Here is a 121,896-nt window from a genome sequence, read left to right as displayed (position 1 = left end):
TCCATCTCCTGAGTACAATCCGTCAATTTTCCAGCTTGAGTCATGTGAACATGATTTTCAAATTTATTTGAATAATAGCCATCACAGCAGATATCGAGATAGGAGGAGTTGCCGGAGACATTTTTAGGATCTCAAAGTAGATACTGCCATCAGCACTATCAGTAAGTGCTCTAAAAATGTAAACCAGTAAGTTCCTTTCCAAGTTGAATTCTGTTAAGGCTTCTTAGATGGTTTTTGTTGCAAATAACAAAGACACATGTGTGTTTGATCTTGATATGTGACTGCATGCATCTGTTCTAAATTTCCAATCGGTGTATGGCAATAGATCTCATGCGGTACATCTGAATGGTCATTGAACTTTGTTATTATATGATTGATTAAATGTCCTTTTGTTAATGAAAATCAAGTTCTTAATATAGTATTAGAAATTATATCTATATTATTAAAGTTGAAGTACACATTGAGATTGTTTGGCAATATGGATAGTAGTTAAAAAATAGTATTGTTTGGAAATTTGGATAGCAGTAAATTAGGAAAAAAGATAATGGGCTTATGCTACTAAAAAATTGAAAGTCCATTACATTATATTAAAAGATAATGGGTCTATGTTACTTGATATATATATTCAAATCAAAATAATAATTTAAAATTGATTTATATCAAAAATTCATTCAAAAATATACATATATTCAAAATTTGATTTTTACTAACATATTTTCCAATAACTATTATAAAAATATTTTCAATATATATAAGAAAAATACAATACAAAGCCCAATTTCAAACAGCAACTTAAATTATGGTTTTTATATTTCACATTAAATTTTAAAATATAATATATGAGATTATTTATATGATTGTACGTATAAAATATTATTAATTATAAGAAAACTTATTTCATGGTACGCATAAAATACGATTAATTATACGATAACACATATTTTGATGACACATATAAGGGTGGGTGTTCGGGTTAGTTTTCGGGTTTTTTTTAGGATTTCGTGTTCAGTTTAAATCTTTGAGGATTTGGTTCGTATTAGGATAATCAATTTAAGTAGGTTTGGTTTAAATATTTGGATAGAGGATAAATAATTATTTAAGTATTTTTGGAGTTTTGAGTATATTTTAATTATTTAGGATATTTACGTTTGATTATTTGTATATATTTTCAAGCATTTAAGCAAACTTAAAAGTATCATATATATTCTGGATGTTCTTATATATATTAAATCTAAAAATAATTAATATATATAAGTATATAAATCTATTTTGGATACCCAAAATACTTCGGTTCGGATTAGATTTCAGTTCTTTAAATACCAAAATTTGAATAATTCAGATATTTAATCAATTCCGATTCGGATTTAGTACTACTTATTCGGATTGAGATCGGTTCAATTCTTCGAATTCGAGTTTTTTGCCCAACCCTATATAGTGACATAAAAATCAAATAACATCTATTTTTTTAAAAAATATACCCGCACGGGCGTGCGGGTCAAAATCTAGTTATTATTATTATTTCTGCTTTTTGTTTCATACATGGATTTTTTAGATTCTGGTAATATAAGCTTTATGAGTTCGTCTCTTTACATGTCTTAAACTGTGGTAGAAGAAAGAAAGAACAATTATACTGAAACAAGACGAACTAAGTGACCTTCGTATCAAAACCATTTTAGCATGAATGAATTCCCACTATAGTAAACAGTTAATGTTATATACATATTTCATGGAAAGTAGGAGGTTGGATAACCGAGATGTGAGTAGAGGGTTTATGAAAAAAAAACAAAAGACAAAAGGTGCGACTATAAGCTATTAGCTAGGTAATACTTAATTAACATACTTGAGCACACTTGAGTAAGCATAAAATCAAACGTATGATAAAGCTTTTCTCTTCTAGGTTGAGGACAATACACGTAAAATATAAAAACAAGAAGCATTTGTAATCGATGGATGATGTACAATGATCATGCAAGCCTATTTCGAAAAAAACTTTAGTTACATATCATGTATTAGCTTGTGGAATCCAAAGAAAACTATAATATAGATTTTTAACCACAATACAATATTTGTTATACTTTGTTAATAATTATTTTGATCACCAATCCATTCTAAGAAAATAACAGTATTATGTAAATACGATTATGAACATTATTCAAACAAATTGTATATAGATAAAAAATACATCAACGGAGATGGATGATGAAGAGGAAGAAAAAAATAAAAGATAAATATTATAATATCCTTAAACATTATAAATTTAACGGTTTTAAAGCCAAAATAAAATTTAAATGGATTGTGCATAAAATTTATTTTAATTAAAATTAAATAAATACGATAAAAGTATTCAGATTAAACTAAGCTTATATCATTTTATATTTTTTTCATCACGTGATATATAATTTACATTAATAAAAATAACTTATTTTGAGTAGTAAAAGATTCAAATCTAATAGACCAAAAATATTTAATTTCTTAAAAAATTTTTTTTTTAAAAACAAAATTGTCTAATGATTTATATTTTAATAGAAAGTGTTAATATATACATAATATTAAAATAAATTAAAATGATAGAATTAAAAATAAATATTATGGAAATACCCCAGCCGTAGCAAGACGATCTCTGATCTGATTTTTTTTTAAATATTGACTAAACCACTTTCATCACAGGAACAACAGCCAATCTGAAATTCAACCCTTCTGAGCTTATACGAAGCCATTGTTTTCAGAAATACAAATAATAATAGTTTGAAACTCTTGACTCCGTTTTTATTTTAAATTTCCGTCGACATATGACTCTAACTTATTTACAGTTCTACATTTCCCATTCTGATGAAAAACATCCTATTAAAACTGACCCTATAAGTTAAATAAATGGCTTCAAATACAGAGTCCCTAATATGTATTTACTACCTTATTTACACAGCAAATAAAATAATTATATTTCAAATAAGTCGACACAACTGGTGCATAACATAACCTCATAAAATATAATCCATACAACAAAAACTAATCAAGCATACTTATAACTAAAAAAATAATAGTAATATTAAAAAATAGATTGCATATTTTTTATAAATATTTATTGTTAAGAATAAATAGTCATTCATATATTTCGATGGGAAACAATATATATATATATATATATATAATTTTTAAAAGGGTGTTTGTTTTACTAATTAACAATTCATATTAAAAATACAATGCAGCTATTTAGATCAAATTTTGAATAGTTATTTAGTTTAATATAATAATATTTTATTGTTAACTATTTTCCATACTCTTTTGTATTCTTTTGTATTATGTTATAAATATCTAAACATCAATCACAAAATTTCGGTGAGAATTTAACAGCTTATTAATTTATAGTCATTTTTTCAAGTTCAACACATAATATACTGAGTACGAAAAAAAACATAAAAATCACTAAGATTTGATCATTATATTTTATTTATTTCAGCCAAATGCTCTATTGGGTTTAAAATATAATTTTATATATATTATTTATTTTAGCTTATGTTTTACTCTTAATTGGGTACTTATGCTGTGGTTATGGAAGTTGTTATTATATAATAACTTATGAGTTGCATCTAATATCCAAAAATATTGTTAATTATTGATTCAGATGTATATATTAGCACACTCACACCTAAAAAGAAAATGAACTCTGCACTGTATGCATTAACAATATTGTAAGTAAAGAGAATTCAACGAATTGCCGTGCAACCATATCTTTCACCACCAGTGCATCGTTGACTGGTTTATATCAAATTTAAGCTGCCCAACATGTCAAGATACGATACTTTAATATTAGTATTTCCGGTTTACACAACTCATAATTAACCGACCTAATAATAAATTTTACTCATAAATGCTTACTTAATCTATAATTATAAGTTTGTCTATTTCCTTGCTATTAATACTCTTTAGATTCATCCAACTCCAGAAAATTTCTAAAAATAATGTGATGGCACCATGAAAAAAATACTTATCAATACGCCATGGTATATTTAGTCATCAAATACAATAACATATATAGAATTTAACTAATATGTATATTTTAAAATATAACAATTTATATTGAATATTTACTCTAACTATTTACATAATTTTTAAAATAGCGCCCCGCCCGTAGGCGATCCTAGTTCTTATATAGTTTGAATATTTTTTATTTTGTTGTGAATCTTAATTCAAAAGCCCGTCTTAAAGCATTGAGGACTGTTGGTGTGTAGTCTACAAAGTGAACACGTAAATTATATAGAGGAAAACAAATTTAAATTTTGACCATTTTAGGGTAAAACTAATGTATAGAGCCGAATCGCATGGGTCATAGACGTGTTGTCTTTTGTATAGCAACTGGGATCCACTCTTGTTTTAACGTTATAAGAACAAGGAAGTCCATTGACTAATAATTACTTATTAGGCAGATTTCAAGGAAAAAAATAATACATTTTGTCAATCTAAGCGACTTTTGGCGGTCTATAAACTAGTATTATTGAAACTTAAAAAACGTGAGCGAACCATGTCTCGACAAAAAAAGCCAAATTATATACAAAATCATAGATTTCAGGCTTTTGTAACTTGGATTTCAGTTTGTTGACAGAATTTGGTTGTGCTAATCTTCTATTTATACGGTCTAAATGAAATAGTTCAACTTGACAATAGACAAAATAGGACGTTAGGTTAACATGTCTATGCGTGAGACAGAGAAAAAACAGATAGACATAGATAGATGATAGATACATGCGCAAGATAATGTTTAATATGATTTTGAAAACATCAATCATCAAGCTAGAGAAACATATTTAAAATTTCTTATAGGTTCTGGTATTGTCAAATTTTCAAAATAAATCTCAAGGCTAGTTTACTCGTTGTAATATCATTATCTAAATAGCCACCTCCCATTGTCTTCGTATTACCTTCAACCACGTAAATCTATATTAGTTTGAAGACATTTATATTAGCTTTATAAATATATAAAGCTGATGTAGTTTATTTACATTAGGACGTAACAGGAAGTCCTTTATAGAAATGATAAAAAAATGTGATTGATAATGCGATTGTACTCCAACAATCTGTCAGTGTCTATTGCTTGTGGGAGCATGTCCCTTGGGGTGACTCGGATACGCATTTAATTTTTCTTTTATTATTATTGATCTGGCTAGTGGCTACCATTCAGTTGAATTTCGAGTAAATTATGTTTTCAATGAACTAAAGAATCTCTTTATGCAAACTGATGCACGTGAAAACTAGGCTGGTTGTTGAGTTTCTTGTGTTTGATTGTCCATTTTTATTACTCCTCTTTCATTATAAATGTCGTTTTGACATTTTTTTATGGAGATTAAGAAATATATATAATAGACTAATATATTCTTATTTAATGTATGATTAATTAAATGATAATAATTTAAATAAATATTTATTGGTTATTCAGTAAAAAAAAATAGATTTAATGTACAAAATTACATTAAAAATGTAGAATGACACTTATTTTGAAAGAAAATAAAAAACCTAAAGTGACACTTAATATGAAACAGAATGAGTAATATAATTTTAAGATACCGTGGAAATGAGTGATGAACACTAATTTCAAATTCGAAATTAAATAGTAATACTTTTTATGAAATGTCATACTCCTTCCGATTAAAAAAAAAACATATTTTAGCAAGAAAAAATTGTTCCAAAAAGATACATTTTTTTACATTTTCAATGCATTAATTAATTGTAAATCATACATAGATAAATATAATTGTGTTTATTAAAACTTTATTAATTAAAAATTATGAGAAATAGTTAATTACAGACAATAATGTATTAGTAACTAAAATATAACATTTTTTAAAATAAATGTAAAAATCTTAAAACATACATCTTCTTGAAACAGAGTGAGTAGTATTTTAAAGAGTAGATTCTCTCATAGTATAAACTTTTTTTTATCATAACTTATAAATAAGTGTATCTATTTGAAGTTAGTTTGTTAATATATCTTTACAAGTTTCAAAAATACACATATTATTCATTTATAACTTGCAAAAATGGTTTTCATGTAAACATGATATACTCGATAGCTAGCTAGTAATACTCAGCATTTGTTGTACTTCTGTCATGTTAACCGAATATATATAGATCTATGTTTGATAAAAATACTGTTATAAATCTTATTTATGTCAGGGTCTATGTCTTACCAAATATAGATAAATTTAATTTTACAATAACTTCTTTTTGAAGCCGTCAATTTTCAAATGCTTAGGCATATAATTTAACAAATGCTGCGGCAAATCCATCCACAGTGTAGAGATATAGTCAACACTCAACAACCCTATTTATATAATATAGATAGATACAAAGGGTCATTTGCAAGTACCCTTTTACTTCGTATCCAAAAAGAGTATTGGATCATTTCCCCCTCAAAACAAAATAATTGTAGGAAAAAAAAAGAGTTAGGGTTCTTTTACTTCTGGAGATTAGTTTACAAAGATGAAGAAGAGGCAAGTGGTGATAAAACAGAGAAAAATCTCTTACACTACGACTACTTCTTCGAGCAACGTCCGTTACGTTGAGTGCCAGAAGAATCACGCCGCTAATATAGGCGGCTACGCCGTTGACGGTTGCCGTGAGTTTATGGCAAGAGGTGGCGAAGGAACCGACGATGCTTTGACGTGCGCTGCTTGTGGATGTCACCGGAATTTTCATCGGAGGGAAGTTGAAACGGAGGTTGTTTGCGAGTATTCTCCTCCTAATTGAATCATTAACGAAGATGGGTACATGGAAGAAAACCCAAGAAAGGTATTGGTGATTTATATTAAAAGAAAAAAAGATTCTACTTCTATTGAATTATAATATTAGAGATGTATTTATCTATGTATATGGTTATTGATGTATATTCAAATACTTACAGTAACGCCAATCTATATGATTAATGATTCTTCAATCTTGATGTGATGGAGTACTATATACTTCAGCTTCAACTATATATGATTTGATCCATTTAAGATTACACACAATTCTTTTTTTTTTGTTCTTTCGGATCTTGATTTTCTTTTTTACCATTTTAAGACTCTTAAGAAGCCTATTTAGGTACAATGAGCCGTATATAATTTTGTGTTTGATTCTGAAGAGGTACGTAAACTATACCTTTCCCTAAACGCAAGAGTTTCTTTAGTCGTACACTAATCTTGATTGAGCTATTCACAGATAGATATTGTAGTCTATATTTGTATGCTAATATGTTGTAAGCGGATTTGAAGGAGATTAATCCTTACAAGTAGACCTGTGCAGGGAGCGGATACCGATAAATTCGCAGTATCCTTGATCCGCTCCGTCCAAAACGAAGATCTACTTTTGTGATTCGCTTCGATCCAAAAAATTCTGGATATCCGAATTATTTAAATATTTGCGAATTATTTGATTCAATTCGCAATAAAAAACAATATATAATATTAAAATTAAATAAAAACTTTTAACATATCAATTTAAAATTAAAATACAATATCATACTAACAGATTGACATTTTTAACAGAAATTATAAAAAAAAAATATTAACAAACTTAATAAGAAAATTCACATGTTAACCTTTGATTCAACATAAGAATTAAATTGGATATGTAATAACCCAAAACAATAACTTAAAATATAAAAGATAATCAAATCTATATATATAAAGAAATGTTCGCCTCTCTCCCGTGAAGCCACGTCATCAATTCGTGCGTTCTGGAAGTGACACGTGTCCCATTTTATATTTAAGACCAAAATAAATAAATGCAGTTAAGGGTAATTGAACTCAGCACCTCTAGCATTAGTAATTTCTCTTAGAACCACTAGGCTAAAGTCACTTTTTATAAATATGTGGCCGCGAAAATACTTATTATCGTGTCAGCTGGAAGTCCATGCTTCTTCTGCTTGTGGCCAGGGCCGACACTGAACTGACATCAAGATGAAGATCGTGAAGTTAAAAACTTTGCTCCAAACAGTTTTGCAATGTTTCCAACCTTTATAACTTGATGCATATAATATATATCAAAATACATTTGTTGTACACGCTTTTATTAGTTTTGCTTTTAAAATAAAGTATTTACAGTTATAAATGTTTTGTGTCAGTGAAGTAATGGTTGAAAAATCTCTATACATATGTCATTTTAAAATAACACCAACTTCTATATATAGTCAATACATATGTCCATGTTATATTCTAGACTAAATATTTTCTCTTTTAAAAATATAGAAAACAATTTTTTTAGTCTACAAGCAAATGTTGTAGAGCAAGTATGCATTATACAAAATAATATATATTTAAAATCCATACACAAAAACATAAAAGTTGTTATATGCCTCTTTCTGACACATGCACACTCCACTATGAATAAAAATTAAAAAAAAACAGTATTGTCATCAAACTTTATCACAAATCCACATTTGTACATCTATAATTATGAGTTGGACAATTAGTTAATTTGATACAATATCAAAGCAAGAATAATCGAAAAACAACTATACCACCGCATACTAATAAGTAAGACATAACAAATAACCAAATTCTTGAATCTTAAAATAAATTTCAACTCGAGCATTTAGTGAATATCAAATTAACTAATATCCCGCCCGTAGGGCGGGCCGACCCTAGTTATATCATAAAATATGTATAGATATAATAGTTTGTATATACAATTATATTGTATATCTATTAATATAAAGATTAGATTGGATATCCGACTTTCCAAAAATAATTATTTGCTTCATTTTTTACGGATATCACATTTTGATATTTGCTTTGATTCGAAGCTTTACTGATATCTGGATTTTTCCAAACGAATAAAATTCGGATCAAATTTAACAGATAATTTGCCTATCCCTACTTACAAGATAAGAGAACTTGCACTGAAAGAGATGAATAGATCCTTAGGAGCGCTTGCCATCTCTTTCACTGCTTAATATCAAGTTTCAGTAGCACATGTCTGATTATGAAGCATATGGTCAATGACAGCAACAGAAAATAGGGGATGTTCTGATTTATAAATGGAAACCCAAATTAAAAAGCGAGTAAATGGTCAATGACAGCAACAAGAAATGGGTATGTTCAGATTTGTATATGGAAACCCGAGTTAATAATCGAGTTAAGTCTTTGGTCTTGTTCTTCTATATCTATTGCTAGATATGACAGTTTTAGTTAACACGATTTTATAACGTAAAAATTGAAATTAATGCATACAAGTACCAATAATCCTATGTTCTTCCCTTTGCCTCTCTCTCTCTCTCTCTCTTGAATATTCGACCCACCACTACACATACAAAAGATTCCAATACCATATTCTAGACTTGTTTTTAAAAAGATGACTTTCAAAAATATTGTTATAACTTCAATTTTTATTGTCATGGCCACTGGCCAGTGTCAAATTATGTGGAGATCATTTACAAACTTTAAATAGAAAAGGTTAATAGTTTTTGTTAACTGTTTACCGGCCAGTTCATGGTATACATGTTAAAGGTAAATAAAACAAGAATATGATTTTGAAAGCACCACTTACATAAATTAACAGACGGTTCTGACTTCTGTATATTTTTAGTAGTGAAAGTGAATCTTTAGATATTTCAATTGAAATAACTAGCCATCTCGAAAAAAATCATATTTGTTAAGAGAAAATATCTCAATCAGGGGGCGGACGGAGGCTCGACGGTACGGGGTCACATGCCCTCTACTGATTTCTGATATTCTTATATAATTTAAATAAATTTGGTTACTTGTTCTTAGCTTTTGGTGAATAAAAGGAAAAAGTTCCCCCAACTCTATATGTTTTTGGGATTTTTTGTATTGTGCCTCCAATTACAAGGATTCCTGCATCCGCCCCTGATCTCAGTGGAGTTATTTTCCCCTTTTATATATGTGTAATGTGTATTAATATGTGTGTGAATCATGATTTTAATCTCTACTAATAAAAGGGAGCTTTTGAGGCTCCATAGGGCGTCCACATCAGCGGAAAAAATTTATTCCGAAAGATGACACGTGGCATAAAATATAGTTTTACATTTTAATATTAATTATTTTCGAAAATTGTAAAAAATATGTAAACATACAGCATTAAAAATAGAAAAACTACATTAAACATATGTAAGATTACTATTTTTCACTTAAAAAAAAAAGACGGCTTATCTCCATAATGTAACATTACCGTTTTATAAAAAAAAAACATTATATATAATTTCGAAAATAATAAATATAAGTAAAACATACAACATAAAAAATGGAAATACTACATTAAACATAAATATGTTTGACTATTTGTCCAAGTTCTTCTATTAAACATTGCCGTTTTACATTAAAAATAGAAAAATACGTAAAGATTTAAACATCTATCTTAAATATAAAATATAAACATTAACTAAATATAAAGTATAAAAAAGAGAAATACTCAATATATAAAAAAATAAATAATAAGTAAATATTATAAATATATAAATATATGAATTATATATACAATAATAAGTAAATGCACAATTTTTTAAAAATGGAAAGAGTATATTAAATATTAAACATCTATCTTAAAATGTAAAATATAGATATTAAGTAAATAGAAAATATAAGAAAAAGAAATACACAACTTAAAAACAATGGAAAAAGTATATTAAGATTTAAACATCTATCTTAAAATGTAAAATATAGATATTACGCAAATAGAAAGTATAAGAAAAGGAAATACACAATTAAAAAAAATAGAAAAAGTACATTAGTATTTAACATCTATCTTAAAATGTAAATCAATCTTAAAATATAAAATTATTAGTAAATAGAAAGTATAAGAAATAGAAATACACAATATAAAGAAAATAAATAATAAGTAAATATATAATATAAGTGAATACCAAATTTAAAAAATGGGAAATTACATTAAGATTTAAAAATATATATTAAAATTTAAATATAGATATTACGTAAATAGAAAGTATAACAAATGGAAATATACAATTTAAAAAATGGAAAACATACATTAAGATTTAAACATCTATCTAAAAATGTAAAATATAGATATTAAGTAAATTAAAAGTACAAGAAATGGAAATACATATACATGAAAATAAATAATAAGTAAATAATGTAAATATATAATATATGAATTATATATGTAATAATAAGTAAATACACTATTTTTTTAAAAATGAAAAAAGTTCATCAAGTATTAAACATCTATCTTAAAATGTAAAATATATAATATAAGTAAATACACAATTTAAAAAATGGAAAAAGTGCATTAATATTTAAATATCTATTTAAAAATATAAAATTTAGATATTACGTAAATAAAAATATAAGAAATGGAAATAAACATTTTAAAAAATGGAAAAAGTACATTAAGATTTAAGCATCTATCTTAAAATGTACTTTTATCTTTAAATGGTAGTAAATTATATAAAAATGGAAATACCACATTAAACAAACAAAAAAATGTATAGTTTTACATCAAGAAAGTCCCTATAAAACTCATTATTCCATCCACATCAACCTCACACTATTAAGCAAAATTTCAAAGCACTCGAGCAAAAAAATGGTTTCACTATCAACTCTTGCCGTCCCAGAAACCTTTAATGACATTGAATGAGATTTTTTTATAACAACAAACTTTTTGTTAGGTGGATTCATTGTTGGGAAACCCGCAACTTCCAAAAGCCAAACTTATTCATGGGAATTGAATTGCTTTTCATAGACTCAAATGTATTCTTACAAATTTAAATTAATCTAATCTATAATTTTATTGTTAATATTCATACTAACTCTTTCATGATCAAACCATTTCAGTTGATAACCATTCAAGCGTTTATCCCGAAACACTTCATTCCTCGCCGAATCAGGTATTGGTTCATGTTGGTTTAGTATTGTTTTTGGTTTACTAACCGGTTTAGGATGGTCTTATTGTAAATATAATTTAAGTTGGTTTAGCATATATTATGTTTAAAATAACTTAAATTAAATAATAATAATATTATGCTTAAAATATAATTTTAGAGAGTTTTCAAATATAGTTTACAGAACATTATAGGTGATGAATTTAATTTATTAAATTCGTTTATTACTTAAAACTAAGTTTTTTAAAAAACATACTGAGTTATAAATATTAATGATGGATTGGTGAGTATAACATGAAGACAAAAATATAAATATCTGATTTTCAAGATAAGAAATTCAGCTTTTATTCAGATACTCAATATATAATATCTTAAATTATGTTTTAAAAAATATACATAATTTATATATATAGATTAATCTTCCAAACTTAAACTATTATATTATATATGAATAATGTTTTTAAATAAAAATAATTTCTGATTTAAAATAAAAATAAAAACAACAAATGTTTATTTTCAAATAATGGATGTAATTTACATTATACTATCATTTAACAAGTATTAGATACGTTTTGATATATCATTATTTTCTATTCCCAGAAAACAATAAATTGTTAAACATCAATATCATCTAGGTTAAGTATACGAACAACAAAAATTCAAACATCACAAAAAATATTTACATAACCATTATAATACAATAATTTAATCAAAAATACAATTAAAAAATATATTAAAAAGAATAGTTATATACTTAATATTTGAAAATAAAAGATATTTTTGCTAAAATTGTACTTACCTGGCCAAGGAGATCGACCATCTTTTTACGGATCGATCGAATGTTGAGCATGTGGTCGATCCAAAAATACTCTGCAGTTTAATAAAATCTCTAAAACATTTATTACAACACTCAAAAGATAGTTTTGCTAAATATGATAACTAAATAGCCAATAAAATTACAAAAAAATATTTAAATAGTTAAAAATATGTTAATTTAACGTGTTAAAATTTAAAAATAAATTTTAATTATGACATGCATTTTAACATTTATATAAATATAAATCATAGCCTAAATATAAATAATTTAACAACTTAAATTAGAAAAAATAAAAATCCCGGGCGTAGCCCGGGTTAATCCCTAGTGCTTATTAAAGTAATTTAACTAATAACACACCGGCCCACATTTCAAATCATGTTATCAAATCGTTTAGGTTCATGTATTTTAATTCGCTCAATATGTTATAATCACTTTGAAGCCATTACAAATAACATAAAGCAATGTTTGTTACCAATACCACCAAAAACACATATTGGCTGCTTCTGGTCTCTTCTAAATGGCCACTCAAATTTGTTGGAAAAGAACACTGTAGTTTTTTTTTGTTTTTTTTTTCAATCTAAAGATAACTAAATCTATTTTAAAAATATTATTTTGGAGGAAACATGTAGTAATTTTAGGAATCTCTACGCACTTTTTTTTACCATATAATATAAGTGAGCTCTATAAGTCTTGTGGTAACTAATACATGGTCTTAGATCAGTTCCATCGGAGAGTTTTTAAAGTAGTAAGAGCACCTCCAATGGTGTTACCCACCATTAGAGTCTTTAGTCTTTGTTTAATATTTTTTTTTCTTTTTTTGAATAGTTAAGGACTCTAATCCCAAATGTTAGTCCAATGGTGTTATCCGTTTTGAAATCCTTAGCAAAAAAAAAAATAATTTTTAAAACAATAAAATTTAAAATTTTTATTTATTAAATGACAAAATAGAAACATACAACAATTAAACATTTTAATCATTACCAAACTTGTTCCAAATATTTTGAATCAAATCAAATTTCACTTGTTCATGTATATGTGGGTCACAAACTTGACTACGTATTTCAAGCATAGTACGGAGATTTGAAAGCCTACGAGTAAATGACATATCCACCTCTGAACTTCTACTCGACTCGCCTTCTTCAAACTCTGATATATCACACTGAGCGTATCCATTGCGTTCATTTTCCACTATCATATTGTGGAGTATGATACATGTTCGCATAACCATCCCTATTTGTCTCTTGTCCCACAAAATAGCCGGGTTTTTAACTATTGCAAATCGAGCTTGCAATACTCCAAAAGCACGCTTTACATCTTTTCGGATTGACTCTTGAGCTTTAGCAAATAACTGTTCTTCAGAACTTTGAGGGTTTGAGATAGATTGGATAAATGTAGACCATCTTGGATATATACCGTCTGTGAGGTAGTAAGACAAACCAAATGCGTGTGCCACGTCACTAAGGATCACCCCAATTTAATCCTTAATTACGGACCATTCCTTAGCTTATTTGCCTTTTTTACCAATATATATTAATTAAACTTAAGGATTAACTCCTAAGAATTATGCTAAAACCGCCGTTGCGGATGGTGTAAGAAACGATGATCACTTGACGTCGAGACAACAAAAGCATTAATTAGTCTGCATGAGATAATACAAAATTAGCATTAACATTGGATATATTTGTAGGGTTGGTTAGTAGTTAGCACTAGTAAATATGAAGGGAATGTTCTCAAACTGGGACCAATCAATACTTTCTTTTCGGATTTATATACAAATGTTATTACTCTAAGTTTTATAATATTATTCCTATATTAGACATATTCTTACGATGGTTACCATGACATTTTTAAAATATCATAACTGAACATTTTATATAGTATTCTAAAGTATTTTTGTTCTATATATATAATAGTTAACGCGAAGTTACACCATTTCTTATATTATAATATTATTTTGTATATCCAGATTTAAACTCAAAATGTAACCAAGTCATAATTTATTGGTTAGACAGACTAACGAAATAAATGTACGACCATATTTGTGTATAAATCTGTGGAAAAAGCATCCCTATGTTAATATTTTCTATATACTGTATTAAAATAAGAATTGTGGTACCACCAGGTATGAAGAATGTTTTCAACAATATTATTAATAACTTTGTGACCACCTTACCCAATTCCATATTCAATATTTAATAAGAAAAGTTTTACGTAACACTTTTTCACCCAAAAAAAAAACTAGAGAGTCAAACAACTACGGTAAATCGAACGCTGAATATGAATAATGTGATGCCTTTTAGTGTTTCAAAAAAAAAAAAGAATAATGTGATGCCTTTTTTTGTCGACTGGTGCCTTTTTCTCTATGATGTGATCCTCCTGAGAAGTACAATATTTAGCTGCCATCTATTGGTCCATATTTTGTATGAAGTATAGTATTCCACTAGCCCACAAGACTCCTTACAAAGCCCATTATGAGCCATTGATATTAAATATCAACCAAGTTCATGCAACATACTTTACAAGTGCAGGTTAATGATTAGTATTATCTTGAGATAAATTATTAATTTAATATAATTAGGTATGGTGGGTAAATAAGACTATTAAGTTAGTTATCAAAAAAATCATCATAATGCTTTTGTTTGATTTATCATCTAATTTTGTAATGATCACCAATTACATTTTCATGTTATCAAGTATCAACACATGATTTTTTCTTTAATAGTTGTTATTTAAAAAAAGTGTTGTCAAAAATAATTGTTGTCAAAATTTTCTTTAACAAATGTTGTTCAAAATTTGTTATTGTAGGGAGAATTTTACTTTATTAAAAACCAAGGCATAAACATAATAAGAAACAATGACAATATTACCCTTTAGTGTCTATCATGACATGATCTGATTGGTCAACAAAAACCCTTAAAACTCTAAATCATCTTGGCCCAACTTCACGCTTTCACCAAATGTAATAGAGAGTTCTAGGGTTTAAGCGGATGCTTTTCGCACAGAACGAGAGGCAGAAGAGGGAGCAGGAGTCGATTCCTCTGCGATTAGGTTTTCGTCAAGAGAAGTAAAAAATGGTGACGGACAAGAGCAAGAAGGCAAAAATTAAAAAGGAAAACGTCGAGCAAATCGATGGAGAGCTTGTCATCTCAATCGAGAAGCTTCAGGAGATCCAAGACAACCTCGAGAAGGTAATTTAAGATAAATTTTTTTTTATCTTTTTTAACTACCTGATATTTGGTATTGAGAATTGTTCTGTGTTTGATTGCTATGGTTCGAATTATGTGAAAAGTGTGTGTCTTTAAGATGAGATGTGGTCGTTTTCACATCAAGCAAACTGTTTCAGGTATTAGTTTTGCACCGCAATAAATGAGACTCAACACTTTGGTTTAATCTCATTTTGTGTTGGTAGATAAACGAAAAGGCTAGCGATGAAGTGTTGGAAGTGGACCAGAAGTACAATGTGATAAGGAAGCCTGTTTATGACAAGCGTAACGAGGTCATCAAAGCCATCCTTGATTTATGGCTAACTGCTGTAAGCATGATTCTCTGTAAACTATGTTCTGTTTTCACTTTCGAGCTTAAAAACATGTCTTTGTTGTCTAACTAGAATTGGAAATCTCATTTGGTTTGCAGTTTTTGAGCCACCCAGCTTTAGGTGAACTTTTGTCTGAAGAAGACCAAAAGGTTTGTGGCTTTCCTTAAGCATCCCTTGCCCTCATATTTACATTTATGTCATCATTTACATCATAGTTACCTCTTGATTCAACCTTTTTCTGTTTTGACAGATTTTCAAATATCTTAGCTCTCTGGATGTTGATGATGCAAAAGATGTGAAATCTGGATACTCTATCACTTTTTTAAGTTTCTTTTTAAATCACATATCTTTGTTATTATGCTATTGGTATCATTTTTTATATCTCCGATTGATATAAGAAGGCCAATCATAAGTTAATTTTATAATGATTGTGGTTAAGTTGTGAACTACAACACTTCAATCCCAACCCCTACTTTGAGGATGAGAAACTCACCAAGACTTTTACCTTCCTCAAAGAAGGGACAACAAAAATCACAGTCACACCTATCAAATGGAAAGAGGGCAAGGTAATTTAGACATAAGTTTATTTCTGGAATCGTTTGTCACTCTTTGATATTGTTGCTAACTATGTTTCTCAATTATAAAGGACTTACCAAATGGAGTGAATCACGAGAAGAACAGAAACAAACATGGACTACCTGAAGAGAGGTATGGTTCATTCATCTCCTCGTTAATTGGCACCAAGACTTTTCAGATTAGCAAATTACCTGATGACTCTATCTTGACTATCTTTTTCAGTTTCTTTACCTAGTTTGGCGATGCACAACACAAGGAGGACCTTGATGTAGATATTAACGACGAGGTAATCATCTTATATTACACTGACTTGTTTGTTTGTAAGAGTAACATCATGTCTTGCCCAATTTTGAACTTTGAGGTTTGTGTTGTAGCAGGTTGCCGATGTCATCAAGGAAGATTTATGGCCCAACCCTCTCACCTACTTCAACAATGTAAGCAATTCACCTTTTCATTATGTAATCTTAACTTTGTTTAGAGCATAAGATTTTGGTTAATCCTTATATGCAACTTTGTAGGAGGATGATGAAGAGGATTTTGATGAAGATGACGATGATGATGATGATGATGAAGATGAGGAGGTAAAAGTCTCATATAATTTCCTTTGCTTGGTTTAGTTTTCTTCTGAAAGTTCACTGCATCTATGATATGATGCGATGAAAGTTCAGATAGACAGAACGTGTTTATATTGTAATGTCTGAATCTATTCTTGTAAGTTTTTTACCTGCTAAGTTTTTTTTTTTGCAAATGAAGACTGTAGGGCAAAGAAGGTGATTCTGATGAAGATGATGACGAAGATGACAAAGATGGTGAGGAATGATGAGAGGGTTCCTTCCCCGTAAACCACATTTGCTTACATGTAATGTGTCAAGTTTGTGTGTTTGAAAAGTTTTTTTAATTTACGCAAAATGTCTCGTGACAACAAAAGACAAGACAAGCTAGTAGTATCTTTTGTTTGTATGAAAACTCTTTCCAGAATTTGTTGCAGTGTCCATACTTATAATGGTTTGTGAGTCTTACATAATCTTATCTTCTACTGTTCTGGTATAAAAAGCATTCTCTTGCGTATAACATAATCTTATCTTCACTCAGTGTCGATGCTAAAGATAAATAAATCAATCATGAATTCTTTTTGACATATTTATAATTTTTTATTGACACATGTCTTGCTTCTTGTGTGTTATCTAATGCAGAGTTAACGAGACCTAACTTTGACTTGGAAGCTAAAATTCTTTCCTCTGGGCAACTCTAATTATGATCTTCCATCTTCCTCAAGCTTTCTGGCTTTACTTGATAACGCAGTTTTGTAAAATTAATAAACAAATCTGATTTTAGCCGTTTGTAGATAAATTTACTCTCCTAGATATTTTATCAGTTTTCAATTATGTCTAGGGACACAATACATTTGACACACACTTTTCTGTTGTTCAATGACTTTACCACCCCTGAACTAACAAACATTATCTAGTTAAAACGAACCAACCAATACACGTGTTGTTTATCCAAAAGTAAAGTGAAAACCCTAATTCCGCCTAGAATCCAAATCTCTTTGTCTTTTTTAGTGCGACTCTGCTAACCCAGATATAGGGAAAAAAACGTACGTCTTTCTCGTTTCTCTAATACGCAAAGTCAGTTTTTTGAGACCCTTGTTCTTGTTTTAAATTTCAATTTAGAAATCCTCATCTCCTTTTGTTAAGATTTTTCTGGCTGGTGGTTTATGATGTGATTGATGGTGGCGAGGAAATGGGTGGCATCCATGGTAGTTATGGCAAGCAGAAGCTATGGGGGAGAGCTTCAAGTAGAAGAAGAGATCTTACGACGCAGAGGAGTAGTGGAAGCAGTTGAAGTGGATTTGTCTGACTGGTGATTTGTGAGGTGATTGATGTTGGCGGTGCAGATTCTGTGGAACTACGGAGGAGGTGGTGGTCAAAGACAGAAGGATAGAGGATGGTGAGGATTTAAGTATGGATTGGAAGAAGTTGGTGGTGGAAGAGAGGTGGTAGAAGGAGAGGGTGTTTGTAGCTACCATGGCTACTAATAGAAGCAAATTCAAGTTCATAGTGAACCCTGCCATTCTGTAGTTCCCTCAAGATCTTCTCTTTGCACGGATCCAAAGTTTTTTGAATTTCTCAACGTAGTTTTTTTTTTGTTTTCTTAGGGTTTGACTGCATTTTTTTGTGTGGATGTAGATGCAATTTTTTTAAGAGACTTTGTATCAACAGAGTTCTTGAATCGTTCTTCCTAAGTTAACTCAGAAGTCATGATCTCTCTAATGGAAGAAGACAATAGATTTGACAGTGGATGTGGATACAATTGTTATGAACACCAATATATTTTGTCTATTTATCTCTTCTCGTAACATTTTTGTCTATTGTGAATTGATTCACGAGAAATCTAAAAATGAAAATGCATACAAGATGTGTACAACCAATGCGTATATTAAAATCTTGTCCGTCCATAATTTGCTCTCATCTGTCCACAACTTCGTTATCAAACACAATCTCCAATAAATATTCACCACCATTGGATTAGCTAGATCTCTTTAGAAAATTTCAAACGTGTGGCTCAGATTAATATACACTTTCCCATATTCAAACTGAAATATCCACACTTCACCTGACCAAAACCATTTAGTTACTTTAACCTAACAAAATACAAACAAGTAAATGAGCGTGAGGATATAATGGTCCGCAAAAGGACAGCTCTTCAAGAAAGGTGTGCCAAATGCTAGATGTTTCCATGTGTAAAAAGAAACTCAAATGTGTCTGATCTCGTAAACAACTCATGTTTGTAATACCCTAATTAAGTTACATGTTCTCGCTTAATCATGACTAGAGTTTCATTCGTGTGAATATCTTTGAATTTTTTAGAAGTAAATATTTGCTTTGTATAATGGTGATATACATTTTTAAAAATTAATCTGTATTAAATAATTGTTTAATATGATATTTTAAATACAATAATTTTTTAATATATATTAAATAATTTTGCTTTTTGAACCGTCAAGTGAATCACCCATAATTTTTTATCATATATTTATTGTATTGCATTCGAATTGGACTATTATTTATATGAAAATATACATAAAATAATATTTTGACACACTAATTTATTATTTTACTTAACTATTTATATTTTACAGTTTAAATAAATATAATTTCACATTTATGAAAATAAAGTAGATTAATCCATTAGTTTAATAAATTCGAGGGAAAACCCTGCAAAAGTTTTGTTATATATGGTTTTCACAAATTATAATACTGTTTTAATTAATTATGTTTCTTTATTAAATAATGAATATTTAAAACTTAAAAATTATTAAAAGCAAGACACAAAATATATGAATAAGTAAGTATTTGTATTATGAATAATTATAGAATATAATTTTGAGATTATGTGGTAAATTGATTATCTATATTTTAGGAATATTCTATAAACATATTTGATTTCATTCTAAAAATGTACGATTTGTTATGTGTCAATTTATTTAACGTATCCAAACTTTTATGCAGAATATAGTGACTTTTTACTTTATCTACCCTTGCATTAATAGTTATGATTGAGAGCAATTGTATATTAAAACAATGATAAACAATTTGCTTAATTTGTGTGCAATCCTCTAAAACATCAACTAAATAAAAACAGAGGGAGTAATGACTAAATCTATGAGTAATTAATGTGTTAATGGCAAAAGATGTAATAAAATACATAAAAAGGAGTTAATAAATATATGCGGAATTATTATTTGAAAGACAAATAATGATGTAATTAGGATGGGTGAAGAAAATGTAAAAGCTGTAATAAAATATTTTAAACATGTAACTTTTGTACTTCTATTTTAATAATATATATATATATATATAAAGTTTAAAAATAATTAAAAAGTGATTCAAAATATATGAATAAGTAAATATATGTACTATGACTAATTACAGAAAATACATTTGAGATTATGTGGTGAAATGGTTATCTATATTTTAGGAATAATCTAAAAACACATTAGATTACCTTCTAAAATGTATATTTTGTCTAAAAATAAATAAATTATTTAGAATAGCGAATTATTAACCATTTGATTAACATAATAAAAAAGAGTCAGTAAATCAATTATTAATTATTTAGAATAACGAATTATGTAATTTTTATGCTTGTTTTAAACAACAAAAAGAATTAATGATGAAATCTATGAGTAGTTAATAACTTAATATGTTAATGACAAAAACTAGAATAAAATATATAAAAAGAGAATTCATAAATATATGTCAAATTATTATGGTAAAGACTATTAGTGAAGTAGTTAAGATGATTGAAAAATGTAAAAACTGTAATAAAACAACTTAAAATTGGTAAATTGTGTTTTGTATTTCTGTTTTAATAAGATAAAATATTTAAAGCTTAAAAATTATTACAAATTATGGATAAGTAAGTATTTTTATTATGAATAATTACAGAATCTACATATGAGATTATGTGGTGTACTGGTTATCTATATTTTAGGAATATTCTATAAACATATTAGATTGCCTTCTAAAATGAATAGTTTGTTTAAATATAAATTAATTCGTTCAAACAGCGAATTATAAACCGTTTGATTTAAATATTTAAATTTTAGTGAGTAGTCGAAATATTAATTAGTTAGAATAACGAACTAGGTAAAACAATTTCTGTTTTTTTCAATGATAAAAATAATTAATGATGAAATCTATGAATAGTTAATATGTTAATGACAAAACTGAAATAAATACATAAAAGAGAGTTAATAAATATCTGCCAAAATTAGTATGGTAAATACAATTAATAACTAGTTAAAAACCGCAATAAAACATTTTAAAACCGGTAAATTTTAATTTGTACTTGTTTTTAATAAGATAGAAGATAAATAGATGTCTTTAATTTCAACGTGTGTCTTTATGATTTCATAGCTATTGCAAAACGCAAAGATAAAGAAAGTGAAAACGGAAATTGTTAATCTCTTATTTGTTAAAAAAAAGAGAAATGTTTACTCGTCTTAAAAAGAAAGGAAATTGCTAGGTTATACTGAAAAATACAGTTCTGTCACCGACTAAAAAGATCTAATAAACATAGGGGCGACTTAACAATATAAAGGATTCTTGGGCGAAATTTTTTTATAGTTCTCTATAATTAATTAATTTTAATTTTATCATCATAATATTATTAAAGTATATAAAACTTATCTAAAATTATTAATTTATTTGTATTTTGTAAATATAAAAAAAAACAGACTATTATGTCTTTTAAATATTGTGTAAATATGAGATTGTAAGTGGAAAAAGAAAAGTTAGACCCTTGCTGTCATAAAAAAAAAAAAAAAAATCTGGGTCCTTTATAGTACTAAATTTGCTTGATTTTAGGTGGGCCCGTGCGATTCCACTGTTTGCCCTCCTACCTAAGCATTGGAGAAACAGTCTGGTCCTTGTGTTATAAATATAAGTAACCCTGTAGGCTAGAGCAAATCAGCAACAACAAAAAGCTTTTAACTCTCTTTCGCCTACTGATATTGCTTCCGTAAGTAGTCATGAAACACAAACTATCCCACGAAATCGATAACTACCCTGAATCAGACGATGCGGGCACACTCAGAGTCACGGCTAAGATCTTTGGCCAAGATGATAACTCGACATTCACGACTCTGTCCCTTGCCAAAGACTTCTTAGATGATGAGAACGAAGAGTGTAAAAGCAAAGAAGACTTGAACTACTTCTTGTTGGAAGCCGGAATCACCGAAGATGTTATCTATAATGCGATATTGGAGCTAATTGTTTATGTTGATGAGGTAACATGCCCTGAAAGTATCGAGTACTCTCCTGGCTGTGCTTTGAAAGTTCAGTTGGATCTTGTTCCTGATCATCTCGATGATGATGATGATGACTCTGAGATTCAAGAAGCTGCTCAAGTCTCGTTTGATGATACTAGCAATATCCGGTTTCGACCAGCTAGCAAGCTCGTGGTCAAGTCGCTACCCAGGAAAGTATACAAGAAGAAGAACGAGAACAAGAAGATGGTTAGCTTGGAAGAGTGCAGGATTTGTTTGCAAGAGTTTAGCAATGGAGGAATGGTTGTGACTTTATCATGTGGACATGAGTTTGACGATGAGTGTATCGTAAAGTGGTTTGAGACCAGTCATGTTTGTCCATTGTGTCGTCTCGAGTTACCTTGTCAAGATGATGAACTATAGCATGTCAAGATTGTTGGGTTGAACTCCGATTGCTTATTGTAATACATCATTGTTTAAATATCATTTAAATCTGATATTGTTGTTTTGTTACTTCAGAGTATGTTTTTATGTAGTATCAACATACCATCTTTTGTTGTCTCAAACACCTGGCCAACATCAACATAGGAACAATATATAATCATTATCATTTATACAAAATATAAGGTTCCTAGACAACATCTTTTACATGCAAAATGCCTAAAACTCCCCTGAGTACATGATACAAGCTCTCATACATACTAACACATTATACAGGTACACACTCTATTATACATTCAAACTAGTCCTTCTTAAGATGTAAGTCCAATCATCATCTATAGAATAGATTACAAACTTGAGCCCTCTCTTGAGTTAGTTTGGTTGCTGCAATCACCAAGGATACATAGACATGTTCATTTTAGTGGATCATATATCTAGATAGTTTCAATGGAAGGTGTGAAAAACGCAAAACCTGGTTGTAAGAAGTTTGACCCAAACATTGAATCTGAAACCCAATTTTGACGATGATGATCAGTGGCAAACATGGGTTGATCATGAGGGATTTGAAAGCAACTACTACTACTAGCTGTTGGATCAAACATTGATGAAGGATCTTGTTGTTGTTGCAAGTTGTTCAATTCCATTTCAGTTTTTCTCTCCTCTTGACCTTCTTCCATTCCAAGAGTAGTACCAAATGTGTAGGATACAAATATTCTTCCCCAATATATTCGAAACCCAAACAACCATCTCCTTGCTGTTCAAACTGCTCAAATTTTTGTCCAGGTTTGTTGCATTTCTGATCTTCTTGTTTTACAGACTCAAAGAAGCAGTCTGAGTAAACAGTAAACGAACCATCAATCTCTCTGTTTTCTGTTCAAGCATGACTTGAGAGAGCATTTTTGGAAGTGAATAGTAACTATATACTGTGACTTGAACTCTTACCTATTAGGAAGAAAGCTGAAATCACCATGTAATATTGTTTGCTGGTTACTGTTATCAGGAAGCCAAGTCATGGAGTGAGCTTCTTGCATGGCATTATTACCTCCCATCACCAAGGGCAACTGTATCATGTTTTGAAACTGCAGTTTTAAAGCTTTGGTTTTGTTCAGAAATTGTCCTCATGAAGACAGAGAGTGTGTGAGAATATAAAGGTCTCACATCGAGGATTTGAGTGGGACATAAATAATATATAAAGGACTTGAACCAATCCACCTACTGCCAATTGGTTTAGGTTGGAAGCCCAAAAAAGTGAGAGATGGGGAGAGAGAACAAATGGTTTTAACCTGTGTGGTTATACATTCTATTGGCAAAAGTTGGTTCTTTCCATAATGTTCCTGCAAAGTGAAGAAACCCACTGATGCTCATATGATTGAGTTGAAAGGAGACTAAATTTTATACACCTTGTGAAATTGTACTTTTTCAATAGATTTCCTCAATGATTCTTCCAAAAAAATGAGGTGCTCAGCGTTTTCTATTTTATTGATGTTTGTCCAACAACTGAAAACAGCAACCATAAGAAGAAGAAGACTCAAATATGACTGAAACTAGATTTCAAGATAGTTGAAAAACTAAAGAAAGTATAATATTTTCACACCTTAGGCCTTAGACTCCTATGAAACTCCATAAGCTGAGCTTGGAAAATGGCTACATGGTTACTTCGACCCTGTCGTGGTGGTAAAGGTAACAAAAACTTTAGCAATCTGACTCCGAGAGCTTTAAAAGTATCTAACAAAATTCAAGAAACCATGATGGTTGATACATACCTTGATAGTTTGATTCCTTCAACATAAAGAGAAGACACCATATCAGAGGCTTATTAACGACAAAAGTATGGTATATGAAGTCATAGCAAGTACCTTGCTCCTAAAAACTCATGTATGTTTACATCATGATCAAGCTTCTTAAAAGTCTTCTTTAATGCCTGCAGTGGAGAAAATAGAAATAAGCTCAGATATGAAACAAAAACGTTCATGTGAAAGGAAGTAATAGGTTTATTCTTTACTTCAAGGCTCTCCAGCTTCCTGTTATGTCAAAAAACCCAACACTTTATTTTAGTTCAATAACACAAATTACATGATAGGGTTGAGAGTAATCATGGTTCCTACCTAACTCTTTATGGTTTTTAATGAAAGCTCGTGTTCAAAAAAAAAAGGGTTGAGAGTAATCTATAGTTACATAATAATGCTTATGTACCTTTTTGTCCTTTCTTATGGAGTTATTTGAGCAAACTAAGAAATAACCTCTTCAATGCATTTATATCATTTATATTTCAATTTGTTTTTTGTTTTTATGATTTCACTAGGTGTCTTGCCCGCATATGCGGGCTTAATCGTTTTACAAATATTTACTAGTTTATTTTTTATTAATTCAAAACCCAGCATAATAACTTATTATTTATGTTTTCGAAAAAATTAAATCAAACATATATATATATATATGAAAAAATCTAATTAAATATATATGTTTAATTAAAATTTATTAAAGATAACATTGATTTTAACCACTGAATTTATTATAATTGTTTAATAGTTTATTTTTAAATTTTATAATTGAAAAATATGTTTTAAGATAACAACACAATATATAAGAATTATCTTATTTTTAAAAAAGATAATATTATTAATAAAAATTCGTTTTTGATTATATAATTAATTATATATAAAATTCATTAAGTGTATTATAGATATTAACCGCTCTAACTTTTAACGTGAGAGTTCGATTCCAAAAATTTACTTCGCAAATAATAATATAGTTAATTAAAATTTATTAAAGATAACATTGACTTTAACCAATGAATTTATTATAATTGTTTTATAGTTTATTTTTAAATTTTATAATTAAAAAATATGTTTTAAGATTACAACACAACATACAAGAATTTATCTTATTTTTTAAGAAGTTAATATTATAATAAAAATTCGTTTTTGATTATATAATTAATAATATATAAAATTCATTAAGGATATTATAGATATTAACCGCTCTAACTTTTAACGTGAGAGTTCGATTCCAAAAATTTACTTCGCAAATAATAGTATAGATATAGATTCCTATTTGTCCTTTGTTTTTTTTTTTATGATTTCATTCCTGTTTATAAAACAAAGAAAAAATGTGAAAGGGAAAGAACAGAGTAGTTACACAAAAAAGGAAAGACCATAGTAAAAAAAAGGAAATTTTTAATCTGTCGTCTGTGAGAAAAAGGAAATTATCAATTGTCTTGAAAAGAAAAAAGGAAATTAGTAAACAAAATACTACTAGGTCACCGACTAAAAAGGTTAGATAAATACTAGTCCTTGTGTTATAAATATAAGTCACCCTAGAACAAACCAAGTTCATCGATTCAGTTTCTTTTTCAGAGCGACTATCAAAAAGAAAAAAAAGCGTTTAACTCTGTGTTTTCGACTGACATTTGCTTTCGTAAGTAGTCATGAAACACAGATTATCCCACGAATAGATAACTACCCTGAACCAGACGATGTGGGCATAATCAGAGTCACGACAAGGCTCTTTGGCCAAGATGATAACTCGACGTTCACGGTTCTGTCGCTTGCAAGAGACTTCATCGCGAACGACGAGTGTAAAAGCAAAGAAGACTTGAACTACTTCTTGTTGGAAGCCGGAATCAATGAAGATGTTATCAGTAATGCGATATTGGAGCTAATTGTTTATGTTGATGAGGTAACTTGCCCTGCAAGTATCGAGTACTCTCCTGGATGTGCTTTGAAAGTTCGGTTGGATCTTATTCCTGATTATCTCGATGATGATGATGACACTGAGATTCAAGAAGCTGCTCAAGTCTCGTTTGATGAGACTAGCAGTATCTGGTTTCGACCAGCTAGCAAGCTCGTTGTCAAGTCGCTAACCAGAAAAATATACAACAAGAAGATTAAAAAGGAAAAGAAGAAGATGGTTAGCTTGGAAGAGTGCAGGATCTGTTTGCAAGACTTTAACAATGGAGGAATGGTTGTGACTTTATCATGTGGACATGAGTTTGACGATGAGTGTATCGTAAAGTGGTTTGAGACCAGTCATGTTTGTCCGTTGTGTCGTCTCGAGTTGCCATGTCAAGATGAACTATAGCATGTCAAGATTGTAGGGTTGAACTTCGGTTACTTATTGTAATAAATCAGTGTTAAATATCTTTTTCCATCCGAGATCCTTTTGTTTTGTTGTTTTGAGTGTTCTTTATATAGTATCAACATACCATGTTTTGCAACACCTGGCCAACATCAACATATCTATTCTATTAAAACAGCAGCATGACCAATTGATAAAATGTTGTGTCCAATTTAAAAATATAACTGCAATGAATTGATTAAATAGAGTATATTTTTATTTGTCGTGATATGTTAATAACTGCAACGATCCATGTTTTTTTAACTGCATTGAACTGATTAAATATAATTATTATCTGTAGTGATATAACTGCATGGAACCATATTTTTATAACGGCATCAAACTGAATAACTGCATAGACTATTTGTACACTTCGTAAGTTGGAGTATCTTTACAGTTATATCATTGACATATCTTTTTATAATGATATGTTAATTGTTTCTCATAACTCGGTTAAAAAGTATAAAATGTAATTATTAAATTATACACTTTATATTTGTTAAGAAATACAAACGAAAACACTTATAGTAGTTTTACTTTTTATTTTCACCCCTAATACTACGAAAGAGAATATATATACTCTTTCCGTTCCCAAAAGATCCATGTTTTAGTATTTTCATATTTTTTTAATAAAACATATTAAAACTTAGCTATAAGTGCATAGTTTTTTATAATTTTATAATTTTTCTATTTTTAAACCAATAAGATTTTTAAAAATACAATTAATGTTTTTCAATTTCTCATTATTAGTTGACAAAATTGCATTGAAAATATAGAATATGTATCTTTTTGAAACATTTTTTTATTTAGAATATAGATCTTTTAGGAACAAGGAAAGTACTATTTTCACCGATTATTACATCATAATATCTAACTATAACAAACTTTGATATATTTTTCAAAAATCATTATCACACTACAGTACACATAACTTATATTTCAATCCAAAAAATTGAGACTTATACAATCAGACATTAATTTAATCAAATTTGAAATATTCTACACAAACATTAAGTTTATCGATTAACAAAACACGTGATGTTAAAATACAGTTTAACGGGGTTTAGTGAATTTTTAATTGAAATAAATATTCATATAAACTCATTTAGTACAATAGGTTGTTCAATTAATTTTTTTATATTAAATATGATCTTACTTCAAGTTAGTGAAGACCATATTAACCATATATATGGTTGAAAACTTTAGAAATAAATTTTAAAAATAATTTCTGAAATGTGTATGGCGCAAGTGTATAGTTATGCAACTTTACATATTTAATATAGTTACTAAAAATATTAAATTAAATTAATATTAAACATAAATATGATTAAAAGCTCAAATAGAAAATATTAAGTTTTTCAAAAAAAATTAAAACAAAAAATATACTCATCCTTTCAAAGAGCGGGTTAGAATCTATTAATTATGTTAAAACTGTTTTTTGCTTTTTGATTTTTACACGAGTCTAACAATAATGGTATATAAAATAAATACTATTAAATTAAGAACATGACCTATTCATAGGTGTGGTTTAACTATTTTAATAAAGTTATAAAAAAAAATTATTAATTATCTAAAAAATTATTATACAAAGAAAAACACAGATATAACTAAAAACACAAATATAAAAACTAAAACTTTTAAAAAATATAAAACAAAAATATACCCGCCCTTTTAAGGGCGGGTCAGAATCTAGTAAACTATATATCACAAGCTCTCATACATACTACAACCTTATACACGTACAGACACACACTCTCTCTCTCTCTCTCTCTCTCTCTCTCTCTATATATATATATATATATATATATATACATATGGACATTATAGCAATGACTGAAAGTCTGAAACTAGTCCTTGTTCAGACATAAGTCCAGTCATCATCCTAGAATAGATTACATACATGAGCGCTCTCTTGAGTTAGTTCGGTTGCTGCAATCACCAAAGATAAAGAGACATTACTTTTGGTGGATCATATAGCCATAGATATTTCCAATGTAAGGTGTGAAACACAAACCTGGTTGTAAGAAGTTTGACCAAACATTGAACCTGAAACCCAATTTTGATGATGATGATGAAGATCAGTGGCAAACATGGGTTGATCAAGAGGGATTTGAAAGCAACTACTACTACTAGCTGTTGGATCAAACATTGATGAAGGATCTTGTTGTTGTTGCAAGTTTTTAAATGCCATTTCAGTTTTTATCTCATTCTCTTGATCTTCTTCCATTCCAAGAGTAGTACCAAATGGTGTAGGATACGAATATTCCTCCCCAATTTGTTGTAAACCCAAGAAACCATTTCCTTGTTGTCCTAACAGCTCAAACTGTTGTCCAGGGTTGATGCATTTCTGATCTTCTTGTTTTACAGACTCAAAGAAGCAGTTTGTGTAAACCGGAATCGAACCATCCATCTCTCTGTTTTCAATTCAGTAGAGCATGACTTAGAGAGCATAGTCTGGAAGTGAATAATTTCTATATACTGTAACTTAGGACTCTTACCTATGAGGAATAAAGCTGGAATCACCAGGTAATATTGTTTGCTGGTTATCTTTATCAGGAAGCCAAGACATGGAGTGAGCTTCTTGCATACTATTATTATCTCCCATCGCCAAAGGCAATATCCCGCTGTGAAACTGCAGTTTAAAGGCTTTGACCTGGTTAAGAAGTTGTCCTCATGAAGACAGTGAGTGAGAGAGGGGAAAGAGAACTAATAGTTTTAACCTGTGTTGTTGTACATTCGATTGGCAAAAGCTGGTTCTTTCCGTGATGTTCCTGCAAAGTAAAGGAAACCGTTTTTGTAACTGATGTTCATATGATTGAGTTGAAAGGAAAATAAAAATAACACACCTTGTGAAACTGGATTCTTTCAATAGATTTCCTCAATGATTCTTCCAATAAAGTGAGGTGCTCAGTGTTTTCTATTCTATCAATGTTCGTCCAACAACTGAAATTCATAAGAAGAAAAAGAAGATTCAAATAATGACTGAAACAAGATATCAAGTTAGTTAAAAACTGAAGAAAGTATAATATTTCCACACCTTAGCCTCCTATGACACTCCATAAGCTGAGCTTGGAAAATGGCCACTTGGTTACTTAGACTCTGTCGTGGGGTGGGGGGTAAAAGGTAACAAAAACTTAAGAAAGTCTAACAAAATTCAAGAACTGATGATGGTTGATACATACCTCAATAGTTTGATTCCTGCAGGATAAAGAGAAGACACCATCTCAGAGGCTTATAAATGACAAAAAAATGGTTAGTAGTTATAAGAAGACATAGCAAGTACCTTGCTCCTAAAAACTCAGGTATGTTTATATCATGATCAAGCTTCTTAAAGGTCTTCTTCAATGCCTGTAATTGAGCAAAAACAAATAAGCTCAGAGTTTTGTCAAACAAAACAAAAAAATAAGTTGATGAGAGAGGAAGAAATGCAGTGAGGTTTGTTCTTTACTTCAAGGCTCTCCAGCTTCCTGTTTATGTCAAAAAAACACACACAAAACTTTATTTTAGGAATATTCTATAAACATATTAGATTTCATTCTATAAACATATTAGATTTCATTCTAAAAATGTACGATTTGTTATGTGTCAAATTATTTGACGTATCCAAACTTTTATGCAGAATATAGTGACTTTTTACTTTATCTACCCTTGCATTAATAGTTATGATCGAGAGCAATTGTATATCAAAACAATGATAAACAATTTGCTTAATTTGTGTGCAATCCTCTAAAACATCAACTAAATAAAAGACATAGGGAGTAATGACTAAATCTATGAGTAATTAATGTGTTAATGGCAAAAGATGTAATAAAATACATAAAAAGGAGTTAATAAATATATGCGGAATTATTATTTGAAAGACAAATAATGATGTAATTAGGATGGGTGAAGAAAATGTAAAAGCTGTAATAAAATATTTTAAACATGTAACTTTTGTACTTCTATTTTAATAATATATATATATAAAGTTTAAAAATAATTAAAAAGTGATTCAAAATATATGAATAAGTAAATATATGTACTATGAATAATTACAGAAAATACATTTGAGATTATGTGGTGAAATGGTTATCTATATTTTAGGAATAATCTAAAAACACATTAGATTACCTTCTAAAATGTATATTTTGTCTAAAAATAAATAAATTATTTAGAATAGCGAATTATTAACCATTTGATTAACATAATAAAAAAGAGTCAGTAAATCAATTATTAATTATTTGGAATAACGAATTATGTAATTTTTATGCTTGTTTTAAACGAAAAAAAGAATTAATGATGAAATCTATGAGTAGTTAATAACTTAATATGTTAATGACAAAAACTAGAATAAAATATATAAAAAGAGAATTCATAAATATATGTCAAATTATTATGGTAAAGACTATTAGTGAAGTAGTTAAGATGATTGAAAAATGTAAAAACTGTAATAAAACAACTTAAAATTGGTAAATTGTGTTTTGTATTTCTGTTTTAATAAGATAAAATATTTAAAGCTTAAAAATTATTACAAATTATGGATAAGTAAGTATTTTTATTATGAATAATTACAGAATCTACATATGAGATTATGTGGTGTACTGGTTATCTATATTTTAGGAATATTCTATAAACATATTAGATTGCCTTCTAAAATGAATAGTTTGTTTAAATATAAATTAATTCGTTCAAACAGCGAATTATAAACCGTTTGATTTAAATATTTAAATTTTAGTGAGTAGTCGAAATATTAATTAGTTAGAATAACGAACTAGGTAAAACAATTTCTGTTTTTTTCAATGATAAAAATAATTAATGATGAAATCTATGAATAGTTAATATGTTAATGACAAAACTGAAATAAATACATAAAAGAGAGTTAATAAATATCTGCCAAAATTAGTATGGTAAATACAATTAATAACTAGTTAAAAACCGCAATAAAACATTTTAAAACCGGTAAATTTTAATTTGTACTTGTTTTTAATAAGATAGAAGATAAATAGATGTCTTTAATTTCAACGTGTGTCTTTATGATTTCATAGCTATTGCAAAACGCAAAGATAAAGAAAGTGAAAACGGAAATTGTTAATCTCTTATTTGTTAAAAAAAAGAGAAATGTTTACTCGTCTTAAAAAGAAAGGAAATTGCTAGGTTATACTGAAAAATACAGTTCTGTCACCGACTAAAAAGATCTAATAAACATAGGGGCGACTTAACAATATAAAGGATTCTTGGGCGAAATTTTTTTATAGTTCTCTATAATTAATTAATTTTAATTTTATCATCATAATATTATTAAAGTATATAAAACTTATCTAAAATTATTAATTTATTTGTATTTTGTAAATATAAAAAAAAACAGACTATTATGTCTTTTAAATATTGTGTAAATATGAGATTGTAAGTGGAAAAAGAAAAGTTAGACCCTTGCTGTCATAAAAAAAAAAAAAAAATCTGGGTCCTTTATAGTACTAAATTTGCTTGATTTTAGGTGGGCCCGTGCGATTCCACTGTTTGCCCTCCTACCTAAGCATTGGAGAAACAGTCTGGTCCTTGTGTTATAAATATAAGTAACCCTGTAGGCTAGAGCAAATCAGCAACAACAAAAAGCTTTTAACTCTCTTTCGCCTACTGATATTGCTTCCGTAAGTAGTCATGAAACACAAACTATCCCACGAAATCGATAACTACCCTGAATCAGACGATGCGGGCACACTCAGAGTCACGGCTAAGATCTTTGGCCAAGATGATAACTCGACATTCACGACTCTGTCCCTTGCCAAAGACTTCTTAGATGATGAGAACGAAGAGTGTAAAAGCAAAGAAGACTTGAACTACTTCTTGTTGGAAGCCGGAATCACCGAAGATGTTATCTATAATGCGATATTGGAGCTAATTGTTTATGTTGATGAGGTAACATGCCCTGAAAGTATCGAGTACTCTCCTGGCTGTGCTTTGAAAGTTCAGTTGGATCTTGTTCCTGATCATCTCGATGATGATGATGATGACTCTGAGATTCAAGAAGCTGCTCAAGTCTCGTTTGATGATACTAGCAATATCCGGTTTCGACCAGCTAGCAAGCTCGTGGTCAAGTCGCTACCCAGGAAAGTATACAAGAAGAAGAACGAGAACAAGAAGATGGTTAGCTTGGAAGAGTGCAGGATTTGTTTGCAAGAGTTTAGCAATGGAGGAATGGTTGTGACTTTATCATGTGGACATGAGTTTGACGATGAGTGTATCGTAAAGTGGTTTGAGACCAGTCATGTTTGTCCATTGTGTCGTCTCGAGTTACCTTGTCAAGATGATGAACTATAGCATGTCAAGATTGTTGGGTTGAACTCCGATTGCTTATTGTAATACATCATTGTTTAAATATCATTTAAATCTGATATTGTTGTTTTGTTACTTCAGAGTATGTTTTTATGTAGTATCAACATACCATCTTTTGTTGTCTCAAACACCTGGCCAACATCAACATAGGAACAATATATAATCATTATCATTTATACAAAATATAAGGTTCCTAGACAACATCTTTTACATGCAAAATGCCTAAAACTCCCCTGAGTACATGATACAAGCTCTCATACATACTAACACATTATACAGGTACACACTCTATTATACATTCAAACTAGTCCTTCTTAAGATGTAAGTCCAATCATCATCTATAGAATAGATTACAAACTTGAGCCCTCTCTTGAGTTAGTTTGGTTGCTGCAATCACCAAGGATACATAGACATGTTCATTTTAGTGGATCATATATCTAGATAGTTTCAATGGAAGGTGTGAAAAACGCAAAACCTGGTTGTAAGAAGTTTGACCCAAACATTGAATCTGAAACCCAATTTTGATGATGATGATCAGTGGCAAACATGGGTTGATCATGAGGGATTTGAAAGCAACTACTACTACTAGCTGTTGGATCAAACATTGATGAAGGATCTTTTTGTTGTTGCAAGTTGTTCAATTCCATTTCAGTTTTTCTCTCCTCTTGACCTTCTTCCATTCCAAGAGTAGTACCAAATGTGTAGGATACAAATATTCTTCCCCAATATATTCGAAACCCAAACAACCATCTCCTTGCTGTTCAAACTGCTCAAATTTTTGTCCAGGTTTGTTGCATTTCTGATCTTCTTGTTTTACAGACTCAAAGAAGCAGTCTGAGTAAACAGTAAACGAACCATCAATCTCTTTGTTTTCAGTTCAAGCATGACTTGAGAGAGCATTTTTGGAAGTGAATAGTAACTATATACTGTGACTTGAACTCTTACCTATTAGGAAGAAAGCTGAAATCACCATGTAATATTGTTTGCTGGTTACTGTTATCAGGAAGCCAAGTCATGGAGTGAGCTTCTTGCATGGCATTATTACCTCCCATCACCAAGGGCAACTGTATCCTGCTTTGAAACTGCAGTTTTAAAGCTTTGGTCTTGTTCAGAAATTGTCCTCATGAAGACAGAGAGTGTGTGAGAATATAAAGGTCTCACATCGAGGATTTGAGTGGGACATAAATAATATATAAATGACTTGAACCAATCCACCTACTGCCAATTGGTTTAGGTTGGAAGCCCAAAAAAGTGAGAGATGGGGAGAGAGAACAAATGGTTTTAACCTGTGTGGTTATACATTCTATTGGCAAAAGTTGGTTCTTTCCATAATGTTCCTGCAAAGTGAAGAAACCCACTGATGCTCATATGATTGAGTTGAAAGGAGACTAAATTTTATACACCTTGTGAAATTGTACTTTTTCAATAGATTTCCTCAATATGATTCTTCCAAAAAAGTGAGGTGCTCAGCGTTTTCTATTTTATTGATGTTTGTCCAACAACTGAAAACAGCCACCATAAGAAGAAGAAGACTCAAATATGACTGAAACTAGATTTCAAGATAGTTGAAAAACTAAAGAAAGTATAATATTTTCACACCTTAGGCCTTAGACTCCTATGAAACTCCATAAGCTGAGCTTGGAAAATGGCTACGTGGTTACTTCGACCCTGTCGCGGTGGTAAAGGTAACAAAAACTTTAGCAATCTGACTCAGAGAGCTTTAAAAGTATCTAACAAAATTCAAGAAACCATGATGGTTGATACATACCTTGATAGTTTGATTCCTGCAACATAAAGAGAAGACACCATATCAGAGGCTTATTAACGACAAAAGTATGGTATATGAAGTCATAGCAAGTACCTTGCTCCTAAAAACTCATGTATGTTTACATCATGATCAAGCTTCTTAAAAGTCTTCTTTAATGCCTGCAGTGGAGAAAATAGAATTAGGCTCAGATATGAAACAAAAACGTTCATGTGAAAGGAAGTAATAGGTTTATTCTTTACTTCAAGGCTCTCCAGCTTCCTGTTATGTCAAAAAACCCAACACTTTATTTTAGTTCAATAACATAAATTACATGATAGGGTTGAGAGTAATCATGGTTCCTACCTAACTCTTTATGGTTTTTAATGAAAGTTCGTGTTAAAAAAAAAAGGGTTGAGAGTAATCTATAGTTACATAATAATGCTTATGTACCTTTTTGTCCTTTCTTATGGAGTTATTTGAGCAAACTAAGAAATAACCTCTTCAATGCATTTATATCATTTATATTTCAATTTGTTTTTTGTTTTTATGATTTCACTAGGTGTTTTGCCCGCATATGCGGGCTTAATCGTTTTACAAATATTTACTAGTTTATTTTTTATTAATTCAAAACCCAGCATAATAACTTATTATTTATGTTTTCGAAAAAATTAAATCAAACATATATATATATATATATATGAAAAAAATCTAATTAAATATATATGTTTAATTAAAATTTATTAAAGATAACATTGACTTTAACCACTGAATTTATTATAATTGTTTAATAGTTTATTTTTAAATTTTATAATTGAAAAATATGTTTTAAGATAACAACACAATATATAAGAATTATCTTATTTTTAAAAAAGATAATATTATTAATAAAAATTCGTTTTTGATTATATAATTAATTATATATAAAATTCATTAAGTGTATTATAGATATTAACCGCTCTAACTTTTAACGTGAGAGCTCGATTCCAATAATTTACTTCGCAAATAATAATATAGTTAATTAAAATTTATTAAAGATAACATTGACTTTAACCACTGAATTTATTATAATTGTTTTATAGTTTATTTTTAAATTTTATAATTGAAAAATATGTTTTAAGATAACAACACAATATACAAGAATTTATCTTATTTTTTAAGAAGTTAATATTATAATAAAAATTCGTTTTTGATTATATAATTAATAATATATAAAATTCATTAAGGGTATTATAGATATTAACTGCTCTAACTTTTAACGTGAGAGTTCGATTCCAAAAATTTACTTCGCAAATAATTGTATAGATATAGATTCCTATTTGTCCTTTGTTTTTTTTTTTTTATGATTTCATTCCTGTTTACCTTGAAAAGAAAAAAGGAAATTAGTAAACAAAATACTACTAGGTCACCGACTAAAAAGGTTAGATGAATACTAGTCCTTGTGTTATAAATATAAGTCACCCTAGAACAAACCAAGTTCATCGATTCAGTTTCTTTTTTCAGAGCGACTATCAAAAAGAAAAAAAAGCGTTTAACTCTGTGTTTTCGACTGACATTTGCTTTCGTAAGTAGTCATGAAACACAGATTATCCCACGAAATAGATAACTACCCTGAACCAGACGATGTGGGCATAATCAGAGTCACGGCAAGGCTCTTTGGCCAAGATGATAACTCGACGTTCACGGTTCTGTCGCTTGCAAGAGACTTCATCGCGAACGACGAGTGTAAAAGCAAAGAAGACTTGAACTACTTCTTGTTGGAAGCCGGAATCAATGAAGATGTTATCAGTAATGCGATATTGGAGCTAATTGTTTATGTTGATGAGGTAACTTGCCCTGCAAGTATCGAGTACTCTCCTGGATGTGCTTTGAAAGTTCGGTTGGATCTTATTCCTGATTATCTCGATGATGATGATGACACTGTGATGAGGACCTAAAGTCAGTAGCTGGACCACCAACTCATGAGATCAACCATACAAGCTACATTGGAGCCAGCAGCGACATAGGTGCACTCAAAGAAGGATATCTTTAATTTGCAACCATAAGGAATTTAACCGTGAAACCAGTTTCTATAGATTCTCAACTCAACCAGAGCACGCAGCGAATTGGTTTCATACCAAAAAGAGTAATGGTTTAGGAGATATGCCAGTTACAAGTCAGACTATCTACACTACATCCGAATTGGTTCTAATTAAGGAAAGTAATTCTTTGCTTAAGGAGTGTGCAACTCAAACTCACGTGTGGAAACCAGGAGATTATTCATTACATCTAAGAGCAGTGGGAGAGTTTCTACCATGCACCAGCAGCCACATGATCAAGATGAATCCCTTATTTGTCAACTTACCTTACATGGATGCATTCACACTTGGAGTTATTGAGACCAACGGCTCTTTCCCCTTCTCTTCAGGCACGACTTAGAGACTATCCAGACATCAAAGGAGATCCCAAGGATGCATTTCTTTCTTCCCAAACTCACAAGATACAAGGAGAGAAGAAAACTTCCATACATGGACAGATTCTGCACCAACTTAGTCCAACGGCTAGTTTTTCACTTATTATTTCTTTCCAAGTTATTCCTTTAGGCATTTGTGTTCTTTTCTATTTAAACTGAGCTAAGTCTCATTTGTAAAGCACCCTTGCACGAAATTAATAAAGTATTATTCAGTTTACAAAGTTTGTCTTTGTTTTGTTCAATTAGTCTTTAGGTGGATTCCTTTAGATTTCTTGTCCGTTTGCTTGTCTCCTTAGTTTGTGGATTCATTCTAGGATACAAGTGTAGGTCTCTGTCTTTGTGTGGATTCACATAGGCTCAGGCTTCTGGTCTTATCAAAGGGATATTTCCGCAACCCTTTGTGGCGACAATCGACCCATTCAAGCTTGACAACTCTTGTTGCCTTGTGATCTAGCCTTTGTTAGCTTAGGCTTGTATCATTTTTTGGTATCAGAGCTTCAAAAGCTCCTATCTATCAGGTTATATCTATCCTTGTCTCTATTCATTTGCATTTGTTTATTTGTTTCATCTCTTTTGCATTTGTTTCATTTATAAAATCATATAAAAAAAACAACCATAAAAATTGTTTGCAATTTCTGTCCATTTTTGCATTTGCTTGTTCTTGGTGTTAAAACCAGGGAGGCACGACAAAGATGACCATTTACTTTCTTTGATTCATATAAATTTGAAAAGCCAAAAGAAATCGTGTTTGCATTAGTTGTTTCCTTAGTTTCCATTTCGGTTTATTCACTTACTATAAAAAAAAAGGTCAATTTTGTTTCTTGCTTCTTTTAAATTCTAAAAATTATAAAACCAGAATAAAAAGTTAATTTCATTGTCTTAGTTTATATATTTCGTGTTTCCATTAAAAAAAAAAGTGAATTCTTTTTCATTTGTTTTAATTTTCCAAAAAAAAAAAATAAATAAATAAAATAAAAACAAGGAGATACTAAGTTTCCATTTTTCTTTGTTCTTTCTTATTCTTCTTTCCTTTCTTTTGCTAAGCCACGACTTAATTCCTTTTTCTTCTGTTTGTGCAAGGCAAACTCTGAGAAAAGATAGAGAAGACGCCAATGGAGGATTACTCAGAAGAAGAGGCTGAAGAATACAACACGTCTGAGGTAGATTGGGGAGAAGAAGCTGACCAGGATTGTTGGGACGATGGAGATGACCACACTGAAGGTCAATGGTGCGCAGACTCTGTTCCAGAGTATGTCCCAAACGATGAACAAGAATACCCAGAGGTGGAACCAGAATCAATGGACCGGTATTCAACTTGCTATGGTCCCAAATCCCAACTCATCTATGAGGATAGTTCTGAAGGGAAATATTATTCTCAAGCGTGTCCTAGAAGAGAAAAGACCACCGTGGCTGCACCATCAAGATCTTATCATGGGAGTCTATCAAGACATGCTCACAGCAAGCCATGGAACTACAATGGAGATCAGTTTTATCAGAATCGCTTGGCTGCACCATCTATACATTTTTCTGGTCATAAGCAAGGACCAAGTGCATATCTAAGGTGGGAGGACGACATGGAGCAATGGTTTATAGCTTGGAGAATTCCAGAGAAGCTAAAGCTAACTTATGCGAAGGATACCTTAACCGGAGAGGCATACAATTGGTGGAGTCAGCTAGATGCTGATAGGATCTATTTCAATGATCCGGCTTTTACTTGGAAAGAGGTTAAGATGCTCATGTATAGTGAGTTTGTGAAGAAGGCAAAATACATTCAGAAGGTGTCCACAAGGAGATTAATAAAGCACCAAGTCTTGCAACCCACAGTTCAGAGAGAAGTTGTTTCCCAAAGACAAAGTTCAAGGCCAGTGCATCCACCTCAAGTCAAACGAAACCAAGGTGAGCACTCTAACTCTTTAAAACCATCTGAGGTTATTTGTTATAGGTGTCAAGGCAAGGGCCATCTAGCAAAGGAGTGTCCCACAAAACGAGTTGTGAAGTCAGTACTATCTGAAGCAAAAGAAACAAACTTGGAGGTAAGTGATTCCGATACTAGAATTGATGATTCCTTTTCTAGAATGGATAAACATATGGATGATCTTATCAACTTGATTAAAGCTAGATCTACTTCTGTTTCTAGTAATTCCATGACTGTCTTAACACACTTGTCTAGCGCCCAAAAGGTTGAAAGTATTTCAGGTACTAACATAGAAATCAAGGAACAAGAACCCAACCTTGCTGCGCAATCAAGTCCAACACTTGATAAGGTGATTTCTGAACTTAAAGTGAATAATATTACTTATCAAAACACTGGTATGATGCACTTGCACTCTGTCCAGAATGTTGATGAAGGTCTAGGTAATGAGGAGGCACGTACAGAAGCTAAACAACAAGAGAATAATGAGCAATCTACCCTAGAGACCTCTACACCAGCTGATCATGCTTTAGAGGTAGTAAATACCAAAGCTGAATCAATGCAAGATAACCAGGTAAGTGAAGCTCTAAATCTTACTCAATATTATTTTTTTGAATCGTCCACTTCAAGTATGAAACACTTGCTCTTGCCCATAAGTGATGATTCAGATATAGGTACAATGGAGAAGCATCCAGAACCAAACTCACAACCTTACACCCAAGCAGTGGTCAATGGAGAAACCAATTGTGAAATAGGAGATTTCGAAAAGGAGACCATGATCCTTCCAAGGGAAATCATAGACCGACCATGGAAAGGGGGCATAGCTTCCCTACTGATCAAAGAAGAACCACCAGTTGGACAATGCATCACAAAACCGTGCATATACCAGGGTAAGACCATAGCCTCCCAAATTAGAATGAAACCTAACTTGCTCTATCTTGGTGCAGGTAAATTGGTTTTGAGGACAAAACCTTTTGAAGAGGGAGGGAATGATGAGGACCTAAAGTCAGTAGCTGGACCACCAACTCATGAGATCAACCATACAAGCTACATTGGAGCCAGCAGCGACATAGGTGCACTCAAAGAAGGATATCTTTGCAACCATAAGGAATTTAACCGTGAAACCAGTTTCTATAGATTCTCAACTCAACCAGAGCACGCAGCGAATTGGTTTCATACCAAAAAGAGTAATGGTTTAGGAGATATGCCAGTTACAAGTCAGACTATCTACACTACATCCGAATTGGTTCTAATTAAGGAAAGTAATTCTTTGCTTAAGGAGTGTGCAACTCAAACTCACGTGTGGAAACCAGGAGATTATTCATTACATCTAAGAGCAGTGGGAGAGTTTCTACCATGCACCAGCAGCCACATGATCAAGATGAATCCCTTATTTGTCAACTTACCTTACATGGATGCATTCACACTTGGAGTTATTGAGACCAACGGCTCTTTCCCCTTCTCTTCAGGCACGACTTAGAGACTATCCAGACATCAAAGGAGATCCCAAGGATGCATTTCTTTCTTCCCAAACTCACAAGATACAAGGAGAGAAGAAAACTTCCATACATGGACAGATTCTGCACCAACTTAGTCCAACGGCTAGTTTTTCACTTATTATTTCTTTCCAAGTTATTCCTTTAGGCATTTGTGTTCTTTTCTATTTAAACTGAGCTAAGTCTCATTTGTAAAGCACCCTTGCACGAAATTAATAAAGTATTATTCAGTTTACAAAGTTTGTCTTTGTTTTGTTCAATTAGTCTTTAGGTGGATTCCTTTAGATTTCTTGTCCGTTTGCTTGTCTCCTTAGTTTGTGGATTCATTCTAGGATACAAGTGTAGGTCTCTGTCTTTGTGTGGATTCACATAGGCTCAGGCTTCTGGTCTTATCAAAGGGATATTTCCGCAACCCTTTGTGGCGACAATCGACCCATTCAAGCTTGACAACTCTAGTTGCCTTGTGATCTAGCCTTTGTTAGCTTAGGCTTGTATCACACTGAGATTCAAGAAGCTGCTCAAGTCTCGTTTGATGAGAATAACAGTATCTGGTTTCGACCAGCTAGCAAGCTCATTGTCAAGTCGCTAACCAGAAAAATATACAACAAGAAGATTAAAAAGGAAAAGAAGAAGATGGTTAGCTTGGAAGAGTGCAGGATCTGTTTGCAAGACTTTAACAATGGAGGAATGGTTGTGACTTTATCATGTGGACATGAGTTTGACGATGAGTGTATCGTAAAGTGGTTTGAGACCAGTCATGTTTGTCCGCTGTGTCGTCTCGAGTTGCCATGTCAAGATGAACTATAGCATGTCAAGATTGTAGGGTTGAACTTCAGTTACTTATTGTAATAAATCAGTGTTAAATATCTTTTTCCATCCGAGATCCTTTTGTTTTGTTGTTTTGAGTGTTCTTTATATAGTATCAACATACCATGTTTTGCAACACCTGGCCAACATCAACATATAAACTATATATCACAAGTTCTCATACATACTACAACCTTATACACGTACAGACACTCTCTCTCTCTCTCTCTCTATATATATATATATATATATATATATATATATACATATGGACATTATAGCAATGACTGAAAGTCTGATACTAGTCCTTGTTCAGACATAAGTCCAGTCATCATCCTAGAATAGATTACATACATGAGCGCTCTCTTGAGTTAGTTCGGTTGCTGCAATCACCAAAGATAAAGAGACATTACTTTTGGTGGATCATATAGCCATAGATATTTCCAATGTAAGGTGTGAAACACAAACCTGGTTGTAAGAAGTTTGACCAAACATTGAACCTGAAACCCAATTTTGATGATGATGATGAAGATCAGTGGCAAACATGGGTTGATCAAGAGGGATTTGAAAGCAACTACTACTACTAGCTGTTGGATCAAACATTGATGAAGGATCTTGTTGTTGTTGCAAGTTTTTAAATTCCATTTCAGTTTTTATCTCATTCTCTTGATCTTCTTCCATTCCAAGAGTAGTACCAAATGGTGTAGGATACGAATATTCCTCCCCAATTTGTCGTAAACCCAAGAAACCATTTCCTTGTTGTCCTAACAGCTCAAACTGTTGTCCAGGGTTGATGCATTTCTGATATTCTTGTTTTACAGACTCAAAGAAGCAGTTTGTGTAAACCGGAATCGAACCATCCATCTCTCTGTTTTCAATTCAGTAGAGCATGACTTAGAGAGCATAGTCTGGAAGTGAATAATTTCTATATACTGTAACTTAGGACTCTTACCTATGAGGAATAAAGCTGGAATCACCAGGTAATATTGTTTGCTGGTTATCTTTATCAGGAAAGCCAAGACATGGAGTGAGCTTCTTGCATACTATTATTATCTCCCATCGCCAAAGGCAATATCCCGCTGTGAAACTGCAGTTTAAAGGCTTTGACCTGGTTAAGAAGTTGTCCTCATGAAGACAGTGAGTGAGAGAGGGGAAAGAGAACTAATAGTTTTAACCTGTGTTGTTGTACATTCGATTGGCAAAAGCTGGTTCTTTCCGTGATGTTCCTGCAAAGTAAAGGAAACCGTTTTTGTAACTGATGTTCATATGATTGAGTTGAAAGGAAAATAAAAATAACACACCTTGTGAAACTGGATTCTTTCTATAGATTTCCTCAATGATTCTTCCAATAAAGTGAGGTGCTCAGTGTTTTCTATTCTATCAATGTTCGTCCAACAACTGAAATTCATAAGAAGAAAAAGAAGATTCAAATAATGACTGAAACAAGATATCAAGTTAGTTAAAAACTGACGAAAGTATAATATTTCCACACCTTAGCCTCCTATGACACTCCATAAGCTGAGCTTGGAAAATGGCTACTTGGTTACTTAGACTCTGTCGTGGGGTGGGGGGTAAAAGGTAACAAAAACTTAAGAAAGTCTAACAAAATTCAAGAACTGATGATGGTTGATACATACCTCAATAGTTTGATTCCTGCAGGATAAAGAGAAGACACCATCTCAGAGGCTTATAAATGACAAAAAAATGGTTAGTAGTTATAAGAAGACATAGCAAGTACCTTGCTCCTAAAAACTCAGGTATGTTTATATCATGATCAAGCTTCTTAAAAGTCTTCTTCAATGCCTGTAATTGAGCAAAAACAAATAAGCTCAGAGTTTTGTCAAACAAAACAAAAAAATAAGTTGATGAGAGAGGAAGAAATGCAGTGAGGTTTGTTCTTTACTTCAAGGCTCTCCAGCTTCCTGTTTATGTCAAAAAAACACACATAAAACTTTATTTTAGGAATATTCTATAAACATATTAGATTTCATTCTATAAACATATTAGATTTCATTCTAAAAATGTACGATTTGTTATGTGTCAAATTATTTGACGTATCCAAACTTTTATGCAGAATATAGTGACTTTTTACTTTATCTACCCTTGCATTAATAGTTATGATCGAGAGCAATTGTATATCAAAACAATGATAAACAATTTGCTTAATTTGTGTGCAATCCTCTAAAACATCAACTAAATAAAAGACATAGGGAGTAATGACTAAATCTATGAGTAATTAATGTGTTAATGGCAAAAGATGTAATAAAATACATAAAAAGGAGTTAATAAATATATGCGGAATTATTATTTGAAAGACAAATAATGATGTAATTAGGATGGGTGAAGAAAATGTAAAAGCTGTAATAAAATATTTTAAACATGTAACTTTTGTACTTCTATTTTAATAATATATATATATAAAGTTTAAAAATAATTAAAAAGTGATTCAAAATATAAAAGTGGTGTACTGGTTATCTATATTTTAGGAATATTCTATAAACATATTAGATTGCCTTCTAAAATGAATAGTTTGTTTAATATAAATTAATTCGTTCAAACAGCGAATTATAAACCGTTTGATTTAAATATTTAAATTTTAGTGAGTAGTCGAAATATTAATTAGTTAGAATAACGAACTAGGTAAAAAAATTTCTGTTTTTTTCAATGATAAAAATAATTAATGATGAAATCTATGAATAGTTAATATGTTAATGACAAAACTGAAATAAATACATAAAAGAGAGTTAATAAATATCTGCCAAAATTAGTATGGTAAATACAATTAATAACTAGTTAAAAACCGCAATAAAACATTTTAAAACCGGTAAATTTTAATTTGTACTTTTTTTAATAAGATAGAAGATAAATAGATGTCTTTAATTTCAACGTGTGTCTTTATGATTTCATAGCTATTGCAAAACGCAAAGATAAAGAAAGTGAAAACGGAAATTGTTAATCTCTTATTTGTTAAAAAAAATGAGAAATGTTTACTCCTCTTAAAAAGAAAGGAAATTGCTAGGTTATACTGAAAAAATACAGTTCTGTCACCGACTAAAAAGATCTAATAAACATAGGGGCGACTTAACAGTATAAAGGATTCTTGGGCGAAAACAATTTTTAGTTCTCTATAATTAATTAATTTTAATTTTATCATCATAATATTATTAAAGTATATAAAACTTATCTAACATTATTAATTTATTTGTATTTTGTAAATATAAAAAAACAGACTATTATGTCTTTTAAATATTGTGTAAATATGAGATTGTAAGTGGAAAAAGAAAAGTTAGACCCTTGCTGTCATAAAAAAGAAAAAAAAAATCTGGGTCCTTTATAGTACTAAATTAGCTTGATTTTAGGTGGGCCCGTGCGATTCCACTGTTTGCCCTCCTACCTAAGCATTGGAGAAACAGTCTGGTCCTTGTGTTATAAATATAAGTAACCCTGTAGGCTAGAGCAAATCAGCAACAACAAAAAGCTTTTAACTATCTTTCGCCTACTGATATTGCTTCCGTAAGTAGTCATGAAACACAAACTATCCCACGAAATCGATAACTACCCTGAATCAGACGATGCGGGCACACTCAGAGTCACGGCTAAGATCTTTGGCCAAGATGATAACTCGACATTCACGACTCTGTCCCTTGCCAAAGACTTCTTAGATGATGAGAACGAAGAGTGTAAAAGCAAAGAAGACTTGAACTACTTCTTGTTGGAAGCCGGAATCACCGAAGATGTTATCCATAATGCGATATTGGAGCTAATTGTTTATGTTGATGAGGTAACATGCCCTGAAAGTATCGAGTACTCTCCTGGCTGTGCTTTGAAAGTTCAGTTGGATCTTGTTCCTGATCATCTCGATGATGATGATGATGACTCTGAGATTCAAGAAGCTGCTCAAGTCTCGTTTGATGATACTAGCAATATCCGGTTTCGACCAGCTAGCAAGCTCGTGGTCAAGTCGCTACCCAGGAAAGTATACAAGAAGAAGAACGAGAACAAGAAGATGGTTAGCTTGGAAGAGTGCAGGATTTGTTTGCAAGAGTTTAGCAATGGAGGAATGGTTGTGACTTTATCATGTGGACATGAGTTTGACGATGAGTGTATCGTAAAGTGGTTTGAGACCAGTCATGTTTGTCCATTGTGTCGTCTCGAGTTACCTTGTCAAGATGATGAACTATAGCATGTCAAGATTGTTGGGTTGAACTCCGATTGCTTATTGTAATACATCATTGTTTAAATATCATTTAAATCTGATATTGTTGTTTTGTTACTTCAGAGTATGTTTTTATGTAGTATCAACATACCATCTTTTGTTGTCTCAAACACCTGGCCAACATCAACATAGGAACAATATATAATCATTATCATTTATACAAAATATAAGGTTCCTAGACAACATCTTTTACATGCAAAATGCCTAAAACTCCCCTGAGTACATGATACAAGCTCTCATACATACTAACACATTATACAGGTACACACTCTATTATACATTCAAACTAGTCCTTCTTAAGATGTAAGTCCAATCATCATCTATAGAATAGATTACAAACTTGAGCCCTCTCTTGAGTTAGTTTGGTTGCTGCAATCACCAAGGATACATAGACATGTTCATTTTAGTGGATCATATATCTAGATAGTTTCAATGGAAGGTGTGAAAAACGCAAAACCTGGTTGTAAGAAGTTTGACCCAAACATTGAATCTGAAACCCAATTTTGATGATGATGATCAGTGGCAAACATGGGTTGATCATGAGGGATTTGAAAGCAACTACTACTACTAGCTGTTGGATCAAACATTGATGAAGGATCTTGTTGTTGTTGCAAGTTGTTCAATTCCATTTCAGTTTTTCTCTCCTCTTGACCTTCTTCCATTCCAAGAGTAGTACCAAATGTGTAGGATACAAATATTCTTCCCCAATATATTTGAAACCCAAACAACCATCTCCTTGCTGTTCAAACTGCTCAAATTTTTGTCCAGGTTTGTTGCATTTCTGATCTTCTTGTTTTACAGAGTCAAAGAAGCAGTCTGAGTAAACAGTAAACGAACCATCAATCTCTCTGTTTTCAGTTCAAGCATGACTTGAGAAAGCATTTTTGGAAGTGAATAGTAACTATATACTGTGACTTGAACTCTTACCTATTAGGAAGAAAGCTGAAATCACCATGTAATATTGTTTGCTGGTTACTGTTATCAGGAAGCAAAGTCATGGAGTGAGCTTCTTGCATGGCATTATTACCTCCCATCACCAAGGGCAACTGTATCCTGTTTTGAAACTGCAGTTTTAAAGCTTTGGTTTTGTTCAGAAATTGTCCTCATGAAGACAGAGAGTGTGTGAGAATATAAAGGTCTCACATCGAGGATTTGAGTGGGACATAAATAATATATAAAGGACTTGAACCAATCCACCTACTGCCAATTGGTTTAGGTTGGAAGCCCAAAAAAGTGAGAGATGGGGAGAGAGAACAAATGGTTTTAACCTGTGTGGTTATACATTCTATTGGCAAAAGTTGGTTCTTTCCATAATGTTCCTGCAAAGTGAAGAAACCCACTGATGCTCATATGATTGAGTTGAAAGGAGACTAAATTTTATACACCTTGTGAAATTGTACTTTTTCAATAGATTTCCTCAATGATTCTTCCAAGAAAGTGAGGTGCTCAGCGTTTTCTATTTTATTGATGTTTGTCCAACAACTGAAAACAGCCACCATAAGAAGAAGAAGACTCAAATATGACTGAAACTAGATTTCAAGATAGTTGAAAAACTAAAGAAAGTATAATATTTTCACACCTTAGGCCTTAGACTCCTATGAAACTCCATAAGCTGAGCTTGGAAAATGGCTACGTGGTTACTTCGACCCTGTCGTGGTGGTAAAGGTAACAAAAACTTTAGCAATCTGACTCAGAGAGCTTTAAAAGTATCTAACAAAATTCAAGAAACCATGATGGTTGATACATACCTTGATAGTTTGATTCCTTCAACATAAAGAGAAGACACCATATCAGAGGCTTATTAACGACAAAAGTATGGTATATGAAGTCATAGCAAGTACCTTGCTCCTAAAAACTCATGTATGTTTACATCATGATCAAGCTTCTTAAAAGTCTTCTTTAATGCCTGCAGTGGAGAAAATAGAAATAAGCTCAGATATGAAACAAAAACGTTCATGTGAAAGGAAGTAATAGGTTTATTCTTTACTTCAAGGCTCTCCAGCTTCCTGTTATGTCAAAAAACCCAACACTTTATTTTAGTTCAATAACACAAATTACATGATAGGGTTGAGAGTAATCATGGTTCCTACCTAACTCTTTATGGTTTTTAATGAAAGTTCGTGTTCAAAAAAAAAAGGGTTGAGAGTAATCTATAGTTACATAATAATGCTTATGTACCATTTTGTCCTTTCTTATGGAGTTATTTGAGCAAACTAAGAAATAACCTCTTCAATGCATTTATATCATTTATATTTCAATTTGTTTTTTTTTTATGATTTCACTAGGTGTCTTGCCCGCATATGCGGGCTTAATCGTTTTACAAATATTTACTAGTTTATTTTTTATTAATTCAAAACCCAGCATAATAACTTATTATTTATGTTTTCGAAAAAATTAAATCAAACATATATATATATATGAAAAAATCTAATTAAATATATATGTTTAATTAAAATTTATTAAAGATAACATTGACTTTAACCACTGAATTTATTATAATTGTTTAATAGTTTATTTTTAAATTTTATAATTGAAAAATATGTTTTAAGATAACAACACAATATATAAGAATTATCTTATTTTTAAAAAAGATAATATTATTAATAAAAATTCGTTTTTGATTATATAATTAATTATATATAAAATTCATTAAGTGTATTATAGATATTAACCGCTCTAACTTTTAACGTGAGAGCTCGATTCCAAAAATTTACTTCGCAAATAATAATATAGTTAATTAAAATTTATTAAAGATAACATTGACTTTAACCACTGAATTTATTATAATTGTTTTATAGTTTATTTTTAAATTTTATAATTAAAAAATATGTTTTAAGATTACAACACAACATACAAGAATTTATCTTATTTTTTAAGAAGTTAATATTATAATAAAAATTCGTTTTTGATTATATAATTAATAATATATAAAATTCATTAAGGATATTATAGATATTAACCGCTCTAACTTTTAACGTGAGAGTTCGATTCCAAAAATTTACTTCGCAAATAATAGTATAGATATAGATTCCTATTTGTCCTTTGTTTTTTTTTTTATGATTTCATTCCTGTTTATAAAACAAAGAAAAAATGTGAAAGGGAAAGAACAGAGTAGTTACACAAAAAAGGAAAGACCATAGTAAAAAAAAAGGAAATTTTTAATCTGTCGTCTGTGAGAAAAAGGAAATTATCAATTGTCTTGAAAAGAAAAAAGGAAATTAGTAAACAAAATACTACTAGGTCACCGACTAAAAAGGTTAGATAAATACTAGTCCTTGTGTTATAAATATAAGTCACCCTAGAACAAACCAAGTTCATCGATTCAGTTTCTTTTTTCAGAGCGACTATCAAAAAGAAAAAAAAGCGTTTAACTCTGTGTTTTCGACTGACATTTGCTTTCGTAAGTAGTCATGAAACACAGATTATCCCACGAATAGATAACTACCCTGAACCAGACGATGTGGGCATAATCAGAGTCACGACAAGGCTCTTTGGCCAAGATGATAACTCGACGTTCACGGTTCTGTCGCTTGCAAGAGACTTCATCGCGAACGACGAGTGTAAAAGCAAAGAAGACTTGAACTACTTCTTGTTGGAAGCCGGAATCAATGAAGATGTTATCAGTAATGCGATATTGGAGCTAATTGTTTATGTTGATGAGGTAACTTGCCCTGCAAGTATCGAGTACTCTCCTGGATGTGCTTTGAAAGTTCGGTTGGATCTTATTCCTGATTATCTCGATGATGATGATGACACTGAGATTCAAGAAGCTGCTCAAGTCTCGTTTGATGAGACTAGCAGTATCTGGTTTCGACCAGCTAGCAAGCTCGTTGTCAAGTCGCTAACCAGAAAAATATACAACAAGAAGATTAAAAAGGAAAAGAAGAAGATGGTTAGCTTGGAAGAGTGCAGGATCTGTTTGCAAGACTTTAACAATGGAGGAATGGTTGTGACTTTATCATGTGGACATGAGTTTGACGATGAGTGTATCGTAAAGTGGTTTGAGACCAGTCATGTTTGTCCGTTGTGTCGTCTCGAGTTGCCATGTCAAGATGAACTATATCATGTCAAGATTGTAGGGTTGAACTTCGGTTACTTATTGTAATAAATCAGTGTTAAATATCTTTTTCCATCCGAGATCCTTTTGTTTTGTTGTTTTGAGTGTTCTTTATATAGTATCAACATACCATGTTTTGCAACACCTGGCCAACATCAACATATAAACTATATATCACAAGCTCTCATACATACTACAACCTTATACACGTACAGACACACTCTCTCTCTCTCTCTCTCTCTCTCTCTCTCTCTCTCTCTCTCTCTCTCTATATATATATATATATATATATATATATACATATGGACATTATAGCATTGACTGAAAGTCTGAAACTAGTCCTTGTTCAGACATAAGTCCAGTCATCATCCTAGAATAGATTACATACATGAGCGCTCTCTTGAGTTAGTTCGGTTGCTGCAATCACCAAAGATAAAGAGACATTACTTTTGGTGGATCATATAGCCATAGATATTTCCAATGTAAGGTGTGAAACACAAACCTGGTTGTAAGAAGTTTGACCAAACATTGAACCTGAAACCCAATTTTGATGATGATGATGAAGATCAGTGGCAAACATGGGTTGATCAAGAGGGATTTGAAAGCAACTACTACTACTAGCTGTTGGATCAAACATTGATGAAGGATCTTGTTGTTGTTGCAAGTTTTTAAATGCCATTTCAGTTTTTATCTCATTCTCTTGATCTTCTTCCATTCCAAGAGTAGTACCAAATGGTGTAGGATACGAATATTCCTCCCCAATTTGTTGTAAACCCAAGAAACCATTTCCTTGTTGTCCTAACAGCTCAAACTGTTGTCCAGGGTTGATGCATTTCTGATCTTCTTGTTTTACAGACTCAAAGAAGCAGTTTGTGTAAACCGGAATCGAACCATCCATCTCTCTGTTTTCAATTCAGTAGAGCATGACTTAGAGAGCATAGTCTGGAAGTGAATAATTTCTATATACTGTAACTTAGGACTCTTACCTATGAGGAATAAAGCTGGAATCACCAGGTAATATTGTTTGCTGTTTATCTTTATCAGGAAGCCAAGACATGGAGTGAGCTTCTTGGATACTATTATTATCTCCCATCGCCAAAGGCAATATCCCGCTGTGAAACTGCAGTTTAAAGGCTTTGACCTGGTTAAGAAGTTGTCCTCATGAAGACAGTGAGTGAGAGAAGGGAAAGAGAACTAATAGTTTTAACCTGTGTTGTTGTACATTCGATTGGCAAAAGCTGGTTCTTTCCGTGATGTTCCTGCAAAGTAAAGGAAACCGTTTTTGTAACTGATGTTCATATGATTGAGTTGAAAGGAAAATAAAAATAACACACCTTGTGAAACTGGATTCTTTCAATAGATTTCCTCAATGATTCTTCCAATAAAGTGAGGTGCTCAGTGTTTTCTATTCTATCAATGTTCGTCCAACAACTGAAATTCATAAGAAGAAAAAGAAGATTCAAATAATGACTGAAACAAGATATCAAGTTAGTTAAAAACTGAAGAAAGTATAATATTTCCACACCTTAGCCTCCTATGACACTCCATAAGCTGAGCTTGGAAAATGGCCACTTGGTTACTTAGACTCAGTCGTGGGGTGGGGGTAAAAGGTAACAAAAACTTAAGAAAGTCTAACAAAATTCAAGAACTGATGATGGTTGATACATACCTCAATAGTTTGATTCCTGCAGGATAAAGAGAAGACACCATCTCAGAGGCTTATAAATGACAAAAAAATGGTTAGTAGTTATAAGAAGACATAGCAAGTACCTTGCTCCTAAAAACTCAGGTATGTTTATATCATGATCAAGCTTCTTAAAGGTCTTCTTCAATGCCTGTAATTGAGCAAAAACAAATAAGCTCAGAGTTTTGTCAAACAAAACAAAAAATAAGTTGATGAGAGAGGAAGAAATGCAGTGAGGTTTGTTCTTTACTTCAAGGCTCTCCAGCTTCCTGTTTATGTCAAAAAAACACACACAAAACTTTATTTTAGGAATATTCTATAAACATATTAGATTTCATTCTATAAACATATTAGATTTCATTCTAAAAATGTACGATTTGTTATGTGTCAAATTATTTGACGTATCCAAACTTTTATGCAGAATATAGTGACTTTTTACTTTATCTACCCTTGCATTAATAGTTATGATGGAGAGCAATTGTATATTAAAACAATGATAAACAATTTGCTTAATTTGTGTGCAATCCTCTAAAACATCAACTAAATAAAAACATAGGGAGTAATGACTAAATCAATGAGTAATTAATGTGTTAATGGCAAAAGATGTAATAAAATACATAAAAAGGAGTTAATAAATATATGCGGAATTATTATTTGAAAGACAAATAATGATGTAATTAGGATGGGTGAAGAAAATGTAAAAGCTGTAATAAAATATTTTAAACATGTAACTTTTGTACTTCTATTTTAATAATATATATATATATAAAGTTTAAAAATAATTAAAAAGTGATTCAAAATATATGAATAAGTAAATATATGTACTATGAATAATTACAGAAAATACATTTGAGATTATCTGGTGAAATGGTTATCTATATTTTAGGAATAATCTAAAAACACATTAGATTACCTTCTAAAATGTATATTTTGTCTAAAAATAAATAAATTATTTAGAATAGCGAATTATTAACCATTTGATTAACATAATAAAAAAGAGTCAGTAAATCAATTATTAATTATTTGGAATAACGAATTATGTAATTTTTATGCTTGTTTTAAACGACAAAAAGAATTAATGATGAAATCTATGAGTAGTTAATAACTTAATATGTTAATGACAAAAACTAGAATAAAATATATAAAAAGAGAATTCATAAATATATGTCAAATTATTATGGTAAAGACTATTAGTGAAGTAGTTAAGATGATTGAAAAATGTAAAAACTGTAATAAAACAACTTAAAATTGGTAAATTGTGTTTCGTATTTCTGTTTTAATAAGATAAAATATTTAAAGCTTAAAAATTATTACAAATTATGGATAAGTAAGTATTTTTATTATGAATAATTACAGAATCTACATATGAGATTATGTGGTGTACTGGTTATCTATATTTTAGGAATATTCTATAAACATATTAGATTGCCTTCTAAAATGAATAGTTTGTTTAAATATAAATTAATTCGTTCAAACAGCGAATTATAAACCATTTGATTTAAATATTTAAATTTTAGTGAGTAGTCGAAATATTAATTAGTTAGAATAACGAACTAGGTAAAAATATTTCTGGTTTTTTCAATGATAAAAATAATTAATGATGAAATCTATGAATAGTTAATATGTTAATGACAAAACTGAAATAAATACATAAAAGAGAGTTAATAAATATCTGCCAAAATTAGTATGGTAAATACAATTAATAACTAGTTAAAAACCGCAATAAAACATTTTAAAACCGGTAAATTTTAATTTGTACTTTTGTTTTAATAAGATAGAAGATAAATAGATGTCTTTAATTTCAACGTGTGTCTTTATGATTTCATAGCTATTAGAAAACACAAAGATAAAGAAAGTGAAGACGGAAATTGTTAATCTCTTATTTGTTAAAAAAGGAGAAATGTTTACTCGTCTTAAAAAGAAAGGAAATTGCTAGGTTATACTGAAAAAAATACAGTTCTGTCACCGACTAAAAAGATCTAATAAACATAGGGGCGACTTAACAATATAAAGGATTCTTGGGCGAAAACAATTTTTAGTTCTCTATAATTAATTAATTTTAATTTTATCATCATAATATTATTAAAGTATATAAAACTTATCTAACATTATTAATTTATTTGTATTTTGTAAATATAAAAAAAACAGACTATTATGTCTTTTAAATATTGTGTAAATATGAGATTGTAAGTGGAAAAAGAAAAGTTAGACCCTTGCTGTCATAAAAAAGAAAAAAAAATCTGGGTCCTTTATAGTACTAAATTTGCTTGATTTTAGGTGGGCCCGTGCGATTCCACTGTTTGCCCTCCTACCTAAGCATTGGAGAAACAGTCTGGTCCTTGTGTTATAAATATAAGTAACCCTGTAGGCTAGAGCAAATCAGCAACAACAAAAAGCTTTTAACTCTCTTTCGCCTACTGATATTGCTTCCGTAAGTAGTCATGAAACACAAACTATCCCACGAAATCGATAACTACCCTGAATCAGACGATGCGGGCACACTCAGAGTCACGGCTAAGATCTTTGGCCAAGATGATAACTCGACATTCACGACTCTGTCCCTTGCCAAAGACTTCTTAGATGATGAGAACGAAGAGTGTAAAAGCAAAGAAGACTTGAACTACTTCTTGTTGGAAGCCGGAATCACCGAAGATGTTATCCATAATGCGATATTGGAGCTAATTGTTTATGTTGATGAGGTAACATGCCCTGAAAGTATCGAGTACTCTCCTGGCTGTGCTTTGAAAGTTCAGTTGGATCTTGTTCCTGATCATCTCGATGATGATGATGATGACTCTGAGATTCAAGAAGCTGCTCAAGTCTCGTTTGATGATACTAGCAATATCCGGTTTCGACCAGCTAGCAAGCTCGTGGTCAAGTCGCTACCCAGGAAAGTATACAAGAAGAAGAACGAGAACAAGAAGATGGTTAGCTTGGAAGAGTGCAGGATTTGTTTGCAAGAGTTTAGCAATGGAGGAATGGTTGTGACTTTATCATGTGGACATGAGTTTGACGATGAGTGTATCGTAAAGTGGTTTGAGACCAGTCATGTTTGTCCATTGTGTCGTCTCGAGTTACCTTGTCAAGATGATGAACTATAGCATGTCAAGATTGTTGGGTTGAACTCCGATTGCTTATTGTAATACATCATTGTTTAAATATCATTTAAATCTGATATTGTTGTTTTGTTACTTCAGAGTATGTTTTTATGTAGTATCAACATACCATCTTTTGTTGTCTCAAACACCTGGCCAACATCAATATAGGAACAATATATAATCAATTATCATTTATACAAAATATAAGGTTCCTAGACAACATCTTTTACATGCAAAATGCCTAAAACTCCCCTGAGTACATGATACAAGCTCTCATACATACTAACACATTATACAGGTACACACTCTATTATACATTCAAACTAGTCCTTCTTAAGATGTAAGTCCAATCATCATCTATAGAATAGATTACAAATTTGAGCCTTCTCTTGAGTTAGTTTGGTTGCTGCAATCACCAAGGATACATAGACATGTTCATTTTAGTGGATCATATATCTAGATAGTTTCAATGGAAGGTGTGAAAAACGCAAAACCTGGTTGTAAGAAGTTTGACCCAAACATTGAATCTGAAACCCAATTTTGATGATGATGATCAGTGGCAAACATGGGTTGATCATGAGGGATTTGAAAGCAACTACTACTACTAGCTGTTGGATCAAACATTGATGAAGGATCTTGTTGTTGTTGCAAGTTGTTCAATTCCATTTCAGTTTTTCTCTCCTCTTGACCTTCTTCCATTCCAAGAGTAGTACCAAATGATGTAGGATACGAATATTCTTCCCCAATATATTCGAAACCCAAACAACCATCTCCTTGCTGTTCAAACTGCTCAAATTTTTGTCCAGGTTTGTTGCATTTCTGATCTACTTGTTTTACAGACTCAAAGAAGCAGTCTGAGTAAACAGTAAACGAACCATCAATCTCTCTGTTTTTAGTTCAAGCATGACTTGAGAGAGCATTTTTGGAAGTGAATAGTAACTATATACTGTGACTTGAACTCTTACCTATTAGGAAGAAAGCTGAAATCACCAGGTAATATTGTTTGCTGGTTACTGTTATCAGGAAGCCAAGTCATGGAGTGAGCTTCTTGCATAGTATTATTACCTCCCATCACCAAGGGCAACTGTATCCCGCTTTGAAACTGCAGTTTTAAGGCTTTGGTCATCTCATGAAGACAGAGAGTATGTGAGAATATAAAGTTCTCACATTGAGGATTTGACTGGGACATAATAATATATAAAAGACTTGAGCCAATCCACTTACACTCACTTACCGCCAATTAGTTTTAAGTTGGAAACCCAAAAAAGTTAGTGAGAGATGGAGAACAAATTGCTTTAACCTGTGTGGTTATACATTATACTGGCAAAAGTTGGTTCTTTCCATAATGTTCCTGCAAAGTGAAGAAAACCTTTTTTTTGTAAATGATGCTCATATGATGGAGTTGAACGGAGAATAAACTTCACACACCTTGTAAAACTGGACTTTTTCTATAGATTTCCTCAATGATTTTCCAATAAAAAGAGGTGCTCAGTGTTTTCTATTCTATTGATATTTGTCCAACAACTCAAAACTGCCACCATAAGAAGAAGAAGACTCAAATATTGACTGAAACTAAATTTCAAGATAGTTGAAAAACTAAAGAAAGTATAATATTTTCACACCTTAGGCCTTAGCCTCCTATGAAACTCCATAAGCTGAGCTTGGAAAATGGCTACGTAGTTACTTCGACCCTGTCGTGGTGGTAAAGGTAACAAAAACTTTAGCAATCTGACTCAGAGAGCTTTAAAAGTATCTAACAAAATTCAAGAAACCATGATGGTTGATACATACCTTGATAGTTGATTCCTGCAACATAAAAGAGAAGACACCATCCCAGAGGCTTATTAACGACAAAAGTATGGTTAGTAGTTATATGAAGTCATAGCAAGTACCTTGCTCTTAAAAACTCATGTATGTTTACATCATGATCAAGCTTTCTTAGAAGTCTTCTTTAGTGCCTGCAATGGAGCAAAAACAAATAAGCTCAGATATGTCAAACAAAACAAAAACGTTGATGAGAAAGTAAGTAATCAGGTTATTCTTTACTTCAAGGCTCTCCAGCTTCCTGTTACGTCAAAAAAATACAACACTTTATTTTAGTTCAATAGCACAAATTAGATGATAGGGTTGAGACTTGAGAGCAATCTATACTTTTACATAATAAGGCTTACCATACCTTTTTCATTTTTGTCCTTTCTTACGGATTAGTTAATTGAGCAAACTTATAAATAACCTCTCAGCGCATTATGTCATATATATTTCAATTTGTTTTTGTTTTTGTTTTTATTATTTCATTCCTATTTGTCCTTTCTCGTTTAATCATTGTGTCATTTATATTTCAATTTGTTTTTGTTTTTATGATTGCATTCCTATTTATAACACACAGAAAAAAAATGTGAAAGGGAGAGAACATAGTAGTTGCAAAAAAAGGAAAGAACATAGTAAAAAAGGGAAACTGTTATTCTGTCGTCTGTAAGAAAAAGGGAATTATAAATCGTCTTGAAAAAAAGGAAATTATAAATCGTATTACTAGGTTATACTAAAAAAAATACTGTTAGGTAACCGACTAAAAACGTTAGATAAAAACTAGTGCTTGTGTTATAAATAAGTCACCCTAGAACAAATCAAGTTCATCGATTCAGTTTCTTTTTCAGAGCGACTATCAAAAAGAAAAAAAAGCGTTAAACTCTGTTTCTTCGACTGATATTTGCTTTCGTGAGTAGTCATGAAACACAGATTATCCCACGAAATAGATAACTACCCTGAACCAGACGATGTGGGCACAATCAGAGTAACGGCAAGGATCTTTGGCCAAGATGATAACTCGACGTTCACGACTCTGTCGCTTGCAAGAGACTTCATAGAGAACGACGAGTGTAAAAGCAAAGAAGACTTGAACTACTTCTTGTTGGAAGCTGGAATCAACGAAGATGTTACCAATAATTCGACACTAGAGCTAGTTGTCTATGTTGATGAGGTGACGTGCCCCGCAAGTATCGAGTATTCTCCTGGATGTGCTTTGAAAGTTCAGTTGGATCTTATTCCTGATTATCTCGATGATGATGATGACTCTGAGATTCAAGAAGCTGCTCAAGTCTCGTTTGATGATACTAGCAGTATCCGGTTTCGACCAGCTAGCAAGCTCGTTGTCAAGTCGCTAACCAGGAAAATATACAACAAGAAGATTAAAAAGAAAAAGAAGAAGATGGTTAGCTTGGAAGAGTGCAGGATCTGTTTGCAAGACTTTAACAATGGAGGAATGGTTGTGACTTTATCATGTGGACATGAGTTTGACGATGAGTGTATCGTAAAGTGGTTTGAGACCAGTCATGTTTGTCCGTTGTGTCGTCTCGAGTTGCCATGTCAAGATGAACTATAGCATGTCAAGATTGTAGGGTTGAACTTCGGTTACTTACTGTAATAAATCATTTTTAAATATCTTTTTCCATCCGAGATCCTTTTGTTTTGTTGTTTTGAGTATGTTCTTTATATAGTATCAACATACCATGTTTTGCAACACCTGGCCAACATCAACATATAAACTATATATCACAAGCTCTCATACATACTACAACCTTATACACGTACACACACTCTCTCTCTATATATATATATATATATATATATACATATGGACATTATAGCAATGACTGAAAGTCTGAAACTAGTCCTTGTTCAGACATAAGTCCAGTCATCATCCTAGAATAGATTACATACATGAGCGCTCTCTTGAGTTAGTTTGGTTGCTGCAATCACCAAAGATAAAGAGACATTACTTTTGGTGGATCATATAGCCATAGATATTTCCAATGTAAGGTGTGAAACACAAACCTGGTTGTAAGAAGTTTGACCAAACATTGAACCTGAAACCCAATTTTGATGATGATGATGAAGATCAGTGGCAAACATGGGTTGATCAAGAGGGATTTGAAAGCAACTACTACTACTAGCTGTTGGATCAAACATTGATGAAGGATCTTGTTGTTGTTGCAAGTTTTTAAATTCCATTTCAGTTTTTATCTCATTCTCTTGATCTTCTTCCATTCCAAGATTAGTACCAAATGGTGTAGGATACGAATATTCCTCCCCAATTTGTTGTAAACCCAAGAAACCATTTCCTTGTTGTCCTAACAGCTCAAACTGTTGTCCAGGGTTGATGCATTTCTGATCTTCTTGTTTTACAGACTCAAAGAAGCAGTTTGTGTAAGCCGGAATCGAACCATCCATCTCTCTGTTTTCAATTCAGTAGAGCATGACTTAGAGAGCATAGTCTGGAAGTGAATAATTTCTATATACTGTAACTTAGGACTCTTACCTATGAGGAATAAAGCTGGAATCACCAGGTAATATTGTTTGCTGGTTATCTTTATCAGGAAGCCAAGACATGGAGTGAGCTTCTTGCATACAATTATTATCTCCCATCGCCAAAGGCAATATCCCGCTGTGAAACTGCAGTTTAAAGGCTTTGACCTGGTTAAGAAGTTGTCCTCATGAAGACAGTGAGTGAGAGAGGGGAAAGAGAACTAATAGTTTTAACCTGTGTTGTTGTACATTCGATTGGCAAAAGCTGGTTCTTTCCGTGATGTTCCTGCAAAGTAAAGGAAACCGTTTTTGTAACTGATGTTCATATGATTGAGTTGAAAGGAAAATAAAAATAACACACCTTGTGAAACTGGATTCTTTCAATAGATTTCCTCAATGATTCTTCCAATAAAGTGAGGTGCTCAGTGTTTTCTATTCTATCAATGTTCGTCCAACAACTGAAATTCATAAGAAGAAAAAGAAGATTCAAATAATGACTGAAACAAGATATCAAGTTAGTTAAAAACTGAAGAAAGTATAATATTTCCACACCTTAGCCTCCTATGACACTCCATAAGCTGAGCTTGGAAAATGGCTACTTGGTTACTTAGACTCTGTCGTGGGGTGGGGGGTAAAAGGTAACAAAAACTTAAGAAAATCTAACAAAATTCAAGAACTGATGATGGTTGATACACACCTCAATAGTTTGATTCCTGCAGGATAAAGAGAAGACACCATCTCAGAGGCTTATAAATGACAAAAAAAATGGTTAGTAGTTATAAGAAGACATAGCAAGTACCTTGCTCCTAAAAACTCAGGTATGTTTATATCATGATCAAGATTCTTAAAGGTCTTCTTCAATGCCTGTAATTGAGCAAAAACAAATAAGCTCAGAGTTTTGTCAAACAAAACAAAAAAATAAGTTGATGAGAGAGGAAGAAATGCAGTGAGGTTTGTTATTTACTTCAAGGCTCTCCAGCTTCCTGTTTATGTCAAAAAAAAAACACAAAACTTTATTTTAGTTCAATAGCATAAATTAGATCATAATAATGCTTTACCATACCTTTTTGTCCTTTCTTGTGGAGTTAATTGAGCAAACTTAGATATAACCTCTTCAATGCAACTGTTAAAGAACAAAACTCAAATCAGTTCATCCCATATTACTTACTACCTTTATGAAGTATGAAAAACATACGAATTTTCTTTTGGATAACAGAGCAAAATGAAAAGATCACACAATGTTTTGATATGATGCATTAAAGTACAAAACTAAATTGATCAATTTGAGAATGTAATTGATATATGTTAGTTAACCTGTGTTGTCCATGGAGCATGGTAGGCTTGCCGGTAGGAGAAAACATGAGAAGGAGAATATCAATATCACACAAAATGGATAGCTCTTTGGCTTTCTTCAGTATCCCACATTTTCTCTTCGAGTATGTAACTTGCCTGTTGCCTGTGCTCTCAAGCCGTTTAATCTCCAGCTTAACCCTACCCATATCCTGTTCAAATACATTAACCTTTTCATCAAAACCCAAGAAATAAAAAAAAAAGGACGAACATGTTCTTCGAATAACTCACTTCAATGACCAGATGAAGTTTTACTTCTTGGGAAAAAAAAAGTTTTACTTCTTGCAAGGGATTATACTTTCTCTCTGAGTGTCTCAAAGCTTCAAACCAAAATGTTTATATTCGGACACAGAGTCTCTCTCTCTCTCTATAGAGGACAAGATTTCACTCTAATGAAAGGTTTTAAAAAGGGGGTTCTTTGCAGCAGAAACAGAGTAATATGGGGTTCTTTGCGTGGAAACAGAGAAGAAACTCATGAGAGTGAGCACAGAGGAGGCCAAAGTTACAAAGAAGAGAAAGATCATGGATGAAGGAAGGAAAGGATTGTCCGAGAAAGATCAAGAAGAAGAAAAGAAGGGAAAGATTAACGGTGGAACATAGGGAGGAGGGAAAGCTCGTAGAAGCAGCGAAGGGACAACCTTCGAATTCGGTGGGACCGTGGGAGAGACTTAAGACGTCGACCAACGGTTTGTGTGCTCTCTGTTCTGTACAGAGAGAACCGGTTTTGCTTTAAATCAATTTGGTTTAGAACCCCCATTTTTAACCGACCAATCAAACCGGGATTTTCCCTAGCTGGGCCTAAGTTAGTAAGCCCATTTAAACCTTTGACTTGTCTTTCGCCCTAATTAACATCGCCTCTGTTAGTCAATTCCTCTATATAACACTTCTCCAGAACCCTTGTGTTTGACAATGTAGTAGTTTTGAGGTTCGGGTTTCTAGAGCTTTGTTAGTCTTGTTGTCGTTTGATGTGTTTTTCTTTTTTTTTGTCTTTGCTTGTTTTTGATGCCTGTGATGGTGTAAAATATACTTTGAGAGATTAATCTCTAGGAAAAATAAATCCAGTCTGGCATTTTTTTTCTCTTATTTTTGATGATATATAGCTCCTACTCTTAGATAGAATAGTTTTTTAGGTTCTGTGTGTTGTTAATGTTTTAGCATCTTATTTATGGTTTTTTTTTTTTTTTTTTTAACTGGCTTTCGTATTAAAAAACACTGGAACAGAAGTTTTACAGAGATAAACATAGAAGAGAAACAGAAAAAGAGGTACAACTTGAAAGTAAAGCAAAAAGAAATACCAAATCCGAATATAATCAACCCAAAATGGGGATAAACAGCAGAGGACAAGAGGGATTCAAGTAAAATGGTACGACAACACCTATTCAGCTAGAGAATGGTCAGACAACACAGACAAGTCGCGAGAGCAACTCCGGGCCTTACATTCTGTTCACCTTTCGGATTGTTGTTAATCCAGAGAGGAGCCAAAGCTACCTCACTCTCACCCACACTTATACAACTACTGGCAACTAAGCACAAAAAACCGGGTTGCAAAGAAGGCAGTCATGACAAAGGTGGAAGAGAACATGTACTGAAAAGAAAAGGAGATCACCTGACAGAGCAATCAACTGACCGCCATGTCACTGGGATGGAGAAACACCTAAGCACGCCATCTCTGTGGAACAAGAGAGCATCGAAGACCCACGAAGCTAACCAAGCTCCACACGTACTCCTAGCTCTAAGAACTAGAGCAGGTTCTTTTCTTTACCTGAACAAGCGAGGACTGCCGGAGATAGACGGAGACCACGCACCAATGAAGAACTTGATAACCACCACCAGCAAAACCGAAGGGAGAGGAAGGCAAAGGACGAAGAGGAGATCAGAAAGCCACCGCCTGAGAATGATGAAAAGATCAGAAACTCCTTATGGTTTTCTTACCTAAGGAGTTTGTAATTATTTAGTGCAAGTGACGATGAAAAGACAGGGACATCAGAATCTCCTTTGATAGGAGATGAGAATGATGATTATTGTCTAAATGGGAATCTCTCTGATGCATTATACCCCCAATAAAATTCAATTTTGATATAATTTTGTACTCTCTTCTTTTCACTCAATCTCAAGGTGATTCCATATGTTTAGTTATTTGAATTCATATGAAGTTGTGCTCCTTTCTTAATTTATGTTCTTTATATCCCTTTTAATTAGTAATTGCAAGTGACGATGAAAAGACAGGGACATCAGAAATTCTCCAATTAGGAGAATTTAGAATGATGACTAACGTCTAAATGGGAATCTCTCTGATGCATAAACTAAGTAACTTCATTATTTAAAAGCAAATCCTTTGGTCATTCGATTTCGAGTTATTGGCTATGTTTGTTCGGTTCTTGGGTTTTACAATTGCACGTATTATCAGATTTTTAGTGATGGCGAGGCTAACCATGATTTGCGTTTATTAAACGTTTAGGAACTAATATTAGCATTTTAGTTTGTCCTGTTAATAGAAGAATCTATTCGTCTAACAAATGAGATAGAGAACTATCTAGCAACATGGTTTTGGATGAAACGGAAGACCCTGTAGATTTTGATTTTTTGATTCGAGGTTTATGTTTTTTCTTTGTATGTATAAGATATTATCCCAATGCTGTATGCTTCATTTACTTTTAATCATCGAACACAGTGCAGATCATAACCAATATAATGAACTTTTCTTTTCCATCTCAATTATACTTTTGTGTTTTAATGGATGTTTTTGATAATTCATAAAACAAAATAGAACGTTAAGCTTTTAGCAAACTGTATCAGCAACACTAAAAAAGCTAGGCAAGTAGCTACACAAAGAAAAACATCATCACTATCAGCTTCACAGAGAGATAAGAAGAAGACTTCTACACTCTTTTCTTACAGTGATCAAAAAAGACAAAAAAAAATCCGAATATAAATGAATCATCATATTCGGACAAACAAACATGTTCAGGCCAAGACACCATTAACAAAGAGAATCAAGATTCTCGGTTCTGCTTCTCACAATCCGATGGAAAACTTCTCTTACTTTCCTCTCAAACGGATCCAACCCATTTTTCAATGCCTCATGAACCTCCACAAGCTCCTCCACTCTCTGTTTCACCTCAATCTCCTTCTCCTCGCTCATCGGAAAATGAATCGAATCGATCAGTTCGTTCATCACTCTCGAACTCTTCTCAATCCGACCAATCTCCTTAAGCAACCCACAACAATTCTTCCTGTCTCTCCTCTTGGACTCCTCGACGATCTTATCGTGCAGCGACATAACCGGAGCCGCCCACTGGAACTGCCTCGGCACAAAGAAATTAACTTGCAACCCACGATCCTGACAAGGAAACGCAGCCACCAAAACCCACATCACAAACAACAAAACCGACGCCATAGTGTAAACCGGAAACGCTAAACCGTTGCTCGCGACGACGTCGTTTTGCCGAGGCGTATTTAAGTTGCTCGCCAAGGCTTGTAACTGCTTAGAAGCCGACCACGACCTCGAGACGCTCCACGAGAGCGATCTGAAGTGTCCCATCGAACGGTGGTGACTGTGGCTGTCTTTGACTCTTCCGAACGAACGGTTGCGATGAGCCAAACTCGTTTCTTTCTCGTCGAGCATCCCGATCGCTAAATCGACCAGAGCCTTCTTCGCTCGCCGGAGCTGACCTTCTCCGACGGTACGGCGGCTGTCTAAAGCCGAGATCACGATGTCGGAGAGCTTCTGCCACTGGCGGATCTGCTCGATGCCGTCGCGGATCGCGTTGCAGACGTCGAGGGCTTTGATGCTCCGTTCGAAGTAATCGGAGATCAGACGGTTCATCGGAGACGTGGAGATTTGAGATCGGTGGTTGAAGACGATGGCTCGGAACTCCTCTTGGCAGCATAGAAACGAATCTAAAAGCTTTCCGATCCACTCGAGGGAGAGAAGCTCGCCGTCGCCGTCGCCGGAGGCGTTGAGATCGGTGAATTTCTCGGCGACTTGTCTCTGGAAAGAATCTAGCTCGGCCTCCATGCTGTGGCCACTACTTCCGGCGGCGGGTGTGTTTGAGTCAACTTGGTCTCGCCGGAAACTTAGGAATGACCTCCCGAATGTTCCCTGAAAATCCGTCGCCGGCATCCTCTGTACAGATACAAAGTCGGGACTGTTCTTTTGGTTGAGAGAGAGAGAAAGAGAGAGTGATGACGATGATTGGTGAAAGGTAGGAGAGTTTATAAAGCGATCATTTTGACCGCGTAATTTTAATATATGCTTTGGAAATATTCAATATATTTTAGATATCTTTCCCCTTTTAATTTCACTTTTTAAATATATATAAGAAAAGAAAAGCTACTATTTGATTTTTGTGTGTTCTCATTCCTTTTAATCTCGTGTTTCTCTTTTTGTTTACTCGTCACGGAACACGCAATGTACACGTAGAGAGGGGGGGGGGGGGGGGGGTAAACAAATCTACAAGCTTCCATATCTTGTAATGGGCACTGTAAAAGAAGTCTCAGTTGCGGGAACCTTACAGTCACGGGATTGTGATATTTGATGTCGAGAATGAGATACTAGTGGCTGCCACGTGGAGAAAAATTCAAGAGATGGGAGCTGTTACGGGAGACTAAGTCAGTGCACTGTACATGTGGGAAGAAAACAGCTAAGTCTTCGTTGGCGCGTAATGAAGAGAGAGGGTAATAAAGGGACTCGGTCTTGTTGATTCGTTCTTGTCTCACTAGAAAGCTCAATGACAATTGACAAACGCTGACATGTAATTCCTCTTCTTCTCTTTTTTTTTTCCTATTCTTCTTGTGATTTTACTTTTTGCAAATGTCAGATGATAAAATATCTACTATATTTTATAAATATAACATTCTAACATTATGTTTTATATATATATATATATATATATATATATATATATTTTCTATAATATTAGATTTTGTATTGAAATATCTAAATGGATAAATGATTTTAAAAGAATGAAATAAGGTGAATAATATCGCTATCAGTCCAACATCATGTTTGGGCCAGAATTATTGCACAACATACAAGAATTAAATTCATACATGACAATATACACTACCATACAGATATCAAAGTATTAAAAAGGAGAAAAATCTATTACATAATAGAGCTAATTTGCTGAATATACCAAAAAGGGTGAGATACCATAGAATAGGGGGAAAATGGTAATGATGGGGGGAAAAAAATTGGAGGGATATAGTGTATGGAATGCAAATAGGGAATATTTGGTGTGTAGGGAGTACAAATTCTCTACATAATATCCCCTGATCTTCTGTCATGTGTGTTCCAAAAAAAGCCAGTTGAAAAAAAAACAAATATCTGAAGATTGAAAGAAAAAACATAAACAAATAAAAACCCACACGTGGGATTCACAACTCACAAGGTCGAAGAGGCTGTGTAAAATGAAAGCACGTAGATTATTGACCAAGACATGACAAGCTCTCTTTCTTCTTCAGATTATTATTTTTCAAGTTTGATTAGTTTAGTATACTTTCTTTCAGTTAAAGGACAGGTGAAATCGTGCAAAAGCGTATTTCCCGCAAATGGTTCCTCATGAGACTCGCTGCCCAGCGTACGCGACCAATTAATTTAAGCCCCAGTTGAGACAAAAATCTGAAGGAGACGATTGCTCCTAACATGCTCATTCAATGATCCAGAACACTAAACAGATAACTTATATTATATAAATGAAGACTGGGTTATGACTGTTATCAGAAAACAAAAAGTATATGTATAATTTGTGTACGTATGATTTACATGTTAGTTGTCTACTTATTAACAGCTTCTTCGAGCTCTCTTAAACCACCAACTTTCTGTTCAATTTCTTCGATAAGCTCTTCACGCCATAGCTCTGCTCTTGCCTTCTCTTCTATGTCTTCTTGCTGCATCATAGAAGCCAAAGCACAATAACAACTCTTTCCAATTTTAGAATAGTTGTGCGTAATTAAATTGTGATGTACTAAGTCTATGGCCCAATTTAGCCCAACCTGTCCCGAACCGGCGGCCTAAATTTACTATACAAGATTCTGTAGAAAATATTGTCCCCAGGTCCACCCCGATCTTTGCTCAAATTACATCAAATCAGTTAGGTTTGAATTCGTTGTTACCAGAGTTCACATTTTCTTATAAATTTCAGTATTTCATCAAATGATATAAGTTTTAAACATAAACTAAACCTTTTCATTCCATTTGTGTTTGAAGTTTATAATTAACATGTCTGTAGTAGGTTCTGGAGATACATAACAAGCATAATGTACGCAGATGCTTAAGATTATGACATCTGAAGGCAAACCTAAAGCCATCTACATAAAGGAGGGGCCGGACCTAACCTAGTCCACAAGGTCAGGGTCTATAAAGACCAGTGTGGGGCTAGTCAGTACAACATCCCAAAGTTATAATTTGTATGTTTCTAAAGTTAGAAAGAAAGATACTTACAGTTTCATAGACCCAATATCCTGTCCCATCACCTCCATCTCCACGGTATTCCTCCGAGTCATAGAATGGATCCTATACATACACCATTATTGACAAATAACTCATCAAAAACAACTAAGATCCCAAATGAAGCAAATGGGGATGAATTGATTCGATTCATTTGAGTTTTTCCCATACTTTTGCGGAACCGAAGTACAGACATCCCCAACAAGTGAACATGATGTAGAACAAATCTGCCACATCAAACGACCACCAATATTATATCAAAACATTCAAAAACCAGACTGAAGACAAAACATTTTTAGTTGTCTTAATGAATAACTAAAATTTTTTTTGCACTTACAGACATTCTTGATGGCTTTATCACTTAGATGCCACACGTGTTTCTCTGTAATAATATCACGCATCCCCTCTATTTGTTGAACCATCACAGCCATAAGTGGCAAATCATGTGGCAGTGCCTTTCTTACACACAAGCTTCCTCTCATCAGAACTTTTTCCCTCTTCTCATTCTTTTTCATCTAATTTTCAAAATTCTTAAACGTAAAATTCATATACCGCAATAAATAATGAGATTCTTCATTAAATCCGTAGTTAAAGATAGTTACTTACAGAGAACCAACATCCATGATTTGGCCCTGAAATCTGCTTAGTCTACAAACACGAGACTCAAGTCTTTATGTTCTATTATAGATGATGATATAGTTAGTATATGAAAATAGTTAATACCGAGTAACTTGAGGAAGAAGGGATATGAAGGTTTGTGAAGGTGAAACTTTTGAATGCTGAGGCCATTGATACTTCTTTGATTAGTGGCAGCAACGGAGGAACGAGAGGAGACAATGTTGTTGCAATATTTTTTTATTTCTAAGTTTTAAGATTAGATTTTTGGAGGCAGAAGATGTGTGGATAAGGGAATCGGTATCGTCCACTCTTTAACTCTTGTGATACATAGCTAAAGCGCGTGTTAGCAATCACGTAACACTTTAGTCTTGTAAAAGCGCATGCTAACGACTGTTGCCTTAAAATGTTTAGAAATCTCCACATAATTCAACCATCCACTTTTGTATTTCTTATGTAGATATATACTGTAACGATTTTGACTGTCGCTTCTGAGGTTGGTTTAGCATCTCAGCTGTTATGTTGGACCAGGCAGTTTTTTAGCCATGGATTGTTTTTTTTTTTTTTGAAAAAAAAACGCTTTTTTTAGGCTATGGATTGTTTGAGGTAAGTCCTTTGGTTCTTAGCAATTCCATTGTTTTGATTCTACTTACATAAACGACAACCTACGCTATTAGACGATCTAGTCCAAGCTTTTCTCATGGCTCCTTTCTTTGTGTTCCTTGAGCTGAAGTTGTTTGTCTTGTGTGAGTGAATTGAATTACAGATTCTTCAATCGGTTTTCAGGTATGAACCATATCCCGGTTTCAAGCTTGCGTCAATGCCAAGGTATAAAGTGGCATAAAGCAATGCAGAGAAAAGAAGCAGACCAAAAAGAATAAGCTCACGTAAGCTTTGGACTATTTAAGGAAAGAACTTAAACAACACATTGTAATGTTTCTTCTTTAGTATTAACCTCATGGCTGCCCATATGTCCTAATAACCACCACGAGCAATAGTTTTAAAAGGCGCAGGTTAGTAAATCACAAGGGAAATCCTTTTTTTTCGAAGCTGGTGACTGGTGAGCAATATCTGGAGGGTTCTTCCACTTTTATTTTTATTTTTAGCAAAATGTTAAAATTTATTATACCAACATTTTAATTTTTGACAAGGATACATAGGAACAAATAGCGGAAATACAAGAAATTAAATTAAACAAAACCTCAAAATAACAGAGGGACTTACACAAAAGCATAGCAAGACCAGAAAAGACCGAACTTGAGCGGACTGAGCCCCCCATTGCCACGAGTCGCCAAAGAGAAATGCACCCTCAAATATTGAAGCAACGAACGTACCTACAGCTTATGGGAGTCCACTCATCAACGCCTCCTCGAAGAATCACATCTAGAAACCGCAAGACCATCCAACATCGCCTCATCGACATCCTGAAAAGGAGTCCACCACCGACAATGCCACGTTGGAAAAGTGAGAACAAGAGATTGCTGCCTCCGCCACACCATCCCGTGACCGTTACACTCGTTTAACCTACTGCCCATATAGGCCAGCAAGACAGGCTGGGCACACCTCCTCTGGAGTGACGACAGTCAGAGTGAAACTTGAAGGTCGATTGCCAAACTCACGTCAAAGCTTTTCCATCGGACAAGACCGCTTCCAAAGAAGCCTAACCACCACATAGAGAACGAGAGGACATAGAAGGACGGTGAGGAGCTCTATATTGTCAATCTCACACCAGCTTTGAGGAAAGTCAAGAACTCTTCACGCGCCAAAACTAAGCTCAGCAGAGCACCACCAGATCAGAAAACGACCGACTAGCGGAAATTCACCACGCGCTACCACCGTAGACCACCGGAGGACCCAAAAAAGAGAAGGAAAGACTTGAGATCTGGACCCACAAACTCCAATCTCGCCTGAAGAACCGTCACCACATATCCACGCACCACACTACACCGGAGACGGAACCATGGGAGATTAATCGATGACTTACGCGCCACCTGCTCGAAGAGCCTCGGCTGAGGAAAGGGAAAAATGCTTCAAGCAGAAAATCCCTTACCGGACCGGAGACGAGACTAGCATAGAAAATGGTCATCATCTAACTCCACCGACACCGCCAAGCACGCTCCAGATTGAACCGGAACCACCGGATCTGAAAACGGAGACCACCTCAACTGAACTCCACCCTTGTCAAAGGAGAGGGTACAGAGATGAACAAAGAGATGGAAGGGAGGAGTAGCGGAAGAAAAAAACACAACCAGAGCTCCGGCGACCATCTAAAGGGACACAGCGGTCGCTAAGAAAAGAAGTTTTTTTTTATATTAAATTCTTAGAGAGAAACGAGATGATATTTAGAGAGAGAAGCGACTTTGATATAGTCCTACTATATTGTCAATATAAAATTGTTTTGGGTAAACATTTTATAGTGACTAACTCCACCCCGAAAGGTTTCATATCCAGAAAATCCCGAAGGATTTATTTAAGAGGTATAGTATCACCGCGCCGACATAATATCGAACATGCGACCACTGCCAGTCGTCTTTGAGAATCTCAAGAAACTAGGCCACCTTGATATTGTTGGTAAATTTTTTATAGTGACTAATTCCACCTTAAAAGGTTTCATATCTAGGAAATCCCGAATGATTTATTTGCAAAGGTATAGTACCACCACGTCGATAGACTGAGACCAGGCAGTCGCCTGTGAGAATTTCAAGGAACCACTAAGCCGCTTTGATATCTCTTCAATTTTTTGTTTTCTTTTAAAAGTTTTTCATTTCAGTAATTTCTACTAGGCATGGGACTTTGATTTTTTTAGTATTAGTTCGGTTAATATATTTCAGATATTGGATATTTTTGATAATGGGATAGAGGATTCATTTTCATGACATATTTTCGGTTTAGGTTCGGTTCAAATAGTTTCGAGTTTATTATGTTTCAGATAGTAAATTTATGAACCAATGAATAAAAATATTCGGTACCATTTGGTTTCAGTTCGATTGTGTTGGGTCATTCGGATAATTCAGGTAATTATCAGATATTTCAGATAAATTATCGAATAATTAAGATAATCTGGATAAAAATATTGGATTATTTTGGATATTTCGAATAAAAGTATCATGATACTTTCGGATAATTCAAATATTTTTGGTGGACTTTTAAATTATATATCTATATATATATATATATGTGATTTTTTTAGCGATGAATATATTATGTTATTATAAACTCGGAGAAATATTACAGACAATTCTACAGCCGATAATTCTACCTGTCTTATGAAGATTCACGTCTGACTGCATCACATGAGCCGCCCTATCGGATTCACCCTTGACAGTACTCCTTGTGCCATGTTGCATATCTCTTGCAAGTCGTTTCTCCATTAATTCGCATAATTATGCTTTCTCTAGGAATCGAAACCTAGACTTCCTTGTGTAAAAGCATTGATGAATCATTGGTCAAACCTCATAGATCATATATATATATGTTATATATGTAATTAATATTTTTATATTCATGTATTTTTGGTTTTTTATTCGGTTCTAATTCTATTTGTTTATTTTGGATATAGAAATATAAGAACGGTTCGGATATTTGAGGGTTCGGATCCAATTCCAATTTTAGATATTTTAGTTAGGATTCTAGCTCGGATCTTCGGTTCCTTGTTTAAACGAGAATTCCTACACGGTATGATCTTCACAATCCTCAAAGGCCAACTATAAACCTAGGGATGGGATTGGTCGATAACAATAATCAACTCGCCATCTACAGTGTATACAACTTTTTGATATCGGGACCACAAATAATTTCATCCGTTCGATGCAACAAAACTTCAGATTCGTATCCAGTTTGCTTGTGATTGTTCTCAACATATGTTTTTTACATTAATTAATGAGCTTAGTTGATTAAACAAAAGATTCTGTGCAACGTGTTCCAGCAGCAGCCAATGGAAATAATATTATTAAATTTTTTTATAGATATGATAGCTAAATGATGATGTGATACTAAAAATACAAATACGAAACACAAATTAATTTTTTTAACTCACTTCAAACTCTTTTCTATGTAGGAACCACACATTTTAATTGTATTGTAGTTAGAAAATTTTGTTAATTTTTTTATATTCTATATAGATAATTTAAAAAATGGAATTAATGATGAATTTAATTTATCTAATTATATAGACATATATTAAAAGATTATTTTAGCTAAAATATTATCATAATATATAACTAGACAACTATTAAATTTAACTTCTACATATAATAATTATTATTCTAATGTTATTTTTTTCTAATGTTTTTCTAATGTTTTTGTAATGTTATTTCACGTCATTCTTTTGAATAATTCATATTTTATATTATTCATATTTTCTTGAAACTTATATTATTCATATTTTATATAGTGTGTTTTTCATATAACCATGTTAAGACCGTATCACTTTATATTTTACATTGATTAGTTTATTGTTACAATTTAAGAAAGAGTCTGCTCATCTTGTCTCATCGAAATGAAAGATGAAAGATATAATGCAACGACGTCTAAAAAAATTGGCATTATGATTGTAATCACGGGTAGACTACGAAACTTCTTTAGCATATGGGGCACAAAAAGTTTTCTTATACCAACTAAAGCTGTTCGAATTACAAACGAAAACTGAGATTCGACTATACAACATCATAAAGCCCTTTCTCAAAAAAAAAACATCATATAAATAAATTTAAAGTTAAAAAAAAACATCATATAAATAATGACTATACAATATATATTTGTCTTTACTCTACTCAATTATTTTCTTTCTAACAACAACAAACTCGAGTCAATTTATCAAATAATCAACAAATTCAAAAAAATGTATGCTTTCAATAATGTAACACAATAATTAAGTAGGCGCATAACTATCACATGACTAAATTAAAAACGTAGTTGATAGAGAGGTCGGTCCGTTTTTCACGTGGCTATATGACAACTTCGTTTTACATGTGGTCCTGACACGTCGGTTTGGACCGCACTATGCCACGATGTATGATATAGACATTTCGGCACATACAACAATGTCACAGAACTCACGGCGTTGCCGATATATCTTGATTTTCTTTGCCAATATTTCTTGATTTTAAACCGTCTGTAAGGGGTCGTGCTAATATTATTTTTTATAATTTAAAGAACAATCATGCTAATGTTAATAAAAGTAAAGAGAATATAATGTATATTTTCTATAAAATTAGGATGTATACAACGATAAATAAGTGCGCTCCCTTGCAAAAACTACACAGATTTATTTCATAAATAATGAAATATTGCCATTTTTAGTCTATAAATGGATCATAGCCAAATAAAAATACAACTTCGTAAATATTACATAAAGTTACATAAAAACCTAAACTCCAAAAGCAGTGTGTGGACCAAAACAAAAGCAGAAGAAAAAAGCAATTATCACAAATTTATTATTGTCTTTTGTTTTTTCTTGTTAAAACACCTACTCTATAAAAGGAGATAAGAATGCATGAGACTGAATTATCAACATATATTTTATTTTATTAAAGAAAAAATAGTTTGCTACTTGTTCCCTTTTTCACAACTGATACAGACAAATTGCTTGTTAACTCATAAAGAAAAATTACATAAGATTTTCTTCATGATTAAATTCAAATAAGTAATTGCCCGATTAGCAGAAAATCATCACAAATCATAAATTTCTTATTTTGTTTCACTGCACCCATCTTTTATACTAATGTTAATTAAACCGAGACACATAACTTTAAAGAAACTATTCTCCTGGTCGGTAGATTAGCATTATTCTTTGTCGCAACGTGCAAAAGAATAAAATGTGGTAAGTAAATACATAAACGATCGTCTCTCATATTTAACCATTTATTAAGCAAACGAAATGATCATCAAGTAGGTCAGTCATCAAGTAGGCCAGTCTCATAGACACCATACGGTGATGACGAACTAGGGTTATAGACTCCGTTAGTTTCAAAGTCCATTTGACCAATCTCATCCATAAAATGCCTCATATTTTCCTCGTCCCACATCAGAAAATCATCTTCCTGATCATCACCTGCTAAAGCCTTCCCATGATCCTTGTTTGGCTCTTCAAACTCTTCTTCTTGAGTAGTAATGATTGGCGTTCTCGGATCCGACAAGATATTCTTGATCCTGTCGACACCGTGTTCTCTAGATGAGATACCCGTGGCAAGCCTGTTAAGGAGACTGGCTGAGCCGGAGGAGGAGAAAGACGGAGATGGACTCACCATCGAGGAGGAAGAGTTGCCGCAATCTATGTTGAACGACGGTGTTTTGACGGCGAGGTTAATGATTGGTTGGTGGGTCATTTGGTCGATTCCGTTTCTCTCGAGCCTTTTCTTGAGACAAGAGTTCCAATGGTTTTTGATGTCGTTGTCTGATCGACCCGGCATCTGCTGTGCTATGGCAGCCCATCTACAACAGATTCTTTTTAGTTCAACCTAAATTTCTTTAACAAAAAAAGCATTGAGAATTATCTACCATATTGGAACATTAACATCGGCAGTTTTGTACAATAGTTTTTCACTATAACAATTAAGAAAATGAAAGTTATGATAGAAAAAGACAAGAGAATAGTTTCTCACTGAAAAAACTCTCAAAAAGCTGAAAAACTCATAAACCATTTATCCTTTAAAATAGTATATTTCTATCAAAATATTAAATTTTAATCAAATAATTGAATTAATTAAAATATTAACATATTGATGATGTTTAGAAACCTACTTAACATTTATCAAAAATAATGATTTTATTGATCAGTTAGTTTTTATTTAGTTTACATCGCTTCTCTCTCATACTTCTTTGTGGTTTTTAATCAATTCACTCAATATATATCTGACTTAGATAAATAAAAAAAATATCTTTAAAATCTTTATAAAATATGTAGTTCTCATTTGAGTAACTTACGGTTGCTAAATAATAATTAAATATTCAAAATAATAGTTGGATGAAAATTGTAGTACCATTATGCTGTAATATCTAATTTACGTGTGTTAAAAATATAATCATAATTGATATTTGTTCTCACAACATTTAATTCTTACGATTGGTGCCAGTGTCTTGAATATAAGCTGTGCCCTAATAGCTGTATCCGTATACCACCAATCCACAAGGCGATTGTCTCTCACAACAATTAATTTTTACAGTTGGTGTCTTGAATATACATAGTACATACATATGCTTTAATATTACATTATAGCTTTTATATACATAATATTAGCATGAAACTGTGACTATGACAAATCGGTTTTATATGATTAATTTATTAATATACCTGTTCCCGAGAACAGACTGGAAATTGATAATAGCTTCTTCTTCTTCAGGAGTGAATTTGCCTTTCTTGACCCCAGGCCTTAGATAGTTAAGCCATCTCAGTCTGCAGCTCTTTCCACATCTCTGCAAACCTTTTTTCATCACCAATAAGATTAAAACATAAATTATTTTAGCAGTTTAATATTGTGAATTTTTTTTTTTTTGCTTTAGGAATACTGTGATTTAAACCTTTGTAAAATTATGTCTAAAAATGACTGATATCGTCAGGAACATATTACTTTTCTATGCATATCTGCAATATATACGGAAAACACATTCACGTATTTACAAGAAAATTACCATAATGATAAAAAGTTATAGGCAATGATTAATACGTAAAGTATCCCCTTTTTTTGGTCAAACACGTAAAGTATCCCCTTATTTTACGTTTTACACTCTATTTTACTTTGTCTTATCTTATACCATTTCCAATTGTACAAAAAATTTACTCTATATTTTACACTAAAATATAATAACTCTATTATAGAGTTGAATTTGTTCTAAGGACATCTACAACTTCACTCTATTTCTCCCTCTAAAATAGAATTTAGAGTAAAAATACTCTAATGATACTATATTTTCTACTCTATAATAGTGTAAACCTATTTTTTACTCTATATATAGAGTAATTTTTTTATTTTTTGTTCATCATTCTATTTTTCATTGTAAAATAGAGTATCATTGGAGCAACATCCAACTCTATTATAGAGTTACTCTATTTTAGAAAAAAATAAAATAAACCATTGGAGATGGTCTAATGATTCACTCTATAATAGAGTTACTCTACATTTCACTCTATTTTAGTGTCAAATATAGAGTAAATTTTTGTTCCATTGGTGATTTAGCCAAAAGTATCAAAAAATCCTTCTGATTAAAAGTTTCTCAGTTTATCACTTAATTTCAGTTTGGTTACGATTATGACACAATAAAGTGAGTATTAATTTCATTTTGTCACTATTTACAAAAATCTATCATGTTTGTGGTGGAGTTAGATAAAAACGACGCGACAATTTTTCCGCTAGCTCCTCCTACGAAACATGTTTTGGTGTTTATGTTTTGGTGTTTATAGTACTAAACAAAAAACAATCATATAGCTGTATAGGGTAATATACAGATAACTACCAGCTTTGCGAGGGAGAAAACGCCAGTCGCCGATGCCGTATTCGTTGATATAAGCGACGAGTTTTTGGTCTTCCTCGTCCGTCCATCCTCCTCTCTTCGTCCCGTCGGCATCGAACCATGTCGCTCTGCCCATAATCTCTCAGCCCGGCCAAGTCTATACCGCCACGTAATATTCACCTTATGACAGGGCAATAGCTTACTGACTCCTATGGAAAAACTGAGGGCTGATCTCCCTGATACTTTCACTTATTTTAGAATGGTCTCTTGAATGAAATAAGAGTTGTAGCTACTCTATAAATATCCCTCATCTTTTGTTTTATATGAATATTTTATTTGCTAATTATTTTTTGTATAGTATTTTTCAAAACAGTAAAAGGTGCGTGCTCACTTATTTGGTTTTATAGTAGACAGTTACTAGTTATCTGCTAAACCAATGTACTTATAGTTACGTGCTCACTTCTTGCTAAAATTAAGTGTAAGAATCAAACTTTTAATAATTTACAAATCTTAGGTTTAACGATAAGAAACCGAATATAATCGAACAACAGACGCTATATAAAATTAATAAAACAGTATATATAGAATTGATGAAATGATAAAGAAACCCGTTCGTGATTTTTAAAACCAAACATGACAGAAATTGTTAGAGGTGTTTTGTAATTTAAATCAAACCATGATATGAGAACATTTAATAGTAGAATAACTTTCAGTGACAAAAGAAAGTTCAACAAGCAACGGTTTGGGAATCTATCACTACAAGAAAACGTAGCAGTAACAACGGCGTTTTACGAAGAAATAATTTCCTCGTAAATTTACATACGCTTTACAACGCAATTACGACGAGACATAACTTCGTCGTAAACTCCATGGTAATTTACGACGAAACGTTTTCGTCGTAAAGTAATTGTAAGTTTACGACGAAAGTACGTGGAATGCGAAATAGTTGTAAACGTTACATCGACATTACGACGAATCGTGTTAATGTATTCAATGTGCTTTAACTTACCTAAATTCGTTGTAAACGCGTTGTAAATTTTCTATGTAAAATCCATGTAAAACTTACCATATTTCTCTATATATATGTCATTTCCCACAACTCTCTTCCTCACAACACACAACTCTCTTCCTCACAACACACAACTCCTCATTGAGCCACCAATTACTATTTCGAAGATAACGATAACGAACATGAGTCATTCGTCTGTCTGCCAATTCAGTGGAGCGACAAGGAGAAAATGGAGGGAAGTGCAGTTGGTTTATACTTGAGTGGAACCTCCGATCATCGTCAAAGGTTCCTCTCAAGTACAAACCAGCTGCACTTCCGTCCACTTTCTCCTTGTCGTTCCACTGAATTGGCAGACAGACGAACGACACAGGTTCCTTATCGTTGTCTTAGAAATAGTAAATGGTGGGTTAACAACGCAATTACGACGAAACCAACGAAACCAAATTTCGTCGTAAACCCCATGTAATATTACGACGTAAGTACGTCGAAAAGAAAACTTTACATCAATATTACAACGAATCATGTTACCGTTATATTTAGGTGAAAAACTTATCGAAGTTCGTTGTAAAGTCGTTGTAAAAAAACTATGTAAAATCCATGTAAAAGTTTCCTTGTAAAATCGTTGTTATATTTCAACTACCCAACTCGAAAATTTCTCTATATATATGTCATTTCCCACAACTCTCTTCCTCACAACACACAACTCTCTTCCTCACAAGACCCAAACGGAAAAAAAAAAAATTTTAAAAAAAAATAGAAGAAAAAATGGTCGGTCGCGGTAGTATTTACGAGTTACGAAGTTGGATGTATTTGCACAAAGATTCTGACGGGAGAGTGACGAATGCATTTCTGAACGGGCTAGAGACATTCATGCACCAGGCGGGCTGTACACCGATCACGCAGGAAAGCGGTAAGATGTTCTGCCCCTGTTCAAAATGCAAGAATTCAAAATTTGCACGTAGTGAAACTGTATGGAATCATTTAGTAAACAGAGGATTTACACCACAATACTACATTTGGTATCAACATGGAGAGGGTTATGGGGGAAATGAAGCTAGTAGTAGTAATGCTAATTTTGAGGATGCTCATCATAATGAAGAACTGAATCATGTGCATAATGAACATAATTATCATCAAGAGGAGCAGATGGTAGATCATGATAGGGTTCAAGATATGATTAGTGATGCATTTTTAGAAACAACTACAACAATAGCAGATGGAACTGGAAATGTAGAAGAACCTAATTTGGATGCAAAAAGGTTTTATGAAATGCTAGATGCTGCAAATCAACCAATCTACACTGGTTGTAGAGAAGGTCTCTCTAAATTGTCTCTAGCAGCTAGGATGATGAATATTAAAACGGATCATAATTTACCTGAGAATTGCATGGATGCATGGGCGGAGTTGTTTAAAGAGTATTTGCCAGAAGACAACGTGTCTGCTGAATCTTATTATGAGATTCAGAAATTGGTTTATAGTCTTGGGTTACCCTCGGAGATGATTGATGTTTGCATCGACAACTGCATGATCTACTGGAAGGAAGATGACAAGTTAGAAGAGTGTCGATTCTGCAAAAAACCACGATTCAAACCGCAAGGCCGTGGGAGGAATAGGGTACCGTACCAAAGGATGTGGTACCTACCAATTACAGACAGATTGAAAAGATTATATCAATCTGAGAGGACTGCTGCGTCGATGAGGTGGCATGCCGAACATGTCCAGAGAGATGGTGAGGTTGCACATCCATCAGACGCAAGAGCGTGGAAACATTTCAACAAGGTACACGGAGATTTTGCTACAAATATTCGGAATGTCTATCTTGGGTTATGCACCGATGGATTTAGTCCATTTGGAATGTCTGGTAGACAATATTCTTTGTGGCCAGTCATTCTTACGCCGTATAATTTACCGCCGGATATGTGCATGGAACAAGAATTTCTATTTTTGACCATATTAATCCCAGGGCCGAAGCATCCAAAACGGTCTCTTGATGTTTTTCTTCAACCGTTGATAGAAGAGCTAAAGCAATTGTGGTCAGAAGGGGTGAGGACGTACGATTGTTCCTTGAAAAACAATTTTACGATGCGAGCAGTTCTGATGTGGACGATAAGTGATTTTCCTGCTTATGGGATGTTGTCTGGCTGGACAACACATGGAAGATTATCTTGTCCGTATTGTCTTGGATCCACGGATGCTTTTCAACTGAAGAATGGTAGGAAGAGTTGTTGGTTTGATTGTCATCGTCGGTTTCTTCCACTTGCCCATCCGTACAGAAGAAATAAGACATTGTTTCGACACAAAAAAATTGTGAGAGACAGTCCTCCTCCATATCTCACCGGCCAGCAGATCGAAGCGGACATTGATTATTACGGAGCTCAGGAAACAGTTAAGGTTGGAGGAAATTGGCATGTTCCTGGAAATATGCCTGATGGGTATGGTGTATCTCACAATTGGCATAAGAAGAGTATATTTTGGGAGCTACCCTATTGGAAGGATCTTCTCTTACGCCACAATCTGGATGTCATGCATATCGAGAAAAACTTTTTTGAGAACATCATGAATACATTACTTAACGTCCCTGGGAAGACAAAAGATAACAAAAAGTCAAGGATGGACTTACCTGATATTTGCTCAAGAAGTGAGTTACATATCAAGAGCAATGGAAACGTTCCTGTTCCCATCTTCCGGTTGTCATCAGCAGCCAAAACAACCTTGTTTGACTGGGTTGCATCGGAAGTTAAGTTTCCTGATGGTTATGTTTCAAATATGTCAAGATGTATTGAACGAGGTCAAAAGTTCTCCGGAATGAAAAGTCATGATTGTCATGTGTTTATGCAACGACTGCTTCCATTTGCTTTTGCCGAGCTCCTTCCAGCAAATGTCCACGAAGCACTTGCAGGTAATTATAAATTTATATATATACATATGTTACGAAATGTTATTAATTTGATTCCTTTTAAAATATACAGCCATCGGAGCATTTTTCAGAGATCTTAGCACACGTACGTTCAAAGAAGAAGTCATCGAACAACTTCATCAGAACATTCCGATCATATTGTGCAACCTGGAGAAGATATTTCCTCCTTCATTTTTTGACGTCATGGAGCATCTAGTTGTCCACCTACCGTATGAAGCATTGCTTCGTGGACCTGTTCACAACGGATGGATGTATCCGTATGAGCGACAGATGAAACATTTGAAGGGGAAAGCAAGAAATCTTGCAAAGGTAGAAGGTTCAATAATTGCAGGGAGTTTGACAGCCGAAACATCTAACTTCACATCATACTATTTTGCTCCAACTGTTCGTACGAGAAAAAGAGTTCCTAGGAGATATGATGATGGTGGAGTACCGACATCATATCCAATTGATGGTGTTCCTGACATTTTCTGCGAAATAGGACGGTTTGGTGGTAAAACGAAAGAAGTATGGTGGTCATGTGAAGAAGATAAACATAGTGCCCACACTTATATTATGCTCAACTGCGAGGATGCAATGACCCGTTACTTTGAAAGGTAAATATTTTTGTGAATGTTAATTATATGAATTAAAACTAATTATGTATGATTTGATTATTTGTTCAATTTGCAGGATGTTTGTATCTCAAGTTGAAGAAGCAATACCAGGAATATCTGCAACTGATGTGGATACACGTAAAGATAAGCACTTTGTCAAGTGGTTAAAATCACAGGTAATATATCTCATACTATTATATTAATTAAGTAAGTGTTTAAGAATATATATATGTTTTTTGCAGGTTGATTATGACGATCCTTATTATCCCGTATGGTTTCACGAATTAGTTCAAGGTCCAGTTGCAAAGGTCACCACATCACCTATGTATTTCACACGAGGATTTACCTTTCACACATATGAGTATGGGAGACATCGGGCAACGAGTAACTACGGAATATGTGTGAAAGGTGAAACAGACTTTTACGGGATATTGCAGGAGATTATTGAAGTGGAATTTCCGGGTTTATTGAAGCTAAAATGCGTCCTCTTCAAATGTGAATGGTTCGATCCTGTTGTGAACCGAGGGATTCGGTATAACAAATTTGGTGTTGTGGATGTCAATTTTGGGAGAAGATACAACAAATTTGAGCCTTTCATTTTAGCTTCACAAGCCGAGCAAGTTAGCTTCCTTCCTTATCCTCGGCTTCGAACTTCCGGGATAAACTGGGTAACTGCTATCAAAGTTACACCTCGTGGACGCATTGTCGTTGGAGAAGAACCGCCCTTGCAAGAAGAAGACGCTATCACTGAAGTTGAGGTACCAGAACAACCAACTGATGAAATCCTTTTGATCGACCCGCAAAACTTTCAATATGAAGATATTCCCGAAGATGCGACAGATGAAGCACGTGAAGACGAGTTCGAGAGAAGCGACGATGATGATTGTAATGATAGTGATGAGAACGAAAACGATTTAGAGTGATGTAATAGTGATGAGAACGAAAACGATTTAGAGTGATGTAATATATGTATCAAATGTTGGATTTCTCTATTGTAACATTTTCTAAAAGAAAGAGTAAGAAGTAGTATGAAATAAGATATGATGTTAGATGATATGTGACTTTGGGGTTTAGGGATTTCATTCTCGGTGTTTAGGGTTAAGCGTCGTAATTTCGTCGTAAATGAAAAAACGCGGGCCTGGTAATTTCGTCGTAAAACGAAAAACACGGGCCTGGTAATTTCGTCGTAAATGAAAAAACGCGGGCCTGGTAAATTCGTCATAAATGGAAAAACGCGGGCCTGGTAAATTCGTCGTAAATGGAAAAACGCGGGCCTGGTAAATTCGTCGTAAATGGAAAAACGCGGGCCTGGTAAATTCGTCGTAAAATTACGTCGCTTTTACGACGAATCCTAATCTATATAAGGAGACGCCGAGAGCGAGGCTGCCTCGCTCATTCCTCCCAAATTCCTTTGCTCTCTCTAAGGTAAACTCTCTCTTCTCTCTCTTTTTTTTTTTTAAATTAGTTTAGGTGATTAGTTAGGTAACGGAATTAGTTTAGGTGATTAGTTAGGTAATTAGTTTAGGTGATTAGTTAGGTAACGGAATAATATTTTTATTATGTCGTAATTGATTAAATTTATTTTAGTTTTTTTAGATGGCTCCTAGAAGAAAATCCAGAGCACCTAGCTATAGAGATTTGTTTGGCGACGATGGTTCCGGTACATCTTCTTCCGGTCCATCGTCTTCCGGTCCATCATCCTCCACCGCAGTTCCAGACTCTCAGCCTTCTCAGAGAGTTGCTTGGAGTCCTCCTCCACCGCATATGCCTCCACCGCAAATGCCTCCACCGCATATGCCTCCACCTCCTCCTCCAGCGGCTGCACCTGAGCCTGTCCCAGAAGGTGCAGTTCATCCGGATTTGCGTGTGCCTTCATATGCCCCATTCGCGAGATATACGGTAGAGGATTTGCTTGCCCAGCCTGGACGGGAGGGTTTGGATGTTCTAGACCCCGATAGACCCCGAGAAACTTATTGGTAAGTTATTAATTTTTATTACATTAAAATTTAAATTATTTTTATTTTTTAACGGTTAAATTGTTTTCCTTTCAGGTTTGGGGCTAACAACCGTGTTGGCCGGAGCGTTTCGAAAACGATTAAGGGTTACTACGACGGGGCATATCCGAACTGGAGCAAGACTCCAAATCACGTTAAGATCACTTGGTTTAAAATGTTTGCGGTAAGATTTTTAAATTTAATTAAATTTTCACTTTTAAATATGTATATATTTTTTAAATATTATTATTAATTGTAATTTTTCAAATTTTTTGTGTTTCAGCAAAAGTGGCATTGGTCTTTGGGAATCACCGAGATGGTGAAGGCGGAATTCGTTGCAAAAGCAAAGATCCGCCTCTGCAACACAGTCTCCGATTGGAAGGACAAGTGGGAGCTCGACGGGTATGAGGGAAAGCCCACTGAGCTCACGAAGGATGTGTGGGATGGCCTCATCGCCTACTGGAAGCACCCCTCTTCGATCAAAAAGGCCAATTCGTGCTCGGCTTCTCGAAGAACGAAGGATAAAGATGGTAATTTGCCCATGCTTCACAGAACCGGCCAAAAACCACATGCAGGCATCCGTCTAGAAGTTGTAAGTTTTGTTTTTAAATATTTATTTTAAAATATTCAATTAATATAATTTTTAATATTTTTTTTTGTAGTTGGAGAAGACGGGAGTCTTACCATCTCTGTCTGACCTATTCAAGATGACTCACGCCACATCCGACGGAGTTTTTGTGGATCCTGCATCTGAGAAACTTGCTCAAGCAGTGGCTACTCGGATTGAAGAACGGGAGACGCAATTAACTCAGGAGTCTCCCGATGGATTACCCGTCACATTGTCCACCGAAGAAGCCGACAGAATCTTCGAAGAGGTAGTACAACTAAAAATTTTTGTTTACATTATTTTTAATAACTATATTAATATATGTTTTAATTTTATAGCTGGCTCCTAGAAAGAAGGGACGAATAGTCGGTAAAGGCTCTGTTAACCAAGTTGCAAGGGCAACTTCGTCATACACTTCGAGACGGGATGAAGAGACTTCTCAGATGAAAGCTCGAATGGATAGCCAGCAGGTTCGTTTAGACTCTCTTGAGGATTTGCTAGACGTGATGGCCGTGGGAAACCCGGTTATGCAGAGAATGTTGAGTCAGAGACGAGCCGCTCTTGGGTTGCCAGTACGAGATCCCCAAGAGTCCGATCCAACCCGTCAACAGCCGAGCAACCCCACCGACTACTTCGATGATATGTAGTTTTTTTAATATTTTGGTTTGTATTATGAATTTAAATATTATGACTTTTAAATGCTTTTTTATAAATGTTTTTTATTTTCATATTTCGTTTTAAAATTAAAATTATTTAAAATTCAGAATTTTAAATAAATTCAAATTTATATATATATATATATATTTGAGGTTAAAAATAATATTCAAAATATATTATAAAACGAAACGTCGATGTAGGCTCGACGTAAACATTTACAACTGATTACCGTCGAAAATAATTACGAGTCTTTTACATCGAAGATTTTACGTGGTCTTTACATCGAAATGTTACGTGGAGTTTACATCGAAACATTTACGAGGGTGTTACAACGAAAATGTTTACGTGTGCTTTACATCGAATCCATTACGTGGAGTTTACCACGAAATTTTACGTGTCGTTTACGACGAATCTCTGCCCTGCGCTTTACGAGGAATATATTTCGTCGTAAACTTAACAAGTCATTTACGACGAAACATCGGTTACGACGGACGTTTTACGACGAAACGTGTTTCGCGGTGCATTCGTCGTAACACCCCGTTTACGACGAAGTTACAACGTATATTGCCCTCGTAAAAAATATGTTTTCTTGTAGTGTATATCCATGTTATTCTGGAGCTCTATATGACGATCCTTGTTTTGGCAATACTAAACCAATACAGAACTGCAGTATCAAAACTTAATGACACGAAGCATGTTCCCTTACCTAGCGCTCTACAAAATCGCCAAAATTTACAATAGCGAACAGTAATCAATTTCTCCGACACATGCCAAGAAGAAAAGACAAGACATTTGACCTGACCGGAACCTAACCAAACTTCATTATTATGAATACTCCCGTACGTACTCAACGAGAAAGAGGAAATGTAATAGACGGATAATAGGGAGGTAGCTACAACCATGGCCTTGCGCCATCATCTTGCAGACCACCAGAAATAAGGAGATAATGCCTCAAAGAGTCATTTGACTCATTTCCATCTCCTGGGATCAAGATCCGTAATGGTATGAATTGTTGGTCAAAGAGTTCAACCTTCTATTCCACATGTAGATTTGCTGTCATAACATTACCACCAAATAATATGTTGGATCCCAGACCACTATGGTCTATGAATGAGATCCAGAATTGCAATTGTCACTTTCATCATCACAAAACGGACTGTTTATTACCCATGTTGATTCTGATTGGTCCAAAAAAAATTTGGAAAGTAAATCATTTCTTTTCGACTTATTCTTGGGTTCACAACCAATAGAATTGTTTTATTTTATATTCGAAATCTTTTAAAAAAGTAAATAAAATATTTTCTCAAACTATAAGTTATATTATATTTTTAAAATAAAAAAGTTAAAATAAATAAATTAAAAAAGTAGTAATTAAAACAAAATATTTTTAACATTCTCAACAAAATACTAAACCCTAAATCCTAATCCCTAATCCCTAAACCCTAAATCCTAAACCCTTGGATAAACCTTAAACCCTTGGATAAATTCTAAACTTCAAATCAAAAACACTAAACACTCAAGGGTTTAGGATTTAGGGTTTTAAGATTTAGTGTTTTTGATTTAGAGTATATCCAAGGGTTTAGAGTTTTCCCAAGGGTTTATAGGGTTTATGATTTAGGGTTTAGGAATTAGGATTTAGGGTTTAGTGTTTTGCTGACGACGATAAAAATATTATTATTTTTTAAATTCGTTTTTCTCTAACTACTATTTTTTTCTAATTTTTTTTAACCTTTTTATTTTAAAAATATAATATATCTTGACAATATTTTGTTTCCTTTTTTAAAAGATATCGAATTTGAAATAATGAAATCCTATTGCTTGGTGAACCTAGAAGTTCACCCTAGGGGTGGCCCCAAGAATAACTCTTTCTTTTCTAAGAGATCATCTTCATCTTCTAGAAATTTACAAGATTGTCAAACAAAAGTAAAGTTTAAATATAATATATTGATAAAATTTAATTTAAAATATAATTTGAACCTATTCATAAAAGGACAAATGTTTAATAGATATTTCATGGACATCTTAATACTACTATTTTCATTCCTTGTTTTCCTCTTCTTATCATGTTCTTTTTTAAATAGTGAGAAACCTAGATGGAAACCTCTTAATTGAAATACTCTGACTAATGTTAATGCGGTAGGATGCGACTTCCAAAATGACATTTGAAGGAACAAAATCTCCACATATCACATGTTAACTCCGTCCGACAATGTCATCTTACATTTATCTTTACTATTAAATCAAAATTCATAATATGATTATGCCCTTATCTTTTGAACTTATTTACAATTCTATACCACTCCTATATTTATGGTTAACAAAATTGATTATTTCAAGAGAATATATATTTCTACTGCAGCATTTAAGACTTTAAAGTATATGTTATTGTCTACTGATAATTAAACGGTACATAAACTACTGGTTTGGTAATACCGTAAATCTCTGAACAATTTGGATATAAGTGTGTTCATTTTATTTTTGATCATGTGGATATGTGTTATAATGTGATTTGTTTTCAAAGAATATTTCACTAAATGATGCCAAAATATAAATTTGCCACATTTTCTGATATTAGAATTATATTTATTATATTCAAAATATAACACATATTAGTTAATTCATGTTGTTATGCAATTCATATATTTTGTGTGGTTTTCAATATATTATAATTGTCTTTATGTTCATATAACTGATAATCATTTTTCTAATATACTCTTATATAATATCTCAAATGTAATTAGAATAATGTTTTTATTAAGCACAAGTTATGAAATGTCGTCATATATCACCTTTAACATGATTTTCTAAATCACTACAAAATGTTACTCTCTTTTTTTTTTGATAAAAGTTTTACTCTTTGTTTTGTACTCATAAATATCCTACTATATAAAAAGAACTAAATTCAAGGTTTTTGAGACTATCCACCTCAGCCAAAATATTCTCATCCAAAAAGAATTAGAAATAAATGTCATTTAAAAGATAATTAACTAACATACAACTTTTGATATTTCTAGAAATTTCAAATTTGTAACTACTAATTTATTAATAGAATCATATATCTATTGAATTATGTTCTATTTTTAATCGTTAGACTTCAAGGGTAAATAAATTATTAATTTATAATATATATAGTTTATAACTTTATATTGTAGTTATAAATTAAGAGAAAATAACCGGGGAGGGTGAAGAAGCTCATGTAAAATTATATAATTAAAATGGTAAAATGGTGAGTATGATGACGTGAATCTAAGAAAATTTGTTGTACAAATTATGGTGCTTTCTTCGTCCACTATAATGATTTAAAATAAAATACATATTCACATAAATAAGTCAATATTTGTTGTTTTTTTTGATAAGATGTTAAGATTATCATTTTTTGAAAGGTTATACTGTTGTTTTTAAACAACTTATTACAGCAAGGAAACAAAAACAACCAACAACAACTCAAGGTAAAAAAAGTCTTAAGAAAGTCTTATACAAGAAAGATAAAAAGAAGTAAAGAAGAGGAGAAGGAAGAACTTGCCGGGTAAGAGAGGAGACGGTCACGCATCATACGGTCGAGAGAGACAAGGATGACTGATGAAGGTGAGGAGACAGCTGTGAACACACGAGCATTACGCTCTTTCCACAACAGGTAGATGGCTGACTGAAAGTAGAGCTTGATGACTGGAGTAGCATGCGTATCTGCGTTGACGCGAGGTTGATTGATCCAGGCTGCAATAGAGTGTAGATCAGCCGGAGGAGAAATCCAAACTTCAGCAGCAAAAGGCTCCCATATCAAGCGAGAGAAAGATCACTCAAAGAAGAGATGATAGTGAGTCTCTATTTCCAGATTACAAAGGACGCACGTTCCTGAGACATTTAACCTCCAACGCCTCAAGCGATCCTTGGTTGGCAGTCTTCTCCGCAAAGCCAGCCATGATATAAACGCATTATGTAGAATATGTTCCTTGAACCAAATAGTCTTGTGCCAATATTTGTTGTTGATAGTGTTTATATTCTTTTCTGACATTAGTATCTATATTTTTTAGTAAACTGATCCAAAGAGATTAATTTGTGGAGCTAACCAAACAAGGATTATAGTGTTTACTTTGGAAAAAGTAATAGGTTGAATGATAGATGGCGTGCGTGCTTTTTCACATGGAAATCTGCACATATATTAAAATCGTAAGATTTGAATCATAAAGAAAATATAGTGTATATGACTGAAGTTGGTCCATTCTGAAACTAAAGATGGCTAAAATTCTTCTTTGTCAAAATGCATAGATGTGAATCTTATATGAATAGAGTTCTCCATTGCTTATAACAGTGTAATAAACTCCGTGTGTAAAGGAGAAAAAATGTTATATAAATGAAAACAAAAGTTATGATTTTTTTTCTTGTGCCTATAGCTCTTTGCAATTTGAAGAAGAAAGAACATATTGTGTGAAAATCTTTGGCTCGGTCAAATTTTATCCAGTTCTTTATAAAACTGTTGTTATCTGATTCATGTAATTTTTCAGTGTTGATTTAAAAGCCCAAAAAACTCATCTATACTGACTTTTCGATATTTTTTTCTGTGATTTGAATTTAAAAAAAAAGATAAAACTTTCGATAAGTTATGTAAACTCAGAACAAGTATTTAGCTTTAGAAAGCATTTACATGTTTCAAACTTATAATATATACATATATAATGTTTAAAATTATGCATATAAAACATGCGTAAAATGTGCCTGAATATGTTTCTCTTCTTTAATGTGTTAATCGTACTATATATAACATTATTTTAAAATTTCAAAAAGTTTATGTCACATACAAAAAACCATCTATAAAAAATATAGTTCTCTATTTTTAACAAGAAAAATGAAAAATTATAAACATATAAATTTAAATTAAGAAAAAATAACATTGAAAAAATAAGAAGTTAATGTAAAAGAAAAAACCGACAAATAATATTACAAATAAAATAAATTTATAAGATACAATCCGCGCGAAGCGCGGAAAAAATTTCTAGTGTTTGTAATATGTTTTAGTTTCCCTAGATTATGATGAAATACCAAAGATAATAATTTTGAATGCCTCTTAACGTACACACACATGTAATTAAAAAGGTAAACCCAATTTGAGATCAAATTGTGAAAGTAACATTTTTTAAAAAAATCTTCTAATTGAAATTTATTTTATTATATATAACATTTATATTTTGAATAATGAATTATTTCGCATAATGTATAAGTTTTTAAAAAATAAGTTCTTAAATGAAACTATAAATTTAATATAAATTATTAAATAGTTTTGTATATTAATTTGAAATTCATGTACCATATAGACAACACACCTAGTTTCCAAAAACAAAATCATGATAATTAAACTCAACCGTTGTAACAGTAATACTACAACAAAATCATGATAATTAAACTCAACCGTTGTAACAGTAATCACCTTAGGACCGACACGTGGCAACACGTGACTAGTCTGGATCACTTATGTGGGGCCAAGATACCTCTGTATAATTCAAAAAAAAAAAAATACTACAACCCGTAATCGTGTGATGTTTAGAATTAAGTACAACAAAAAAAACATAAATAAACAAAAGAACAAAGCACAATTTCAAATACTGGTTTATCTATTAATCCATTTTCAAACAATTCACTAGAAATAAACTCAATGATTAACTAGTTAGTACACACAAACGTTTCAAGTAATTATTTATCTGTTAATCCATATCAAACAATTTACTATATAGTAAAGTTCAATGATTAACTAGTTAATACGCTATCCAGATAACACATAAAATTTGATTATTATTTTTAAACATAAATGTTATGTTTTCAAAGTTTTTTGAAAAAATTTAAAAGTCACAAAGGATAAAAGGATAAAAACTAAGAGCAATTCCAACAAGAAATTTAGGAAAAGTTATTGACTTTGAAAATAAATGAAGAATAATCAAAATTATGAGAAAGAACAATGTGGAATTCTAAGTTACTTATAAGATAATTCTCAAAGCCTTCTTTCATGCTGCAGAAGTGTTTTTATATTTTATTTACCGTAATCAATCATTGTAGTTTTTCTTCAACTTTTTGTATTTGGAAACGAAGTCTCTTTAGAGGAGAAGATTGAATAAAAAAAAAAAAAACAATGTGGAATTCTTAATAAAGACTTTTAAGAATGGTTGAGTAAAAAAAAACAGATGTCACTTCAGTATTGTTTCATTAGTTTAACGAAACCTACACATAAATAAAATAATTATAATAATAATAATTTTTTGAAAATAAAAAACTTGCACGGGTTCAAACCGTTACTAGTGCTTTAATTACACAGAAAAGGGTCAAGTTCCGCTGTAGCTTTTGTTAATTCTACTACTACAAATCATTTTTTCAGAAAATTGAATATTTTTTACCGCATATTAGATTATAATTTAATCTTATTATAATGGAGTGAATTCAACACTATTTAAAATAAATAGTTATTACTTGAACACCAAACTCTACAATGCAATTCTCTCTTTCGTGCTAATACATTATATTCATAATATAAAGATTTTCTGTGACACTCAAGATTTACCTGAAACAGAAACAAATAAATTCTTGACCATTAAGTTACAAAAAAAAAAAAAAGATTCTTGACCATTTGAAGGAATTTTATAAATTGATTTCTTTTGTTTATTTTATTTACCACTTAAAAGTTGGGGATGCGTTATTAAAACGTGCTTAAATGTCTTCTTATCTTATTCGAGAAAAGGCCAAGCGCTTGAAAGATTGTAATCGTTTCCAGGAAAATTGATATTTAACGTTTCGCACGTATATAGGATCTATCCCATAGAAAAGTAATCGTTGTTTTTGTTATATTTCTTCTCACTAAGCTATCTGAATCTGGAGAGGAGAGAAAGCTATTCGTACATGGATGCGTACTATAAAGCCACTATAAAATTACTTTCTTTAAGTGTGCTCTTTTGCGGTACTCGACCACGGGGCCACGGCAAATGTGCGTAACAAATTGTCTATTACTAGGAGGTGTGAAGTCTTACTAGCTGCGGCGGAACATTTAGAATGAACGATTTATTTATTAATTATTATTATTTTTTTTTTTTACATCGAAAGCTCCATACGTTAATATTCACCTTATGACAATATAAATTAAATACTCTAATGAAGACTAAATAATGATTTTTAAAAAAACATATTTGATCTTTTATCAAAAAATGATTTTTAGTTGTATAATGGTTTGCACAAATGTGACAGCCATATTATGTGCCTCATTATCTTATTATATACAGCTTGGTTCTTCAAAGTTGTTAATTAGCCTGATCGTGACACATGACAATTATATATTTCAAGATTGTGACATATGTTAATCTATCTCATAATTATATACATACTAATATATTAACAAAAATGAATTTTATTAAAAAGTAATTATAAATATTATTTAATAGTAATTTTCCTTTTTTAAAATACTAATCAAAAGATAATTGCAAACGATTATTTGATAATAATTTTTCTTCTCATATTGTGACATGTATTTAAATATATAATGATTAAATATATATATATATATATAATAAGATAATAGAAAACGAATTTTCAAAAAAAAAACTACTTTTAAAAATGATTTAATAGTAGAAACAATTTTTTTAAAAAGGATTTAGTAGTAATTTGTTTTAGAAATTTTTTTTCAATATCTTAAAAAATAGATTTCAAAACAATTTATTTAATAAAATTTTCATTTTCTAAAATTTAAATGAAAATATAATTATAAAAGATTATATTGAGCTTGATTTTTAAAAATTGTTAATTAATATGATTGTGACACATGTCAGTTACATATTAAAAATGTGATATATGTTAAACTATCTCATAATTAAAAATATTTATACTAAAATAAGAAAAAATGATTTTTCTTAATTATAAATAATATTTAATTGTCTTATTATTATTATTATTATTATTTATATAAAAGCTTGGTTAATAAGTAACTAATAGCTTGGTTAATAGAAAATTGTGAAAGTATTCTTAATATTTTCTTATAAGTAACTAATTTTCTTCTTCTTAATAGATAATTGCATGTTAAAAAATTATGACCAAAAATAGCTATAAATGTTTCACATCTATATTTAGGTTTAAGCTTTCACATATTATTTTTACAAAACACAATAGTATTTACATGAAAAGTATTACCTGAGTATTTTTTTTAATTTCATGATACAACTCAACTTCTTATTATCTTCAATACATCTAATGATTCTAACATAATTTTTAATTTTGATGTTGTTGTCGTACATGAGTATGTGCGAATATGATGAATATTTTTTTGTATGTATAAGAAAAAAAAATATAAATAATAAACATATTTTTTTCTATTAAAATAAAATAGTTGTACAAAAATCTAAAAGAAAAAACTAATTATAAAATAATTAATTTCCTTTTTAAAAGTCTAAATAAAATAAAAATGTAAAAATAATTTTATTTTTCTTATAATTAAATAACTTTAATTTTTAATAATTTTGTGTTAAAAAAATATAAACCAAAATTAACTTCAAATATTTCAGTTGATATGATTGTGATATGTGTCAATTAAAAAATTAGATTGTGAATGTGTCAATAAAAACTTTCATTATGTGAAAATAACTTCTTCTTTTTTTAAATTCTAAATAAAAGAGATTTCTAAAAAAAAATAATCTTAACCAATTAAGATTTATTTTCTTTTAAAAAAAATATGACGAGAGAGAATTGTAGAATTTTATTTAATTGTTATTTTTACTTAAAAATTAATGATAAACATGATAGAAAAAAATATTTAATAAACAAGAAAATTTGTAAAAATATTAGTGATATTGAAAAAAAAGGAATTTTTAGAATGGCAACTTTTCAAAATAGTTAATATTAACAAGAAATAATTATTTGATAGAAATATTTTTTTTTAATTCTAGAAAAAATATAATTGTAAAATATTATATAATATTAATTTCCTTTTTTAAAATCCTAAGAACTGAAAAAGAATATTTGATAGTTGTTCTCTTTTTTATAAAATATATCCTAAAAAAAAAAAAATTTGTATCATATTTTTAAGTCATAACCAAAAGAGAATTGTAATATTTTATTTGGTAATATTTTTAAGAGAGTATTTGATGATGAACATGATACTAAAAATTATTTAATTAACAAAAGAAGTGTAAAATTGGTATTGTTACGAATTGTAAAAATAGTAATTTTAAATTTTTTTATTAATAACTAAAAATAATTATTTGGTAGTTATTTTTTCCCTGAAATTATACAGAGAAGATAATTGTAATAAGTTATATATGACAATAATTTTTCTTTTCTAAAATCTTAAACTAAATTGTAAAAGAGTATATAATATTATTTTTAATTTTTTTAATTGTAAATAAAAAAGGAGATTTTATAAAATAGAATGTTTTCCTTTTTTAAAAAAACCTAACAAAATAAAATTTTAGAGACTCATTTAATAAAAACATTAAATTAATACATAAGAATATGTATAATGTTGTCATTGACTCGATTGATGTATTTGACTTTCATTTCTTTTTTACTTTTCATTCAATTTATAATTTCGGGTTTTGTTCAATTTAAACATTTAGGTATAGTATTTTCTCTAATCCTAAGTACAAAATTTATAATAATTCATCTATGCACCAAGATTATAAAATACAAATATTAGTTTGAATTTATGTATAAAAACGGGTTTTAATTGTAAAATAAACTTCAAACAACATATGAAAAAAAACAATCATATAACTATAATAGAATTATTTATTATTATATGGTTTTTATTAAATTAAAACATCGAGCAAAACCTGTTGCAACTCAACGGGCTCATATCTTGTTTTATATAAAGACAACTTGTTTTTTATAAAAACAACTTGTTTGCATAAATTATAGATGCAAGAAAATAATAGTAATCTTTCGGTTGGAAAGAACAAGAACACGCATGCCTTTCTAATAGAGAAATGTGTAAATTTCAACAAAAACTGCTCGGCTGACCTTAACAAATAAAAACAATAGTAATACAAATGTATTTTCCCTCATTCTAATAAAAAGAAAGGAAATTGCCACAAATAGCACATTCATAGTACTATTTTTTATGTTTACACTAACCATTTTTTGCCCTCATTTTAATGAAGGATAAAAGATAATTATACCCTTAGGGTTAACTAATTTAGACTTAGGGTTTAGAATTGAGAGGTGGGGTATGGTTTTTGGAATGTGAAATTTAGGATTCAAATAAATATATCAATAAATACTTAAAAAAATTTTAAAAATAGTTTCAAACATAATTTTCGTTTTCCAAAAAGAAATTTGAAAAAAAAAATCGAAAAAAAAGAATTTCAAAAAAAAAAAAAATTATAAAAAGTTCGAATTTGAAAAAGTATAATTCGAAAACATAAATTTTTATTTATTTATTTATTTATTTTATTTTATTATTTTTTATATATTTTTGTTTAAGTAATGATTTATTATATATATAAATAACAAGAGCATAAGAGTCTTTTACCACTTAATGAAGAAGGTGTCTATATATTGTTAAATAACTTTTTAGTTTAGAGGTTTCAAGATAAATTTAAAAAGAATTCACTAGAATATTAGTTGTGGCTAGAAGAAAAGGATGATAGAGTTGATGATGGTGTGAAACTATCTTCATAACTAGTTTTAATGAAAGGACGGATATATTTTATGTTTTAACTTTTTTTGAAAATTTTGATTTTTATATTTGTGTATTTTGTAATTATATTTTTAATTAATATTCATTTAGTTTAATTTAATTTTTGGTAACTATATTAAATATGTCATGTTGCATAATTATACATTTTTGTATAATAATCTTCAGTAACTTTTAGTAAAACACATTTAATAAATAATTTTTAACTGAATAACACATTTAAAATCTGTTAAAATAAATGAGTTTAAACGAATATTTATTTTTATTAAAAGTTTACTTAAAACCCGTTAAAACCTATTTTAACATCATTTGGTTTGTAAATTGATAAGCTTAAAGTTTGTGTAAGACATTCTGAATTTGAATAAATTAATGTCTCAGTGAATAAATCATATTTCTTGGGATGAGATTTAAATTATGTTATTGTGGTGCGAAAATGATTTTTTTAAAAATATATCAAAGTAAATTTTAATCTAAGATTATATAGGTTAACAATTCACATTTGATGTAAACCCAAAAATAAAGATTTTTTTTATTAGATATATAATTGTGAGTAATATACAATTCACGTTTGATATAAACCCAAAAAAAAAGAATCTTTATTAATATATATAGCTGTTGGTAATATAAATGTTTTATCCCTCATTCAAATGAAAAGAAGGTGTCTATTTATTGTTAAATAACTTTTAGTTTAGAAGTTTCAAGATAAATTTTAAAAGAATTCACAAGAATATTAGTTGTGGCTAGAAGAAAACGATGATAGAGTTGATGATAGTGTGAAGAGTAATTGCACTCTACACACAAACTTTATTAAGTAATTAGCTAAATACACATTTCTTGGTTGCATAGGTTTACCGATAACTTTATGACCAATTCACCCTTATTCGCAAGTTACTGGTTGCTGAGGCGCAAAGAACTGCAGTCATCGTGTACGAAGAAAATGTTGGAGCCCTCTGATTATATTTCCCTAATATTTTCTCGTATTTTTCATTTCTGCTTTTGTTTATGAGCTGTTGTCATTGAAGTTCCTATCTCATGTCTGTTATTGTTAAATAACTTTTAGTTTAGAAGTTTCAAGATAAATTTTAAAAGAATTCACAAGAATATTAGTTGTGGCTAGAAGAAAACGATGATAGAGTTGATGATAGTGTGAAGAGTAATTGCACTCTACACACAAACTTTATTAAGTAATTAGCTAAATACACATTTCTTGGTTGCATAGGTTTCACCGATAACTTTATGACCAATTTACCCTTATTCGCAAGTTACTGGTTGCTGAGGCGCAAAGAACTGCAGTCATCGTGTATGAAGAAAATGTTGGAGCCCTCTGATTATATTTCCCTAATATTTTCTCGTATTTTTCATTTCTGCTTTTGTTTATGAGCTGTTGTCATTGAAGTTCCTATCTCATGTCTGTTATTGTTAAATAACTTTTAGTTTAGAAGTTTCAAGATAAATTTTAAAAGAATTCACAAGAATATTAGTTGTGGCTAGAAGAAAACGATGATAGAGTTGATGATAGTGTGAAGAGTAATTGCACTCTACACACAAACTTTATTAAGTAATCAGCTAAATACACATTTCTTGGTTGCATAGGTTTCACCGATAACTTTATGACCAATTTACCCTTATTCGCAAGTTACTGGTTGCTGAGGCGCAAAGAACTGCAGTCATCGTGTACGAAGAAAATGTTGGAGCCCTCTGATTATATTTCCCTAATATTTTCTCGTATTTTTCATTTCTGCTTTTGTTTATGAGCTGTTGTCATTGAAGTTCCTATCTCATGTCTGTTATTGTTAAATAACTTTTAGTTTAGAAGTTTCAAGATAAATTTTAAAAGAATTCACAAGAATATTAGTTGTGGCTAGAAGAAAACGATGATAGAGTTGATGATAGTGTGAAGAGTAATTGCACTCTACACACAAACTTTATTAAGTAATTAGCTAAATACACATTTCTTGGTTGCATAGGTTTCACCGATAAGTTTATGACCAATTTACCCTTATTCGCAAGTTACTGGTTGCTGAGGCGCAAGGAACTGCAGTCATCGTGTACGAAGAAAATGTTGGAGCCCTCTGATTATATTTTTCTAATATTTTCTCGTATTTTTCATTTCTGCTTTTGTTTATGAGCTGTTGTCATTGAAGTTCCTATCTCATGTCTGTTATGTTGTGTGACAACTTTGTACTGGGTCTCCCCCCCCCCCCATCCATCATCCATAACTGATCATCTTTTCCATTATGAATATCACATGTTATTAACAATGGGGCTATGTTCAGTTCTACATAACTATTCAAATTTTTAACAGGCTAACTATATGTTTCTATAATTCGTTTTGTTATATACGTTCACAATTACAAACGAGCATTATCTTGACATGCATAACTGATCTGTTTTCCCTTGCGAACAGCAAATGTGATTGACAAAGGCTAAGTCCAGTTTGACAATTTCATTCAAACCCTTTAGCAGGCTAATTATATTTTTTTTTATATTTGGTTGGTTAAATACAAACATAAACGCATACTATCCTGACAGTTCCCAAATCAAAACTTTTTTTGGCATGCTAAGTTCCCAACATATACTTCCTTGTTGATAAGTCCAATTATGAATGTAATTTTTTTTTGACAAAGGCTAAGTCAACTTGTATAAATATATTCATTTATTTAGCAGGCTAACAAAATTTTCATTACTTCATGTTTCAAAATGTAAACAATATTTTACCGAACCAACAAAATGTTTACCGCAACTACTTCAAGTTTTATACACATATTCAAACTTTTATCAAGCTACGTAATTTACCATTCGATCTAAAACGGCCGGTATTAACATATAGACCAAATCAAAACGTTTTTTGGTCCGCTAAATTTCTATCATAGAATTATTTGTCGATAATATTCAATACAAACTCCGGTTCCCATCCATTATCATGTTGAACTACTAACTTGGTTCGATGTACATTTTGTCGAAGTGATTGTGGGTTTGAATTTTACTTATAGCTACTAATACAATTTCATTTGTTTACTGAGTGCTACTAACTTGTCTAGCTTGATAACAAGTTAGGGAGTATATCCTAGGCTAATCATTACGATTCCCCCCTCCCCCCCCCCCAATTTTATTTGTCGATAATATTCAATACAAACTCCGGTTCCCATCCATTATCATGTTGAACTACTAACTTGGTTCGATGTACATTTTGTCGAAGTGATTGTGGGTTTGAATTTTACTTATAGCTACTAATACAATTTCATTTGTTTACTGAGTGCTACTAACTTGTCTAGCTTGATAACAAGTTAGGGAGTATATCCTAGGCTAATCATTACGATTCCCCCCCTCCCCCCCCCCCTCCCCCCAATTTTATTTAAAGCCCTTTTATCTTCTAACTTATTTCACGCCTGCACAAACTCTACGTCTAAATTCAAGAAGGACAGTTCAGTCTTTTCTATTCAACTTGCTCAGTTTAAAGCCCCACATAAACTTTGTCTTAGACAGTTTCTTAATTTCCTACTTCTTATAGGATTTTGACCCAATTCACCCGTGTGAATAATTGCACTCTACACACAAAAGGTAGTATGGAATTTGTTATATGTATATATATATATATATGTATTTATATTTGACTTGAATAATTTTATTTTATCTTTAGTTTGTTTTTTTCTAAAAACTTTCATATTTTTATTTTTTAATATTAAAAACTACAGCAAGAATAATTAAAAAAGTAAAAACATAAGATAATTTTCAAAAACTAGAATAGCTTTACAGGCGGGAGCGAACCCACTTGAAAAATAGTGGAGTCACTGGACACCGCCAACTTGTGATAAAGTCTTATTTTGTGTAGAAAATCGTCAAAAATCGTCAAACATTAATAGTAAAATTAATACATATGGTTTCTGACCCTCTAAAACCAAGGTTTAATTCTCACCACTAATCTCTTAAATAAAAAATGGACCCCGGTTAGATTTATTCCTGGTTCTTGTTTACAAGGATTGTAAACCACAAAAATAATATTACAAAAAAATCAGCAAAAAATACGAGAATTCTAATTGTTTTTTTTTGGTAAAATGCTAAAATATTATTATCAATTTTTATTTTTGACAAAGAATACATAGAAAAAAGTAGCATAAAAAAAACACAAAACAAACGTAGCCACTATGCAACAAAGGAACGAACCGAAAACAGCACAAACACAAACGATGTTGTAGGCACAGGGGGGGGGGGGGGGGGGGGTAACCCACGAATTGATAAAAATGGTGGAACCAAGCTTAAATCGGATCGACCAGAGATGTGGCCGATTGGTCGATATGGCCGGATTATGACTTGATAACCTGAAACAAAGGGAATTAAATGATATGAGGTTTATGATATGAATAAAACAAGAACAATAAACAAAAGAAAGGGATAGATATGGCGGAATCAGGCTGCTGGATGTGTATCACTCTCAGCTTGATCAAATGATGGCTTGAAGTGGATTTGCGGAGGAAGGTTTGATTGAATCTCTCAATCTGATGGAATGATGGATCGAAGTGATTGACTCTCTCTCAATCTGTGTACTGAGATTGTTTGATTTGCACAAACAAACTAGACTCACGAAATCAATAAGACAACAAAAAATCTCTCTTTGAATCCTAAAGACCGATATTTTATACAAAGAACAACTTTGATAAAACTGAATAAACTTTCTATTAACTTGGTGATTAAGGGTGCTCTTTACAATGGACGTCTAAGAGCTTATATAAGGCTCAGAGACAAAGGTCCTAACGTTCTAAAACAAATAGAAAAGGAAACAAATCGAAAACTAAGAAAGAAATAAAAAACTAGCCGTTGGAGCCTTTTGTGGGATTTTGGCTCCAAGTAAAGAATCTGATCTTTCTTGAACCTGGATGGTTTAAGGGGATAAGTAAGCTTCCTGGGAACCTTCTTGACTGCTTGGAATGTGCTGAGGTCGTGCCTAAACTGAAGAGGAAAGAGCTGTTGGACATTAATGTCGGTTTGCTCCAAATAAGGCAGGTTTGAGTAAATGAGGATCCTCCTGATCCAATGGTTGTTGGTGCATGGTATGAACTTGTAGAACTCCTCCTGGATGCCTAGAATATCTCCTGATTGGTTTAAATGATCTCCTGGTCGCCAATGTCTGGTTTGAAGCTGATTGAACCGGTTAGCTTCCAATTGAGGCAAGTGTAGAACTGGTTTGACCGGTTTTGGAGATTGGATCATAACTTCATAATTCCGTGGCCATTTCTCCTGATCTTGGGCTTTCTGGAAAGCTGATAAACTCCTCTTGACTCCTATGATGGGCTTTGCTTCAGGCCGCTCCTTACCTGAGCTTAAATCTCTTTCTAAAGTCGGATACTCGCAGATGGACCGGCTGAGAAACCTCTGGGTTGTAAAATTCATAACTTCTTGCTCCGTGAATATTTTGGCCCAATTCCAATTGGCCTGGACTTCTTCTTGAGTTTAGAATCCATAAATATTAGCCTCGTGATTTAAACCCTCCTGGTTTGTAAGATATGGCATTTTTAGTGCACGTATGTCCTGGTTTGCGCCTTGGCTGGTTGAGTAGGGCTTTGGGTTGACCTCCGGTTCAGTTGCTGATCTGATGACCACATCATCCCCTCCCTCTTGACAAGGTTTCGACCTCGAAACTGTATAATCTGCACCAAGATAGAGCAAGTAAGCTTTCATTCTCTTTTGAGATTCTAAAGCCTTACCTTGGTATTGTTTTGGTTTTGCTTCTTTAAGCAATATGGACTGCATTGTGTCTTGAACCATCTTCTGGTTCATCACAGGTGTGGCGCCTGGTGGATCCTCTCCTTTGAATTCATGCTCCTTAGTTCCTGTTACATCACCCTTTGACAAAGACAAGTGCATTATACAAGAATTTGGAACCAATATATCAGATTGAATAAAACTATCACTTTTCATAGATAATTCTGTTTTCTCTTCTAGTGATGTTTCTATCAATGCTTTCTTAGTAGGACAAACTATAGCATAGTGTCCTTTCTTATGACATCTATAACATGTCTGATATTTCAAATCCTCAGAGTTAGAAGACTTACCTTGGCTTGATGCCTCTTCTTTCTTTGGGTTTGAAATCTCATCATTCCTTGGACTTAAATCATGAACAACTTTTAAATCCAAAAAGGACTTTGAGATCGTGTCTTTCTTGACTTGAGGACCTGTCTTATCATTCTTGGACAAAGACAAGTGACTCATACCAGTGGGAGATGATTTACAAACAAATTTATCAAGTATAGGACTTACCTTGGCCTTTTCTTGAAAAATCAGTTTGTCTGGTTTTTCTTTGTGTCTGGCCAATGTGTCTTGGCTGACAAACTTCTTCTCCTCCATGGTCTTTGGGACCTCAATAGGTTGGTTTTGATCATAGAAAACCGTGGGCTTCTGGTTTGGCCGAATCTGGTCTTGATGGATCAAGCTTCTATGACCTTCTTTTGGTACATCTTTTCTTGCTTTTTTGGAAACATGAGTTGGATACCTCCTTGGATATAGTTTCTGGATTTCAGAACTTGTAATCTTTGGTGCAAACTCATATCTCATGACTTCCTTAAGAGCTCTCCATGTTTTGATAGTTGGCTCCTTGTAAAACCATCTATCACCTTCTTCTTGTACCCACCATTCAAAGGCATCATCTCTAAGTTGTTCAATGGCATAAGCAAGCCTCTCTTCCTTCAAGATGTTGTTGAAGTGAAACCATTCATCAAGGTTCCTCTCCCATATTAGATAACCTCTTTTTCCTGAAAATGTAAAGAGTTTATTTTTATCAGCAAAAGAGTTATAATTAAATTGAGAATTAACAACATGGTGTTTGTGGGTTTGAGAAGTTGGGGTTTGATTGATCCTTGAAGGATCTGGTGGCTTGGGCTAGACATAGACAGCCTCTGGAGCATCTCCAAATCTCCTTTCTCCTGGTTGTGGACGTTGGCCTTGTGCCTTCTTTCTTTTCCTCAGCTGTGCAATCAGATCAACCTCTTGCAAAGCTGTCAAATGTTGGTTCTCTTTGGCCATCTGACAGTGGCCGTGTGTTTCTCCTACCATGGCTTCCTGAAAACACTCTCAAAGATCAAGTGAAAGATATGGGAAGGTCTGGTCGAACCAAAATAAATCAAGTGCACAATACAATTTAAACTAAACCGAGAAAATATGCAATTATGAACCGAAATGAAATAAAGCATGCAAAAATTATTTTTCTTTTGGTTTTCTCAATGCAAACACGAAATGAATCAATATGATATGATAATAAACACAAATGAAAAGAAAATATGGAAAGCAAACTAATGCTGATATTTGTTTTTTTTTTTAAAAAAAAAATTCTTTGATGCAAACAATTAAACCACTTATGCAAAAGATATAAACTAAGCTTGAAAATATTTTATTTTTCTTTTCTGATGCAATCACGAAATGGACCAACTAATATGATATGAAACAATAACTAGGATGATTTCTTTTGGCTTTTAAATTTATGGATGCAAATGAAAAGGAATCAAATTCAAAACAGAACTTCTTATGGGATTTTTTATTTTTATGGAAACTAATAAATGCAAACACTTTTCTTTTGGGATTTTCGATTTTAAATGAATCAAACAAAACTTTTCTTTTCTTTTTCGTGGCACTTAGCAGAATGAACAGCAAGAACACAAAACAAATGCAGAAACAAAACTTGAAACAAAGAAACAGTTTTTATGGATTTTCGGTTTATGATGAAAAACAAATGCAAACAAATATGAATGATGCAAGGATAGAGTGACCTGATTCAGGAGCTTGAGCTCTAATACCAAAAATGTTGTAGGCACAGGGGGGGTAACCCACAAATTGATAAAAATGGTGGAACCAAGCTTAAATCGGATCGACCAGAGATGTGGCCGATTGGTCGATATGGCCGGATTATGACTTGATAACCTGAAACAAAGGGAATTAAATGATATGAGGTTTATGATATGAATAAAACAAGAACAATAAACAAAAGAAAGGGATAGATATGGCGGAATCAGGCTGCTGGATGTGTATCACTCTCAGCTTGATCAAATGATGGCTTGAAGTGGATTTGCGGAGGAAGGTTTGATTGAATCTCTCAATCTGATGGAATGATGGATCGAAGTGATTGACTCTCTCAATCTGTGTACTGAGATTGTTTGATTTGCACAAACAAACTAGACTCACGAAATCAATAAGACAACAAAGAATCTCTCTTTGAATCCTAAAGACCGATATTTTATACAAAGAACAACTTTGATAAAACTGAATAAACTTTCTATTAACTTGGTGATTAAGGATGCTCTTTACAATGGACGTCTAGGAGCTTATATAAGGCTCAGAGACAAAGGTCCTAACGTTCTAAAACAAATAGAAAAGGAAACAAATCGAAAACTAAGAAAGAAATCAAAAACTAGCCGTTGGAGCCTTTTGTGGGATTTTGGCTCCAAGTAAAGAATCTGATCTTTCTTGAACCTGGATGGTTTAAGGGGATAAGTAAGCTTCCTGGGAACCTTCTTGACTGCTTGGAATGTGCTGAGGTCGTGCCTAAACTGAAGAGGAAAGAGCTGTTGGACATTAATGTCGGTTTGCTCCAAATAAGGCAGGTTTGAGTAAATGAGGATCCTCCTGATCCAATGGTTGCTGGTGCATGGTATGAACTTGTAGAACTCCTCCTGGATGCCTAGAATATCTCCTGATTGGTTTAAATGATCTCCTGGTCGCCAATGTCTGGTTTGAAGCTGATTGAACCGGTTAGCTTCCAATTGAGGCAAGTGTAGAACTGGTTTGACCGGTTTTGGAGATTGGATCATAACTTCATAATTCCGTGGCCATTTCTCTTGATATTGGGCTTTCTGGAAAGCTGATAAACTCTTCTTGACTCCTATGATGGGCTTTGCTTCAGGCCGCTCCTTACCTGAGCTTAAATCTCCTTCTAAAGTCGGATACTCGCAGATGGACCGGCTGAGAAACCTCTGGGTTGTAAAATTCATAACTTCTTGCTCCGTGAATATTTTGGCCCAATTCCAATTGGCCTGGACTTCTTCTTGAGTGTAGAATCCATAAATATTAGCCTCGTGATTTAAACCCTCCTGGTTTGTAAGATATGACATTTTTAGTGCACATATGTCCTGGTTTGCGCCTTGGCTGGTTGAGTAGGGCTTTGGGTTGACCTCCGGTTCAGTTGCTGATCTGATGACCACATCAAACGAGTAAGCAGTTTAAAAGCGAGACGATGCCGAACCTACCAACCACAAGTACTAGATGAGAAACACGATGGTTGTCGCGAGCTACCGAGAGAAGGGCGTTCTCAAACCCTGATTGCAACAGTTCCTACAGCTTCCAAAGAGAATCCAAAGCTTACCCGAGAGAAGAACTCGAGCCCAAACCCAAAGTAGGCCAGAAAAATAGAGACCACCGGCGGTACGAGAAGAAGCCGTAATCCAACGATACCGTCATTCAGTATCTTGCACCGGAGATTACCACCTCCTTTGCAGTCCACTGGGACCGTATACACCCGTCTAACTGTAGCCTCACACGAGAAGGCAGATTGAAAGACGGATAACCTTACGGAGAAAACACTATGCTGCTGAAAATTCTAATTGTTAAAGTTACAGAAACCGATGATGATCGAGATAACAAACCAAACAAGATATAAAACCCAACATAAAAAATAAGTATAGTTAATTGTAATTTTATTGGATCATGTTATTGGTTCCTTTTCACCTTCATGCTACTTGTTCTTTTTTAATTATAATTTAGATTTAAAATAAATAACAGAGCTGTAAAAGAAATACCACTATTATATTTCTGAAAAACTCTAAAAGTTCTAAACTAATAAAAATGCTCTAAAATCTTTTTCAAGATAGCAAGTTTAAAGTTCAAAAAAGAAAAGTTTACTCATACGCTACAAACAGTTCATGCAACTTACACACCGCCTCGTCGCTACACACACACACCAGTTCATCGTCTCCCATGTTCACTGGCGAAAGCATAGATTAAGGACCTTGTGTAACCGCAGCTGTTACATTTGCAGATAGCTGCCGTTTTAAGCGGTTTTGAGAGATTTGTACGACTGGTACAGCAGTTAGAAATTGGTGCGTTTGCGAGATACTTATAACTCGTAAACCACCAAATATAACACCGGTTAAATAATAAATTAACGAAATTTATATTTTATATAATTATAAAAATAGTAAACAACATAATATTATAATAAATATAAAAATTATTATTATAAAAATATATTTTAAATTTTAAAAAATTATAGAAAATATTTTTATTTTAAAAAATTATAATATAAATTAATATATTTTAGTATTTCTATTATTCCATTTTAAAATTTTTATTTTTATTTTTGTATTTTTATTGTTTTAAAAAAATTACTCTTTTGAAACCGCCCGTAACCGTAAATGCTACCTGGAACCACCTTTTGAATTTAAAAGGTCTGGAGCGGTTTGAAACAGTTTAGAAAAATTTAAATGATTGTTGCAAAACGCCAACAACTGCAACCAACTGGAAAAACTGTTTTTGCGGATGGTAGCAGAAAAACCAGTCATGTCCTAAACATTTACAATGGACACAGCTAAAAAACGCCAACCACCACAAAATCATAAAATCTACTTTTTAGTAGATCTAAATCTGGATTTACAAGAGCATGAATAATCCCCGCTGAGTCGAGGAAACTCCAACGGAATATTTATGTCTGCTACAAAACTTTTAGAGAAAACAAGTATTAAAAAAAAACAAAACCTAAAGCAAAAAAAAAAAACCAAGAGTCTTCTTATAATTTAAACGGAATCTTATATATTAAAACAGAAGTCACAACTTTGATTCATGTGTGATTTTTTAAAAAATGGATCTAATGGACATATTCCTAGAAAGTCATGTTACATTTAATCTTTAATCTTATCATTTAAATTTTAGGCCTACCAGAAATTTTTATTGAGCTATCAATAATTAGATTTAAACAATAGATGATACATTGAATTTATAGATAGTATAAATTAAATAGATATAATTTAATGTTGTAGTACTATACCTTCATATGTTAAATATTTAAATATTTGTAGATGTTAACTTTTAAAATTATAAAGATTTTTTTAAAATAACAAAATCATATTATCTAACAATGATTAATATTTACTACCTTAAACCAATGAAAACAAATTTTAAATTATATAGTTTAATTTAAAAATTAAACAAAAATTAAATGTTTAATTATTTACTCGATAATATAAATCTATGAACCGAAAAGTTTAATTTTTTAAAAAACTTTCTAAATTTGTGAAATATTACAATATATTTGAATATGACAATAAAATAATATTTTACTAATCTTTATATATATAGTTAAAATTTTAATAATGAAATAATAATCCGAAAATATATATATAGAAGAAGATACAAATACATATGAAAGTTTGAAATAATCTATTTAATGAAAAAATATATCGTAAACTTATTATGTTTTAAAAATTGATAGACACATATATATTCTAATATATACTAATTTAGAATTGAAAATAAAATATTTATATAAAAATAAATGAAAACAAAAATCCGGTTGTGCGGATCGAGATCTAGTGCTTATTAAAAGATAAGACGAAGAGAACAAACTTTTTGGTTATGATGTTTCATTTTCTTCTTAAAATATTAATTCGATAGTTCAATATAGTAAAATATATTTGAAGTACTTCGTTCACGGAAAGGCTCTGACCCTCTGGAGACCTGAATCCCATTGAGCAATTAGAATAGGTTGTCCCATGCAGAGCAGGCATGATAGGTCACAAAAGGTAGATAATTCAAGTGCTTGAATCAAAGAGTCAGTTTTGTTCTGTACCAAACATAACAAATTAAAAAGAAATATAAATTTCATCTTAAGTATGAAGAAAAACAGAGGCGTCAATGATGTATTTGTGGACTTTCAGATTTCTCTTCACTTTATGTTTGAAAAATTATTGTCACCTCTCATACTGTTTTTGCCTACGCAAAATAACGAGATGAATATTAACCGAACAAGAATTTATACATTAAAATTTATTTAAATTTGTCTAGAACCAAATGATTCCAAATTTCTTTAAGGAAAAAAATATATGAATCAAATCGAATTTGATAGTTCTATTTGAAATCAAATAATGGAGAGAAATAAAGATATCACTTAAGGTGAACATTTTCTTTGAACTTGACTTGACCATGTATCAAAGAATCAAATGCAACCGCTGCCACGGTCGTAGTTGATAGATGCTTGTATTGTTGGCATTCAGAAATTTCGTTTGGTTTAGTTAAGACATGTTGGTTTTCTTTTCTGGTTTACTTAGAAATTTCGTTTGGTTTAGTTAAGACATTGGTTTTCTTTTTTTGGTTTACTTGGGTGTACCTGAAAAATATTTGGTTCTATAAATATAGTATGGTGATATTTCAGTCTGGCTTTGAACTCTTACAAATTTGCACCAATTAAACTATACTCCGTAGTAACTAAACTCCAAATCAGTTTGGTTCCAATTAGTATAAAACATTCGATTTGGATTAAAATTCATGAAATAAGTTAAGATGGGCTTTAAGAGATAAAGCTAAACAAACAGTACACGCATGACCAAAACCAAGTGATTTTATTGTTTTAAGCCAAACCCATTCACAGTCGTATTTCAAATTAATAGCCCATATATATACTCTGGAACTGTAGTCTCACTTCACTGGTCACCTGCCTTAACAGAGACAGATACAAGAGCACCTCCAACGAGGTTCTTCTCATTAAAGTTTTTAATATATGTATTATGTATATATAAATATATTATATATGTATAAGTAATTGTGAGGTCCACATTTTTTGTGGAACCCCATAGATAAGAGTTTTTAAAAATCTTTAAGTATGGGGTTCCACAATAATTATAGATTTCATATAATATATAATATATACACTTATATATATATAATACATATATTGAGAACTCTAATGGAGAAAACTCCATTGGAAATGGACTAATGTTCCTTTTTTGGTTTTCAAACGGAAAGTAATGAAAAAACGAATTACTTAACTTTCTAGAATATACACGCGTTTTCTGCACGTGTGCTTATCACTTTGTTTTTTGAAACTGTCAAACACATCATTAATGAAATCTTGACTCTAGTTAAGTCTGGGCGTTCGGGTACTCTTTGGTGTTTGGATAAGGTTTTTTGGATTTTGGTTCTCTTTTATAACACTTCCTAGGTTTCATACGGGTCGATTTCGAATATAATACATCGGATTCGGATTGGTTTTGTATCACATCATAGAACCCATAAAGTAATCATATATCATTAGGATTTATATTATATCGGATCAGTTCGGATATATCTGAAATAAAATTTAAAATTTAAAAGCAAAACATTAGAAATATATAATTAAGTATTTAAGGTAGTTATTTAAATTTTAAATACTTATTGTTAGATACCATATCAAAATAAATATAAAATTGAATATTTGAAGTATATATTCATGTTTCATATAATTATATTGTATATTATTTTGGACATTTAGATCGGTTTCTTAGGATATCTTTTTGGATTTTTTGGTTTTTTTCGTTTTTTTGGATTACTTGTTCGGGTTCGGTTAATAACACTTTGGGTTCGGATATGTTTTGTATCACCTTACAAGACTTCAGATATTTTTTACATTTCGGACTGAGTACATATCAGACTTTTTGGTTTGGGTTCGGTTTGGATTTCAGATTATGGGTTTTATGCCCAGCATACTCCTAGTTATGATTACTTTGATGATAAATCTAAAAGCTTTTAAATAATTAATTCTTATATGAATTATTGTTGTATACGTGCGTTTTCTTAAAATTTAAAGTTAAATATTCCATATATTATTATAATAGATCAAATTTGGTTCGTTGCACACATATTAAAAAAAAATATTTTCTGAACAAAAAATTATTGAAATATAATTTAAAACTAATTTATTTTTAATTATAAAAATAAAATGGCTACATAATTTTGAATAAGTTAAAGTTACATACATATATAAAAATATCATCTATTGTAAAATAAAACAATTACCTAAAGCATCATTTATATTGAAACGGAGAGAATACATTTTTGTGTTTGTTACTTTTAGTTTTTCAGTAAAGTTTTTCTACTTATATTTCTATATTTTAATTTATGTTTTTAATTTTAAAATAAATATATTAATTATATTTTAAAACGTCAATCATTCATACACAAAACCAAAATTTAAAACATCAATCATTCGAATAGGAGGAAATATAAACAACTTTGAACAAAATGTGTATCATCCAATAAATAATTCTGCCTTTTTAATCGTAAATCAAAAATTTAGTACAAATTAATCCTCCATCATAAAGTCAACGCTTTATAATCTAAAGATACAAAATAAAAATTCAAAACTTTGAACTCTTAAAATTTTTGTACAAACATTATATATCATTTTGCCACGATAATTTTTGTTGTAGTTACAAACATATACCTTTGTATATACAAAATTTTCAATAGCATTACACCAAAAAAAAAATAATTCAATAGCATAAAGAAGTTATTAGGGAAATTGTCACAAATAGCACATTCATAGTACCACTTTTCATGTTTACACTAACTATTTTTACCTTCATTTTTAATGAAGGGTAAAATACAATTATATCCTTAGGATTAACTAATCTAGACTAGGGTTTATAGTTGAAAAGTGGGGTAAGGTTTTTGGAATTTGAAATTTAGGATTCTAATAAATATATAAATAAATATACTTAAAAATATATATAAAAAATTTTAAAAAATAGTTTCAAACATAATTTTCGTATGTCAAAAAGAAGTTTGAAAAAAAAATAAAAAAAAAATCGAAAAAAAATCGAAAATTTTTTTTTTATAAAAAGTTCGAATTTGAAAAAGTTAATTCGAAAACATAAAAATTTGTTTTTTTTAATTTAAATAATGATTTATTCTATATAAATAACAAGGGCATAAGAGTCTTTTGCCACTTAATGAAAAATATATTTTTGAAAATATCTCCTTAGTGGTAGTAAAAATGAAAAGTAGTATATAAAAGTGGTAAACATGTAATTTACTCAAGTTATTATGCAATGGCTTTCTCCTGGCATGAAGTGATTGACCGTCATGAAGTGATTGACTGTTTCTCAATCTGTGTTTCTAATTCTCGCAAAAAAAAAAAAATTTACGTTTTAGAATCCAGCAGTTTTATTCCCACATTCTTCTAAAACTTTAGTTGCAATTTTTGTTTGGCATGGTTTAAGGTTTTGTACCTATTTCAGATAATTCATTTTTTCTGTTTAATTTTGAAGGTATTTCAGATCTATGAAAAAGTCAAGATTAATCTTTAAAGTAATGGTGCGGTACAGGCAGAGACTCTCATTCTAGATATTCTAAGATAAACTCATATCCGCGTGGTAAAAGAAAATATAGTGAAATATTTTTGCAAAATTTACTTATCACTAGACCACCGCCTTGTGGCTAAGATGATTCATTTCTTACCTGATATCACTTCTTTTACAGGTCAATCTAATTATCATGAATCAATATTTTCTAACATTATCGGCGTCTAGTCTCTGCTTGTAATTCGACTGGTATAGAAACTCAATTTCAGGATCTCTATGTCAAAAATAGAGTAAAAGAGGATGGAAGAGACATATATGTCACGGAAACTGGACATGCGAAATTGAACAGTGGAAGATTATTACAGAAACCAGAAACATGATTGGTCATGTACACGTATTATTAAGGCAACAAGGATTATGGTGTGGGAGAAGAAGGGGAAAATGTTTGAGCTCGTGGTAGAACTTGGATAGTTTGTTTTCTCTGGTTTATAGTGATTGAAACATGAATGGTTATATATATATACTTTATCATGGCTTATTGGTTATATGCGTTTAGAAATTGCTTAACGTTCAAAGGTTTCAATTTCCATTTTAATTTTTAAATATTCATAATTTTAATAACTCATATATCTAATTTATTAATTTAGAATCCTATTTTTTATCTACTACAAATAAGTCATACGAGGATTATTTTAATAACATTTTTAACATATTAAATAACATTTATATATCGAACTACTTAAATTAAAATCTAATTTATCATTCTTATTTAGATAATATATCTAACTTAATGATCAAACAATACAATCAACTACTCTATCATGCCACATTACAAACCATCGACTTATCTAGCATACCAACTACAAACGTCAAAACATCATGAATAAAATGAATGCAACTGCGAACTACAAAACAGAACATGGCTATTACTTCACATACAATAATCTTCTCTATGATGATCATTGAACCTAACATATAAACATTTGTTTTACAAAAAAAGAAAAACATATAAACATTAATCATCCTTAGATTGATTTTCCTCAAACAATCCTATAGTTATATGGTTTTTTTAATACATCATATCCTTAGGTTTTGATGTTCACAACCTGAATTTCATATGTAATTTAATCATCCAAATCGTCAGATGCATTTATGTAGTGTTGTTTCTGGATTGATCATCTATATTATTATTTGTTCCTCTATTTGAAGCGTTGCAAGTTTTTTTTGTTTGTAGCACATCCTGTGGAAGACGATTTCAAAATTCTTTACTATCGGTTTAGTTGGTTTGTTTCTCAATACAAAACCCAATTCTGATTCAAATCAAAACATCAAATAACGTTTGGTTAGTCTACCAAAAATGATTATATCATTTAAAAGCATTTTGAGTGAATATTCTCTTTTTAAGCTATATAGAATTTGTTTCCTATATCATAACAACCAATTATCCTATAAAGATTATAACACTCAATTATGCCACAACATATATATATATATATATATATATATACTAATTTTACGGTAATAATCAAAACAACTTTCTAAAATCATATCTACAAAATATAATCCATTGATGTACAAAATTTAAAAAACGAAAATTTCAGATAAATTATTAATAGTTTAGATTTGAACAAATGTTTTAAACTAAAAAATTAATATGATATTACAGTTTTAAATTAAAAATATATGTAGATGATCAATCCAGAAACAACACTACATAAATGCATCTGAAGATTTGGATGATTAAATTACATATGAAATTCAGGTTGTGAACATCAAAACCTAAGGATATGATGTATTAAAAAAAACCATATAACTATAGGATTGTTTGAGGAAAATCAATCTAAGGATGATTAATGTTTATATGTTTTTTCTTTTTTGTAAAACAAATGTTTATATGTTAGGTTCAATGAAATCATCATAGAGAAGATTATTGTATGTGAAGTAATAGCCATGTTCTGTTTTGTAGTTCGCAGTTGCATTCATTTTATTCATGATGTTTTGACGTTTGTAGTTGGTATGCTAGATAAGTCGATGGTTTGTAATGTGGCATGATAGAGTAGTTGATTGTATTGTTTGATCATTAAGTTAGATATATTATCTAAATAAGAATGATAAATTAGATTTTAATTAAAGTAGTTCGATATATAAATGTTATTTAATATGTTATAAATGTTATTAAAATAATCCTCGTATGACTTATTTGTAGTAGATAAAAAATATGATTCTAAATTGAAACTGAGAACCAAACAAAAAATTGAAACCAAAACAAATTTCATCAATAATCAGACATTAAGTATATCTCTGGACCTAAAAACTGAAAACCTAACAAATCGTACGGAATACCAAACGCCCAGACTTATGTTAACACAATAATATTACCATTTCATCTGAATATTTTTTTCACCAAATATAAAAGTAACAAAATAAAGTTATATACAAATCTAAAAATTTATAAATATACAAATCTAAAAATTTATAAAATGCATACTTTCATAACTTAGTTTAGATTTATAATGTTATTCTTAAAATAAAAATATATACTCGTAGGTGCGCAGATTGAACCCTAGTATATATTACAAAATCTGTTCACAAATAAGAGATATTAAGATTGATGGCCTGGAAATTTTTTGATTTGTGTTTTTGTTAAGATATAATAGATTTTTTGATACAAATTTGAGCAACGTGACATGTTTTTTTAATAGAAAATTCAAAAAAATCATCATTCTATTAACATTGCAATATGAGAATAGATTTATTTTTTCATTTTTGTATCTTAATTCTATATGGTTTAAGAAAAAAGTTTTAGAAAATATAAACACAGTCGGTTTTAGGATAAAAATCCCAAGAAACTGAAATTGGTGTTTTAAGCGCTAAAATACATTATTTATAGGTGCTTAGCTAGTTATATACGGGGACTTATAGATATTGTCCGAGATCCTCTATATATTAAAAGAGAAACATTACAACATTTGAGGTAGCCACGTGTCATCACCACAATGATTCTTAAAATCCTTAGAAAAATAGGTTGGTTCATCTACATATATAATAAATTTTTTATTAAACTTACCATAAATTAATTATTAATGTTCTCAATTCTTTCCTTAAATAAAAATTACGGAATTTCCTAATGTGGCTAAAGTATATATGACAATTAATGATTTTGAATAATAAAGATTTAATACAAATTAGTGTATTTTCTATTATTTTTGTTTAACTTTAAGTTACTAAAATAAATTAAACAATCAAATTAACCACCATATAATAAAATTTTAGACTTTTCCGTATATGTTATATTTTGAACTTTTTAAAAAATCTCACATTAAAATTTTTTTATCCATGATTTAATTTTTTTTTATGATAAGATACAAATTATTAAAAATCATGTAAGTAGAAAGTGACATATATATTAATATCTTTTAATTAAATTATATACCATAGAAAATACATAAATATTTTAATGTTAAAATTTGCTTTGAACAATTTTATTTTGATAAAATCTCTGAACAAATACTAACAACTTAATATTTAAATTTTAAAATTTGCATTGTATGTTTATAAAAATTATAAATTACTAAAACTTTCAAAAACATTGCACAATGGAAATTTGTTATCAGCGATTTAAATTTTGTTATAAAATATACAAATAAGTAGAACGCATCATTTAACAATATATCAATATCAAAAATATAATGTTTATCTATGTTTATATTATGTAAATTTAATTATATAAAATAGAAAAACTGATTGTTTGGATTAATAAAATTTATTCACGTATTTACACCAATTTTATTATATACGTATTAGTTATTGACTTTTTCATTGTCCAATATATATATATATATATATATATATATATATATATATATTATTTTATAATATATAAAAGAACATACTATACGTAAAATAATTTATATATACGATGTTCATTCCGCGTGAAGCGCGGATCTTAATCTAGTTATATAGTATAACGAAGTAAGTGGTTAAAGTGGAATATGGAAAAGTTTGGTAGTGCATTAACTAAGTCAGTAATATGTGAATTTTTTTTAGTGTGTATCTTATTCTCATGTTAAATATCTGGCGATCAACGTCTGTGTAGTTACTTCTGTAGTTTAATGCAAATTGCATTAACAGGGGTATGCATGCTCTTGACAATAAAATCTTAACCATTATTGCTTGAACGTCGCAAGCTCATAACATTTCCTGGTAATCAAACTTTATTCTACAAATATAGTTAATCAAAAACCATGTACTAAAAGACTTTCCCTTTAGGGAATCATTCTCTTGGTCAAAGTGGTTCACATTAATTTTCTTTGTTGCTACAATACACCATATGCTAATAACACACAAACACTAGCACTGGACTGAGTCAGAAGAGATAATCAAGTATCTGAGTACTCTCGTACAAGACAGAGTCATACGGTGTCGTCTCGTACTCCATTGGGTCAGTGTCCATATAACGTCTAACTTCTCCATCGTCCCATATCAGAAAATCATCTTCTTCGCCAATCTTCTGGTCCCTCCTTAATCCTCCTTCTTCGTCTTGATCATTGATGGTGATTTTCCGGTCCAACAAGATGTTCTTAATCCTGTCGAGATCGTGTTGTCTAGATGCGATACCTGCGGCGAGCTTGTTCAGGAGACAAGCCGACCCGGAAGGTGAGGAGGAAAAATGGCTTTCCGTTGTCAGCGACGTATTCGTGGGAGAGCTACCACATTCTTCTTCGTTAGTGGTCGTTACGGTTAGGTTATTGATAATGGGCTCGTGGGTCATCGGGTCGATTCCGTTCTTCGACAGTCTTTTCTTGAGACAAGAGTTCCAATGGTTCTTGATGTCGTTGTCTGTTCGATTCTCCATCTTCTTCGCTATGGCTGCCCACCTTCAATTTTCAACAATAAAGACAACAAATTTTAGAATTACCTTTTATAATTATGAATTGTGAAAGGACAAAGAACGTAGTTAGTGATCTGGCTAAATCGGAATTAGTGAATAACTACATGATCTTATCAGATTGTAATTAGTAATGTTGGTATTATCTTGTAGTCAATGTGTATTATTTCCTGACGTATGTGCATACATTTGTAACATGCCGTGTGATATATGAAAAGACTTAATAGAATTGATTTGGATACTTATGTCACTAAAGTTGACCTTTTTTTTCTCACACATTTAGAACTACACGGTTAAGCATGTTTGAACTGAAGTAGTAAAAAAATGGGTGAACTATCGGAAGTGATTCGCGATACCATGCGAGTGAGGCCAAAATACGGGAAAATGTCACGTGGTGATTGCAGGGTCAGTAAACAAGTCTTTCGTGCTTTGAAAAATTAACGCACCGTCCGTTAGATGGGATGGGATGGACCCCGCTGGCCGAATGAACGGGCATGGATAGTCCATTAGTTGTGGACAGTCGAGGTGTTATATAACATTTTTTTTTTCATAATCATGTAATCCATGAAAGATCATACATAGATAGGTTAAATTCGGGCTTCGGTCTAGCACTCTTTTGTTTAGTTTAAATTCAATCTTATTTTAACTCAGTTATATTTTAACCACATTTTAATCATGGGATACGATTAATATTTAGGTTAGCCCATTTAATTTTCATGCAACCTAACAAATGTTTCTATATCAATTTTAACCAGAGTTTACATGTTTTAACAAACTCAAAATACGATCATAAATATTGAGTTTTTCTGCTAAAACCACAAATAAATCAAGTTTTTTTTTTTGCCAAAATCGCAAAATCAAATTTTTTCGCCAAAATCAAAAATTGAATTTTCCCGTCAAAACCGAAAACTGAGTTTTCTGGCTAAAAACAAAAAATCGAGTTTTCTCGCCAAATCAAATAATCAAGTTTTTTTTCCGCTAAAACTGTAAACTCGAGTTTTTCGATAAAATCATAAATCATTTTTTTCCCAAATACAAGGAATTGAGTAACCGGCAAAACTTTTAAATCGAGTTTTCTCATCGAAACCACAAAATCGAGTTTATGTTTTTGCCAAAAAATTGATCGATCTTACGGGGTAGTAAAAAATTAAGTTTTGCATAACATACGGAAAATTGATCTTACGGGATATCTTCAATTTTGTATTTTCAGTATGAATCAATATATGTTTTTCTGTCTTGTTCTCTTAAATTTATTTACGATAGTTCTCGTTTGCCACACATTTAATGTTAATATCAATTGGTGGTTTAGACTTTTGACAGAGCAGTCATTAGTTAAGAAACTAACCTGTTTCCGAGAACAGCATGAAGTTTGATGATCGCTTCTTCTTCTTGAGGAGTGAATTTGCCTCTTCTAATCCCAGGCCGTAGATAGTTAAGCCACCTTAATCTGCAGCTCTTTCCACCTCTCTGCAGACCTAATTTTCATGATAAGTTATTGAAATGTCAAGTTTATCAATTAATAAGGAGTTTAATTGCGCTTTTGTAGTGGCAAACAAAAGAAGTTGCTCGTACATATATGTTTTCTACTATGATCAATAAATTTGAAATTTCATCAAAAAAAAAAGCGAAAATATAAAAATGAAAAACTGAAAACATATAAAGATTTTAACATTTCCATATCGGGTCACAAAACATATAAGTTATAAAGATTTTAAGATTTCGATATTGGTCACAGTACACAACATCACTCTAACCATAAAAGTACTAATTAAAGTTTCAAGATTTATGAACCTGTCGCTCGTGGGCACCGCTAACAGATTGCAATCATTTTTAAAAAATATTTTATGGATAAAATCGGTATATAGAGGATTCAACTTTACAGAATCCGGAACAAAATAATCATATCTATAAAGAAATTTTGTGCTCATTCATGCACCTTCGCCACAGAGCACAGTATACTATACAATATGACGGTGGTATGTACGTGCACTTTCTATTCTTGGCTTGGTTATGAAAATGATCTCGCTAGGATTTCATGAAGTTTTGTTTTATAAACGTGGACAAATCCCAATTCTGCATGCTATATTCACTTCGATCGGTATGTAGAATTTTATATCTCAAAAACCTAAAATATCAACAACAAAACCAAAAAAAAAAACAGCAAAACCAAAACTTAAAAAAAAAAAAAAAAACAAAACAAAACCAAATTTACAATCAAGAGAAAAATGTTAAAGTATTCTGTTAATATATGAACTTAGGTTCTCAAATCCAAGAATTTCAAGACACAATATACACGCAAAACATTTGTGGGTGTGTGAATTTCAGTTTCATTTAGAATGAAGAGGAATCGTAATTATTATTTTTTATCTGAAGATATATATATTGATTCACAGTTACAAAAAAAAAAAAAATATATATATATATATATATATATATATTGATTCATACTGAAAATACAAAATTGAAGATATCCCCAAAAACATAAGTCCATAAATCGGACAGAGCCAAGAGGAATCGTAATTAATTATCTTAGCAAAAACGTGGAAAACAAATAGGACGAAAAATTGGTTGTTTAATCCGTTTAAAGTACGGAATCATTTATTATCGTAGGCAGAAACTTGAACTGATCTAGACGTCTATAAACCCCTTGTTCCAGAAATTTATTTGAAAAAAAAAGAAAGAAAGATGAAGCCACCAAATAAACACAAAAGTATGCATTCTCCATATAAATCTATATATACCAGCTCGTTCGGGGAGAGAACGCCAATCACATAAGCCATGCTCGTTGATGTAAGCAACAAGCTTTTGGTCTTCCTCCGCCGTCCACTCTCCTTTCTTCATCCCGTCGTCGTCGAACCACGTCTTCCTCCCCATTTTTCTCAGGCCAAGCAATCCTCTAGATGCCACGTTAATCACCTCATGATAAGACAATATATTAATAAAGATAAATAGTTTTTTTAACTTTAATAAATAGTTTATTTTAAAAGGGAGTGAGTAGTGTGGGATGTGTGTACAACTCATATATATGCCCTCCAGTTCTGATTTTTATCAAGTTTCCATCGTCGGATTTTGTTTTGAATTTCCTCGCCGTTAGATTCAAGGTTTTTTTGCTGACAAAACAAATAAAATCAAGATATTTTTTTAATCTGAAAATTGTTTTTGGAACAGTGTACTTAATAACTAAAAGAGAGTCAATAATTAAAGGTACTATTATGATTTCAGAGACAATACTTATAATTGTTGCACAAAAAAAGGCAATACTTAGAAAAAAGATTTCAGAAGCAATTGAGTAACAAATGGGAAATGTGGTAGCCGAAAAGACCGTTATAACCTCACCATGGAAAGACTTTTTATACCATTGCTTAGTGTTGTCCAAAAAAAAGAATAATACCATTGCTTAGTTCTTTCTGCATTAAAGTATATTCCGTTTCATATTTCTCTTAGTTTTAATTATATACTAGATTTTCATCAACGCTTTAAAAGCGCGGGATTTATTTCTTTTTAAATAAAAATCTTATATAATAAATATGGTCGGTTATAAATATGTGCGGGATTGGTTATAAATATTTTAGTTATAAATGTGATTAGTTATAAATATGGCAACCGAATTAATTAATTACGGGTCAAAAACTATTTAAAAATGATGGGTTATAAATATAGCATGCAAATTAATTAAAAAAAATCCAAACTAGATAATGGCATTCTCTTGTAAATAACTTCAAAAACTATGGGCAAAATTCCAGTAGGGATTTTTCTTTAATAGTATAGATATACATATATATATACTATATCGTAATTCTACTAATTTTTATTCTAATTTGATTGATTTTTTAAGAATAAACATAAATTTTCTAACACAGTAACAATTATTGCCACTAAAAACACACAACATTCCCCTTTTTTTTTGTCAGCACAACATTCCATTGAAGTACATCTATCTATATATATCAAGTTAACTTTTTCTCTTATTATGACAAATAGCAAGGGAGTTTGATGACATGTGTTCTCTATATATAATTTTTTTACATTTTAAATCTTTTCGTCATAGATTATTGCAATTTAGCCAATTTTTTTCTAATTATGCACTATTTACTCTTTTTGCACTAACCATTGTTGTATAAAATTTGATAATTTATTTTATTGGTCACTAAAAATTCAAGATGAATAAAGAAATAAATAAATATTTTAAATATTTAATTTATTTTTTGACTAAAAATAACATAAATTTTATTATTTTATTTATAAATTATAAATTTATTTTATTTATAAATTATATATTTATTTTATTTATAAATTATATATTTATTTTATGATTAAAATTATTAAATAATCAAACTAATAAGAAAAAACTAGAATACAACACATAATCTAAACCTACAATTTCCACAACCAAAGAGAAAAAGTAACACTAACTCAATAAAAGTTTAGAGCTGGAAAAATATCAACAAAAAAAACTAACTTACATCATCTTACCAATAATGTCTTGGATAGAATAAGCAGATGTTAGAAAAAGATAAAAAAGATATTCCTTATGCACAAGAATTAAGGTATACACTTTTTTAAAGAAAAATATTAAAAATATAAACCAAAATTAATTCATCCAATCTTTAAAAATAAGTATAAAACATCATTGGTCACATATTTTTCAATAAAATTAAAATTAGTATAAAAATATAAAAATATCATTAATTATTTTGAAACAACAGAACATTTTACTGTTTTGGAACCAGGGGAGTAAAATATACGACAAAGCATTCTCCCGAGCTCAAAGGAGCGTGATCAAGCACCAACTCAAAAAATAAAAAAAGGTCAGAGAAAGAATAATCATCAGGCATGAGCGGATCTAAAAACGTTTCTAATCGGGGGCACAACAGTAGAAACAGTAAAAAAAAATTTGGATGGGGACACATTTTCAATTTTCTTCAGTAAACTAACAATTAATCAAATTAATTTATACTACTTAAGAAAAAATGAAAATAAGTAGGGGGCACGTGACCCCGTACTGTTGTCAGTGTGTCTGCTCCTGTCATCAGGAGACCAGAGTCACCACGAGACAAGAAAACACATGCCTAAAGCATCAGAGTCACATCCACCAGCTAAAAGGTAAGAAGCACCTCACAAACTAAACAAGCACATACAAAACGTCTATGTCAGCGAAGAACCACAAAGCTCAGGATAGAAGAGACCAAATCTCCAAAGACTAAATCCGCACACTTACACAAAGGGAAGCATGAGAAGAAGAGAAACAACATGAGAAGAAGAGAAACAACCTGAGAGAGGGAGAATGGAAGCCTGCCACCTAGAAACAAGAGCTCAAGCTTCAGATTTGAAACAACCTTCCAACCCCACAGAACATACACATAAGAAAACACTATCCAAACTTGGAGTATCAAATATGATGAAAAAAGAGCCACCAAAGATGCAAGCAGCAATAAAAGGTGCAACAAGATGAGAGAACAAAGATAGAAAAGGAGACGAAACAAAATCAGCAAACCGTGGAGTCCTCCTCGAGCTATGAAAAAGAGCATAGAATTCAGATCACCAAAAACCAATTCTTGAAAACTAAGACGAGCATAGACTATCGACAGCAAGTCAACGAGAGAAAGACAACATCAAAGATAACTGAATGCTGACCCGATCCAACGAGATGATTTCCTAACATTAGCCAAAATCTAAAAAAAAAAGACCAATATTGACCAAAACAACCTACAACACAGTGAGAAACAATCACACAATTAGGAACTCATAAGCAAGATCTATAACAAATGTAAGATAATCTCATAGGAGATGAATGTGAAGAAAAACAAGAACACGAATGTGAGTCTTTTCCCAGTGATGGCGAGAAGCACCGCACACCGGAAAGGTAAGCGAATTACATAGATGGTGAAAGCTCAAGGTCAAAATATGGAGAGCGGAAAAAAACATCTTAAAAGAGTAATGTGAAAAAATGTGAAAAATTAAAATACAATTCTGATGCTAAAACCATCAATCTTAAAATCAACAAATGCCTAAATGCAAAGCTATTAAAATTCAATATAATTTACATCAGAAGTTCACTTCACCACTAACAAATACTATTATACAAACACCAACACATTATTGAAAAACAAACACGTAATATTACCTATTACTACATAACAAAATAAAACATCAAATAATGCTCTTCACAAATAAGACTGGCCACATAATTACATCATTCAAAAAATCATATCCAACAATAATAAACCAAAATCCTGCGCGAAGCGCGGGCACCCCTCTAGTATAAAATGTAATAGCATGTTATACCATATTCTATATAAAATATAAAATAGTAAATGAAATGAAATATAATGGTTTAATTTAATTTGATATAGAATACTAATTTTAAGATAAAAATTAATCCTACTTGTTATTTTCTCCGTTTCGAAAGAGTATTGCTTTGATATTTTATTTTTATTAGTGTTATTTTTGTATTTTAATGCAAAAAATTAAAAAAAAAAATTAGCTTTAACCATAATTTTAATTTATTAATTCGAAAAAGAAATTTATTAAATGTACAATCAAAAGTAAGATAGGATTTTAATACTTTTAATTATGTACAAGGGCTAGATGATATTTTAATACCTATTTGTATATCTCAACTTAAACGAACAAAAAAAAAAACAAACCCACACAGGCATACCCAGATATGACTCAGCCTTTTTATATGATTTAATAAAATGAATATATATAACACAAAATTATATTTTGTGAAATCCTCAAGGACAGCCAAGTAACATAAGCGGTTAAATTCGGTAAAAAGGTGATTAAATGTTAGAATAAGATGATTGTGTTATAGGCCTGCGACTTATTATTCGAGATTCGGATTCGATCCGAGATCCGCTCCAAAAATAGGATATCTGGGGTGGCCGGATCCGAATTCAGATAGCAAAATCTTGGATCCGTCCAAGCCGAATCCGGATCCAGATATCTTAATTTTTAGGTCCGAATATCCGGATCCGTATTTTTTTTAAAAAAATAATTTTTAAATTTCATCAATATTATACATGAATTAATCTTATAATATTATATTTTAGTTTTTACAATATTATAGACATATATAAATATATTTATAAATCTTGTATAACAATTTAATTTATGTATTATATTTAAAAATAGTATTTTAAAAATAAATTATTATTTTCAATTATTTTTACAGATCCGGATATCCGCGGGTAATAGAATATTATAGACATATATAAATATATTT

General features: G+C 31.7%; 17 protein-coding genes, 1 long non-coding RNA gene, 3 other non-coding genes and 3 pseudogenes across 23 annotated transcripts in view; 14 read left to right on the top strand and 10 right to left on the bottom strand.

Annotated features, from left to right (window-relative positions):
- Positions 1 to 1,354: 1,354 nt before the first annotated feature.
- LOC103872686 (mini zinc finger protein 3) lies at positions 1,355 to 7,631 on the top strand. The gene has a single exon (XM_033272268.1). It carries the CDS (start codon positions 6,475 to 6,477, stop codon positions 6,739 to 6,741), a length of 267 nt encoding a protein of 88 aa, XP_033128159.1. The 5' UTR covers positions 1,355 to 6,474; the 3' UTR covers positions 6,742 to 7,631.
- Positions 7,632 to 12,975: 5,344 nt separating this feature from the next.
- Positions 12,976 to 18,996, top strand: LOC103872685 (annotated as a pseudogene).
- LOC117125807 lies at positions 18,875 to 25,438 on the bottom strand. Its single transcript, XR_004448195.1, has 2 exons — positions 23,915 to 25,438; positions 18,875 to 23,803 (listed from the first exon to the last, which is right to left on the bottom strand). It is a non-coding gene; the product is annotated as an uncharacterized LOC117125807 (long non-coding RNA).
- Positions 25,439 to 26,489: 1,051 nt separating this feature from the next.
- On the top strand, positions 26,490 to 27,052 carry LOC117125934 (E3 ubiquitin-protein ligase RNF181-like). Its single transcript, XM_033272912.1, has 2 exons — positions 26,490 to 26,502; positions 26,589 to 27,052. Exons 1-2 carry the CDS (start codon positions 26,490 to 26,492, stop codon positions 27,050 to 27,052), a joined length of 477 nt encoding a protein of 158 aa, XP_033128803.1.
- A 278-nt stretch (positions 27,053 to 27,330) lies between these two features.
- LOC117125933 (agamous-like MADS-box protein AGL65) lies at positions 27,331 to 32,727 on the bottom strand. Its single transcript, XM_033272911.1, has 10 exons — positions 32,689 to 32,727; positions 30,537 to 30,602; positions 30,372 to 30,436; positions 30,271 to 30,286; positions 30,126 to 30,187; positions 29,935 to 30,031; positions 29,809 to 29,859; positions 29,587 to 29,720; positions 29,103 to 29,502; positions 27,331 to 29,017 (listed from the first exon to the last, which is right to left on the bottom strand). Exons 1-10 carry the CDS (start codon positions 32,725 to 32,727, stop codon positions 29,006 to 29,008), a joined length of 942 nt encoding a protein of 313 aa, XP_033128802.1. The 3' UTR covers positions 27,331 to 29,005.
- On the top strand, positions 30,436 to 34,545 carry LOC117125803 (RING-H2 finger protein ATL79-like). The gene has a single exon (XM_033272258.1). It carries the CDS (start codon positions 32,726 to 32,728, stop codon positions 33,383 to 33,385), a length of 660 nt encoding a protein of 219 aa, XP_033128149.1. The 5' UTR covers positions 30,436 to 32,725; the 3' UTR covers positions 33,386 to 34,545.
- A 1,675-nt stretch (positions 34,546 to 36,220) lies between these two features.
- LOC117125797 lies at positions 36,221 to 41,479 on the top strand. The gene is made up of 2 exons (XM_033272221.1): positions 36,221 to 39,860; positions 39,933 to 41,479. Exons 1-2 carry the CDS (start codon positions 38,709 to 38,711, stop codon positions 40,986 to 40,988), a joined length of 2,208 nt encoding a protein of 735 aa, XP_033128112.1. The 5' UTR covers positions 36,221 to 38,708; the 3' UTR covers positions 40,989 to 41,479.
- LOC117125932 lies at positions 36,719 to 37,081 on the top strand. Its single transcript, XM_033272910.1, has one exon. The coding sequence runs from the start codon at positions 36,719 to 36,721 to the stop codon at positions 37,079 to 37,081; it is 363 nt and encodes a 120-aa protein (XP_033128801.1).
- A 433-nt stretch (positions 41,480 to 41,912) lies between the features above and the next one.
- Positions 41,913 to 45,336, bottom strand: LOC117125931 (annotated as a pseudogene).
- LOC117125805 (RING-H2 finger protein ATL79-like) lies at positions 44,363 to 48,383 on the top strand. The gene has a single exon (XM_033272260.1). It carries the CDS (start codon positions 45,335 to 45,337, stop codon positions 45,992 to 45,994), a length of 660 nt encoding a protein of 219 aa, XP_033128151.1. The 5' UTR covers positions 44,363 to 45,334; the 3' UTR covers positions 45,995 to 48,383.
- On the top strand, positions 47,653 to 50,132 carry LOC103872682 (E3 ubiquitin-protein ligase RNF181-like). Its single transcript, XM_009151114.3, has 2 exons — positions 47,653 to 47,692; positions 49,465 to 50,132. The coding sequence occupies exons 1-2, from the start codon at positions 47,653 to 47,655 to the stop codon at positions 50,130 to 50,132; spliced, it is 708 nt and encodes a 235-aa protein (XP_009149362.2).
- LOC117125930 lies at positions 49,068 to 54,211 on the bottom strand (annotated as a pseudogene).
- LOC117125804 (RING-H2 finger protein ATL79-like) lies at positions 52,036 to 55,098 on the top strand. Its single transcript, XM_033272259.1, has one exon. It carries the CDS (start codon positions 54,210 to 54,212, stop codon positions 54,867 to 54,869), a length of 660 nt encoding a protein of 219 aa, XP_033128150.1. The 5' UTR covers positions 52,036 to 54,209; the 3' UTR covers positions 54,870 to 55,098.
- Positions 55,099 to 55,322: 224 nt separating this feature from the next.
- On the bottom strand, positions 55,323 to 57,051 carry LOC103872684 (agamous-like MADS-box protein AGL65). Its single transcript, XM_033272909.1, has 6 exons — positions 57,038 to 57,051; positions 56,913 to 56,931; positions 56,658 to 56,672; positions 56,489 to 56,557; positions 55,832 to 55,968; positions 55,323 to 55,752 (listed from the first exon to the last, which is right to left on the bottom strand). The coding sequence occupies exons 1-6, from the start codon at positions 57,049 to 57,051 to the stop codon at positions 55,323 to 55,325; spliced, it is 684 nt and encodes a 227-aa protein (XP_033128800.1).
- Positions 55,386 to 58,296, top strand: LOC117125806 (E3 ubiquitin-protein ligase RNF181-like). Its single transcript, XM_033272261.1, has one exon. It carries the CDS (start codon positions 57,592 to 57,594, stop codon positions 58,243 to 58,245), a length of 654 nt encoding a protein of 217 aa, XP_033128152.1. The 5' UTR covers positions 55,386 to 57,591; the 3' UTR covers positions 58,246 to 58,296.
- A 96-nt stretch (positions 58,297 to 58,392) lies between these two features.
- On the bottom strand, positions 58,393 to 63,028 carry LOC103872683 (agamous-like MADS-box protein AGL65). Of its 2 annotated transcripts, none has more exons than XM_033272248.1 (11): positions 60,750 to 63,028; positions 60,483 to 60,670; positions 60,232 to 60,291; positions 60,133 to 60,151; positions 59,968 to 60,032; positions 59,866 to 59,881; positions 59,721 to 59,782; positions 59,530 to 59,626; positions 59,404 to 59,454; positions 59,182 to 59,315; positions 58,393 to 59,097 (listed from the first exon to the last, which is right to left on the bottom strand). In XM_033272248.1, exons 2-11 carry the CDS (start codon positions 60,665 to 60,667, stop codon positions 58,653 to 58,655), a joined length of 1,134 nt encoding a protein of 377 aa, XP_033128139.1. In that variant the 5' UTR covers positions 60,668 to 60,670; positions 60,750 to 63,028; the 3' UTR covers positions 58,393 to 58,652. The 2 variants fall into 2 exon arrangements, with proteins under 2 accessions (XP_033128139.1, XP_033128140.1); XM_033272249.1 differs by having other exon boundaries at positions 59,721 to 59,746.
- Positions 61,518 to 61,591, top strand: LOC117126328. The gene has a single exon (XR_004448903.1). It is a non-coding gene; the product is annotated as a small nucleolar RNA Z267 (small nucleolar RNA).
- LOC117126334 lies at positions 62,472 to 62,569 on the top strand. Its single transcript, XR_004448906.1, has one exon. It is a non-coding gene; the product is annotated as a small nucleolar RNA R44/J54/Z268 family (small nucleolar RNA).
- Positions 62,720 to 62,819, top strand: LOC117126335. Its single transcript, XR_004448907.1, has one exon. It is a non-coding gene; the product is annotated as a small nucleolar RNA R44/J54/Z268 family (small nucleolar RNA).
- Positions 63,029 to 63,265: 237 nt separating the features above from the next.
- On the bottom strand, positions 63,266 to 64,809 carry LOC103872681. The gene has a single exon (XM_009151113.3). The coding sequence runs from the start codon at positions 64,639 to 64,641 to the stop codon at positions 63,499 to 63,501; it is 1,143 nt and encodes a 380-aa protein (XP_009149361.1). The 5' UTR covers positions 64,642 to 64,809; the 3' UTR covers positions 63,266 to 63,498.
- A 1,371-nt stretch (positions 64,810 to 66,180) lies between these two features.
- Positions 66,181 to 67,950, bottom strand: LOC103872680 (photosynthetic NDH subunit of subcomplex B 4, chloroplastic). 2 transcript variants are annotated; one of them, XM_009151112.3, is made up of 6 exons: positions 67,693 to 67,950; positions 67,576 to 67,617; positions 67,307 to 67,484; positions 67,141 to 67,196; positions 66,964 to 67,035; positions 66,181 to 66,410 (listed from the first exon to the last, which is right to left on the bottom strand). In XM_009151112.3, the coding sequence occupies exons 1-6, from the start codon at positions 67,756 to 67,758 to the stop codon at positions 66,297 to 66,299; spliced, it is 528 nt and encodes a 175-aa protein (XP_009149360.1). In that variant the 5' UTR covers positions 67,759 to 67,950; the 3' UTR covers positions 66,181 to 66,296. The 2 variants fall into 2 exon arrangements, with proteins under 2 accessions (XP_009149360.1, XP_033128154.1); XM_033272263.1 differs by having other exon boundaries at positions 67,576 to 67,608; positions 67,693 to 67,909.
- Positions 67,951 to 68,677: 727 nt separating this feature from the next.
- Positions 68,678 to 78,313, bottom strand: LOC103872676 (transcription factor MYB41). Its single transcript, XM_009151111.3, has 3 exons — positions 76,036 to 78,313; positions 74,876 to 75,005; positions 68,678 to 74,016 (listed from the first exon to the last, which is right to left on the bottom strand). The coding sequence occupies exons 1-3, from the start codon at positions 76,166 to 76,168 to the stop codon at positions 73,479 to 73,481; spliced, it is 801 nt and encodes a 266-aa protein (XP_009149359.1). The 5' UTR covers positions 76,169 to 78,313; the 3' UTR covers positions 68,678 to 73,478.
- Positions 78,314 to 78,762: 449 nt separating this feature from the next.
- Positions 78,763 to 80,773, top strand: LOC117125798. Its single transcript, XM_033272227.1, has 3 exons — positions 78,763 to 79,940; positions 80,011 to 80,554; positions 80,631 to 80,773. The coding sequence occupies exons 1-3, from the start codon at positions 78,896 to 78,898 to the stop codon at positions 80,755 to 80,757; spliced, it is 1,716 nt and encodes a 571-aa protein (XP_033128118.1). The 5' UTR covers positions 78,763 to 78,895; the 3' UTR covers positions 80,758 to 80,773.
- A 33,164-nt stretch (positions 80,774 to 113,937) lies between these two features.
- LOC103872675 (transcription factor MYB41) overlaps positions 113,938 to 121,896 on the bottom strand; it is a 13,340-nt gene continuing 5,381 nt past the window's right edge. The window contains exons 1-3 of the mRNA XM_009151110.3: positions 117,410 to 121,896; positions 116,014 to 116,143; positions 113,938 to 114,657 (exon numbers count right to left, since the gene is read on the bottom strand). The exon at positions 117,410 to 121,896 is cut by the window's right edge and continues 5,381 nt beyond it. Coding sequence (XP_009149358.1) covers positions 114,147 to 114,657; positions 116,014 to 116,143; positions 117,410 to 117,689 — 921 coding nt within the window. The 5' untranslated portion in view covers positions 117,690 to 121,896 and the 3' untranslated portion in view covers positions 113,938 to 114,146. The remainder of the gene's footprint in view (positions 114,658 to 116,013; positions 116,144 to 117,409) is intronic.

Source organism: Brassica rapa, chromosome A06 (genome assembly GCF_000309985.2).
Source record: "Brassica rapa cultivar Chiifu-401-42 chromosome A06, CAAS_Brap_v3.01, whole genome shotgun sequence".
Taxonomy (NCBI): domain Eukaryota; kingdom Viridiplantae; phylum Streptophyta; class Magnoliopsida; order Brassicales; family Brassicaceae; genus Brassica; species Brassica rapa.
This window is presented reverse-complemented; position numbering and strand designations above follow the sequence as displayed.

Bases quoted from the DNA above. Each gene is read 5' to 3' on its own strand.
- LOC117125804 (XM_033272259.1), top strand. From the start codon at position 54,210: ATGAAACACAAACTATCCCACGAAATCGATAACTACCCTGAATCAGAC.
- LOC117125803 (XM_033272258.1), top strand. From the start codon at position 32,726: ATGAAACACAAACTATCCCACGAAATCGATAACTACCCTGAATCAGAC.
- LOC117125798 (XM_033272227.1), top strand. From the start codon at position 78,896: ATGTCTGGTAGACAATATTCTTTGTGGCCAGTCATTCTTACGCCGTAT. The intron at 79,941-80,010 runs GTAATTATAAAT...TAAAATATACAG, and splicing joins TGTCCACGAAGCACTTGCAG to CCATCGGAGCATTTTTCAGA. The intron at 80,555-80,630 runs GTAAATATTTTT...TTCAATTTGCAG, and splicing joins ATGACCCGTTACTTTGAAAG to GATGTTTGTATCTCAAGTTG.
- LOC103872682 (XM_009151114.3), top strand. From the start codon at position 47,653: ATGGCTACGTGGTTACTTCGACCCTGTCGTGGTGGTAAAG. The intron at 47,693-49,464 runs GTAACAAAAACT...TCCCACGAATAG, and splicing joins ACCCTGTCGTGGTGGTAAAG to ATAACTACCCTGAACCAGAC.
- LOC103872676 (XM_009151111.3), bottom strand. From the start codon at position 76,168: ATGGGCAGAGCGACATGGTTCGATGCCGACGGGACGAAGAGAGGAGGA. The intron at 75,006-76,035 runs GTAGTTATCTGT...TGATGAAAAAAG, and splicing joins TTTTCTCCCTCGCAAAGCTG to GTTTGCAGAGATGTGGAAAG. The intron at 74,017-74,875 runs GTATATTAATAA...AATCTGTTGTAG, and splicing joins CAGTCTGTTCTCGGGAACAG to ATGGGCTGCCATAGCACAGC.
- LOC117125806 (XM_033272261.1), top strand. From the start codon at position 57,592: ATGAAACACAGATTATCCCACGAAATAGATAACTACCCTGAACCAGAC.
- LOC117125797 (XM_033272221.1), top strand. From the start codon at position 38,709: ATGGAGGATTACTCAGAAGAAGAGGCTGAAGAATACAACACGTCTGAG. The intron at 39,861-39,932 runs GTGATTTCTGAA...CACTCTGTCCAG, and splicing joins CAAGTCCAACACTTGATAAG to AATGTTGATGAAGGTCTAGG.
- LOC117125805 (XM_033272260.1), top strand. From the start codon at position 45,335: ATGAAACACAAACTATCCCACGAAATCGATAACTACCCTGAATCAGAC.
- LOC103872681 (XM_009151113.3), bottom strand. From the start codon at position 64,641: ATGCCGGCGACGGATTTTCAGGGAACATTCGGGAGGTCATTCCTAAGT.
- LOC103872684 (XM_033272909.1), bottom strand. The intron at 55,969-56,488 runs GTGTGAAAATAT...TTAAAACTGCAG, and splicing joins ATAGGAGGCTAAGGCCTAAG to TTTCAAAGCGGGATACAGTT. The intron at 55,753-55,831 runs GTAAGAGTTCAA...AACTAAAAACAG, and splicing joins TTCAGCTTTCTTCCTAATAG to AGAGATTGATGGTTCGTTTA.
- LOC117125933 (XM_033272911.1), bottom strand. From the start codon at position 32,727: ATGACTACTTACGGAAGCAATATCAGTAGGCGAAAGAGA. The intron at 30,603-32,688 runs GTTAAAAGCTTT...ATATGTTTATAG, and splicing joins ATATCAGTAGGCGAAAGAGA to AATATTCCTAAAATAAAGTT. The intron at 30,437-30,536 runs GTAAAGAACAAA...GCTCAATTACAG, and splicing joins GGAAGCTGGAGAGCCTTGAA to GCATTGAAGAAGACCTTTAA.
- LOC103872686 (XM_033272268.1), top strand. From the start codon at position 6,475: ATGAAGAAGAGGCAAGTGGTGATAAAACAGAGAAAAATCTCTTACACT.
- LOC103872683 (XM_033272248.1), bottom strand. From the start codon at position 60,667: ATGGGTAGGGTTAAGCTGGAGATTAAACGGCTTGAGAGCACAGGCAAC. The intron at 59,627-59,720 runs GTGTGGAAATAT...TATGAATTTCAG, and splicing joins GAGTGTCATAGGAGGCTAAG to TTGTTGGACGAACATTGATA. The intron at 59,455-59,529 runs GTGTGTTATTTT...TTTACTTTGCAG, and splicing joins AAAGAATCCAGTTTCACAAG to GAACATCACGGAAAGAACCA.
- LOC103872680 (XM_009151112.3), bottom strand. From the start codon at position 67,758: ATGGCCTCAGCATTCAAAAGTTTCACCTTCACAAACCTTCATATCCCT. The intron at 67,197-67,306 runs GTAAGTGCAAAA...TTGATGTGGCAG, and splicing joins TAAAGCCATCAAGAATGTCT to ATTTGTTCTACATCATGTTC. The intron at 67,036-67,140 runs GTATGGGAAAAA...GTGTATGTATAG, and splicing joins TGTACTTCGGTTCCGCAAAA to GATCCATTCTATGACTCGGA.
- LOC117125932 (XM_033272910.1), top strand. From the start codon at position 36,719: ATGAAACACAGATTATCCCACGAAATAGATAACTACCCTGAACCAGAC.